This window comes from Dendropsophus ebraccatus, chromosome 10 (assembly GCF_027789765.1).
Source record: "Dendropsophus ebraccatus isolate aDenEbr1 chromosome 10, aDenEbr1.pat, whole genome shotgun sequence".
Lineage (NCBI taxonomy): Eukaryota > Metazoa > Chordata > Amphibia > Anura > Hylidae > Dendropsophus > Dendropsophus ebraccatus.
Window position 1 is genome coordinate 55,528,136 of NC_091463.1, and position 144,179 is coordinate 55,672,314.

The 144,179-nt window shown below is 43.7% G+C and overlaps 2 protein-coding genes and 1 non-coding gene across 3 annotated transcripts; 2 read left to right on the forward strand and 1 right to left on the reverse strand.

Annotated features, from left to right (window-relative positions):
* Positions 1-14,019: 14,019 nt before the first annotated feature.
* Positions 14,020-14,134, forward strand: LOC138766701 (U5 spliceosomal RNA). The gene has a single exon (XR_011358741.1). It is a non-coding gene; the product is annotated as a U5 spliceosomal RNA (small nuclear RNA).
* Positions 14,135-24,915: 10,781 nt separating this feature from the next.
* GUCY2F (guanylate cyclase 2F, retinal) lies at positions 24,916-90,925 on the reverse strand. Its single transcript, XM_069985912.1, has 19 exons — positions 90,096-90,925; positions 86,249-86,550; positions 83,644-83,998; positions 71,555-71,639; positions 59,909-60,005; positions 58,566-58,709; positions 51,396-51,476; positions 51,131-51,307; positions 49,145-49,301; positions 47,199-47,348; positions 44,952-45,100; positions 42,547-42,710; positions 40,988-41,180; positions 39,830-40,004; positions 39,230-39,328; positions 38,613-38,707; positions 34,180-34,265; positions 33,988-34,076; positions 24,916-25,000 (listed from the first exon to the last, which is right to left on the reverse strand). The coding sequence occupies exons 1-18, from the start codon at positions 90,835-90,837 to the stop codon at positions 33,989-33,991; spliced, it is 3,339 nt and encodes a 1,112-aa protein (XP_069842013.1). The 5' UTR covers positions 90,838-90,925; the 3' UTR covers positions 24,916-25,000; position 33,988.
* Positions 90,926-109,542: 18,617 nt separating this feature from the next.
* NXT2 (nuclear transport factor 2 like export factor 2) lies at positions 109,543-117,852 on the forward strand. Its single transcript, XM_069986126.1, has 4 exons — positions 109,543-109,674; positions 111,159-111,245; positions 112,817-112,961; positions 117,233-117,852. The coding sequence occupies exons 1-4, from the start codon at positions 109,663-109,665 to the stop codon at positions 117,412-117,414; spliced, it is 426 nt and encodes a 141-aa protein (XP_069842227.1). The 5' UTR covers positions 109,543-109,662; the 3' UTR covers positions 117,415-117,852.
* Positions 117,853-144,179: the final 26,327 nt, after the last annotated feature.

A 144,179-nucleotide genomic window follows, 5' to 3' on the forward strand; every position in this document is an offset into this window, starting at 1 on the left:
TCACACTATGTATATTTGAGGCTGTATTTGTGAGGCTGTATAGCAACCAAAACCAGGAGTGGATTGAAAACACAGAAAGGCTCTGTTCACATAATGTTGTAATTGAGTGGATGGCCATCATTTAATGGCAAATATTTGCTGTTATTTTAAAACAACGGCTGTGGTATTGAAATAATGGCCGTTATTTACTGTTATATGGCGGCCATCCACTCAATTTCAACATTGTGTGAACAGATCCTTTCTGTGTTTTCAATCCACTCCTGGTTTTGGTTGCTATGAGGACCTGACATGAGGACCAAATACAGCCTCAAATATACATAGTGTGAACCCAGCCCCCAAGTTCTTCTAAAAAAAAAAATGTGCAATGTGCACCTGTCACTTTAGGTTGGGGTCTTACAGGGATATTCTAAATGTTTTTTTTTTCATAGGGTTTGAAGTAAAGTTGTGTAAAGGTTTTGGAAAACCACTTACTTGCTCAACAATGTGCTACTTTTTCGCGCAAAAATAGACAGTTTTGTGCAAAAATTTTAGACTTTTTTTACACTAGTTTTCAAACATTTTTTAAAGTGACAGTGCCCATTTAATCTAGACAGTCTGAAGCTATGTGTTAGGGTCACGGCGGCGTCCCGTGCTCCGGACCGCCGCCGCACCCTCTCTCCTACATCTGCAGCAGCCGGTGTCCGTAGGCAGGGACCCGGCGCTGCTGTTGCTTCGGCCCCGGGGGGCGCCTCACCTCACCACACTCCTGTCCGTCGCTGTGCCGGCCGGCGCGCGCGTCCCCGCCTTCTAGGGCGCGCGCGCGCCGGCTGTCTCAGATTTAAAGGGGCAGTGCGCTCCTAATTGGTCTGTTTGTCAATCACTCCTCTATAAGTTCCAGCCCTGCCCCCTTCCAGGTGTTGGAGCCTCTACATGCTTCCCATAGCGTTTGGCCCAGCTCCCTGTTGTTCCTGATTCCTGTCCGCTACCTGGTCCCTAGTCCTTGTTCCTGGTTCCTGCTCCCCTGTCACACCATTGCTCCTGTGTTCAGCCTGACTCCTGCGGTTACGCCTACAGGCCTCTGCCAGCACCATCTCCTGCCACGCCTCGCCTGCCGTCACTAGCAACCAAGCCAGGGGTAGCGACCTGGGGGTCGCCTGCCGCAGCAAGTCCATCCCGCCTTGCGGCGGGCTCTGGTGAAAACCAGCGGCCCCTTAGACTCCGCTCCCTGGTGAGGTTAGTGCCATCGCTGGTGACGGTCCAGTGGATCCACTACTCCAGGCGTTACACTATGTTCCTATCTTACACTGTTTCTACACAGCAGCTATTTCATAATGGGTCAGGGAAGGGACGGATGGACACAGACAGTGAACCCTAAACTAATCCCTGACCTCTGTCCCTGTCTACTTTCCTCGGACAGCCCTAGGTGTAGGCAACTGCTGACAACTGGGTGGCAGTCCCTAACCTGCGGTACCATGAACAAGACAAACTAACAAATAAGGCATAATTAACAACCAAACGGGCAGCAAGGTACAAAAATTTGAATCCAGAGAATAGTCAGGTAAACCAGAGCTGAGGTCATAAAAAGCCAGATAACAAATCCGTACAAAGGATAAGGAGACGCTAAGCACGCTAAGAAATCTTGTTATTCCGAAATGCGTCAGCGCTTTTTTAACTGTTTGTACACGCTTTTAAAGAATATGCAATAAAGTTTCTACAATTTTTTATCGCATGGATCTGTGGACCCCATCTCTTTTTATCAGCTAAAAATCTAGTATAATAGCCAGAGAGGATCATGGGAACTAGGGGATGTATATATGTGAGGTCAGGGGCCGACCCCTGATCCTCACTAGACACACATTCTGGGATTAACATTTGACTGGCAGGTAGACCTGCCATTCATACAGAATCATACAAAACTCCCAACTGGTGATGCAGACCTGCGGTGCCTTGTGTTGCCAGGGGGTGCTGCAGGTCTTATTTTCCAATAGGGTGCAAGAAGTTGGTGCAAAAAATAATATGGTAGGTTAAGAGAGCAAGAGATACTTAAAAGACACTGAGATAAGGTTATGGAAGACATGAAAGAGGTAAAATGCAGCCTGAATGTGAGAAATATTCTATGTTAGAAATGTGTTAAGGGGATAAGGAGCAGTATAGCAGCTTCATAAACTAGTGACAGTATAAAAATAACATGAATCAAATAGCCTTTAACAAATGCTTATTAATGGCAGTCATCTAATTGAAGTGTTATCTGGGAAAGCAGATGTAATGCACAGAGCCTGATCTGAGGATCCCCTCCCTGCTAAGTGCTCATCAGCAACATGTTCCCAGAGTGTTTGGCAATTTAATATGTTTGAATTAAATAATGTTTTAAAGCAATCTGAACATGGTGTCACGGATGTTTGCAGTGGAAATTATTCCCATCAGCCTCCTTTCTATGTATTTTAGAAGATCAATATTACATCTGCTTAATTCACATCATTACCATCTAGAGAAAAAGAGAAAGTATTAGAGAACTTGATATTTATTATGTTTAGATTTCCTCTTATTGAGAAGCAGCTCCTAAGTGAAAACTGTTACTTTTTAGGCTGGATTTACATTTAATGTTAACCAAAAAAAATCACTAATCCATAAAAAAACATATTTTTGGGAGTCAATAGGGAAATAAAAAAACACCATATTCGGTTTTTCAAAATTGCTGCATGCATGCTTTGACTGCTTTTTTGTCAAGATATATGCTGGAAACACACATGGCAGGTTTTTTTTTTTTTTAGAACTGCCACATATACCAATAAAAGCTAAGTTTTAGGATGGAAGCACACATGGTAGTTTGTTTTTGTTTTTTTTAGAAAACTACCACTGCAGCTTTTGTGCCAAAACCAGAAGTGGATCCAACAAGAAAGAGAATTACAAGCCCTCATTTTATATTTTCCATCCCATTTGAATCCACTCCTGGTTTTGGCACAAAAATGGCAGTGCCATTTAAAAAAAAAAAAAACTGCAGTGTGATTCCAGCTTTAGGCTAGATTCACACATACCGTATCCGCAGCAGATTTCACGGGTTTATCATCCTGCTGCGAGCATGTAAATCCCGGCCCTCTTAACCCCCACCGGCGCCTAGAGCATACTTTACCTGATCCGTGCTCCGGCTGCATCTGAGGCTCTCAATCCCCGTAGGTCCCGCTCAGCCAATCAGTTCACGGCCCCGCCGCAGTCACTGATTGGTTGGGAGGGAGCTCCGGAAGCCAGGAGACTCAGATGCAGATGGAGAACGGATCAGGTAAAGTATTCTCCGGGCGGCGGGGGGTTAAGGGGGCCGGTATTAACATACTCCCAGTGGGATGACAATTTCGCTGTGAATTCGCTGCAAATATGGTATGTGAGAATCTAGCCTAAGGGTACAAACACACACACCGTATACGCAGCTTATTTACTGCTGCGATACGCAGCAGATTAGATCTAAATAACTGAACACAGCATCAAATGTGAACCATCAAGTCTGCTGCGTATCTGCTGCGTATACGGTGTGTGTGTTTGTACCCTAAAGCTACTTTCACCTACCTTTACACTAAACTTTGCACCGGACTTTTACTAGCTGCCCCCTTACCTTTTGTCTCCATTCCCTTACCATGTTGATTGTAGGCCCTCACAAACAGGGTCCTCATACCCTGTGTACCAGTGTGCACTTACCTTGTAATACCATGTACCATATAATAGCCTGTGTAGCGCTCTTGAATCAAAGGTGCTTTACAAATAAATTATAAAATAATACACATCAAAATACAGGGTGAGTCAAAAGTCTCAAGTGGAAATGCTTGAGAAAAGCTCTCTTTGACTTGAGAGCCGAAAGGCTTTGCTACTATTAATAAATGTTGTTACTTTTTGAAATGTATTGATGCCGCATGTCTGATACCACACCACAATACTAGCGGTTTGGATGCAGTAACTTTTTTGGGGATTTTTATTCACCTGCACTAACCATTAGTGAGGATTCCTGTGCTCCCCTTAGTCCTGAAGCGGTTACTTCTATGAAAGGGGAAATGACAAAACTTACCCCAGCAAGTAATACCCTATGTCTGGAACATAGCTGCCATCTTGAAGGCCACAATAATGGATCAGGGGCAAGTTTTTTCTAATGGGAAGGTGGTCATGTAGCATATCAGAGAAGGCAGAATCAGAGTTATTGAAGTTATCAAGCAATCAAAGTTATCATGAGTCCACAATTAAATAACAATTACGTCCAAAGCCATCAGCACCATGGACAACACATTGAGCACGTCAAATAGCTGTGCATCACAGGGAATGTAGCCAGTTGTTGATCTTGATAACATTGGAGCCACATGAGATATTGCAGATATGATTGAGGGAATCCATTTCTGAGACAAATCTGGTCTTCTTTGATATGCTTCATGACCACCTTCCCATTGGAAAAAAGTTGCCTGTGATCCAATGTGGTGGCTTCCAAAGATTATTTTTCTTTAGTGAAGTCTAGGCCTCCAGGAATTCAGGCGTAAGAGAAGCAACAAGGAAATAACTGGGATTTTTTTTAATAGTTCTATAATTTTTCCACAACATTGAGTGATTCCATAATTTGTTCCTCTACTTCATCATTACTCGCAAAAAAATAAATAAAAAATTCTGCCTGCCTGGCGATTGGTTACGGTCCAATCATCTAGGTATGCTGTATTATAATGTGTTTTGCTCTATAATACACACTGGTGGAGGTAATGAGATGCCAAGCGGGAATAATGCGCTATATTTTCATTGAAGTGTGCAAGAGAACGCCCACTGACAGGAGAACAGCAGCCCAGGAAAACAAATGATACGTCTGGATAATGAAATGCTTTCAATGGGGACCTGTTGTCAGTGTCTGTAAACAACTAAGAGAAATCCTCTAATGTGCCTTTAATCACACTCCACGTCAGCCCCGGGTCCTTTCATATTGTGTGTACACAGAGCCACACCCGCACATCTTACACATACTGCAGACATTCCCAGGAAACCGCTCTACAGGTTTGGGTGCAGATTATTACACTAAGGATAGTGAATAAAGATGAGTAAAAGTACCGAGCCTTGTTTACACATCATACATGAAGCTGGAAACTCTATGGCAGGGGTGCACAATGCCACCCATAATGCCTGTACATCAAAACATAGACCTTAGTTTGGCATGTCTCCATGGCAACCATAAACTACAATATGATAGCCTGCACATATGGGGACACCTTATCTGCTCCTCTCTGGAGTTTGCACAGAGAAACAGAGTGTCAGGTTATAGGACCAAAGGACACAAGACAAGTGAGGCCCTTGTGTTGGCATCCGCCCCTGCTGTCCCTGCCTACTTACCACAACTGCCCTAGGTGGCAGCAGGTAACTGGGCGACAGTCCCTAACTTGCAAAGAGTGTAACAAATAATGCAGACAAGACAGACAAAACACAATAGACACAGGTAAACGGTCCGGGTAAATAACAAATGGTCGGTGTGGTACAAAATCGGAGTCAAAAGAAACGTCAAAAACCAAGCCAGAAATCAGGAAACCAGGAATTAAAATCAGGATACAAACATTAGGTCAAGGGACACTCAGGTACTGGGGCTCTATTGCAGGCAAGGATCTCCCTATTCTCCTAAACATATGGAACTGATGAAATTTATGTGTTCTTATTGGAGGGAGGAAGGGTAAGCCCAGAATCAAGTAGTTAAAGGGGTATTCCAGAGAATAAAAACTGGTGTCAGAAAGTTATATAAATTAGTAATTTACTTTTATTTAAAAATCTCAAATCTTTCTGTGTGTATCAGCTGCTGTATGTTCTGAACGGTGTGGTAGATTCTTTCCAGTCTGACACAGTGCTCTCTGCTGCCACCTCTGTCTTTGTCAAGAACTGTCCAGAGTAGTAGCAAATCTCCATTGAAAACCTTTCCTGCTCTGGACAGTTCCTGACATGGACAGAAGTGGGAGCAGAGAGCACTGTGTCAGACTGGAGAGAATACACCACTTCCTGCAGGACATACAGCAGCTGACTGGGAAGACTGGATATATTTAAATAGATGTAATTTCCATTTGATGTGGGGTGTTGCACTGCTAGAAGCTGATTCAGTAGAAAACCATGATGCAGAAAACAGCTCTGGCTCTAGTGGACCCTGACAGCAGTTTATAAGCCTTCTGTATGCGGAAACAATACTTTACAAACACTTCCAACAATAAAATAAATTACAAGAAAATACTGGTTTGTTTTCCAAAGAACCAAAGTATTTGTGTGCTGTTTATTCTGTTGGAACTGTTTGTGGCAGAAAGGTAAATAGATTTGGCTTAACCTGTTCTTGTAACCTTTGCTCTGCAGAGATGAGCAATCATTACAGAGATGTTTGACCCCAGGAAAACAAAATGTGTGAGTGTATGCCAGGCTCATCTACAGAATAACATCTCTTGAAAGGAGGTTTAGGATAGGAGACTAATGCAAGGTGCAGTACCTGCAGCTTGTGCGCCACCTGTTGGGCAGTATTTGCCTAACAACACTTTTTGTATAAAGACTTGCTTTAACATATCTTTAACATTAGAAACGGACTGACGTTAGATTTGGTTTGTTATATAAATGGTAACCCTCTGTACTTCCTTTGGTTATATTTGTCTCATAGATTTACAATTTAACTTCTTAGTTTATATTGTACATTAAGGCTGGGTTCACACTACGTATATTTCAGTCAGTATTGTGGTCCTCATATTGCAACCAAAACCAGGAGTGGATTGAAAACACAGAAAGGATCTGTTCACACAATGTTGAAATTGAGTGGATGACCGCAATTTAACGTCTTCCCGCATCAGGGAGTAACTGTATGTCCTGATGTGAGAGGGGGCGTTCAGAGGGGGGTCGCGGCAACCCCCCTCTTAAATGCCGCAATCCCGGGTGCCATGTGTAGCCCGGGACCGCGGCTATTAGCTGGCACGGTCCGATCGCCGCGCCCGCTAATTATACTTTTTAATGCAGCTGTCAAAACTGACAGCTGCATTTAAAAGTATTACTGGCCCCCTTTCCCTGGTGTCTAGTGGGGGATCTCCCCCCCCCCCCCGCAATGCAATTACGGAGGGGAGATCCCTTCTCCTTACTAACCCGGGGCTGAGTGTATTTCGACACTGATCCCGGCTCGGCATTCGATTCCTCTGGTCTGCTGCAGACCAGAGTAATACAGCAATGATCTGATCGAACATTGCTGTATAAAGTATACTGCAGTGATCTCTATGGGAGATCCCTGCAGTAATACTGAATGTCCCCCAGGGGGACTAAAAGATAAAGTATACAGTAAAAAAAAAGTGTTAAAAAAAAATCCATCCCCTAATAAAAGTCTGAATCACCCCCCTTTCCCCATTTTATAGATAAAAATAAATAAATAAATAAACAAACATATTTGTTATCGGTGCGTGCGTAATCGCCCAAACTATTAAGTTATTACATTCCTGACCTCGCACGCCAAATGGCGTAAGCGCAAGAACCCGCCAAAGTGCAAAATTGTACATTTTTTGTCATATCAAATCCAGAAAAAAAAAATGTGTACGAAAAAGTGATCAAAAAGTCGCATATAAGCAAGTAAGGTACAGATAGAAAGAACAGATCATGGCGCAAAAAATGACACCTCAGACAGACCCATAGTCCAAAGGATAAAAGCGTTATAAGGCTGGGAATAGAGCAATTTTAAACACATTTAGTTTTTTTTAAAAAGTAAAAAATTTTTTTAAAGCTGTCAGATAAAATAAAAGTGATACAAGTCACATATCATTGTAATCGTACTGACTTGAAGAACATGCATAACATGTCAGTTTTGCCATAGGGCGAATGGCGTAAAAACAAAGCCCCACAAAATAAAAACAAATTGCTTTTTTTTTTCAATTTCACTGCACGAATATTTTTTTTCTGGTTTCACAGAATATTGTATGGAAAAGTTAAGTCTGTAAAAGCAAAGTACAATTAGTGGCCCAAAAAATAAGGGCTCATTTGGGTCTGTAGGGGAAAAAATGAAAGCGTTATAACGAGAGATGAGCGAACCTCGAGTATGCTCGAGTTGATCCGAACCCGAACGATCGACATTTGATTAGCGGGGGCTGCTGAAGTTGGATAAAGCCCTAAGGTTGTCTGGAAAACATGGATACAGCCAATGACTATATCCATGATTTCCACATAGCCTTAGGGCTTTATCCAAGTTCAGCAGCCACCGCTAATCAAATGCTGAACGTTCGGGTTCGGATCGACTCGAGCATGCTTGAGGTTTGCTCATCTCTAGTTATAGCCTTTTGAACACAAGGAGGGAAAAACGAAAAACGCAAAAACGAAGATTTATCCGGTCCTGAAGGGGTTAATGGCAAATATTTGCTGTTATTGATAAACAACGGCTGTTGTATTGAAATTATGGCAGTTCTTTACTGTTATATGGCGGCCATCCACTCAATTTCAACAGTGTGTGAACAGAGCCTTTCTGTGTTTTCAATCCACTTCTGGTTGAGGTTGCAATATGAGGACCACAACACTGACTGAAATATAATGTGTATGAACCCAGCCTGAGAAGAGATTTTAGGTGCAGTATTTTTTTGCATGGTGCATGTAGCCTGAGTTTTTTTTCACTATGTAATCTATAACCTTAAAGGAGTTATCCAGAGCTACAAAAACATGGCCACTTTTCCTCCTACTGTTGTCTCCAGTTCAGGTGCGGTTTGTAATTAAGCTCCATTTACTTCAATGGAACTGAGTTTCAAAACCACACCCAAACTGGAGACAACAGTAGAGGGAAAGTGGCCATGTTTCTGTAGCGCTGGATAACCCCTTTAATGGCCTATAATGCCCTTTTACATTCCTGCATACATGTACATCAGAAGTGTGGTGGAGACATATGGAGCAGGCTCAAAAGCTGAGCCTGTTTCATATTTGACGGCCAACACTGTTAGGATCGGACTTTAATTTAACCCCCTAGGGGCCATAGTCACTGGCTACCACAACACTAAAGTGGATATTTGACAGGTGCCGGTCCCATGATGTCTCCAGTTGCCCTTTCATATTTTTAAAATAAAAAGGATAAAAGCCAAAAAAAAATTAACATAATTGGTAGCACCATATGAAAATGGCCGTAACCAATAAAATATAATGTGTGTGAGGCTGCCTTCACGCATATTTTTTTTTTGTGGCATTTTTCTCATTTTAAAAAAACACCAGAAAAACCGTGTGTGTGTTTTTTCTTCTGGCATTTTTCCATTTATATGTGAATAGTTTTTTGTTTTTTTACTTTGTTGTTTTTCATGTTGGTGTTCAGCAAACACACCCACGCCAGAAAGGAAATGGTTACGTGACCCCCTTCCTTTTTGAGGCGGGCCCCTTACCTGGCATACTGAGCTTGCTGTGTGCAGGGTTGGCTCTCCTGCAGTGTCCTCTGAGCTAATCATCAGGTGTCCCGCTTCAGCCACTGATTGGCTCAGAAGACATTGCAGGAGCCAGAGCCTGGCACACAGGCTGCTAAAGAAAGAAGATATTGGATGGTGAGCATGAATCCTGGGTGTGGAGGTGATTTTTGTTCAATAAAAAATATTTGTCAATTGTGTTTTGTCTTTTTTTCTTTAATTTACAGGCTTAGTAGTGGAATCTGATAGACAACATCCAGTACTAAGCCAGGGCTTAGTGTTAGCTGGTAAAATGGCAAACACCCCCCATTATTACCCCAGTACCCACCAGGTACCCCAGAGCCAGGTACCAGTAGTCTCGATGTGTCAAAAATGGCACTCCTGGACTGGACAGTGGCATGCTGGTATTACTGGGCTGGGGAGGGACAAAATAAATGGCCCTTCTCTCCCTGGTACTACAAGGCTGCTGTTTTTTTTTTTTGTTTGCCAGCGATCAGCTCATCAGCTGATTGGATCTTTTGACAATCGGTCATATAAAAGGACCCTTGCTGTAGCAATATGGGTCCTGTGATGTGAATAATAATCACTTCTCTGGTTCTTTCAGTTTCTTCTTATGAGAGACCTTTTTATTGCAGCAAACAGACAGGTTTAACCCTTACACTGCCTGCGCAGATAACTGGTTCATGAGGTGCAGAAAAGCAGTGTAAGGGTTAAACTGTCAGCAATAAATAAATACAAGTTACTGATAAAGAAAAAGTAGGGAATCCAGACACACATCCATCCATCCAGACTCTGACACTGCCCCACAGTTACCCCCTCCACACACATACATACATACATACACACATACATGCATGCATACATATTTAGGCCCTGACACTATATTGCTGTCTCCCACAGTGAATCCCCCCGCCCCCCTCCCTCCATCCAAACCCTGACACTGCCGTCTAGTGAAAGTGGCATTCTGTATCTGGGGAGGCCCCACCCCCAACGGCTTGCGTCCGGGGCAGCTGCCTCCCTGCACCCCCCTCGCTAGAGCCCTGCCTAAAGGGGTTGTGCTGTAGGTTGTAGGTACTAGGTAAGTCAGTGAAATCAGTATAGCCTCTACCTATGCTGATACCCGGAATGGCTGAAGTGAAGATTAAACAGCAACATACTCTCTGGACAAAGCTCCTGCAAAGGTTCGGTAGGATAATGAAGGACAGGGACAGACATAACAGACATAATAAAAGGGGGAATGCATCATCATATTACATATGTCTTTAGACATCAATAAGTCGCAGAAGGGAAGTGCTACTTCCTATAGTGCACAGCGCATTTATTTTCTAATAAAACTTTGATATTTCATGTCTGACACTGTCCTCTGCAAGTTTAAGTGGATAGAGGGATCATGCCATTATCCTACAGGAGTCTTTGTCAACGAGTATTTTACAGTAGAAACAATGGCTCACCATGTCCGACTGTGTGTGCTCGGAGCTGTCTGGCCAGATGTGTTACAACAGTGTACAGCACAACATTATCCAGACCCACTTTTCACATAGTACTGGGATTGGTTTCACTCACACAAAACACAATTCACTTAACTTGTTCTAACTTGTATTCCTTAGGTTTACACACTAGGGCCTGCAGCCTTTTATTCTAACTCCACACATTCCTCATACCCTGCATTCAGCCATTCACACACTCTACACAGGAGAAATTCCTACGCTACGGTCACACAAACATTATGCAGCCCATGTGTGCTGTCCTCTTGTGCCATGCTCCCCATCTCCTAACTTCTATCATAAGTGGCAAAAGTGTCAGGTACACCCATTTTAACCCTATCTTAGACACACTAGGATGCTTGTGTAGGTAGAAGCATGGTTGCATTTGGAATGCGTCCTGAATTTGGCCGAAATTTGGCTGTATGATGTTGCCTTACTCTGCAGGGTTTTTTCCCAACCAGCCTTACACTTTTGGGCTATGTTCACTCAAAAACAATGGCCGTTGTATTGAGTGTCAAATAACGGCTGTTGTATTGACAATTGCATTGAAATCAAATCAGAAATAATAGACATGTTAATTGCTTCCACGGCAGTGGCAAAGAACGGCCATTGTATGAACAACTGTCACTATGAAATGAACGTCTGTTGTTTTAATTGAAAGAATATGCAGAGACGTGATGTCTCAAGGCAGCTCTGCCAATCAGCGGCAGTAGCAGAGTCCCGCTTCAGCCGCTGAATGGCAGAGCTGCCTTGAGACGTCTCATGCGGCAGCTCTGACCAGGAAGCGGCCACGGGACGGGAGTACTTGGCGGTGTGATCCGGGCACCGGCGCTGGAACAGGGGAGGTAAGTGACCTCCGGCTTTAATTTCCACCCCCTCCCCAGCTATCCTCAAAAATACCCCCGGCCCGGAGTACCCCTTTAACTGTGAAAATGATGAGCAATGATGAGCAAGCCTGCATGCTGCTCTCCCCCTATTCAGTTGTGCCAGTGCTCCATGCGACTCTCTAGTCAGATTTATAAAAAGTCTTTAGACTATGGCTGTATCCATGTTTTCCAGGATTTCCATGGTCTTTATTCTTCAGCCACCTGTAATCAAATGCCAAATAACTGGACTTGACTAAGCTTGAGTTGCGTTCATCTCTAGCAAATGCACCACCACCACAAGGAAGACAGACTCAAGAAAATCATATTTTCCAGCCCTCTGGACCTCTGTGGTCACCTTATTACATATTATTGCCAGTGGTGTAGCTACCATAGAGGCAGGCAAGGCAGCTGCTATGGGTCCCGTGCAGCAGGGGAGCCTGGGATGCACAGGGAAGATAAGAGCCGTCTTGTGTTCTTCTGCTTAACCCCTTATGTACTGCAGTGTGTTAATGACCCAAAGTTTACTTACATGCTGTAACACAAAAAAGGGTTTAAAAGCAGAAGACAATGAGATCTCTGTTTCACTGCTCTGATAACCTCTGACCTCTGTTCTCCTGAACTCCTGCAGAAGTCAAGGGTTATCAGTGAACTAGCAGTGAAGCAGTAATCTCCTTGTCTTCTGGCTTTTTAACCCTTTTTTGTGTTGCAGCATGTAAGAGAACTTTTCGTCACTTACACACTGCAGTACATAAGGGGTTAAGTAGAAGGTAGTCTGCTCCTGCACCTGTGTATTTAATCATAGGGGCTCCTAATGGGCCCTTATAGATAAATACAGTAGACTGACAGAGCAAGCAGCGATTGGCTCTCAGTGCTTTGTGCTGTGCATAGGGGGGGGGGGGGCTGAGCATTTTTTTTCGCTATGGGGGCCCATGAATCCTAGCTACGCCCCTATTTATTACCATACTTATTACCTAAGGGGCATGCCTTTCCTTGTTATTAGTAGCTAGGCAGCATAATATAGTGGGATTTCCCAATCCAGGGATCTGCTAAGGTTTAAGTGTAGAGAAGGAAATTCCCTTGAGCAGTTCTTTTCAATACTTCATCACTATCACTATTATCAGTACAACTAACAATAAAGAAAGTTTACATTCATAGCATAACTTGGCCAGAGGCTCCCCCGCTGTGCAGGTGATGATGGGAAATTAACACAGATGTGCTTTGCTGGTGGTCGGAATTTAAGTAGCAGCCAACGTCTCCCACTTCATCCTCTCATCTTTATTTACTACAGAGCTTCACTAAAAGTGGAGGAGGAAGGGAACATAGTAGTGTTTCCATAACAGATATTTCACAACCAGCATGTTTTGATAGTGAGATCAACGGTTTCCAAGTCAACCCGTGATCTGCATTATCTAGTGGAAAAGGCTCCTCTTTGTGTTATAAATTGTAATCCCTCTCCTTCTAAGGAAACATCTCCCTGCTTACAACAGATATATTTCTTCCCACCTCTTATGGTCTTTGGAATATTATTACTATTCTGAGATCTGTTGAAAAATTCACAAAATTCTTAGCCTTAAAAGCAAACACAGAGGGTGATTTTACCCTAGAAAACCTTTCATTCAGCATGCCCATTCCTGCTGTTTGCAAGAGAAATTCCATTTCCTTAATAGGATCCTATGATCACAGCTCTATTCTCTCTTATTTGGTTGATTGTTATATGAATTACTTAAAGTGAATGTCTAGAATTTTATCGTGATTAGAGCCAGATACTGAATCATTCTTTTTTTTCTAAATGTGTTTCTGTTTGTATGTTTTTATTTCATTTTTTTGTATGTTATTATAGGGCCGCCATCTTGCCTGAGCTGTTTTTAACAGCATTTAAAGATCCTCATGGACATGGACATAAGAGACTGGATTAAAATCTATTTACAAAAATGGAACATTTTCTAGGCATGCTCTGTGACCTTTGCAGAAGCAGTTCTACACAGAGGGGGATTCTGAGCTTTTAGCTATTGTGAAGATCACCCCCTTATCTATAAACTAGTGTCACCTTTCCTTCTACTTCTTTTTGTAATGATACGTGGGGGGCTGCTTGCAAGTGATCTTTACAGAGCAAGAAGTGCCAGCTTAGTTTTAAGGCCAATTATTGGCCAATAAGCGAATATAACCCTATGTTTATAATGCCAGCGATCGATTGGCTTAGTGGTTAAAATAAAAACTACAAGATTTTAGCATTTTTTTAAAATATAAATAGTAAAATTATAGAAAAAAATGATAAATTATAAAATGATAGCGAAGTTAGAAAACCACCACCACCATATACTCTGTTTTCTCTTCAGATCAAATAAATCTTTCGCATTTTACTAAAGATTCTGGTGGAGAGGAACAATTGTGAGTTTCAATAAATGTTTTGATGCCCAGCAGAAGCTGGGCTTAAAGGGGTTGTCCAGCAAAAAAAAATTCTTAGAAATACTGATGGAAAATATTGATCAAAATAGTGGGATTTGAAAGTGGTATTTAAAAAAAAAAAAATTAAAAAAAAAAAATAACAAAACATAAAAAGCTAATAATTCTTAACCTAAAGAGGTTGTCCAGAAAAAATGAATATTTGGCCAGACTGCTAGGGCTGCAAGAGACTTACCTGTCCTCTTCTCTCACTGCTGCTAGATACTGGACCACTTGATCTGCACCGCTGTTTGTGTTTTCAGAACAACTGATGACGTTGCGTTCCTATAGCAGGCCGATTCGGCCAATTATCGATCAATGTAGTGGAGACAACGATCAGTTGATGACAGTGACTTCAAATTGTCAGTTGCTGACCACGCATTGCTATTGCTAAGTGTAATAGCGATGTATGGCCAATGGCTAACGATTAATACATGCGCCCCTCTCCATGCGCCCCTCTCCAAGTGCAGCGTCCACTGTCTGTATAAAGTATTTTTCTACATCCTGAAAGCAAAGACATTTCTTCACCTATGGGGCTGTATGGGATGTCATTTTTTTGCGCCATGGTCTTAAATTTTTATTGGTACCGATTTGTGTAGAGGGGACCTTTTTATCCCTTTTTATACTATATATATATATATATGTATATATATTATAGTGTAATATTTTATTAGATAGGACAATTACACATGATATAATATATAATATGTGTATTTAATTATTTCTGTACGTGTTTTATTTGCATAATGGAGGTGATTTTAACATGTCATATTTTAAAAAACTTTTTTTTAATTTTTTTTATACTTTAAGACCCCCTAGGAGACTATTGCCAGCATGTATTAGATGGCTAACAGTGGCTAACAGCCCACTCCTTCTAATGAATATTCATCCAGCTCTCTGCAGTGATGAGGGCCGGAGTGACATCACTGCAAAGCTCCACCCCAATATCCATTAGAGAAAGAGGGCCGGCTGGGAAGGACCACTGAGGGCAGCATCAGTGAGTCAGTATGGTACTGCAAAAATTTGGTTGCATGATCTGTGTTCATCCACGCCATGTAAACCCGCTTTGGTGAATAAAGAAAGTTTTATTTTTTGCTACCTGGGTGAGAGCCAGACCTTTTCTTCTTTTATTGGAAAAACTATTGCAAAGACTGTGTACTTTGAGTCTGTGCACCACCTGTAGCACGCTCCGGGATATTGGCTACAATACACACTGGAGGATGGAATCTGCTAGCGGTTGTGAGTAGTGCCGAGAATCTTGTTTGTGATTTATTACTGCAAAAATTTAACCTGTTTCAGAGCTCCCAGCATCATCACGAATCCACATCTTTTGCAGATGTAGTTGTTTTTTTCTGCAAAAATTACGGATCCACATAAAATTACCGACACTCCCATAGACTTCTATGGGTTAATCTGTTCTGCAATTATAGCCCAGACTAAGGGCCCTATTACGGGACGATTATCGTGCAAAAAATCGTTATATCCTTTGAATTTAAACGTTCTGTGTAATTGCAGGCAATGATCAAAATTTTGTTCATATGTCGTTGACCGTTGATCTAGATCTGAACCTAAAACTATTGTTAATCGTTTGCTGAAATTCCACATTCAATCGCTCAAGTTCCGCATTTGTTCACTAATCATTCAGTGTAATTGTCCTTTTTTGCTGGCATCAGAAGGAGTAAACGTTCAAAGAAATGATCAAAATAACGATTGTAGTAGCGATCATAACTAAAGGCCCTATTCCAGGCAGCTGCAGCGAGCAGGTGAGTGCTGGAGGGGCTGCGGGAAGGTGCGGGGGGGCTGCCCAGGTGATGGCTAGATTGTCCGGGCAGCCCATAGGGGATAGCGACGGCAGCAGATCGTTGCTATACTGGTTGTTTGTTTTTCGACATGTTTGAAAAACAAATGAAACAACGAACAGCCGACATGAACAATGTCGGCTGATTGTTGCCTTCTATTCCACAGGATGATTATCGGCCGTAACGGCCAATATCGGCCTGAATATGGCCAATAATCGTTCCCTTGAATAGGGCCTTTACAACCATTGTTCTGTGTAATATGGTAAATGATTTTAGGTTAAGGATAAACAATCTCGTTTGCGATCGTTTATCATTAGTCATTAATCGTTAAAAATCGCTCCCTGTAATAGGACCCTAAGACAGGACCCTAAGACAAGTCCTTCTTTGCAGCAGGGATTGTGGATCCGTAAAACTATGGACAGTGAATAGCCCAATAGAATCAATCAATCAATGTGCTCTAAATTTGTCTAGATCGCAACTACAGATACATTTACAGAATGTGTGAATAAGGCCTAGGGCATGTGTTAAATTCAATGTCATACGAGGGAAGAGAATAATAAAAATATGAAATAGCGGGAATTAATTGCTTGAAAAGAGAGAAGAAAAAAAGGAAAACATGCAAAAAAAATAGTGACACAGTCACACAGAGGCTGCGAAAAATGTGTAGAGTATATCTTAAATAATGAAACATATTGCTTAATTGTGTGTTAAAACTCATGGCCTCCGCAATGGAAAGATTTTGTCTTTAAGTATGCAATCTTATTTGTGGACACATTCTTTCAAACAGGATGAGGTGGGAGGCAAATGATCTTCATGGCACGAATGAAGAATATTTGTGGAGAGATTCCTTCTTACAGAATGGGGTGGGAGGGAAATTCCAGCATTACCATTTTTTAAAGGACTAAATATTAACTTGCTAAACTTTGCTATCAACTGGGAAACTGAGTGCCTGTATCCATAACAGACGTAAAACATAACAGTGGCACAACGATTTAAAAACAGGGTATTTAAAAAAAAAATTACCAAACTAAAACATAGCAGACGTGCCAAAAACTAACCTTTAGGCCACATTCACACACCATTAAATAAAGGATAAAAATATACGGCCATATTTTGAGGTCAAAACACAGCCATATTTTCAATATGATAATATTTCAAGGAGAAATTGTCCGGCAGTGTACACACTACACTGTATAGAATCATAGCCATAGTTGATTATACTCTTTAGGCCAGGGATGGGAAAACTTTGGCCGTCCAGCTGTTGCAAAACTACAATTACCATCATGACTGGACAGCCAAAACAAATTGTTCATGTGTCGTTAATGGTTTGCTGTAATTCCACATTCGTTCGCTGTAGTTCCGCATTTGTTCACTAATCGTTCAGTGTAATTGTCCTTTTTTGCTGGCATCAGAAGGAGTAAACGTTCAAAGAAATGATCAAAATAACGATTGTAGTAGTGATCATAACTAAAGGCCCTATTCCAGGCAGCTGCAGCGAGCAGGTGAGTGCTGGAGGGGCTGCGGGAAGGTGCGGGGGGGCTGCCCAGGTGATGGCTAGATTGTCCGGGCAGCCCATAGGGGATAGCGACGGCAGCAGATCGTTGCTATACTGGTTGTTTGTTTTTCGACATGTTTGAAAAACAAATGAAACAACGAACAGCCGACATGAACAATGTCGGCTGATTGTTGCCTTCTATTCCACAGGATGATTATCGGCCGTAACGGCCAATATCGGCCTGAATATGGCCAATAATCGTTCTCTTGAATAGGGCCTTTACAACCATTGTTCTGTGTAATATGGTGAATGATTTTAGGTTAAGGATAAACAATCTCGTTTGCGATCGTTTATCATTAGTCATTCTTCTGCTGGGATCAGATGGAGTAAACGATGGTAGCAACGATTGTAGTAACGATAAACAATTTTGTTTGTAATTGTTTATCGTTAGTCGTTAATTGTTTAAAATCGCTTCCTCTAATAGGACCCTTAGGGGGAGATTTATAAAAGGGTGTAAAATTTAGACTGGTGCAAACTGCCCACAGCAACCAATCACAGCTCAGCTTTAGGCAGTGCTCAAAAGGAAAGAGGAGCTGTGATTGGTTGCTGTGGGCAGTTTGCACCAGTCTAAATTTTACACCCTTTGATAAATCTCCCCCTTAGACTTTCATCAGCCACTGCCAATATAAGATATATAGGACTCTCACAAATGACCATTGATAGATGGTGTCGGTGGTGATAGGGGCCATGCAGTCATTTTCACTTTTTTTCTTGGAGAGATAGGCTGCAGTTAGACAAATGATCATTAAGCCATCAAGTATCTCTTCTACCCTCCTGTCCTCCGCCCAGACAGCCAAGCGATCCTGTTTTATCGATAGGGGAAGGCATAAGATAGCTCTGTCAGTTATTGAAGGTCTCCATTAAAATCCTCCCATCCTGCCTACTCCCTTCTCGCAGCAATCCTGCCAGTTCCCCATCCAAAGCCGTCACAGAGCAACTACTTTTACTGCTGCATCAGTGAAATGGCAGCACCTGCTCCCTGTCTTCTCTTTATTAGCATATGACAGCCCTTTTTAGATGCTGCAGTCCATAGCGACCACAGCATTTAAAGGGCAATGCCTCTTTCAAATCAACTGGTGTCAGAAAGTGACACCAGTTTGGGCTTTCTTTATCTTAGGATGTTTCTTGAGGTAGCATAGGAGCTTTAAAAAGGAACCAGGTGACAAAACACTAGGAACCCCATTTTAGAAACTACATTCTAAGGGAACTTATCTAGGGGAGTAGTGAACTTTTGATCCCCACAGTTTAATAGAATTTTTTTTATAAAAATGAACAAATTTCAAATAATATGTAGCTTTAGCTTTACAAGGAGAATAAGCACCCTGTTTTGCACAAATTAGTATTTTAGCAGTACCCCATATGTGTTTCCCATGGTACCAGTACAACGGAAACCTGCTTGGAAGTGACTTTTTGGAAACTACACCCCTTGAGGAATTCATCTAGAGGTCCAATGAGCAACTGGACCGCACAGATTAGGAAAGTTTCCATCACTGGGCCACGAAAATTCTTTTACGATGCAATAGGACTTGCGAACAGAATTGACCTGCCCTGGTCACATCTATAGGTATTTGACGTTCCAGTGTCAGGAGCGGCTGCATGCTGATTGGGTAAGATTCATGAAGACTTTTTGCTACCCCAGTTAACTGTTTGTATTGTATTTGCTTCCATACCCTCTTTAATAAAAGTCAAGCAAGTCTGATCGTTGTCACTTACTGACCTGCACCCATATGCCTGCAAAGCAGCAACACCATGTGTGTGCACCTACTAGCTAGTGATATAACCCAAAAAACGAGTGTCCGTTTTTGTGTTATGTCCCAAAAAAAGTCCAACAAAACACAACAATCACTGAACTCAGGGAGAACAGCGAAAAAATCCAATGGAGTACTCATTTACAAGTCTCCACTGATTGTCCCCTACAAATTTTGAATATGCAAAGAAGGGGTCCGTGGAGCCTCAGTTACGAGTCTCAAAACATGGGAATAGCCAGATATCCCTCTCTCCAGAGAAGGAAGCCCATTGCCAAGGGGTGCCTCCTAGTGGGGAGAGCACCAAACCACCCTGATACATAGCCCCTCAGGTCCTCACTCTGTTGCAAGCTTTGGGACCTAAATAGGGAAACACCAGGGTGGCCCCTGCCACAAAAAAAGTGAAAGATAGAATACCATAATAGGCTACTATATTCCATCGAACGGGACTCTGTAAAAATAGTATATTTCCATAAAATGGTTACTCTATTAGCCTGTAGGTGATGGGTGCCACCTTATGGCTTCAATCATAGGGATCCACATGTGGGTGCAAAACAGCTCACTACTGTGGGATGTTGCTGTTATGTTATTTACCGCTGCAGACATTGACTGTTGAAGTCGGTTTATTATCCTCCTGATCGATGAGTGTCGCTGTGACTTCATGTTCAAAAAGTGACACTTTGCATATCCTTGTAACGGCTTGAGCACCACCTGTTAAAGACAGATCTGGCTGTATACTGCATGTGTCCGAGAGGTGGAGCGCCTGCGTGGCAGTGCTAGTGGTTGGCTTCTCCTTGTGCTGATGTTTAGTGCCCGAAACTTCCTAGACATACACCCTAGGAGCGTGATGGCAAACACGCGTAGTCATAGTCGCTGACTATGCGACCGCATACAGAGAAGTATGTGGCCGCATGCAAGCTCCAAGGCAGCCCAGCGGCCTTACAGTGCGGCCCGACCCCACGTATTCCCCCACCCCACGTACCGCCTGGACGCAGCTACTGTGACATCACCCGGCACAATAGCTGCAAACGGCCAGCCACAGTGGTGCAGCTTGCTCCTGCTCCATCCTGGCCTTGCTCCTGCCTCCAGCGTCGCCTCCTGGTGCCACAGCCTGCATGCTGGACCGCAACAGTAAGTGTGTGTGGGGAGGGATGGAGGTCAGGGGATGGGTGAGGTATAGTATTGTTTGTGTGTGGGGAGGGATGGGGTCAGGTTGGGTAGTGTGTATATGGCTAAGGAGGTCAGGTGGGGTAGTGTGTGTGGGGATGGGGTCAGGTAAGGTAGTGTGGGGGGATGGCGGTCAGGTGGGGTAGTGTGTGTGGAAGGGTCAGGTAGGGTAGTGTATGGGAAGGGATGGGGGTCAAGTAGGGTAGTGTATGGGGAGGGATGGGGGTCAGGTGGGGTTGTGTGTGTGGGGGGGGGCGGTCAGAAAGGGTAGTGTATGGGGAGGGATGGGGGTCAGGTGGGGTAATGTGTTTGTGTGTGGTTTTTAGTTTACCTCACATAACAATATTTTTTGGTTTATTAATTACGATACGTATGTTTTTTTTTTATACGTATTTTTGTTATTTATAGGAGAAGTTCGGCCAAAAGTATTTTTAGGGTACGTTCACACTTACCAGATCCGCAGCGTATTTTCTGCTGCAGATCCGCTGCAGATGCACACAGCATCAAATCTGCACCATCAAATCTGCTGCGGATCTGCTGCAGATCCTGTAGGTGTGAACGCACCCTTAAGCTGGGTTCACACTATGTATATTTGAGGCTGTATTTGTGAGGCTGTATAGCAACCAAAACCAGGAGTGGATTGAAAACACAGAAAGGCTCTGTTCACATAATGTTGTAATTGAGTGGATGGCCGCCATTTAATGGCAAATATTTGCTGTTATTTTAAAACAACGGCTGTGGTATTGAAATAATGGCCGTTATTTACTGTTATATGGCGGCCATCCACTCAATTTCAACATTGTGTGAACAGATCCTTTCTGTGTTTTCAATCCACTCCTGGTTTTGGTTGCTATGAGGACCTGACATGAGGACCAAATACAGCCTCAAATATACATAGTGTGAACCCAGCCTTAATGTGTTAATACATAAGGAAAGTTAGACAAATTCCTAATATACACTTATTATGGGAAATGCACATTTACTGTTTTTTTCCATAATTTAGTAGATCATGCAGACTTCAATTTCTCTAAAAAACCGTGACGTCACGAATCAGGGCATAGCTGGGTGTAATTCCTATGAAGCGTCCAGCAGGGGGCGCAGTATATGGAGAAATTACATTGTAATTTCGGCATGGGTTGCAGTCATCCATAGCAGCTTGTGAACTCACCGGGTGGCAGGAAGAGGCTCCCCGGCACCCGTCCATCCCGCACTGGCTCCCCTAGCCCCCCAAGGACCCCACACATCCATTCATCCCGCCGGCTGCCCTCCCCTAGCCCTCCCGCACCCGTCCATGCCGCTGGCCTTCCTCCCCTAGCCCCCCCCACACTCATCCATGCCACCTGCCGTTCTCCCCTAGTCCCCACGCACCCGTCCATGCCGCTGGCCGCCTCCCCGCTCTCTCTCCCCCTGCAGTCAATGACTGTCAGGCTGGAGAGAGACAGCGGGGACCACGGTATAGCAGCGCTCTCCCCGCTGCACACAGGACCGGGCAGGGGGAGAGCGCTGCTATACTGTGGTCCCCACTGTCTCTCTCCAGCCGGACAGTCATTGACTGCAGTGGGAGAGAGAGCGGGGAGGGCCGACAGCATGGGGGCATGTCGGGGGACTAAGGGAAGGTGGACGGTGGCATGGACGGGTGCAGGGGGGCTATGGGAGGGTGGCCAGCGGTATGGACGGGTGCGGGGTGGCTAGGGCGGGCGGCCGGCGGGATAGACAGATGTGGGGCGTCCTTGGGGGGCTAGGGGAGCCGGTGCGGGATGGACGGGTGCAGGGGAGCCTCTTCCTGCCACCCGAGTGCACAAGCTCCTATGGGTGACAGCAACCCTTGCCGAAATTACAATGTAATTATTCCATATACTGCACCCACTGCTGGACACTTCATTACACCCAGCTCTGCCCTGATTGTGACGTCACCGCTTTTTAGAGAAATTAAAGTCTGCATGATCTACTAAATTAAGGAAAAAAGGAGAATATGAGCATTTCCTATAATAAGTGTATATTAGGAATTTCCTTAATAAAGTTCACACTACTTATATTTCAGTCAGTATTGTGGTCCTCATATTGCAACCAAAACCAGGAGTGGATTGAAAACACAGAAAGGCTCTGTTCACACAATGTTGTAATTGAGTGGATGGCCGCCATTGGCAAATATTTGCTGTTATTTTAAAACAACGGCTGTTATATTGAAATAATGGCAGTTATTTACTGTTATATGGCGGCCATCCACTCTATTTCAACATTGTGTGGACAGAGCCTTTCTGTGTTTTTAATCCACTCCTGGTTTTGGTTGCAATATGAGGACCACAATTCTGACTGAAATATACATAGTGTGAACCCAGCCTTAGGATGCAAACATTTTAGATTTTTTCAGTATTCACCCCAGTATACCCCCAAAACAAAAAAAAAATGATCAGTTATATGAACCCCAAAATGGCGCTGCTAAAAAGTACAGCATGCAAACAAAAAGACAAGCCCTCCTATGGCTATGTTGACAAAATAATTTAAAAAAAAAAAAGAAAAAAGTTAAAGCTCTTAGTATGCAACAATGAAAAAAAATAAAGAAAATTGTTTGGGCAATAAGGCCCAAATTGACTTGGTCACTAAAGGGTTAAAAATAAATACAGTTGCAGCCTGGAAGTCTATGGTGTTCTGTGCCCAGGTTAAGATACAGTGCATACAGTTTTATTGTACTGACATAAATAATACATACTATATATATATATATATATATATATATATATATATATATATATATATATAATATACGGCAGTTCATGGTTTGCTTTCTTCCTCACAGGCTTTATGTAGGCACCACTTCGCAGCTTGGCCTTGGATGTAGTGGCGTGCTATGTTGCAGGCACATGCTTTCAGCCTGCTCCTGCTTACTCAAAGAAACCAGATGCTTGTCCAACGCCAACCAATACTTCCACATTAATGACAGTGCCAAAGAGCTTTTATTAACTCCTTACTACTTTGCTTAGTAATAAATGCCGGCTTCATTATACAGTGTGTATAACTGTATTTGTAATACCCACAGAATGACGTTATGTCACTCAGACACTGTATAAACAAATACACCATTATAAAAAATAAAAAAAAACAATTGCAGCTGTTGTTTCCCACAAAAAAAAAAATGAAAATTTAAACAATGCATTAGATGTAACCTAAAATGGCGCTGCCTATCGAGAGTACCCTCAGTGTTTTAAGTTAAGTGCCAAGTTATGGTGCCCTATTAATTATGCCCTCATTATTTACAGTGTGCATCCATAATAATAGTGTTGCAAGTTTTTAATTATAACATTATCCAATGTGCCTATAACTTAAAATAAAAATATAAAAAAATACATAAAAAAAATCCTAAATAATAAAGTTGTACAAACCAACTTGTAATATCTGCATGAAATTACATAAATTACAAGCAACTGCCCACCGTCACCTCCCCTTCTGGGGTCTGACCACCGTCACCTCCCCTTCTGGGGTCTTACCATCATTACCTCCCCTTCTGGGGTCTGACCACCGTCACCTCCCCTTTATAGGTCTGACCACCTTCACCTCCCCTTCTGGGGTCTTACCATCATTACCTCCCCTTCTGGGGTCTGACCACCGTCACCTCCCCTTCATAGGTCTGACCACCTTCTCCTCCCCTTCTGGGTTCTGACCACTGTCACCTCCCGTTCTGGGGTCTGTCCACCGTCACATCCTCTTCTGGGGTCTGACCAACCATCACCTCCCCTTCTGGGTTCTGACCACCGTCACCTCCCCTTCTGGGTTCTGACCACCGTCACCTCCCCTTCTGGGGTCTGACCACCGTCATCTCCCCTTCTGGGTTCTGACCACTGTCACCTCCCCTTCTGGGTTCTGACCACTGTCACCTCCCGTTCTGGGATCTGACCACCGTCACCTTCTCTTCTGGGGTCTGACCACCGTCACCTCCCCTTCTGGGGTCTGACCACCTTCTCCTCCCCTTCTGGGTTCTGACCAACGTCACCTCTCCTTCTGGGGTCTGACCACAGAGAGTAAAACGGATCCACAAAATCTTTACATACTATCTTTATTACCTAGAAATCATTTTGTCCCTTTAATTGTATTAATTCTAGGATGTAATAAAGACAAAAATAAATATGCATAAAAATAAACACAATGAATATGAAGTTATAGAGATCTTCTTTTATACATTGAGCCCATTCCCTGACAGAAAGGCGTGTTTCACAGCAGAGCAGGGATTGTGGGTGCACTTAATGTAACACCTTGTTTTCCACAAAACAATCCCTGGGTATAAAAACTTTGCATAGATCGGGGATGGATGATTGGGAAAATGCCGGGATTTTGTCTTTTGCATAGCAATGATCCATCTGTAGGTGGTTTATCTGGTGTAATATGTAAATCCTGTTAAGTATGACCTCCTGGAAGGTGTCCTTCTTAACTGATTCAGACTTGATTTTATCCATCAGATTAAGGTCACCATCTGTAGCTTTATTTATCCACTTTCTGTTTCAGGTGTCATGAGAGCTGTAATGTGTCGGACCTGTGATATTTTTTTCACGGCTGTCTTTAGGAGTCGCTTTAGATCTCGGAAGGCTGCCTCATCCCTACAAATACACCACAAAGTAAATTACATCAGCAGAATCTGCATATTGTGTTCCACCTAAGAACATAATTACAGGCTGTAAAAACACAATGTACCGGGAAACAATATAACATCCCTCTAAACTATTGTGCAAACAGTTCTTTATACTTTGAGAGCTCCTTTAAAGAGCGAAGAACTGTAGAGCAGAAAGCAACGCACTATATACAGAGTTATTTTCAGGTAGCTTTCATTTAGATGACAAAGGGCATGTATCCTCTGTATTTGTGATTCTTTATGTATGACAAGCAGCTTCAGTATTGCAATCCCTGCCACGAAAAGTTAACCACATGATAATAGTCATAAAAATGATCAACATAACAACGTTATATAATGTTTCATTATTGACCTCCCATTGATATTAGATTATTTGCAGATTTGGCAGTATCTGATGTAGCTATATAAGAAATACTTATAGATTGCGGGACTCAAAAGCATTACACCTGCAAAGTAAAAGTATGTTCAGGAATTGTACCTAATGTCGTCATTAGAAGACCACATTATATAGAAGACATAAAGACTGCAATTTTTTTAGCCTTTTCTTAAACAGTATTTTTTATCTAAAGTAACATAAATAAACTTGTAGTGGGACTTCTAGTTAAATATTTTTGCAAATAATAATTCATTGACGGGAACCTGTCAGCTGGGAGACTGAGGCCAAACCCACCCCACCCGATAATAGAGTGCTGGATACTTACCCCTCTTCTCTCTGTGACACTCTGGATGTTGATCCTGCCGCAGAGAAATTGTCAACGCTTGTCTTCACACTCATTATGCTAATGAGCAGAGATGAGTCCGATAGGAAATCACCACTCAGTGATTTCCTATGGACATCTTATGGGCACTAGCATAATAAGCACTAGCATCCAGAGCATCACCAAGAGGAGAGGGTAAGTATCCACCACTCCATTAAGGGGTAGGGTGGGATCGGCCTGGTCTCCCGGCTGACAGGTTCCCTTTAAGCAAAATTGCCTCCTTCTCCTAATATGCCGCTCTTTCCCTCCTATTGTTGACAGCTCGTTGTCTAGGTTACTGACCACCACTCTGCTCTAAATGCAGTGGACAGGCTGGTGTATATATCATTATAGTATGCATATATATTACAATATATATCTACTGTATTTACATACATATAGATTATAGCTATATATACACCTGCCAGACCACTACTTTTAGGGCAGAGTGGTGGTCGGTAACCTAGACAATGGGCTGTCAACAATGGGAGGAAAAGAGCGGCATATCAGAAGGAGGCACGTTTACTAAAATAACGTATTTGCTAAAATGTTTAACTGGAAAGCCCTACAAGTATGAGCAGTCTGTCATAGGACCACTGTATACTAATGGAGAAAAGATCAATCAAACAGAAAATTCCCCTATTCCTCATCACACAGCATGTCAATCACCCATCTCTATAAAGGTGCCTTTACACCAATGGCACAAGCGAATAGTAACACACACTAGCAAGCAATATTCAATAACGTCTGGCAGGACCTTTAGGGTAAGGTTCCTTGTCATTGTGGAAGTAGATATTTTTTTATTACAATTATATTACACTGAATATTGTTCTCAGTGTATGTATACACATATCAAGTCTGATAATTTTTTTATAAATTTGGCACTTATTACGCAGTAGAACAATACCTCTTACAAAACATTTAGGCTGGGTTCACACTACGTTTTTGCAAAAAATGGATGAAAAACAGATGGAAAAAACTGACTCAATTGACTTCCATTATAAAAAAAAATGGATCAAAACGGATCCCCTTTTTTTTAAGGACACAAAAACGTGGTCAACCATGTTTTTGTGTCCGTCAAAAAAAAACTGATTTTTTTTTATAATGGAAGTCAATGGAAAAACGGATGCATACAGTTGCATCCGTTTTTTCCATCTGTTTTTCATCCTTTTTTGCAAATAACGGATTGCAAAAACGTAGCGTGAACACAGCCTTATTCTGCTCTCTTGTATTTTTGGATTCTCTTTTTATGCTCTCATTAGACTGGAAGAATAAGTCTTGAAGGAGTTTCTTTACTCTTGGAGTTAGATAAAAATTGGCCAATAGGAAGTTAGAGGGATAGAAACGATACTCTCATAACTTTCTCTAACATTTCCTTTGGGCCTATGTTTAACAATTCTTGTGCAGAAGCAGAGAACACCCTGTGACAGTCTATTATAATGAATAGCTTTCTTCAGTTTTGAGTTTTCTCATTTGCATATTTATTACCAGCTGTGTATGATTTGCACCAAAGCCCACCAATCACATCCCAGAACACAGCTGTGACTTGTTCAGAGAAAACTGTTTAGATTGCTTATTAAATAACATGTCAAACACTTTAAAAGGTTGGGGGAACAAGCGATCTAAGTGTTTCTTTCCCCATCTCTCTCCTACATTAGATGGTCTCTATAGATTTCTTTACAGAATTAATCTTTTGCAGTGACTGATTGATAAAAAGTCTGTGACTCTATCATATACCTACAATATTTTTTTTTAAATGACAGTAACACTTTAACATTTTTCAGCCTAGTTTTCCATTGTATACAACACAATGTCTGAGAGGAGCCTAAAAGTGGCTATACACCTTTAATAACTGAACAGGTATCTCTCCTGCCTAGCACCGTACCTGCCATACACAGAAATGTTCGCCACGGCTGCGTGCTTCTGTGTTATAAAAACATTTTTATAACTACTTTATAATAAACTTTTGACATGTCAGAGAGACATGTCAAAAGTTTTGAGTGCTCAGACTTGTACCTATCGGGAGATAGAGAGAGGAGAAGACCACAGGTGCAGAAAAAAAAAAAGAGTCAGACTTATAATGGCACGGCTTATAATGGTACAGCTCCATACTCCATAGACCGATGGCAGAATCTGTGACAGAGGTGGGATCTGAGCGGACCTGAAACGGATACTGCCTCCGTCACTGACTGGCTGAGCGGACCTGAGACGTCACGTCTCGGGCCCGTGTCAGACACCAGGAAGCGGCCGGGGATCGGAGAGCCGCGATGCGGGACCCGCCCCTGGAACCGGGAAATTGAGTGGACGTCGTTTCCCTCAGCCACCTCCTCCCCGGTCCCAGGGAAAAAATGCCCCCCCCCCCGCTGGAGTACCCCTTTAATGTCTTTATGGCATCTAAAGACAAAATATCTACAGATTGTAACCAACTCCAAGCAACCAAATCTAACAAAGGAACCTTCTTTTATGACTTTCCGAATACAAATCCAGGATACAAATTCCAAGTCAAAACCAGGAGTAAATCCATATAACCATACTGGTTTTGGCTTAGCTCTGAAATGGGAAACACACTCAACCTTAGGCCTCAGACGGCTTTTTTGCACTTACATTTAACTATAAACATTCCAGATTTACCGCCTTGGCCCACCATATTTATAGAGAATTAAACTTGCAAAAGGCACCTGTGGTGCTGTATATTCCATTTAGCAACATCACAACGGGCCTAGGGGCCTGAAATATGGTTTATTAAATACAGATTCAATATGGTCATCTGAATGAGGGCTATTCTACATTTTATTAGATGTGTGCATACCTCCCAACTTTTGCAAAGAGCAAAGAGGGACATGTGCGCCGCGGTCCCCATAGCCACGCCCCCATAGCGACCCTCCATAGCCACGCCACCATAGCAACCCTCCATAGCCACGCCCCCATAGCAACCCTCCATAGCCACTCCCCTACAGTCACCACATGCTGCTGACTGAATAGTGCCCTATACAGTATCCAATCCCGCCAAAAATGCCATATATAGTATCCAATCCCCCATTATAGTGCCCCACATAGTATCCAATGCCCCCATATAGTGCCCCCATATAGTGCCCCACATAGAATCCAATCTCCCACATAGTGCCCCACATAGTATCCAATGCCCCATATAGTGCCCCACATAGTATCCAATGCCCCCATATAGTGCCCCACATAGTAGCCAATGCCCCCATATAGTGCCCCACATAGTAGCCAATCCCCATATAGTACCCCACATAGTAGCCAATCCCCCCATATAGTGCCCACATAGTATCCAATGCCCCCATATAGTGCCCCCATATAGTGCCCCACATAGAATCCAATCTCCCACATAGTGCCCCACATAGTATCCAATGCCCCATATAGTGCCCCACATAGTATCCAATGCCCCCATATAGTGCCCCACATAGTAGCCAATGCCCCCATATAGTGCCCCACATAGTAGCCAATCCCCATATAGTACCCCACATAGTAGCCAATCCCCCCATATAGTGCCCACATAGTAGCCAATCCCCATATAGTGCCCCACATAGTAGCCAATCCCCCATATAGTGCCCCACATAGTAGCCAATCCCCATATAGTGTCCCACATAGTAGCCAATCCCCATATAGTGCCCCACATAGTAGCCAATCCCCCATATAGTGCCCCACATAGTAGCCAATCCCCCATATAGTGCCCCACATAGTAGCCAATGCCCCCATATAGTGCCCCACATATTATCCAATCCCCCATATAGTGCCCCACAGAGTAACCAATACCCCCCATTTGTGTGGCCCCAGCAGAAAAAACAATAAACCAGTAACTCACCTGTCCTCCCGTCCCAGCAGCTCCTCTCCCGGCAGAGCGCGCACTCCCGTCATCCTCCGGGGCGGGCAGCGGGGTACAGAGACACTGACTGTACCGGAAGTGATTCATGACAGAGGCTGCAGGTCACTTCCGGCACAGTCAGTGTCTCTGTACCCCGCTGCCCGCCCCGGAGGATGACGGGAGTGCGAGCTCTGCCGGGAGAGGAGCTGCTGGAAACGGAGGACAGGTGAGTTACTGCTTTATTGTTTTTTTCGCTGGGGCCACATATAATGCGGGACACGGGGGGCCGTTCCGGGACCGCGGGACAGAACCCCGAAAACGGGACTGTACCGCGAAATCCGGGACGGTTGGGAGGTATGTGTGTGTATAAAAAATGTTTCTTTCAGTGCACTACTAGTCTATTAGCAAGAAGTTGTTAATTTACTGTAATAATGTAAATGATGTTATTTTTTTCCTGTAGGTTGGAGCTTTGTTCCTTTCTACAATAACAGAACAATTTGACAGGGTAGCAGGGATTTCAGAGTGAGTGCATTATGGAAGAAATAATGCATCGCTTAATAAGAAAAATAAAATACTACAAGAAATATTACTGCTGTAACTTCCCTATTATGAATAAAATCAGATGTATTTATATGCCCCGGGAGAGCTGCATTAATATTTCACAAATCTGTATATTTTAACAAGGGATTTGGTGCCAGTCCTTAATTAAATGCTTTATTTTAACTCCCATGAAAAGGCTGCCAGCATGATAAATAGCTTGGAAAGTTCCGCTGTCTATCCCAAATTACAATGCTATGAAACTGTGGCAATAAAAGGATCACTAAATCTAAAGTAAGGCGCTTGTGACTCCTGTATATCTGCCATTTTTTTCCACCAAATAATATCTGGGAGGTGAACAAAAACAGGGCCAGTTTAGCACCATATTACAGCCAAATGTCCTGGTCGAACCATTGGTTTACTTACCAGAACTCACAGCATCATAGATCCCCATGATGCTGTGAGTTTGGGTCATTTATATATTTTGAATATCCACCTTAGGGCATACTATCCTTGAAGGCTTCACTTAGCCATCAATAAAGCAAAGACACAAATCTTTTTCAAAAATGCTTGGTATATATTCTTTGGTGGAGATTTATTAAACATGGTGTAAAGTGAAACTTGCCCAGTTGCCCCTAGCAACCAATCAGATTCCACTTTTTATTTTACAAAGAGTCTGTGAGGAATGAAAGGTTGAATCTGATTGGTTGCTTGGGGCAACTGAGCCAGTTTACTTTACACCATATTTGATAAATCTCCCCCTTTATTTTTAAATCCCATCCAAATACAATGATAAAATTCACTATTCACTATACTCCGCCGTGGCATACCTGCATAGGTGTTCGAGAGCCGAAGTTCCATAACTTTGACAAAGGGGGCAAAAAACCCCAAAATGCTGCATGATGACGTAACACAAAGCAACTCCCCTTGTCAGCTCAGACAGGTAAAAGAACTGCGGTTTATGGGCTTTGGCCCCCATGCGGGTTTGACATGATGGAGTCTGATGGACTCTAAATATTTATGGGTGATTTACGTATTTGTATTTCATATAGTGGTAAATACTTTCAATCTAAGTATTTTAGTAATTCGCTTTATTTTATATAGTGATTTTTTTTTTCATTGTATTTTTGGATGGAATTTAAAAACAAACTATATATAGTAAGCATTTTTGCTTACTGATGGGTCATGAGTTTGGGTCATAAAGCTGGGACTCTTATGTGTAATACAGCCCCAAAATTATGCTTGCATGAAACAGACCTAGGGCTCACACTACCTACACCACCGTGTCTTCACTGCTCTGCTCTATAACTTTCCCCAACAAGGGTTAAATATATATATTAGATTTCCGACAGTTTTACAAGCCATGGCTACAAGTCATTATTTCAGATTATAGAGGACTTATTTTTTTAACCTTGTTATATAATGTTATAGAGCTGGGCAGTTACACAGACATAATAACAGGGAGGAAGCTCTGTCGCTGACTCACACCACTCCGTGTATACCTCCCTTAGTCTCTGCAGTTATCTTTGTCAATGAATGATGGCTAAACCTGTCTGAGTGTCCCAGGGCCACTTCCCTCCTGTCATCTCTGCTGTATCTCTCAAGCTCCTTCCCTTATTGACAGGCATAGAAAAACCAACCACTAGCTTGTAGCTGTATTCTCATCTACCTTCTATGTAAAATTATTGGCACCTAGATTGTCATAGATTGCCCAGGCAGCCGCATTTAAGTGTATAGAATTTCTCCCAATATTTGTCTGTTTGCTGCAGCATAAGGCTGCGTTCACACTATGTATATTTCAGTCAGTATATATGTATATTTCAGTCAGTATATTTCAGTCAGTATTGCAACCAAAACCAGGAGTGGATTAAAAACACAGAAAGGCTCTGTTCACACAATGTTGAAATTGAGTGGATGGCCGCCATTTAATGGCAAATATTTGCTGTTATTTTAGAACAACGGCTGTTGTATTGAAATAATGGCCGTTATTTACTGTTATATGGCGGCCATCCACTCAATTTCAACATTGTGTGAACAGATCCTTTCTGTGTTTTTAATCCAGCCTAAGCCTGCCATACATTATACATTGTTCAAGATCTGAATTTTAATTCATAGAAAACCAGAACATCTAATTGGTGTTAAAATAAAATGGATTGATTAGATCGTATACAGACAAATACAGTTTCTCTAAAAATGATAAACCAATATTGTTTCTGATAAATGAGAAAATTGTTCTTTTGAATTTCATATCTTTCATATTTTTTCTACTTGACATTTTATAATCCACATTAAAGGAACACGTAGAGAACACTATATATTAAGCAGGCACTGGTACTAGGTTATTCATAATATGCATGTGCAATAGGTTCATATGAAAAAAGGGAAGGAGCAAGTGGGATGGAACAAACTTGATTGGCCAAAAATCTCAATGATGCTGATGGTTGTCCACTATCTTTAGACCAGAACTCATCTGCTCCTCTGTTCTTTTCTCAGCTAGCCGGATCTGCAAAAGCTGAGCAAACAACAAGAGACATGGTGGATGGTCAGTTTAAAGCACCAGCTCCTCATGTAACTTCTCAGACAAATACAAATGATATTAGACATACCATTATTCGCTTTTCTCATGTCTTCTGGTCTTCATCCAAGGAAAGCTAAAAATATTAATTATTTCTGTCTTCTTTAAATTGAGAATATTTTATGTATATGGATTTGACTTGAACTCTTGGGGCAAATAAGATAATGAGGTTCCTTTTTGACTCTTCTCATAGGTAAAATAGTATTAATTTATGCTCCTTTTGTACATGCTTGTTTAAGAGACTGGTGCTTTAAGCAATGCAACGTTTCTCCCCATGTTTCCTTTGTCACTACATTTACTACCAGTATCTGGTCTAGTTGGCATTCGTGTCTTTTGGCCAACAAGAAGACAATCAACCTCACCGGGAACGTGTCAGCAATTTTCACCCCTCAGACCTACACCAGTACATACATGATAAGCTTCCATGGTACCAAACCTAGTCCTTAGTTTCCCTAATAGGTTCATCATTATAATAAAGAAGTTTATTCACTGCTCCATAACTAATAAGCTGTGTAAGTCAAGGAGCTGGAGACACTGCCGATAGAATTCATGATGTCACCTAGCCAAGTTTGATCGTATCCCAGAGGACGGGAACGCTATCCCATGGCTGTTCATAGGGAAGTCAATTGTAAAGTGCTGCGGAATCTGTTGGCGCTATATAAATAAAAATTATAAATTATAATTAAGTCAATAAGGCCTGCTAGGCATGATTATAGCATGGACATTATGACTTCTATTCAATTACATAAATAGCAATAACATTTTTAATATTGGTACACCTATTCAGGCAACTGAGGATAACTTCCAGAACTATGGCAGCATATCATTCAGCTACTGGCACAGGTTTGGGAGACAAAAACTTTCTGACAGGCTCCCTTTAAGCTAGCCATACATTAGAGATCTTGGATCTGTGAAAAGCTCATCTGCTGTGCTTGATCTTTTAATTGGTGTGAGAAAGTCATCTATGGCAAACAAGAGATCTGCATCCTATTAACGGACGCCCTGACCAAGCTTTGGACCAAGACAAAGATCGACCAATGATTCACTCTAACAATATGGTAACCTTCACAGACAAACTGTGACCAATGAGCCGTCTGGACAATGGCAGTAAGAAATCACTAATGTATGGCCAGCTTTAGAGAAAGCTCACATTAAAAAGTGGTGCATAGAGAACCTCCTGATTATTGCTATGCAATTAGGAGAGAAGTTTCCATTAGACTGCAGGAGAAGTGGTGACACATATAGCATGTAATGTTATACATTTTCATGCATAACATTACCTCAGATATTCTTCCTTGCAAGTTGCTTTTCTGCTTTTCTTCTTTTGAAAGCGGTTATCTCATCCTGCAGAAAACCATGACCCACTTGCCTGTGAACGATATCAAAATAGTGACGGAAAAAAATATAAAAACACAGTTAGGTGGACAGCAAGAGGATATCCTGCGCCTGGACCGCATGGTGTCTCCGCTTACCCTGACTTGATCACTGGTGGGACAGGTAACGGTTTTCTAAAACCTTCTTTTCCAACCAGCCAGTATGTCTCTTCAATACCTTTACCCTTATCCAAAAGAGACAAAGGACATAGTTACCAGGTGGCTTTGGAGGACCCCCACTGTTCCACCAAAGTTGGGCCAAATAAAAGCCTCTAATTCAAAATAGTGAAATATAAAATAAGTGAACCTGGTCTTATCCAGTGATTGGGAGTCCACTGTATCTCAGGAAAAGGTGTTTTTTTTTGGTTTTTTTTACAAATTAAAGGTCATATTTTAACTGCTGGTCGTCATTCAAGCCAAGCATTGATACCCTATGCTGCGTCATGGAAAGCTGTAGCTGACAAGCAGTATGTTGGCTCTATGTAGATAAGTTTTAATCATAGTGTAATGTAGAAAATACTCTATAATTTACTCTGTGCTTCCAAATCCCTGTGGCTTTTGTAATCTGTCAGTGATATATTCAGTACTCTGTTCACTGTCTCATTGTGATACACCTTCAGGATATACACCAGAAAAATCCCTTGACATAGGCACTGAATGTATACCCTCAACATATGCAACTGCATACAGGGATTTGTGCTGATGATTTTGGCATATATAAAGGGATTGTCTGGGGGGGATGAGTGTTTAATGTCTCCAGACAACCCCTTACAGAGGATTGCCTATACTCAATAAACTTGTAAGAAGCTCCCAGAAGGTTGCTTTAGTTCCACGACTATTAATGTAATGTCCCCATACGAAACGGAAAGCTATCCTGAGACCCTTAGCCACAATTAGCCATTGGCCACAAATCCCCAATTACACAGGAAGATGTGCAGCCAACAGGCAATGATTTTTTAGCATTTCAGAAAAAAAGCGCTAAGGATAAATGAGTGTTTGCTCATTCATTGACTGATCACTAGCCCTATTACGCGGGGTGATATCAGCTTGTTCGAAAATAACTGTATATTAGGGCCCCATAGGGTAGCAATATGCTACCAATGCCTGTTTCTTTGACACATAACACCAGCAGCATCAGGTTCTTGATTTATAAAGAGCTACTTCCTCTTTCTCCCTAAGATCTATATTCAGGTAGAACAGTTTACTTTAAACCGACTCTGTACCCACAATCTGTCCCCCCCAAACCACTTGTACCTTCGGATAGCTGCTTTTAATCCAAGATCTGTCCTGGGGTCCGTTCGGCAGGGGATGCAGTTATTGTCATAAAAACAACTTTTAATCCAGCAGAGCTGTGTCTAATGGCCGGGGCTTACATTTGTATATGCATTAGGCTGGCACCACCTCTCCGTCCTTCCTTCCCACCCTCCTTATTATAAGGAATGATCCAGAAACATTTACCGCTGTTTGAGCTTTGCACAAGTGTATTAACGATCCAGCCATGTGCCGGGCTGCCACAGGTGTGGAATAGGAAGCAATCTGCCAGGAGTATTCCTAATGATGAGGAGGGTGGGGAGGAAGGACAGAAAGGTTGTGCCAGCCTAATGCATATACAAATGTAAGCCCCGGCCGTTAGACACAGCGCTGCCGGATTAAAAGTTGTTTTTATCACTATAACTGCATCCCCTGCTGAACAGATCCCCAGGACAGATCTTGGATTAAAAGCAGCTATCTAAAGGTACAAGTGGTTTGAGGGGGTCAGATTGTGGGTACGGAGTCGCTTTAAGGCAGGGATGGGGAATCTTTGGCCCTCTAGCTGTTGTAAAAGTACAATTCCCATCATGTCTGGACAGACAAAGCTTCATTCAGTCTTTAGAGCCAAAGCCAAGGGTGGATTTAAAAGGAACAGGGAATATAAAGGAAGGACTGCATCAAAAACTGCAGTGGTATTTTTCAATAAAACTGCTATGTGTGTATGACACCAGCCAAGAGGATGCACAGCCTTATTCTAAGGTAAAAGTGGTTCGATCCTCATAATTAAATTAAATGCTGGCATTTCTTCAGTATAAATTATCATCATTATTATTTCTTAGCAATATGGCAACATTTGTAATATAGTAAGACAAGGTAACATACACAGAAAAGTATATGCCAGTTGCCAGAAGGGTCAATATTGCCTGATTTAAAGATGAAGTACCATCAAGTACACTCTCTTTAAAATTATACATAAATCGAACTGCACCGGCACGAGGAAGCCACTTCCCGCGTACGGCGCCATTCTATCCATGGTTACCAGGCTAGGTTAAAGCACTGGAAGCAGACCGACCCGCCCCCAGTGTGAGGAAACCCCCGCCCCTTCATGACACTGCTCCATTGATTCTGGAGCCGCGTCATAAAGGGGCGGGGGTTTCCTCCCACTGGGGGTGAACGGCCCACCTCCAGTGCTTCAACCTGGCCTGGTAACCATGAATAGAACAGCGCCATATGCGGGAATCGGGCCGCGGTTCAAAAAAAGGACCACAGCATCGGCTTCCCCGATGCTGTTCGATTCATGTGGAATTCGATTCATGATGGTACATCCTTTTTAAAGCCATTTTCAAATGACAATAACAGTTTGTGATTTTTTTTTCTCCCCTAGACTTCCATACATTTTTTTCACATTTACATGAACAAAGCCGAATGCTTGTGGCCCCTCTCGTTGTGAAGCAGCGGCATTGATCAGTAACTAGATCATCAGTTTGTTTTGCCCGGAAACACCCCTTTGATTTAGCAAAGAAATGATTCCTTACTAGTGTTGAGTGAGCATGCCTGAGTAACCAAAGACTGAAATTGTTCGTCCGTCAATTATAGCCCCGTTAAAACAAACAAAAATAAAAAAAAATAATTTTGTCTACTTTGTTTCTTCAGGGAATGTTTAAATGAAATATACAACCATTAGAACGGAAAAATGTAATAACTTTATGCTAAAGAAATACAAATGAGGCGGGGAATACCGGCAATTGCAAATATTCTCCGCCTCAGCTGTAATGTGTCTTGCATAAAGCTATTATATTTTTATTTTCTGATTTTTGTATATTTGGTTCGAACATCCTCTGAAGGAACGAAATATATGAAAAAAATAAGAAAAGGGAAATTTAACTCAGAACGATCGTTTGTCCAGCGTTAAAATTTCCTATGTTTACCAGGCACTCTCCACTCTCGAGTAGCTGGCAAATAGGAAAACGCTTGATTTTAATGGGGTTCATTACTTGAATAAAGCATTTGAGCATTAAAAAATGCTCAACTCAAGTAAGGAAGTATTGAAATACTCACTCAACTCTACTTTTGATCGAGCAGAAAAAAATTACTATAAAGTCTTAGCCACTAGGTGCCTCACTTCCTTATAATCTACAGTCCACTGCCTGTTGTCAGGCTCAATCCATCTCTAGTAACAGACAAACCAAGATGGAATGCAGGAAGTGGGGCTTAGCTACTACTAAGCAAATAAGAGAGAGGGCCTAGGCTGTGTAACTGCAATCTCTTCTCCATGTATCAGTCTGCCATCTGCCTTCATGTAATGTAATTTGATCTTGTAATGTTCTTGTTTGTTACCCCTGTCGCCTGTATAGCGCTCTGGAATTAAGTGCGCTCTATAAATAAATAATAATAATAATCTGTGAGCTTGCCTGCTTTCTCCAAACGCTTTGTCCCTGTCAGGTAAATTAAAGCTTCCTTCTAATTTCTGTCACTTGTGTTCTTATTAATGTTTGTATACAGTGCTGCCTCCTGAATATAATATTCTCTCCCCCTCCCTTTAGCTTGTCATCATCATCAGCGGCAGCTATGGCAGCATTTTAAATGCTCAGTATAAGGTCTTCCTTGGCATGGTGCTGCTCTTTTGTTTTTATTTTTGCTCACATAACACCTAGCAAAGCCAAAGCATGGATAACCTCTTCTGACTTCAGATGCTGTCTATAGCAGTGTACTGTAAACCATCCCCCAGCACAGTGCCAGCCTGTTTAGTCCAGTTCATAACAGTGATAAGTAGCACTTGGCCGGACAAACAGAGAAAGGAAGTGCCAATGCCTACGCTCTAAAGTGCCAGTGCCATCCTTTAAGGTGGAGAGAATGAGAAATAGCTGTACACATGAAGTGGGGCCGAATAGCAGCAGTGATAGCACTAAAATGACCTTGTCAGTGTTAAAAACTTTTAAAATGACAGGTACACTTTAAGGCAAAAAAAGCTAAAAAAAAACAACGTGGGACGTCAGAAGCATTTCAAACTGATTACTCGTTCGTTTACAGATGTCATTGTAGGTGCAATTGGTAGGATGACACAGGGTGCTTGACTAATGTAATTTACTTAAACAATCCTGACTTATTCAGGTAAAATACAGTGATGTGGGTGTCCAGTCTACACAGATATGTCAAGGATTTAAGCTTGTTAATTCCTAGAAATTTCTCGAGAACTGACCTCAGCTTGTAATTGGAACAAATTACTTCAGTGACGTCTAACAGAGAACATTGTGTATGATACAGATAAACATGTCACTTACCTTCAGCTCTGTCCTTCCTCTCAGTTCCAGAATATACCCCTCATTTAAAGATCTGAGGGTTTTGACAGTACTCTGGTTGACATGGATCCGATACGCTGTAAAGGAATATAAGCATTAAGCAACTTAAAAGGTAACACTTTACATTAAAGATCTTTGGGAGACACTTAGCACAGCTGGTGGGACCTGCGCCTGTCGCAGGACTTAAGCAGAAATCTACACCTGCTCCGATGCACATTTCTGCATGGTTTACGCCAGTTTGCAGCCATAAACCATGATAAATTAAGCACGGGAGGATGCCAAAGCTCCGCGTTGATGCCCCCCCTCGCCCACCTATCAGGTGAGCAGGGGTTACTGCTGGCACACACCATGGAAAAGGTAAGAATCTGCACCTGGTCCTTAGCGTATACCAGGGGTGCAACTTTTATAAATGTTTGTTTTTCCTGTTAATATAAACCAGCAATTGTTAGCAAATTCCTTATCTCATTGTCTGATATAAAGGCAAATGGGTATACAATGCAACATATCGAGGCACTCTTCTATCCCTGAAATGCAGCTAAACAAATGTAGAAGATCCTGTTTATAGTCACATTATGATCGGTCATTGTTTCTTTACTCACGTAACCCAGTTGATTCCATGCGGGAGGCAGTGTTTACTGTGTCTCCAAAGAGGCAATACCTTGGCATTGTTAGACCTACTACACCTGCAACCACAGGCCCTACAAGAAAAAAGTGAATAAACTGAAATAAATAGTCTGAAAACACCAGTCACATTGGCTCCATACCAAAGATCTGTAGGTATTTTGTTCCTTAGCTTCTTAATAAAATATATCTTGGGGCATGCCTTGATTATTTTCAGTTGGGTTCCACAGTGACATACTCAATGTGGTAAAAAAAAAACCCTCTCTAAGGAATCTAAGATATATAGGGGTACTGAAGGGTCCTATAGATGTCTATGGGTGCAGTGCACACACTATATAGAATAAGGACCATCATTAATTACGACCATCAAAATAACGAACATGCTCATTATTTACCACCTGCTTATGTAAAATATGGCTGTTTATATTCATTTCTGCATACATTGTTTAATTTTCACTCAAAATTAGTTATATTTAGCTTTTTTTTACTGTGTGTGTGAACTTAGCCTATAGTTTACATTGAATTTGTAAATTGTACACTGTATATGTTGTATACTGTATGACTGTAGAAAATATTACCTGAATGCAGGCCTATACGTATCCTAACAGGGACATCAGGCATGTGCCTCATTTTAAAAGATCCTACAGAACTGAGGATATCCAGAGACATGTTAGCTATTTCTGCTGCATGCCTATTTCCATTTCTCTTGGGAAGGCCTGATGCAACCATGTAGGCATCTCCTATAGTTTCCACCTGTTAGAAAAAATATATACATATATATTCAAGAATCCTTATATATGATTAAAGACTATTAAAATTTGAATGTGAAATACAAGTAGTAAAGTGTTTGCTAAAATGGTATTGTTGGTAAACCCACCTTTGCTTGTAAGAAGAAAGACTGCAGATTTACATATAATCAAGGTGGAGGGGTAATTGGGATTCCTGGGGCCCAAAGCAAAAAATTGTACTGGGCCCCATGAATGGGGAGACACTGACATGGGTAAGTGGTGATTGTTTTACTGGCTCTCAGCATTTATGGTTATTGGGGGGTGGTTTAGTTAGGCTTACATTCTCCAATTGGGGAGACCCGGACTTGGACTTAAACCCTCCTGTATAGAGTGCTAAATCACTACACTGCCTATTTATATTGCTCACCATGTCAGTAATATCTGGAACTTTTTAATACATTATGTTATTTATCTTTTTAAAAGTGGATCATGTATTTTGAGATTTATTGAATTAAGGTATTTTGTATATTATTTGGTCCATTTTTTCTGTTTACAAAGCCCCATGAATGCTGTATGCCCCCCCCCCCCCCCCAAACACACACATACTTACCTGTCCCGGTGTGGTGTCCCAGCGTTCTCCCAGCTCCCCAAAGTATAAGTGGACTGAAAGAACAAATGCTGGGGTACTGTTCCAGGCACAGTGAGTATGTGTATGGGGGGGCTCCTTTAGCTGGAGGTGCAATGCTGCCTCCGGCCACAAGAGAGATTGCCAGGGCAGTAAGCTAATGGCTTCTTGCTCTGTCAGTCAGGGCACTGCAGCATTTAACTGTGAGTAGTGGCGTTGTCTGCCTTTATGGTAGCTAGGACACTGGTACAAGGAATTAAATAGATTTGTTTGTACAAATGGTGTATTGGCTATTGAAAGCCATTATAACCGCCTCAATATGCAAACAACACATATGTAAATGAAAAAGGTAGGAATATTTGTTTTTTCGAGTTATGACTCACCTTATAAACATCATGATTTCCTATCACAGCATCAAACAATGTGTAGAGGTCATTAAGAAGGTCAACCACTTCTATTGGCTCGCTCATTGCTGATATAGTGGTAAAACCCACTATATCACTGAAGTATAACGTGACCTCATCAAACCCCTCTGGCTCCACTGTGCACCCCGTTTTTAGTGCTTCTGCAACAGATCTACAAATCAAACAGATGGGTGAGTATACATCTAGTATTAGTACTCATTTAGTAAAAGTGTGCACAAAGTGAAGTAATAATGGACATCACTATACAACATAAGGTAACCAGTGTAAATTTGGTCTGATATTGCATTTTAATAATCAGAAACACTAGAAAGATGTGTAGACTGATATTCTACTTGGTATACACTTTACTTGAAAACCAATGAACATAATCTTCTTAAAGGGGACGTATGGGGGATTTTCCTTCTATATAGCTACACACAGTCAGGGCTTACAAAAAAAAGCCATGTACTCACCTACTCCCTACCCCACTGCCCCAGTTCTGACATTGCCCTGTCCCATTGCACAGAACATTATAATTTTACAGCTAATCACATCATTTTGACAGAACAATCCCTGCCAGCACAATGGCTGAGCTGTGTAAAAGCTTATTAAACAAGCACTGATCTATGAGACTGGGGCTCAGACCAACCATTAGTTAAAGGGGTTGACCACTTTATAGTAAAATAGTTCAGTATACAGTATTAGTAAACGTACTCACTGTATATACTGACAGCAGCTCCCTGTGTACCTCATAGGGCTAATATTATACTCTGCTCCTCCAGGCTGGGCTGTCCTGCTTGCTGGTGAGTCTGTCTATAAGATGGCTGACATAGAGAAGCATGTAACCATGCCCCGTCCCTAAGTGTGCCTGTATATGCTTATGGTGAACACTAAGGGACAGGGCATGGTCACATGCTCCTCCACGTCGGCAATCTTATGGACGGACTCACCACAGAGCAGGGCAGCACGGCCTGGAGAGAGTCTGATTGTAGCTCTATGAGGTACACAGGGAGCTGCTGTCAGTAAGGGCACTAAGTAAACTTACTAATACTGTACACTGAGCAATTTTACTATAAAGTGGCCAACCCCTTTAATAGTTAATCTGAATTGTGCCACATTTTTGGCACATGGAGGCATATTTTAACCCATGTCCCTTTGCCAAGGCCACACTATTTTCCTTTGGCTGTGGCAACAGTAAATTTATAAATTCAATGATATTGTAGCTGGAAGAAAATCAATAGAAAGCACTATGGTTTTGTGCAACTAGTGGCAAAATAAAAAAAACAACAACAACATGTTATGCCCTGCAGCACGTGTACATATCCTTCCATCAAGTAATGCAAACAGTGGTTGTCATCTTGGCATACAACCTAGCATCTAGTATATCTTCCTGAAAACATATACATTATGAAACACGGTACAAAAGAAATGCCCCTTATGCTGAATGTCTTTTTTTCCACATTATTGAGGAAGCTTTCCAGCAATAAAGCCATTATTCAGAAAGTCTGCATAGTGATAGACCCTGAATGGTTACTTACGGCGGTAACATTTGTGTTAAGAGCTTTTCTGTTTTCTGTTTTTCTATCTCCAGTTCCTCCGTCCTTTCCCGTATTAAGTCCTCAAGGTTGCTTGAGTATTGTTCCAACATGCGCAGCATGGAATCAATGATGTTTGTTTTCTTCCCTTTATTGATATTTTTAAACTGTATATTAAAGGGAGAAAAACAATATTTTTATATTTCACAAATTGATCTGACTAACAGAACCCCATAGATGAGCAATAGGAATGTTACACTTACCTGTGCCCCAGGAGTATTCAGGCATGTTTTAGGGGGAGGAATATGGATTTTTAACTGTTTGATGGATTGTGAGGTGAACAGAGTTATAGTAGTTGGGGGGGATTAGGGGAGATAAAGAACAATTGTGAATTGTGGCACAGTTTGCTCCAAGTACTGATGGATGTTAATAGAATAGGATTTTTCTTTGAAGGAGATTAGACAAGGTAGTAAAGAATGAGCATGCCCATTATTTGGACGGTCATACTAAATTACAGTAGTTATTCTATATGGTTTGGCCACTGCCAGACAGTTTCCCATTGACTTAAAGTGACACTGTCACCTCCTTTTTGCATTCTGACTTCTCTACACAGGTGTAAAGTGTAAATTTAGCGGTTTTCATACCTTATTTTATATCATACGTCATGGTGGTTATTCAAGTAAAAAGTCATTTTTTATCAACTGCAGATTGTGTTAAGTGGGTGGGGCCTCGCGGCATTAGCGCCACTTAGCCCCGCCCACAATGACACAGTTGGCCCCGCCCGCTCACCGGCCATTGGAACAGGCTGGCTGAAAGGTCTAGACTCCACCCCCTTTACGTCGACCAACCAATGGGCATCTTGTGGGCGGGGCTAAGTGGCGCTAATGCCGCAAGGTCACGCCCACTTAATACAATCTGCAGTTGATAAAAGGACACTTTTTACTTGAACAAACACCATGACGTACGATATAAACCTGTGTACAGATGTCAGAATGCACAAAGGGGGTGACAGTGTCCCTTTAAAGGAAATGTACCATCAATAGACCGCCACAGGGATGCCGTTGCTGCAGCCTTTTTTTTTAACCGCTGCCCGATTCCCGCACACAGCGCCAGTCAATTTCCCATCTACTATTGAGGTGTTTTGGTGCACTGGGAGCAGGACTAGCAAAATGCCTAAATAGCATAAAGATTAAACTCTGCTCCCTGTGCACAATAGGGAGATATCAGCAGGCTAGTTTAAAGAGATAAAATAAAGGGCTGTAACTTATGATAGTAAAAACTGACAATTTCTAACAGCTTTTAAGGTCATTTTTAAATTTCATTCATATTTTTGTACATGGAACCTACCCTAAAAATGTGCAAAGTAGCCCATTACCAGGTTGGAACTGTCTGAAATGCAGGTGTACATGGAAATATGAATACTGCTTGTACATTGCATTAAGCACTGCTCCTAAATGTTCAGGTATCCCAATATTATCACAAAGAATATCCAATGTATAAGCCACTGATTAAGGGTACCTTTACACGTACCGGATTCGCTGCGGATTTTACTCTACGAGTTTGCAATGAAATCTGCTGCGGGTATGTAACCCAGCCCCTTTAACCCCCCGCAGGCCGCGCCCGGATAATACATTACCTGCTCGGCGCCGCGGCTGCATGTGAGGCTCCCAGCTCCCGTCGGTGCCCATCAGCCAATCAGTTCTTAAAGGGTCCAGGTTACATACCCGCAGCGGAAAGAAAATTCCACTGCGGGTATGTATCCCCATTGAACTCCACCGTACAAGTTTTCACAGCGGATTTCACTGCAAACTCGCAGTGTGAAATCCGCTGCAAATCCGGTACATGTGAAGCTACCCTGAAAAAAATAATAATAAAGCCCAGGCTTATTTTATAACATTATCAGTATCACGTACAGGTAAAATTATTTGTGATCTTAAGGCAAATGTACCACTAGGTACAGCGCTTTGTGTTTTTTACATGAATAGAGTGACACTGGCGCTACCCTGGTCTATTCCCAAACACCAGCCCAGCATGAAGCACTAGGGCAGGCCTGCTTGACCCCAGTGTGATGAAACACCCTCCCCGGTGTCATGCAGCTCCATTAAAATCAATGGGCCGCAGAGGGAAGAACGTCACACTGGGAGCCGGGGGGCCTGCCCCACTGCTCCATGCTGGGCTGGTGCTTGGGAATAGACCAGTGCTTTGCCCGGCAACCAGCCGGTGGTTCAGAAAATGGACCATGCCAGTGACATCACCACCCCTGCGCCAGTCTGTTCATGTAAAAAACAGAAAGCCATGTACTTAGTGGTACATTCACCTTTAAAAAGTATTTATTTGTTTAATGTACATCAATTGTTGTTAATACATATATCACCTGTACAATTTTTAATAAGAAATAAACTTCTCACTTGATCAAATATATCATCGAAAGTAGGACGTCTGTCCGGCACTTCATTCCAGCACTGTTTCATGAGCACAATGCACTCCATAGGAGCATGGTCAGGAGACACCACAGGACGGCATAAAGGGGGAGGCTTTTTAATCTTTGGGATGATTTCTGAAATGCAGAAAGTATTGGTATTTTGAATATATCTATCAACTATGTCTTACACTCAAAGATCACCAAAGAAGGATAAGCACGTGGTGGGAGAAAACAGATATTTGTCCATGAGTACTATCATTTTAGAATTGTAAATGGTTTAGATGTATGCTCTTTCTGTTGTATGTAGAGATGAGCGAACTTTACACTTTACAGAAATTTAAGTTCTCAGACCTTGAATAATAAGTGATACTAAAATCTTTACTATGTAATGTAACTAAATAATAGCATACATATAGAGATTTATGGATTTGCCGACAATTCGGTTTCACACACACCTGAATGATAGGCATTTGAATCCCGTCTGAGCCCTGGGCTGTATTTGTGTTTACCAAGGAAGTCCTTGGGAAACATCCACATTCTCCAGGCAACGTGATTCAAATCCCTATTGTTCGGGTTCATCCAATTGTTCAGCGTTTGAATAGCAGTGGCTGAAGACGTTGGATGCACCACTAGGGTGTCCTGGAAAACATAGATACAGCCATAGGCTGTTTTCCAGGACTCCTTAGGGCTGCATACAACTTGCGCTCATCTATAAGAGAGGCTTAATTGTACTATAGGGAAGCAAGCTTTTATATTATGGAAACTTTCTAATGACCATTAGAGGAGGTCATCAGGGGCAGCTTTAAAAGTACAATATCAATGATAAACCAACCCCTACCAATATAAAACCTTAAAACATTAGATCAATGGTTTCTAACCAGGATGCCGCGGCACACTGGGGTACTGTGTGGGGTGTTGCGACATACCGATGGGCATGTTCACTTTAGACATCAATAGAAGTTGTGGCCACACTCACTATAATGTCAGCCTGCTCACTGTATCGGCTTTACAGTAAGTGGGCTGACAATAGTGCAGAGAATGAGGGATTGGGAGCAGTCAGCATCGCAATCTTCCATTTATTATATTAGCTGCAAGCACATCATACCCGTAGCCTATGTGAGGCTGAGACGTGATCTGTCCAGCAGCACAATTATATGACATCTTTGCACCTGCTGCAGGATCCATCCCTGCCGCTCACAGGCTGAAGGCCAGAAGAGGGAAAGACCAGATCAAATGAGTATAATTGTTTTTTTTCTTTTGCGTTTGGGTCATTATTAATATGGGGGAACAGTAGGGCAGGGTCTATTATTACTATGGGGGCACATCAGGGCAGGGGGCATTGTTAATATGGGGGCACAGCAGGGAAGGGTTTATTATTACTATGGGGGCACAGCAGGGCAGGGGGCTTTATCACTACTGGGACACAGCAGGGTAAGGGGCTTTATAACTATGGGGCACAGCAGGGCAGGGGGCATTATTACTATTGGGCACAGCAGGACAAGGGGCTTTATTACTATGGAGGCACAGCAGGGCAAGAGGCATTAATACTATATGGGGCCATTATTACTATGTAGGGGCACAGCAGAGGGCATTGTTACAATATGGATGGACACAGCATGGGACATTATTACAATGTGCTGGGCACAGGAGGGGACATAATTACTATATGGAGGGTAAAGCAGGGGGCATTATTACTATATGCAGGTACAGCCGAATGCATTATTACTATATGGAAGGGCACAGCAAGGGGGCATTTATTCCTATATGGCTGGGCACAGCAGGGGGCATTATTACTATATGAAGGGACACAGAAGGGGATCCTTCATACAGGGAGCAACCCAAATACTCACTTTCCTGCACATGACATCAAACAACAGAATTACTACTGTTTGGGAGCCTATAAGAGGGAAAGAGTGAAGAAAGTAGCTGGAAAAGTTTGGAGCCTAAGATCTTGCAGGTTCAGAAGAGAAGAATTGTTGCTGGAAGAAATTGTCGTGGTGGTCTGGGCCGGAAATTGAGTAAAAGGAACGTCTCAGGATGGAGAGCAAAAGAAACAACTCCACTTGTGAGTCACTAAATTACTTTTTTTTGTATTTTGCATTTTTAATGTGGCCATGGTGCCACAAGGTAATTTTTTTTTACAATGGGTGCACCGAGGTGGAAAAGGTTGGAAAACACTGCATCAGGTAATAAACAATAATCACCATCAACATGCTACCAGAAATGTAATTACCTTCAGGAGTTTGTTCCAAAGTACAAAATGGGGGCCCACGCACCACTACCTCTTGCATAATTATGGAAAAGCTATAAACATCTCCAGTGAAAGTGCCATGTAAAGCTGCATGTGGGTCCCTCAATAGTTCTGGTGCTGTCCAGAGTAACTCTGTAAGAGTATGATCACACACAAAATGTTAGGTTAGTTACATACCTCTCACAGAATATTTTATGAAAATAGTGATCAGGCAAAAACCTAACCCTTTCCAGAAACAACACCCCCCCCCCCCCCCTCGGTTAACATTTTTGGCTTACGTTTTCTTCCTCCTCACTTCCTCCCCAACCATAACTTTCATAGTGCTATAAGGCTTATTTTTTTGCAGGACAAGTTGTAACTCTCTTTGTGCCACTGCACAGTAAATTGCCCACTGATAGTAAAATGTAATAAGGTGAAACTCTATACTCTAGGGGCTAGGGAATCCATGCAAATAATGCAGGATGGCGGTGGAGGGGTATGGTCCTTTCCAACCAGGGACGAACCAAGCCCGGGCAGAAAACTAAATCATACCCTCGGCCCCCCATCCTCCAAAAAATAATATATATTTAAGGTTACACATACAAACATGTAACCTTTAACCTCTTCCTGCCCTAAGATGTAATAGTGAATGTGTTGTTCCTACGAGATGCCATACTATTACAATGTGTGTCATGTGGGCAAGGAAACTCTGCCTGCACCATACTGTATTATACAGTCACCATTGGCAGCATTTACTACCAGTTTTTATGGTGGCATGATCATATAAGATTAACAATAAAATATGTTAACATTAATATTTTAATATTTTTTTTTTAATCAAAAATTCACAAAGATTCAGCAATGAAGCAACATTGGGGCTCTTAACATTGTAACACCAAAGTTCCAATGGCATACTCATATTAGAGGCATTAATACTGTAACTAAAGTTATTAATTAAATTATTAATAGAGTTATTGTGCCCTTCCATCTCTATTCTAGCAGATCTGATATTTGTCATGGACAGACCCTACTGTACACCAGCCATGGCAGTTGTCAGGATAACCATCCGATACCTTGCTGGTAATGTATACTAGTCCTATTTTATTTGAAGAGTCACTTTAATGATGCTATGCTACACGCTCTCAATGTGTAGAAACGCATTGCACGCCACATTCCCATGGCAACTGTGAGACGCCAGTGAGTTCCATGCACAAGCTCTATTCTGATCAATAGGACTTGTGCACAAAGCTCATTGGATGCTGTACAGTTGCCTTGGCAACAAGCTGCCCAGCATGAGCTGTGTGTCTCCACAATGAACTGTGGAGAGCAAGTAAGACAACATATTTTGTGACTCGTCACATAAGCTGCCAGCCCACTGCCTGGATTTATTGGCAGTCAAGCATTTATGGCAGGCCAGCTACCCAATAAATGTACCTTTTTGCTCTTACATTGTAATCCCTTAAATATATCTCCTTCCCTCAGGAGGAGATCTCAGTGCACTGAGGCGCTGGCCCCACCTACAGTGCACCAAACCAAACATTATACAAACTGGAGAAAATCTCAGGAACTAGGCAGCGATAGGAGGAACGGACGGCACTTTTACAATAACGGCTTGTTTCTTTACATCACAATCTATATAGTATATGGGTCTGTTCACACAAAATAAAACCGGCTGAATTCCGCAGCGGAGCCTGCCGTCTGTTTCACTAGGATGGTTCTCACGCCTCTGCTTCAGCGTCTCTCCGCTCAAAGAATTGACAAGTCAATTCTTTGAGTGGAGAGGGTCGGAGGTGCACAAGCCCTCTCATAGACTGTTTGACACTGAGGCAGGCGTAATTCTGCCGATTTTGCTCAGTGTGAACGGGCCCTAACTTATTTTTATTATTATATTTTTAATATATTTATATATATATATATATATATATGTATATATATATATAGATATTTACCGAGTGCAGAAGGTTCTTCATGAGCAATCTTTTGGGTTTGTAAAACTTCATTGTAACCATAGTCAGTCACTTTTAAAACAAAACGTCCATCTACAACACAGTTTCGAGACTTGAGGCGACCATGAACAAATTTTCTGTGGTGCAAATATTTCATGCCCTGAGAAGAACACATGTACAGACATTTATTTCTTTACCAAAACATGACGGTTACATAATATAGGTGACAAAAAGAGAAAGGTGGATGTTAAACGAGAAGTCTGGTGGATTTAAAAATCTGTCAGCCTGCAAAAGGGGGGGGGGGGATTGATTACTAGTACTAACTAGGACCCTAGCTAATGGACTGGCCTCTAAGCCAGTCAGTGACTGGGGCAGGATGCCGCTTCAGTCATCGATTGGCTGAGTGGCCAGTCCATCAGCTGGGACAGACCTTTTCCCCTAGTCATGACTTGGGGCAAAATGCCTTCCGGCGGAGGTCCCAATGCTCACAGCTGCCACGGGGGAGAGGTAAGTTAGCACTTGTATTCAATTCCCCCCCTGCTAGCTGACGGATTTTATAATTTGCCAGACTTCTTAAGCTTCAAGTCAGGTAAAGCTCCAAGAACCCACAATACCCTACTTGATACCCGTCTAACCAGGAAAACCAAGTCTTCTTGCCTATACTGCAAAGTACCTTAATAAGCACATCTTACAAAGTATAGTGTCAAAACAGTGAAGGATGACTTCCCATCTCCATTACACCTTAATGATAGGGTGAACCAGAGGCTTGAAAGTGAGACATATCAAAGGCCTTAAAATTAATTATTTAAATACTGTAAATCTGAAGACATAAACGTGTACCTGTCACCTATCACATGTCAGAGACATAAAAAGGAAAAAATGGCCAGCAATCCAATTCACACTGTGCAGGCTTCTCGCTGCTGTGGTTAATATAAAGACAAAAACAGAAAAATGCTACTGCCAGGACTTACCATATATATTACCTCCATCGTACACACAATAAAAACCTGTTCTACAGATTTTTCTTTTATTTGGCTCTTAACAAACTATTTGGTCAAATAAAATGTGCCATCTCACCACGTTAAGATGACCTTAGAAAACAGAGGGTTCCTAACACTAGCCTCTCTTGGGCTGTAAACCAACAAAACTGGGCATAAAGGATCCAACTTAACTCTATTTAAAACATCCACAGGAGATGGGTGAAGTGCAAGCCAAAAGGAGGTAGCCACACCTCCACATATAACACACAAAAAAAAAAAAAATGGCCAGCACTCCAAAACCACTGTTCACACTGTGCAGGTTGCATGCTGCTGTGGCTAAAATACAGACAAAAAAATAACAATTACACAGCAACCTGCATTTGCAAGGACTTACCATATATACCTATATAAAAAGCTGTTCAAAGATATTTTTAAAATTAGGTTCTTAGTGAGACATGTCAAAAGTAGGGATGGTCCGAACCCTCCGAGGTTCGGGTTTGTATGAACCCGAACGCTCGGCATCAGAGTCTCGCTGTCTGCCCGCTCTGTGGAGTGGGTGGATACAGCGGGAGGACCGCCTGGAAAACTGGGATACAGCCTATGGCTATGGCTGTACCCCAGTTTTCCAGGCGGTCCTCCTGCTGGATCCGCCCGCTGCACGGAGCGGGCAGACAGCGGGAATCATTACCGAGGGTTCGGGTTCCTACGAACCCGAACCGAACTCGGTTCGGACCATCCCTAGTCAAAAGTTTTTATCGGTCAGAGTGTTAAGACCTTCACCGATCAATAGAATGAGCGGTCCACTCCCTGCTCTGTGTCAGTGAAAAAGATGTGTCCCATAGACTTACATTATGAAGCTATCTTCTCCCAGTTCATTTTGAACACTCAGACCCGGACCGATCAAAACTTTTGACATGTCTCTCTGACATACTAAAAGTTTTTTATGTTTACAGTGCCTCTTTAAATGTAATATATCTTTTGACCCTCTTTATGGCGGTGCTTTGCTTACCTTAATCAGATCCAGCAGAAGAGAAGATTTAAACATCCAGTCAAGTTTAACATCCTCATTTCGGAGGAGATCCTCTAAACTGCCCCTGGAACAAAACTCTGTGACAATAGCAAAAACTCCACAGTCGTGGAAGAAACCTAGGAATGGGTTGACATTTTCATGACGCATATCCTTCATCTGTCCATAAGGATAAACCAAATAGTAAGATAAGCATGCGATATGGTGATATACATCGAAAAAATGCTACAATAAAGATTTATCATACCATTTCAAAAACATCACTTGTGCCAGGCTTGATGTCGCCAAAATCTCCAGAAGGAAATTTTTTCATCCATACCCAATCTCCCTTAAAGGATATAAAACATATAATAATGTTGCATAAAATATTTTAGGAGTTAATTGATTTTCATCAATTTTGAAAAAATGTTTTGTTTTTTTTTGCAAAACTACAATTCCTGGACAATGTCAATGCATAATGTGAACTGTAGTTTTGCAACAGCTGGAGGGACGCAGGTTCCCCATCCCTGCTGTATTCTGCACACCAAATGACCATTCCCATAGGTAAAGATCTAGTTTTCTAAACACATGCAGGCTAGGACTAACCTGTGGCTAAAACATGTGCCAGTCTAGGTGTAATTTTCCAAACAAAAATGATGGCCTTTTGTTTAATATAACACCTTCCCTTACGTCCTCAGCAGCAGCACAAATGGGGAAGATCCTATCTTCCTGCAATGGTAGGACAGATGGTACTAATAAAAGATTGATTAGGAGCCCTATAAGAAGGCCATACAGACCCCTCCTCCTTGTGTTTTTTTCTGTCCTCCTGTGGGACAGGTGGTAGGAGGGGGAAGCAGGCTCAGGCCTATGTTTGTGTCTGACTTTCCTTTCCAAAGATTCTTCCTTTCCACATGGTCGTGTGGAGAGGGGAAATTTATAGAAATGTTGTTTTTCCTGCTCTGCTGTATCAGAGAGGAGATTATTTACTTTTTAGTAGAGCTATCACTCAGCTTCTCTGCTGTATGGAGCCGCTGTGTGAGGGAAGCCATGAAGCTGCTGCAGTAAGTATCATGGTGCTGCCAGATCTGTGTCCTCACCTGGGTGGCTGCTAATGTTTCTTGATACTTCAGCAAGGTAAGATATGCTGCTTTTTCTTTTGAGCTGGAAGCCTGGCATGTGTGTCAGGAGGATTATTGGATATATATATATGTTGTATGAGGCTTTTACGCCTCAAATGTTTCGTTTCAATGTCTTTCACTTTTTTTAACATTGGTTGTGCAAGTCCTGTTAGACTGCTTCACTATATGAGTGACCTATGTTACTATAGTGTGTATACATGAACACAGCTTTAAAAGCTGCTAGTTGGGTATTTAGTACACCTGCTGTCTCATTATTTTCTCCAGTACTGCTACAATGAAGCTATGAAACTGTGTATGTGTGTGAACACAGCCCTAGAGCTGCTAATTGTGTACACCTAATAATCCTATATAAGGCCAAAATAGTGCGGTCTATGCGCACCCAAAACTATCCAACATAAAAACCAAAAAAAGAATTACAGATGCAAGACCAATATATATATATATATATATATATATATATATATATATATATATATATATATATATATATATATATATATATGTGTGTACTTATTTTTATTCGAATATCAAAGAATAATTATTTCAGTTAAAAAATACATAATACATAACAAAGGGGCTGGAGCAAATACAAATCCCCATAAAAGCGGTGGATTAACTAAGTTCTTATACATAAGATACTATATCACAGAATAGATGACAGTAAAATAGAGAACCTATATATACACACATATACTGGGCACTGGGTTGGTACTGCATACAATATATAAATAAATACAACTCAAAGTGAGTACATAGAGAAAAACACCATCCAAATATAATAAATATTAAATATTACCCATACATGTCCTTAGTATACGAGTCCACCTCACCATACACCCGACGCGCGTTTCGCGTGTTGCTTTATCGAGGGTGATAAAGCAACACGCGAAACGCGCGTCGGGTGTATGGTGAGGTGGACTCGTATACTAAGGACATGTATGGGTAATATTTAATATTTATTATATTTGGATGGTGTTTTTCTCTATGTACTCACTTTGAGTTGTATTTATTTATATATTGTATGCAGTACCAACCCAGTGCCCAGTATATGTGTGTATATATAGGTTCTCTATTTTACTGTCATCTATTCTGTGATATAGTATCTTATGTATAAGAACTTAGTTAATCCACCGCTTTTATGGGGATTTGTATTTGCTCCAGCCCCTTTGTTATGTATTATGTATTTTTTAACTGAAATAATTATTCTTTGATATTCGAATAAAAATAAGTACTATATATTGGTCTTGCATCTGTAATTCTTTTTTTGGTTTTTTAATTGTGTACACCTGTTGCCTCATTACTTTCTATAGTACTGCCATCAGATGATGTAGTGAAGCTATAAAACTGTGTGTGCACACAACCCTAGAGCTGTTAGTTGTGCAGTGTGCACACCTACTGCCTGGTTACTTTCTATAGCACTGCTACCAGATGATGCAGTGAAGCTATAAAACTGTGTGCACACAACCCTAGAGCTGCTAGTTGTGCAGTGTGCACACCTGCTGCCTGATTACTTGCTATAGTACTGCTACCAGATGATGCAGTGAAGCTCTGAAACTGTATGTGAACACAGCCCTAGAGCTGCTAATTGTGTACACCTGTTGCCTCATTACTTTCTATAGTACTGCCATCGGATGATGCAGTGAAGCTATAAAACTGTGTGTTTGTGTGTGCACACAACCCTAGAGCTGCTATTTGTGCATTGTGAACACCTGCTGCCTATTTACTTTCTATAGTACTGCTACCAGAGGATGCAGTGAAATTGTGTGTGTGTGTGTGAACACAGCCTTAGAATTGTAGTTGTGTAGTGTGTATACCTGCGGTCTGATTACTTTTCCAGTATTTCTATCAGATGATACAATGAAGCTATAAAACTTTGTATGAACACAGCCTTAGAGTTATTGTGTAGTGGTAGATACACCTCCTGTCTAATAACTTTCACTAATACTGCTAACAGATGACGCAGTCACCCTATGGAGCATCTGTGTGCTACTCCAGTGCTGCCATTTAAGAATGCAGTGAAGCTACTGTGTGTGAACACGGCCTTAGAATTGTTAGTTGTATACTATACACCTGCTGTCTATTTACTTTCACTATACTGCTATCAGATGATAGTGATCATGTGGACCTTCTGTGTGCTGACATTTAAGAATGCAGTGAAGCTACTGTGTGTGAACACTGCCTTAGAATTTAGTCGTGTAATATGTACACCTGCTGTTTAATTACCTTCACTAATACTGCTATCAGATGATGGTTATCATGTGGACCTTCTGTGTGCTGCTATTTAAGAATGCAGTGAAGTTATGAAGCCACTGTGTGTGAACATTGCCTTAGAATTGTAGTGTACTGTGTAACACCTGCTGTCTGATTTCTTTCACTATACTGCTATCAGATGATGCAGTGCCCTATGAAGCTACTGTGTGTAAACACAGCCTTAGAGTTGCTAGTTGTGTACGGGATACACCTATCTAATTACTTTCCCTAATACTGCTATCAGATTATATAGTGACCATATGGAGCTATGTGTGTGAGCAGATGCTTAGAGCTGCTGGATGTGTACTGGATACACCTGCTATCTGATTACTTTCCCTAATACTGCCATCAGATGATGCAGTGATTCTATGGAGTTTTTTTTTTTTTCGCTGCTCCAGTGCTGCTATTTAAGAATGCAGTAAAGCTACTGTGTGTGAACATGGCCTTAGGATTGTAGATGTGTACTATCTGATTAGTACTGTTATCAGATAATGCAGTGACCTATGAAGCTACATCCTTAGAGATGCTGGATGTGTACTGTGTATACCTGCAGTCTAATTACTCTGTAATACTGTGTACACCTGCTGTCTAGTTACACTCTGTAATACTGATATCAGATGATGCAGTGACCCTATGGAGCTTCTGTGTACTGAAGGATGCAGTAAAGCTATGAAGCTGCTATGTGTGAACACTGCATTAGGATTGCTGGTTGCATATTCAGTGCACCTGTGTGTCTGATTCCAGGCACTCTGCACTAGTCTGTTAGTCGGCCGGTCAGTCTGGCACAACTTCCATCCTTGGATGTAGCAGGATTCTGGTAACAGAACTTCTGAGGAAAAAGCTTTCTTGGCGTACAGATCCTGCAAGATTCGACTTTCAGGTGGCAGGGAATTCATTTGTGGATTGCAACTTTTTCTCAGAAGAGACAATGACTGCTTAAGATTTTACATCTGAATGATAATCTACAGGCTGAACTGGATGGAGTCCGAGGTCATGGCTCCTTCAGACGCACAAAATACTTGTTCAAAAAAAAAACAAAACTATTTTCTTAGTAATTTTCAAAAAAAAATAAAAATAAATAAATAAATTAAATAAAATAAATAATTGTCTATATTACTATAGCTGAGCAGTATACTTGGCTGCCCGATCCCCACAGTTTGGACACTGGTCCTTCGTTGTAAGGGGGCAGATGTTCACTCCAATATAAAGATAGTTGGATCTGTATTGGACATTCTCATGAAAGTCCTTTTTTCTTATGATCAGGTCCATTATCTGCCCCAGTCTAATAAGAGGAGAAGGAACTTCTACTTTTGTTCCACATTCTGTAGGAATTCTAGTATGGAAGGTAAAGGAAAGAATCCTGCACAAGAAGGACCAGACGTCTCGGAGGCCTTGGGGATGGGGACAAGAACTTGTGACTACGTCTTTTCTGACAATTTATTTCCATAATGAGAGAGGTCTGTACCAGTGTTATATAATAGGAAAGGCTACCATATTGAATTTTGATCTGTGGGTCCCTCCTAGAGGGATGTTATCTGACCGTGTATACCTGTATACAGCCTCCTCTGAGGAAGGTGCTGTATGTGGGATCTATGACCTGTGGGTCCCTCCTAGAGGGATGTTATCTGACCGTGTATACCTGTATACAGCCTCCTCTGAGGAAGGTGCTGTATGTGGGATCTATGATCTGTAGGTCCCTCCTAGAAGAGAAGGATGTTATCTGACCAGGTATACCTGCATGTACCTGTATACAGCCTCCTCTGAGAAAGCAGTTGTATGGAGGATTTATGCTCTGTAGTTCCCTCCTAGAAGAAGGATGTTATCTGACCATGTATACCCGCATGTACCTGTCTACAGCCAAAAGCTGCATATTCCTTTACATCAAGACCTTTTGTACAAGGCAATTGGCATTCTTTTCAATTTACAGCCCTTCTGTTTGGAATCATCTTGGCTCCATCTACAGTCACCAAGATGATGTCTATTGTACTTTGACTGTTTGAGAAAATTGAAGCTCATCATTGTTTCTGGCATGGAACAATTCCTAGGGAGGAGAATAGATCCCCAGTCTGTGACTTTCTTCCTCCAGAGAGATTACAGAAGTTGACACAAGTCGGGGTTCTCGGCACTCCCCAGTTGCTGTCACTTCATCTGATACCCTTGGGTCTTACACTGGAAATAACACACAGAGACAAGGATAGCTTTTCCTGCTCAATGGCAGCAGTCTCCCAATGAAGTGGGTAGAGAAAACCATTGATATATCAAGCAGTGGGGCGCTTGTATGAGCAACGGGCAAAGGAGCCTTAATCCCCATCAGAGATGTTGCTGGCATCCAACATATGAAGGGAATACTAGTCCACTCCAGCACACCAATCTATGGTAAGCTATCAGTATAAGATCAAAACCGCATCTAGGATGGCGCATATCGATCTTTATAGGAGCACTAACTCTGTAGTATTACTACTGGAGGCAGGGGCATTTTGTCTGCTGGCAATCTATGCTGCGATGTAGCCCTGTCGGAGGAACGGTCTCTGGACTAGAAGCTTTCTGGTAAATCGCATGGAGGATAGACCTATTCCTATTCAAGGTTCAAATTGGGAAAACCTTTTTTCCTCACTCCTAAAAAGCCCAGAGTCTTGCAGAATCTGAGACAAGGTTGGGCCTTGGTCAGCCTCATTTGCCCCTATTGACCCAAGAGGGCATGGTTCACAATGGTGAGCCCCCTGCCTAAGAATCTTCTGGGAACTCTCCCAGTCTCCCCAGCTACTGACACAGAGTAGCAGAGATTACTCCCAGCGTCCCTGCCAGGTGTGGGCAGAGTCTAAAAATCTTTCAAGTAGCAAGTCTCTGGTTTCGTGATGGCCTCTTATTATCTAAAAGCATGGCGCTAATTCCATAGGAATAATCTGGAGGCTTCTGTATACCCTCAGTTAATAACCCAAGAGGGCAGGCTTGTCCGAAGCTTGACTGCCGTCAACAAGGTGGGAATTGATATGCTGTCAAAGTGGTGACCACTCTTCTGCAGTCCAGAGCCACAACTGCCTACAGAACCTACCTGAAGGTAAAGAAGATGTTTGAAGCCTGGTGGGTGAAAGTCTCTTCCACATCTCCATTGTTACAATCCATTACTCCTGCCAACACGGGAGAGAAGGAGCTTCATCCCTTAAGATGTGAGAAGGGCTTGGAGCATGTATATTGAACGGGCAAACTCCTTCAGGAAATCTAACCACTTGTTTTTATCCTTTGCAGGGAAAAACAAAGGATGCAAGTCATCCAAAGCTTCTCTGTCCAGATGGATAAGGGAAGTCATCTCCATATGCTACCAAGAAGCTGGATTACAGGTACCTGGTGCATCACATTCAATGAGGGCAATATCATCCACATGGGCTGAAAAAAGATCTGTACCCTTGAAACAAATATGCAGAACTGCTTCATGGTCGTCCGTCAATACCTTTGTCAAGCACTATAGACTAGATATTCACGAGTCAACCAGTTTTTGGCTCAGCCATTCTGTCTTCTGTAATGTAATGGCCCTCCCTAGTCTGTTTTCATAGCTTGCTATATCCCCATTTGTGCTGCTGCTGAGGACGTAAGGGAAAGGATAATTTTTTACTCACCGTAAATTTTCTTTCCTGTAGTCCGAAGCAGCAGCACAGACTTCCCGCCCTGATTTAAACAAACTATTATTTATGCAGCATACCTTGATTGTTTTAATGCCTTATTAACTAAGATTTTATTATGAATTTTAAATTTTTTTGTCGTTAGAATTGACACAAGGAGGAGGGGTCTGTATGGCCTTCTTATAGGGCTCCTAATCAATCTTTTATTAGTACCATCTGTCCTACCATTGCAGGAAGATAGGATCTTCCCCATTTGTGCTGCTGCTTCGGACTACAGGAAAGAAAATTTACGGTGAGTAAAAAATTATCCTTTATTGGATTAAAGATTATGCTTTTATACCTATTTTACTGCCATATTTTGTTCTCTTATACTGTATGAACCCAGCCTACATGTTCCTCATACAGTAAACTGCATTATGAAATGGAATTTACCTCATAAATTGCAACATTGGAATTCTCATAGGTAGCTGGAGTGAGACTCTTAGGAGAGCCAGACCTCATTGGTGACTTCATACTTCTGGTATCAGATGTAACTTGTCCACTATCACTTGTGCGGCTTCCATCATTGCTCATTTTCTGCAGAAGAAGCCGTACAATTACTCATTATACAGTTAGATGACGACAATCCAAAAATACATACAAAATAATGTTAAAAGCAAAACATCAGATGCTGTAACACGTGAGCTGACATCATCCAAATTCTACAGAACGAGTGCTAGACCTCACAACCTAAATATCCAATAGAGCCAGAAAAAAGGAATAGCAAAAATGATACTGTACCCCACAATACACAAATATATATATACAAATATCCTTTATTATATTAACTGCAACAAACAATATGACAACCAGTAAATTAAATATTTTTGTGGTTCTAATATTGTGAGTCCCGCTTAATTAAATAAAGGGTATTTTTATATATATTTGTTTATCATAAGGTACAGTCCAATTTTTACAACCCCCTTTACTATCTCTTTTGGATAAGTAAAATCAGATTAGGAAACAATTCCGGTAACTTAGGGCTATAACAGCACCTGAGCCACAATATCACATACTGACTGACAGCCATATCAGTTCAGTAGAGGAGGGCCTGATCTATTTCAGAGCTCCCTGCATCATAGTGAATTATGATGCAGGGAGTCCGCGAAGGGAAGAGTTCAGTCCATGATATACATTCAGCTTATGGACCTTATATCATGAACATGTCAATTCTTTGAGCGAAGAGGCGTGCGAGCCCTCCTACCCAAACAGATAGCAGTCACAATTTGTGCTGAATTCAGTGCACCGAATTTCAGTGCAGATTCCGTAGTGTGAACGGGCCCTAAAGGAGGGCACTCACAGTAGAAAAGGTAGTAGGTGAGATAATCACACAAAGCCAAACATCAGTGTCTGCCCAAGGGTGCCTAGATTACACAGGGGCTAAACATATGAGCTTACATATTTTGCTATAAGGGACATGCACACATTAAAAAGTCTGAAACTAGGAGCAGGTTGAAAACTGCCTACCACAGTGTCTAAAAATGAATAAAGGAATGGGGATTAGAGCTTGAAATGTAATGTGTTTAATTAAAGGTAACAAAGGTGTCTACAGACTTTAAGAGATGCTCTTCAGCCCCTGCTCCCTAATGACTATACTTAGTAACTGAGACACCTAAGCTTAGAGACCACTCAACACTTCTATACAATTTCTAAGTGGGGGAAAAGGGCAATCTATATTTAATTTCATCAGCCAAATTTTCATAGCGTTTGGTACAGATAGAACATGTTTTACCTACCTTTACGCTGATTTGTGGATTAATGAAAGTGACATCATCCAGCGTCAACAGAATTTTATTTGGCCCTCTTACTAATTTGATTTTATTAATCCGACGCCTGAAAAATACATAGTTTATTAGATTACATAGTACAGTGCATTGTAATTAATCATATTCACATTGTTTATATTGTTAATAATAATAATAATAATAATAATAATTTATTATTATTAAAGTATTAGAGATGTGAATATTTTATAGTCGTTTTTATATAGTCGTGTCATGTAAATTTCAATGCAGTAGAGCATTTCCATACTTCACATTACTTATTCTCAAAACATTTCTTTAATGCAGTGCTTTATAGCTTAGAAAGGCTGATAATCTGACATGCAGCAAAAATAGTTACATGTCAAAATGACAGAATTTTGTGTTTTTTGTAGGCTTTCATATGTTTAAAGTCCCTCTATGGTGGGCCAGGGGTATTATTACCAAATTAACTCACTAAAACCTGAGGCACAAGGCCCTGGGGGTGAAGCTCACCCCTAAAATATAACCTTTATTGCTTCAATTCAAATATAATACAGTCATGGCCAAAAGTGTTGGCACCCCTGATTTTTTTTCCAGAAAATGACGTATTCCTCCCAGAAAATTATTAAAATTACACGTGTTTTGTTATACACATGTTTATTTCCTTTGTGTGTATTGGAACAACACAAAAAAAAACAGAGGAAAAAAGGCAAAGTTGACATAATTTCACTCAAACTCCAAAAATGGGACTGACAAAATTATTGGCACCTTTTCAAAAATAAGGGTAAATAATAGTGCGTTTACACGTAACGATTATCGTGCGAATTTGCGCGATAACGATCAAAATCGAACGATAATAGTACGTGTAAACGCAGCGAACGATCAAACGACAAAAGGGAAATCGTTCATTTTGATCTTTCAACATGTTCTCAAATCGTCGTTGATTGTTCGCAAAAAATTTGCAGATTGTTCTGTGAATTCGCAGTCGTCGCGAAAGTCGGGCCGCCCTCATCCTGGCCCCCCACTCATCTGCAGCCCGGCCCCCCGCTCATCCGCAGCCTCCTGCGCCGGCTTGATCGCCACCCCCGCCGGCCGATCAGCACCCCCGCCGCCCCGATCGCCACCCCCGCCGCTCCGATCGCCACCCCCACCGCTCCGATAGCCCCCACCGCCCCGGCCACGAGAATACCTTACCTGCTCGGCATAGCAGGTGTTCGAAATACCCGGCTCCCCTCCTCAGTGCATTGATTGGCTGAAGAGGGGAGCCGGGAATTTCAAACAGCTCCTCTTCAGCCAATCAGTGCTGCCATGCATTGATTGGCTGAAGAGGGGAGACGGGAATTTCAAACAGCTCCTCTTCAACCAATCAGTGCTCCTCTTCAGCATTGATTGGCTGAAGAGGAGCTGTTTGAAATTCCCGGCTCCCTTCTTTAGCCAATCAATGCGGGGGTGGCGATCGGAGCAGCGGGGGTGGCGATCGGGGCGGCGGGGTGGTGTTTGGGCCGGTGGGGGGGGGGGCGATCGAGCCGGCGGGGGTGGCGATCGAGTCGGCGGGGGGGGGGGGGGGGCTGTAGGATGCTTGGCCGGGCTGCGGATGAGCAGGGGCCGGGCGGCGGGCCGGGGGCCGGGCTGCGGGCGGGGGGCCGGGCTGCGGGCGATCTTAAAACTCTCGCAAAACAATTTTTCTGTACGATATATCGAACCATCTAAATGCTGATCGTTATTTAAAGAAAAGAACGTTACTCCGACATCGTTAATCGTGCAATCGGGCCAATTATCATCCCGTGTAAACGTAGCATAACTTTCTAACTCACCTGTGATAAGTAACAGGTGTGGGCAATTAAAAAAATCTCACCTGAAACCAGATAAAAAGGAGAGAAGTTGACTCAATCTTTGCATTGTGTGTCTGTGTGTGCCCAACTAAGCATTGAGAACATAAAGAGGAGAAGAGAACTATCTGAGGACTTGAGAACCAAAATTGTGGGAAAATATCAGCAATCTCAAGGTTACAAGTCCATCTCCAGAGATCTTGATGTTCCTTTGTCCACAGTGTGCATCAAGAAGTTTACAACCCATGGCACTATAGCTAATCTCCCTGGACGTGAACGGAGTAGGAAAATTGAGAAAAAGATTGCAACAAAGGACAGTCTGGATGGTGGATAAGCAGCCCCAATCAAGTTCCAGAGAAATGCAAGCTGTCCTGCAGGCTCAGGGTGCATCAGTGTCAGTGCAAACTATCCGTCGACATTTGAATGAAATGAAATGCTATGGCAGAAAACCCAGGAGGACCCCATTGCTGACACAGAGACATAAAAAGCTGGACTGCAGTTTGCCAAAATGTATGTAAGTTAGTTCACGGTTTTGTCTATCTGCAATACCTGTAATATAGTAAAGTGAGCGTGCTAGTTCATCTAGGTCTAATGCAGAAAGTCGTTAAACTGCTACTACAGCTATTACAAACTATGACCAAAAAAGAAAACAAATACTGATTTCACGTAGCAAAAAAATATCTTTATTAAATACACATTTAAAACAATTCATATATATGTATTAAAAAGAGAGATAACCAAACATTAAAAAAAGAGAACGGCGGCTATCCTGGAGGTGTTTCTATTGTAACCACATCACATGTGCTGGGATCCCTTGACCTACAACTTGCATCACAAACCAGGGGGATAAATTCTGAAATCTCATACAGTAGGGTATTATAATACTTGTATTGCAAAATAAAGTGCTAGTGCATTCAATTCATAAACAAACCTACAACTAGTTAGTTAATCTCTTATCCACCCTTCACCTAAGTATTACCACCCCATCATATCCAGGGATCCAGCCAGTCAGATACCTTTCACAGTGTAATATCGTATGTATCCTCCAGGACGTGTTGAGATTTCAGAATTTATCCCCCTGGTTTGTGATGCAAGTTGTAGGTCAAGGGATCCCAGCACATGTGATGTGGTTACAATAGAAACACCTCCAGGATAGCCGCCGTTCTCTTTGTTTAATGTTTGGTTATCTCTCTTTTTTATACATATATATGAATTGTTTTAAATGTGTATTTAATAAAGATATTTTTTTGCTACGTGAAATCAGTATTTGTTTTCTTTTTTGGTCACAAAATGTATGTAAGTAAGCCAAAATTCTTCTGGGAAAACAACTTGTGGACAGATGAGACCAAGATAGAGCTTTTGTAAAAGCACATCACTCTAATGTTTACCGAAAACGGAATGAGGCCTACAAAAAAAAGAACACAGTATCTACAGTCACATATGGTGGAGGTTCAAAGATGTTTTCAGGTTGTTTTAGCATCATGAAACGTGAATATTACCAAAGGATTTTGGGTGGCAATGTAGGGCCCAGTGTCAGAAAGCTGGGTTTGCATCCTAGGTCATGTCCAGCAGGACAATGACCCCAAAAACAATTCAAAAAGCACCCAAAAATTTATGAAAAGCGCTGGAGAGTTCTAAAGTGGCCAGCAATGAGTCCAAATCTAAATCCCATTGAACACCTGTGGAGAGATCTTAAAATTGCTGTTGGGAGAGGGCCCCCTTCAAATATGAGAAACTTGGAAAAGTTTGCTAAAGAAGAGTGGTCTAAAATTCCTGCTGAGAGGTTTAAGAAGCTTGTTGATGATTATAGGAAGCAATTGATTTCCGGTGATTTTTCCAAAGGGTGTGCAACCAAATATTAAGTTGAGGGTGCCAATAATTTTGTCCGGCCGATTTTTGGAGTTTTGGGTGAAATTATGTCAAATTTGCAATTTGTTCCTCTGTTTTTTGGTTGTTCCAATACACACAAAGGAAATAAACATGTGTATAACAAAATGTGTAATTGCAATAATTTTCTGGGAAGAATACTTCATTTTCTGGAAAAAAATTCAGGGGTGCCAACACTTTCGGCCATGACGGTATATACATAGTTGCCAACAGTCCTGGTTTTGCCAGCACTGTCCCAGATTTGACAGGGCAGTCCCAACTAATTAACATCCCGGGTATGTCCTTGCAAGCCCCGTCCCCGTATATCATGCCCCGCCCCCGTAACAGCCCCCAATGCAAACCTTAAGCCTAAGTAAGAAGTAAAGCTGGCAGTAGTGGCTGAAGGCTGTATATTCTGCCTCCAGCCACTAGATGCCGCTCTCTCCTCCCAGCTACAGGTCCTGGCAGGGATGTAACTCCTACCACTAGGCTAGAAGAGCCTGAAGGGAATGAAGATTGCTGTGTGCTGCAGGGAGCCAGGTAATGATGAGGAGCCCACATGAGGGGGGTAATGGTGGAGGAAGTAAAGCTATACATTGGTGTGAGAGGCCAGGAGAATAGTAATCAGAGCTGTGACTGGTATACACTGTACACACAGTTCTGATTACCAGTCTCCCAGTATACTAGCCTCTCACACCAATGTATATAGCTTTATCTCCTTCAGCATAATCCCCTCATGTGGGCTCATCAGTATACTATCTGTCTCACACCACACTGTAATATACTGGTGGTATACTGAGGTGCCCACATAAGGGGGGATTATACCCCCAGTCACCCCCAGCCTCCCCTAGCCTCCCCCAGTCTGCTTCAGTCTCCCCCAGTTTGCTCCATTCACCCACAGTCTGCCCCAGTTATCCCCAGTTTTCCCCAGCTACCCTCAGTCTGCCCCAGCTACCCCCAGTCTGCCCAAGCTACCCCCAGTCTGCTCCAGTCTCCCCCAGTCTGCTCCAGTCACCCACAGTCTGCCCCAGCTACCGCCAGTCTGTCCCAGTGTGCTCCCTAGTCTACTTCAGTCACCCCCAGTCTGCCCCAGCTACCCCTAGTCTGCTCCAGTCACCCCCAGTCTGCTTCAGTCTCCTCCAGTTTGCTCCAGTCACCACCAGTCTGCCCCAGCTACCCCCAGTCTGCTCTAGTCACCCCCAGTCTGCTTCAGTCTCCTCCAGTTTGCTCCAGTCACCACCAGTCTGCCCCAGCTACCCCCAGTCTGCTCTAGTCACCCCCAGTCTACTCCATTCACCCCCAGTCTGCTCGATTAACCCCCAGTCTGCCCCAGTCTACTTCAGTCTGCCCCAGTCTGCTCTAGTCATCCCCAGTCTGCCCCACCTACCCTCAGTCTGCCCCAGTCACCCCCAGTCTTCTCCAGTCGGCTCCAGTCGGCCCCAGTCATCCCCAGTCTGCTCCAGTTACCCCCAGTCTGTCCCAGCTACCAAGTTTTCATGGGGCCCCATGCAGTTGTTTGCCAAGTTGTTTGTCACACCCACAATAAGCCACACCCCTCGCTGTCAACACTAAAATGTCCCTGGAAATATTTTTCAAATGTTGGCAACTATTTATCTAGAGAACAAAAAAAATTAACACCGGGGGAGATTTATCAAACTGGTGTAAAGTAGATTTGTCTTAGTAACCCCTAGCAACCAATCACATTCCATCTTTCATTCCTCACAGATTCTTCGAAAAATGAAAGGTGGAATCTGATTGGTTGCTAGGGGCAACTAATACAATTCTACTTTACACCAGTTTGATAAATCTCCCCCACAGTGTCCGACTAGTCTAATATTTTAAGGCTTCAGGTCAATTATTAGACTAGTCAGACACACATAAGGATGACTGTGTTCTTGACCTTTTTTTGTTCTCTATATATTATATTTTAATTGAAGCAGTAAAGGTTATATTTTAGGGCTAAGCTACATAAGCTGGTTTTCTCACCCTCAGGCCTTGTGCCTCGTGGTTTAGTAATTTGACTTTGTAGTCCTTGTCTTATTTTAGGAAGCTCCTGAAAATCATAGTGAACCAGTAGCGAAAATTGATGGGGGCAGAGGGGGCGGCCGCCCCCGGGCCCACTCTGGCAGGGGCCCACTGTGATCTCTAGAGCTTTTTGCCGCCGCTGCCCGCCGCCGCTACCGCCGCCCGCCGTCGCATGGGTGAGTGCAGCCACAATGATCACCCCGCCCCCCGCCACCATCTTAACCTGATCGGGTGCACTGAGGTTGCGTACGGCCTCAGCGCACCGCTGCTGGTACGTGCGCCGCCCACCTGTCAATCACCGGACTCCCGCGCTCGCACCAGGATAGCCGCCTATGAGTCTGCTGCTGCTGCTGCCCCCATCATAATGTGACGCCGCTGCCCTCCGCCGCCCACCATCGCCTGGATCGGATGGGTGAGTCCAGTGCAGTGAGTGCACTTAGGTTGCGTTGCGTACTGCCTCAGCGCACCACTGCCGGTACATGCGCCGCTCTGGCCCGCCCACCTGTCAATCACCGCCGGCGCCGTGCTGTTCCGTCTCCCGCTCGCACCAGATCAGTGCCGGACGGCCGCCTATGACTGCTGGCAGCAGTCTGCTGCTGCACACAGGGACAGACAACCAAGCTGGTAAACAGAGGGAGCTGGTAAACAGGGGGAGCTGGACATGTAGAAACAGGGGGAGCTGGTAAACAGGGGGAGCTGGTAAACAGGGGGAGCTGGACATGTAGAAACAGGGGGAGCTGGTAAACAGGGGGAGCTGGACATGTAGAAACAGGAAGAGCTGGACATGTGGAAAACAGGGGGAGCTGGACATGTGGAAAACAGGGGGAGCTGGACATGTGGAAAACAGGGGGAGCTGGACATGTGGAAAACAGGGGGAGCTGGACATGTGGAAAACAGGGGGAGCTGGACATGTGGAAAACAGGGGGAGCTGGACATGTGGAAAACAGGGGGAGCTGGACATGTGGAAAACAGGGGGAGCTGGACATGTGGAAAACAGGGGGAGCTGGACATGTGGAAAACAGGGGGAGCTGGACATGTGGAAAACAGGGGGAGCTGGACATGTGGAAAACAGGGGGAGCTGGACATGTGGAAAACAGGGGGAGCTGGACATGTGGAAAACAGGGGGAGCTGGACATGTGGAAAACAGGGGGAGCTGGACATGTAGAAACGGGGAGCTGGACATGTAGAAACAGGGGAAGCTGGTAAACAGATGGAGCTGGTAAACAGGGGGACCTGGACATGTAGAAACAGGGGAAGCTGGTAAACAGAGGGAGCTGGTAAACAAGGGGACCTGGACATGTAGAAACAGGGGGAGCTGGTAAACAGGGGGACCTGGACATGTAGAAACAGGGGGAGCTGGTAAACAGGGGGAGCTGGTAAACAGAGGGAGCTGGTAAACAGAGGGAGCTGGTAAACAGGGGAAGCTGGTAAACAGAGGGAGCTGGTAAACAGAGGGAGCTGGTAAACAGAGGGAGCTGGTAAACAGAGGGAGCTGGTAAACAGAGGGAGCTGGTAAACAGAGGGAGCTGGTAAACAGGGGAAGCTGGTAAACAGGGGAAGCTGGTAAACAGAGGGAGCTGGTAAACAAGGGGACCTGGACATATAGAAACAGGGGAAGCTGGTAAACAGAGGGAGCTGGTAAACAGGGGGACCTGGACATGTAGAAACAGGGGGAGCTGGACATGTAGAAACAGGGGGAGCTGGACATGTGGAAAATAGGGGGGGGTTGACATGTGGAAAACAGGGGGAGCTGGACATGTGGAAAACAGGGGGAGCTGGACATGTGCAAAATAGGGGGGGGTTGACATGTGGAAAACAGGGGGAGCTGGACATGTGGAAACAGGGGGAGCTGGTAAACAGGGGGAGCTGGACATGTGGAAAACAGGGGGAGCTGGACATGTGGAAACAGGGGGAGCTGGTAAACAGGGGGAGCTGGACATGTGGAAACAGGGGGAGCTGGACATGTGGAAACAGGGGGAGCTGGACATGTGGAAACAGGGGGAGCTGGACATGTGGAAACAGAGGGAGCTGGACATGTGGAAACATGGGGAGCTGGACATGTGGAAAACAGTGTGGGACATGTGGAAACAGGGGGAGCTGGACATGTGGAAAACAGTGTGGGACATGTGGAAACAGGGGGAGCTGGACTCACAACCATGCTGAAGCGGCCTCCAGTCATATATAGTGCACTGTCCACTGAGTTTTCTCATCCCAGGGGTTTTCTGATTTAACCCTACTTGACCCAGTTCTCTCTGGCAGCTTCATAGAGGAGCTGGGGGCTGATCTGGAGATCCTGGGGGGAATGGGGGCAGAGGTCTGACCCCCCCCAGTCTCTTACATGATAAGGGACAAGTATGTTTAAATCAGAAAGCTGTGATTCGGATCACAGAGAGCAGGGTGCAGCAGCCTGAGCTCTATTGTAGTGGCTGCCCGAGTTAGCTAAGTGATTGAGCCTGCGGTACCTCCCTGTGAGTGATGCACCTGTCTTAGGCAGAATGCAAATTATCTACCTCTATGGTATATGGGTCAGTGTATAGGGAAAATAATAGTCTTTGCATAATGGATTTAACTTTTTTTACGGTTTTAACTACAGATCTCAGGTCAACCTGTTATACTGCCCATACATCCATGACATTGGGATAGTGAGCGACTCCGATGAGAAGACACCCCTTGTAAGTCACTGTATTTATCTACACTGTAGTCACTTATATGGTGTGCAGTGCCTTTGTACCATTGGTATATACCTGTACGGTTTATGGGCCAGTGTATAGGGAAAATAATGTTTTTTTGGATTTTTTTTTTACAGTTTTAACTACAGATCTACTAGGGCTGGGTTCACACTATGTATATTTGAGGCTGTATTTGGTCCTCATAGCAACCAAAACCAGGAGTGGATTGAAAACACAGAAAGGATCTGTTCACACAATGTTGAAATTGAGTGGATGGCCGCCATATAACGGTAAATAACTGCCATTATTTCAATACAACAGCCGTTGTTTTAAAATAACAGCACATATTTGCCATTAACCTCTTAAGTACATAGGACGTACCGGTACGTCCTATGTCCTCACTTGCACTTCAAAGCGGGGCCGCGCGGCCCCGCTTTGAAGTGCCGCGATCCCGGGTGCCGCGTGTAGCCCGGGACCGCCGCTATTAGCGGGCACGGTCTGATCGCCGTGCCCGCTAATTAGCTAATCGGAGGCAGCTGTCAAAGTTGACAGCTGCCTCCGATTACCGGAGGCAACGTTTCCCTGGTGTCTAGTGGGGGAGATCGCTCCTCCGGGACCTTGTCCCGGAGGAGCGATCTCCGTTACTGATGCCGGCCGGGGACGCGTCCAAGATGGCGCCGTCCTCGGCTCGGCACTCGTTTGTATTCGGCTGCAGCAGCCGAAAGCAAACGAGTGCCGATCTCATGGATCTCTGCAGCATATCTATGCTGCAGAGATCTCAATGAGAGATCAAAGTGTATATACTAGAAGTCCCCCAGGGGAGCTTCTAGTATATGTGTAAAAAAAAAAAAAAAAGTGTTGTTAATAGTAAAAAGCCCCCTCCCCTAATAAAAGTCTGAATCACCCCCCTTTTCCCAGGTTTTAAATAAAAGTAAACAAATAAATAAATAAATAAACATGTTTGCTATCGCCGCGTGCGTAATCGCCCGAACTATTAATTAATCACATTCCTGATCTCGTACGGTAAACGGCGTCAGCGCAAAAAAATCCCAAAGTGCAAAATTGCGCATTTTTGGTCGCATCAAATCCAGAAAAAATGTAATAAAAAGCGATCAAAAAGACGTATATGGGCAATCAAGGTACCGATAGAAAGATCACATCATGGCGCAAAAAATGACACCTCGCACAGCCCCATAGACCAAAGGATAAAAGCGCTATAAGCCTGGGAATGGAGCGATTTTAAGGAACGTATATTGGTTAACAACGGTTTGAATTTTTTACAGGCCATCAGATACAATATAAGTTATACATGTTATATATCGTTTTAATCGTAACGACTTGAGGAACATGCATAACAAGTCAGTTTTACCCCAGGGTGAATGGCGTAAAAACACATTTCCCCCAAATAAAAGAAATGCGTTTTTTTTTTCAATTTCACCACACTTCGAATTTTTTTCTGGTTTCGCAGTGTACTTTATGCAAAAATTCAGCCTGTAATTGCAAAGTACAATTAGTGACGCAAAAAATAAGGGGTCATGTGGGTTTCTAGGTGGAAAAATGCAAGTGCTATGACCTTTTAAACACAAGGAGGAAAAACCGAAAACGTAAAAACGAAAATGGGCCATGTCCTTAAAGGGTTAAATGACGGCCATCCACTCAATTACAACATTATGTGAACATAGCCTTTCTGTGTTTTCAATCCACTCCTTGTTTTGGTTGCTATACAGCCTTAAACATACAGCCTCAAATATACGTAGTGTGAACATAGCCCTAAGGTGAACCTCTACTGCCCATACATCCATGACATTGGGATAGTGAGCGACTCCGATGAGAAGACACCCCTTGTAAGTCACTGTTTCATTTTATGTGTCTATATATGTAAATGTAGAAGCCTCTAACACTGCTCTTAATCTTAATTCACTCTGAGTAATGGAGCAGAATATACCCTTTATTATTTAGAAAGCATTGTTGTCAAGTGAGGTTCCCTTTGGGTAACATAATCGGTTGGGGGCCCACTCAGACTTGCTCGCCCCCCCTAGGCTGAACCCCTAGCTACGCCCCTGTAGTGAACTCATACATTCAAACATTCACCAGTGCTACCATAATGAAATGGCAACACTATGAGAGACATTTACTTGTACGCCGGTCTTAAATTAGGTCCTGCCCCCAATTACCTCGCTGGATTCACCTTACACGCCTCTTAGTGAAACCAGCCTGACCTGCTCCTGTCATATTTTTTTGTGCACGTTTATTGCACTTTGTCAGTGATTTGTTCTTATACTTTATTAATAAACTTTATTGGTTATTAAAAAAAAACCTGTAACTGGCATCTAAGTAAAGGATTATCAGGCTGTTACTGGACTTTACTGCACAGAACCACAGGGGCGCTCTCCATGCCAATGACTTACAATGAAGACAGGAAAAATTCAGAGCACATAAGTATGAAAGCTACTATGAAAGCAAGCTTATACATTTTAAACACTTAAAAAACATGCAGCATTAGCAAAGTGCATAAATTGCAATTTCCTAATGTAATGGTATTATCAGCTTCCAAGCCCATACAGAAGTTTGTGAACAGATATTAGAGAATGTTCTGGAAAAACGGCATTCTGCTTGAACATTTCTCGCAGGCTTTTATGAGAATGCATCATTGACTATAGGGTGTAATTTCAATAATTGCATTTTATCAGGGAATTGCTATTTAGATTCTACTAATGTATGTAAAATGTATGTTAACCCCTTGAAACTGTGACCTAGTTTGATACTTAATGATGAATGCTTTTTTTTTTTATATTTTTATCTCCACAGATAAAAAGCAAGCCCTAACTTATTTCTCCATTGACGTAGCTATGTGAGGACTTCCTTTCGGCATGGTAATATAATGTATTGTTTAATTTTTTTTTTCTTTAAGAGTGGGGTATAGAAAACAACAACATTTTAACCATTGTTTACCACGTTCAACATACTGTATATATAACATTTTAAGTTTATTCTATGGGTTGTTGCGACTACAGCAATGCCACTTGCCGTATTGTTTTTTTACTTTTTTTTGTCACTTCATTCAAAGGTCAAATTTCTGGAGTTTTTTGTGGGACAACTGCATACGCTGTACACTATTATCATCTTCCCGGGTTTCGGGGATCTATAATATTTACAGAGTACAGAACATAGTGCAAAGTGACGCACATGAAATTATATTCTTAGGACTAACATATGTATAATAAATGTATATATCCGTTCTGATGAAATACCTTATAAAGTAGGCAAGTCCATTTATGGAGACGATGGCAACAACTATGCAAATAAACACCATTAAAGCAAAAACAGGATCAATACCTGAGGAAAAGAAGTTTAAAATTATTGTTAAATTACACTTAAACATTTATATCAGCACCTAAAAAGATTCTACAATAAATAACGTATTAAAGCAGCAAATCAATACGTTCAGCTTAACCTCTCTCAGCAACATAAGAAGACATAATAATTTCTGATACAAAGAAATTTCCATATTTCAGAACACCCAAAATATCTTAAAGAGGTTTTCCAGGTAAAATGTATTGATAGGTCATTAACATCAGACCGGTTGGGTGCCAGTTAGCTGTTTGCTAGAACCACAGCACTGGTGTACACATAGAAATGAGAACGGGGATGCAGTAACTCAGAATGACCACTACACAATATATGGAGCTGTCTTCTTCCTGCCTTGTTTCACTGCACAAAGTCACCAGTGACTTTGGCAAACGGCTGACAATGGTCATCAATAAAGATTGTCTTTAAAATTCCTTTAAAGGAGTAGTCCCATCTTTTACAATGATGGCTTAGATGGTTCACTTAGATATGTCATCAATTATGATCAGTGGAGGTGCCAAAGGTGATATATCTCAGCAATATACCATCACTTTATATGATGGGAAGGGCTCTTTAGGTTGATTTTATAGGAATAGGTACATCCCACTTATAACAGTGTTGATGGGAATAGCCCTTTAGGTTGAATTTATAGGAATAAGTACATCCCACTTATAACAGAACTGTTGCTTATTACTCCAAATAAATCATTAAGAATCATGAAGTATTTAATCAGCTATCCTTCTGTCAGTATAAAATAATAAGGTAAATTAGAAGTAGATTTAGCAATGCTAACAGCAGAGGTACACAAATATCCTATGCATATACAAGCACATAGCTCTTACAGTGGCAGGTTTTTGTAATTCAATGTCATCTTTTATGTCACCTAAAACTATAAAGGGGGTTTTCCAAGGCAAAACAGATTGATAAGCTATCCTCAGGATCGATTAGCTGTTCAGTGACCACACTACACAATGAACGAGGCCAGAAGCAGTTGGCTTTGTTCATTGTGTAGTAGTGGTGACCTGTGACTGCAGCTTAGCTCCCATTTGAGTAAACAGCTAAGCTGCAGTAACCAGGTCCGACCACTACACAGTGAATGGAGCCAACTGATAACGACCCCATTCACTGTGTAGTGCACATGCTTGACAGCTGTTGGATGCTGTTGGCACCCCATTGATCAGTGACTGATGACCTATGCTGTGGATAGCTCATCAGTCTCCTTTGCTGGGGAGTCACATGTGATGGATGATGCTGAGCCGTGGCTGGAAAACACTAATTTAAAAAAAAATTATATGCAAAAAGACACCAAATGCATTTGACACTTGAATATCTCTCCTATATAGCATGACATAAGGGTTGGGTTACATTTAGTTTCATTCAGCCATGGCAGCATGCACCCGTGTAGTGTGAATATTGGTATTGAATGTGCTGGCCATTTTTTTTGTTTGTCTATGTTAAATTTGGGGGGAAATGGCTGCCTCCATTTGATTTGTGCACGCCACCCATCACACCCTATCGGGATTTAAGCAGAGATTAGCTGGATCCTGTATGCCTAGTGTGTAGGCTTTACATAAGCACAGGAGAGGCCATCGTACAGAGCAGAGTGTAGGTTCCGTCCCCCTGAGGTCACCTTAACATGGTGGGATGGTACACACTATTTAAAAAAATGGTATGCCAAGAACCTATTTTTTTTTTCTACTTTTTCTATAGCAGTTTTGCAGTTCTAAATATCTATACTAATCATATGTCTTGGTATTTGCAGCATGCCTCTGCACTTTTCTGTTTTTGTACAGATTACGTTTAGTAACACATGAACAATGGCTTGGAAGCTGAAAGAAAATAGTGGGCAATGACAACATAGTTGACCCTATACATACAGGTTGGCAAGCTTTTCATACCCCCATTAATAAAAAAATCATAGAGGGAAACCCAACTGAAAATATTACATGGCACAGTGTACATTATTACTCTTCCTTTTACTGCCTCTAATCCAAATAGACACAAGTGGATCTCTTCGACACCTTATAGTCATGTATGGCCATTAGACCATTATGGCATGAGGTATCCAGTGCCATGCAAGCTTGAAGTCCTTTTGGAAAGAAGTTGGGCAATATTTTACATCTGTAAGGATCCTGCTAAGGGGGATGACGATATTATTCATTTGCCTACTATAACTCATATAATGGCAGCATACAAGTGTCTGTCAACCTACCTATCTGCCTACCTCCTCCTATTTAATCTCACTACTCATGTAACAATGCCTAACGCTAATGTTTTATTTCCCATAATTTTACTTTATAGGAAATATGGCATATTATGTTACCCTTTACGTATACTGAATGGTATATGGAATTCTTCAATATGTTCCCTCGATATGACCACTCAGAGGCCACTCAGACTATCGCTATTTTCACACATAGTATTTCCGTCAGTCTTTTAGTCAGTCTTTTTTCAACCTAAGGGTATGTTCTCTGAGCGGAGAGCGGCAGCAGTTGAGGAGCGCGCTGGCACACTGAGGCAGACGGGATTCCGTGGCGGAAAGTTCCACTGCAGAATTCGGCCTGATTTACTCAGTGTGAACATACCCTAAATCAGGAATGGAACTGACAGTTTGGATATTGGATCCTACACACTACTGTCTATAATCTTCAAGGAGATGTAACATTGTATATTGATATTTTTGCCTCTTTTTAGGAGTGTCGATGTATTACTACTGTCTAATTGCATATCTTGCTTGTAAAATGAGTTTGGAAAAACCCAAGAAAACTTTGTTGAAACAAAAATGATATGAGAGAAGAATAGAGTACTATAATTCAAGTATATGTATAGAATAAGTGAATGTTCTATAACCTGAAAAAGTATAGCTTTTCCAGGGACCTAATACTTTTATTCAACCTGATATGTCTCTCAGTAAATATAGAGTTATATAACAAATTTAATTTTTTTAGGATGAGTGAAAGGAAGATGACGGAGCATCACATGATAACCTCATCCAGTTACGAGCACACAATGCTTCTTGGTAAGTGAATACACATTTAATCAATCCACTTCTTAGGAAATCAGTTCGCTGATAGTATTCTTCAGTTTGATCCATCACTCTTGTATTCTAGAATGATTGCATGATTCAGGTGAGGATAGGGTAATAGAGTGAAATAATAGATTCCCAGAAATATTAACTGCATGATAGCCAGATACAAATTGTCCAGAGATGAGTAGAAATATCTCATTTTTAATATCGCATACTGATATTACGTACAGCAATATACTGAAGAAAATTCACATGCAGTAGTTAGGTAAGAGGGTTAGAGAAAATGATAAAGTATAAAGCATTTGTCTCTCTTGCACTTCAGGACAATTGGGAACTATTGTCAAATAAAAATACAGATGCTGAATAGGAGAGCTTTAAGGTGTACCTGTCATTATAAAAAAAAATTTGAGTGCTCAGACTCATACCAATCGGGAGATAGAGCGGGGAGAAGACCACAGCTGCAGCTCTAGAATTTTTTAAAAAGGAGTCCGGTTCCCTAGGAGCCCATTATAAGTCTGTCTCTTTTTTGTAATTCAGAGCAGAGTGGATGCGCTGCAGAACGTCTTTTCTCCACTGTATCTTCTGACTGGTACAGGTCTGAACACTCAGGACAGGTACACTTTAAAGCAACTCTGTAACTCACAATCTATCCCCCCACCACCACAACCACCAAAGCACCTGTACCGTTGTATAGCTGCTTTTAATCCAGGATCTGTCTTGGGGACCGTTCGGCAGGTGATGCAGTTATTGTCCTAAAAAAAACCTTTTATACTTGCAGAGCTGTGTCAAATTGGCGTGGTCTAAGCCTAAGCCTGCAACACCTCTCCTTTCTTCCTCCCTGTCCTTCTCATCATTAGGAACACCCCCATGCAGGATTTCTCCTATTCATCACTTGTCCGAACACTGCACATGTGCTGTAAAGATCAAACACATGTGCACTGCATACACAAGTAATGAATAGGAGAAATCCTTTTAGGGGTGTTCCTAATGATGAAGAGGGCAGGATAGAGGGACTGAGAGGCGTTGCAGGCCTAGGGCACAAACACTGTTGGTTATGCCAATTTGACACAGCACTGCAAGTTTAAAAGTTGACCTTCCCACTTAACAACACAGGCAGTATCGTAAAATATGCCATACCATGGTGTGCAGTATCTGTAGTTCCATACTAGTCAGTCTGGTTGACTTTCTAGGACTACACTCATACACACAGCATGGTTCCTATTCACTGTCCTATTGGGTGGCCCAGATTTCTCCCATGACATAAGTGGTTTCCAATTGCTTCGCCCAATGAAAATGCAGTTTTTATTTTATTAGAGTCCAATATCTGCAAATTATGAACCAGCATAATATGTGTGTCAAAAGAAGGCTATCAAACTCAATATTAACCCTCTCCCGCTGCTGCACAGTAAATTAACGTCGCTGCAGCCTATGGCTGGTGCTGCAGCGACGTTAATTTACTGCAGAGGATGACACAGGCATAAGAACTATGCCTGTGTCATCCGCGGTGGGTCCCGACTAGAGACCTGCCGGAACGCTCAGCACCGGAGCCGCGCTCAGCAAGACCACAGTATCTATAGGGCTCCTGAGAGACAATTCTCCCTCTACAGAGGGAGAATTGTCTCTCCGGTGTGGATCGGGGCTCTGCGAACTGATCGCAGAGCCCCGATGATAGCCATAGAAGCTGGAAGCCTCAGGCTTCCGGTTTCTAGCTACGGAGGCTGGTGAGGGACAGGAGGGAAGGCAGGACGCGTGCCGGGTGCGCGGCCGGGCCCTCTGCCCCCTCTCTCCCCTGCCCGTCAAGAGATTATGACAGCTACAGGGGACAGCGTAGAGGGGACAGACATAGGTGACATCCGCTATGGGATCATTATGATCATTATGAGCAGGCCATGAAGCCCTTTGATGCGGCGGGCCCCATAGCAGCCGCTATGGCTGCTACTGTGGTACTTACGGTCCTGCTTTAACCCCTTCATGACCGAGCACATTGATGCCCAGATGTCCAGGTCAAATTAGTGCAATGTTCCTCCTCGCCTTCTAAGAGCCATAGCATTTTTATTTTCCCACCTACAGGGCTGGTTGGGGTGTCATTCTTTGCGCCATGATCTCTAGTTTTTATTGGTATCATATTAGAGAAAACTTTTGATCGCTTTTTATTATTTTTTTCTAATATATATATAATTTAAAGTGACACTGTAAGTGCTTCACTCAAGAGACACAAATAGAATAGATTAAAGGCAAAGACACAGTGTACCTGCTATTCACCACAGCAAAAAGGAATATAGCTCTCTTTGCTCTTTGCTAAATGTGAAGCTACTGTTTGCTTCATGCCTGTTTTCAATAGGAATCTGTGTTGTGGAAGAAAATGAAGAACCATGTTGATTCTTTGATTATTAATCCATTTGGGTTAAATTCCCCCAAATATTTCTGTATATAAATACATGCATGCAACACCCCCCCACCCACCCAAAAAAAAAAAAAATAAGTAAATAAGTGTCAGAGCACTTATGTCCCCTAAAAATGGTGGTAATAGTAATAATTGTAATTGTCACTGGGGATCAAGAAAAGGCAATACATGTGGTCTTTAGATGATGTCGGTGGTGTCACTGCTGTTAATATGTGATTTAACCTCTCTTTCCAGGTGGACAATGTCACTGCAGTTAGGGATCAGCGAACCGAACCGTAACGAACCAGATTCGTTACGAACTTTGCAAAAAGTTCGGTTCGTCACCGAACCGAACTTTGAGAAAGTTCGTAACGAATCTGGTTAAAATAACAATAACAAATAAAATCAAAGACATCTTTAAAAAGTGATGCAAACACCTCTGGAATGCATCTGGGAAGCAGGGAAACAGTATTAGAGGAATCGGCATTACGGGGTTAGCGATCCTATGCAGTAATGCCGATGCCTCTAATGGTTAATATACTTAATTAATAGAACATATTTTCGTTGTAATAAAGTTACTTTCGTTGTTCAATAATTTAATTAAAACGATTCCATCATTGTGCAATTAAATATACTGTTAAAATAAATATATATATAAATAAATGTATATTTATATATATTTATTTTTTTACAGTATATTTAATTGCACAAGTATGGATTCGTTTTAATTAAATTATTGAACAACAAAATAAATTTTATTTATTTTTATTAATTAAATATTAATTATTACAGGAAGCTCTATTAAGCCGTTAATTCATATACCCGGTAATAGAGCAAACTGTAATAATCAATACTTTACTTTAATTAAAACATCAAATGTTTCTTCTAATTATGTTATCACAATAGCATTATTAAAAGAAACATTTTGAATCATATGTGCGCTGAGCTGATCAGCTGATCGGCTCAGCGCACATATAATTAGCGGGTCCGCAGCACAGTGACTTCATTGTGCTGCGGACCAGCGAAGAGGACACATAGGGACATCGGATGGTGAGTATAAAGCTCTCCCCACCCCCTCCCCAGCACTGCACCCATTCCAGCAAGGAAGGGGGGGTCACTTAACCCCTTCCTTGCTGGTATGGGTGTATTCTGACATCGGTCTGGCCCCCACGGGTTAAGGGGGATACAATGCATCCTCCCTTAACCCTTTGGGGGCCAGACTGTAAGCAGCGATCTGTAAAGATGCTGCATACTGTAAGGTGCACAACACCGCTCACAATGATGGGTGTTGTGCTCCTGTTTGTGTGTTTTTTGTGTGTTTCTCCCTTTTTGTTTTTCAGATATCGGTATCCTGTGGATTACGTCGGATTCGGTGGACTATGTCGATGACCAGCGGTTGTTTGGATTTTTTTTTTTAAATAAAATGGTCAATGAGGGGTGTGGGGGTGTTTTTATTTGAATAAAAAAAAAATTCACTTGTGTCTTGTCTTTATTTCTTTACTTTATAGACTTAGTAGTGGTAGCCGTCCAATCGACGGAATCCATTACTAAGTCGGGGCCTAGTGTTAGCCGGTATAAAATGGCTAACACTAACCCCCCATTATTACCCCAGTACCCAATGCCACCAGGGGTACTGGGAAGAGCCGGGTGCCAGTGGTCCCGAAGCATCAAAATTGGCGCTCCTGGACTGGAGCGGCAACAGGCTGGTAATATTTAGGCTGGGGAGGGCCTAAACCAATGGCTCTTCCCACCCTGGTGTTACCAGGCTGCTGTCGCTTGGTTTTTAACCCGGCTGGTTATGAAAATAGGGGGAACCCTACGCGTTTTTTGTATTATTTATTTAATTAACCCCTAGACGACCCTGGACGTAGGGTTACGTCATGGAAGTCTGTCCCCAGACGACCCATGACGTAACTCTACGTCCTGGGTGTTTCTCCCGCTATGAAGCGCACTCCGGAGCGGAGCGCCCTTCATAGCAGGTGGGGGCCGGCTGCAGTGAGCAGCCGGGCCTCACCGGTAATGACACGCTGCAGCGATCGCGCTGCCGTGTGTCACTAACCCCTTAAACGCCACGATCGCGGCGCGACCGCAGCGTTTAAGTGTAAGTGACAGGGGGAGTCCCCTGTCACTTACCGATCGGGACCCCCGCAGTGTGACTGCGGGGGTCCCGATCGTTGGAACGGACCGCCGGAGGTCTCTTACCTGCCTCCGTGCGGTCCGATCGGCTATCTGCTGCACTAAGGCTGCACAGGCAGGCTCAATGAGCAGATCGCCGATAACACTGATCAATGCTATGCCTATGGCATAGCAATGGTCAGTGTAAAAATCAAACTAGTGTATGTAAAAGTCCCCCAAAGGGACTTCAAATGTGTAAAAAAAAAAAAAGTTTAAAACATTATTACACTATCCCAAAACCCCTCCCCCAATAAAAGTTGAAATCACCCCCCTTTCCCATTATATAAATAAAACATATTAATATAAATAAATAGATAAACATATAATATACCGTAGCGTGCGTAATTGTCCGATCTATTAAAATATAACAAGCGTCATTGTGATCGGTAAACGACGTACACGAAAAGAGGGGAAAAAGTGCGCAGATTACCGATTTTATGTTACATTATATATTAAAAAAAATCAATAAAAAGTTATCAAAACGTCCGATCTTCACAAATATGGTATTAATAAAAACTAGAGATCATGGCGGAAAAAATGACACCCCATACAGCCCCATAGGTGAAAAAATAAAACCGTTATAAGCGTCACAATAGGCCCATTTTATTAATATTTAATTGCCAAAAAAAAGGATTTCATAAAAAAATACATATATAACATTAGAGAATCTGTGTAACCTGCATATGGTTGTGTTCGGACTGACCTATAAAATAATAGTATAATGTCGCTGTTACCATATAGTGCATTACGTAGACACAGGAACCCCCCAAACGTTACCATATTGCATTCTTTTTAACGATTTCACCTATTTATATCTTCATAAATAATATATTTGGGATTCCGTCATACATGTTATGGTAAAATGAAAGACGACATTACAAAGTACAACTATTCCTGTAACAAACAAGCCATTACATGGCCTTGTAGATAGAAAACTGAAAGTGCTAGAGCTCTTAGAAGGGGAGGAGGGAAAAACGAAAGCGCAAAGATCAAAATTTGCGCAGTCCACTGGGTCATTTTGGGCCTGGTCCTTAAAGGGTTAAAGTAAAGTATTGATTATTACAGTTTGCTCTATTATCGGGTATATGAATTAACGGCTTAATAGAGCTTCCTGTAATAATTAATGTTTAATTAATAAAGCACATTTTCGTTGTAATAAAATTTATTTCGTTGTTCAATAATTTCATTTAAACGAATCCATACTTGTGCAATTAAATATACTGTAAAAAAATAAATTTATATATAAATATAATACATTTATTTAAATATATATTTATTTTAACAGTATATTTAATTGCACAATGATGGAATCGTTTTAATTAAATTATTGAACAACGAAAGTGACTTTATTACAATGAAAATATGTTCTATTAATTAAATATATTAACCATTAGGGGCTCAGCATTATTGCCGATTTGCCAGCTATTTTTTTTTTCACTATTTTTGCACTTTGATTTTTTCCACTTTTTTCATTGTAATAGCAACTGCAACTATACGAAACTATACCCTATCACACTCCCACTATTGTAGCTGCAATTATTCAGCCGTTATTGCAAGGTCCGTTTTCGGTTCGGTTCGTCAGAACCCGAACTTCAGGAAAGTTCGGGGGATCGAAACAAACCGAACTTTTCAAAAGTTCGCTCATCCCTAACTGCAGTGCATTAGGTAGGTGCATCAAATTAGAGTTAAAGCGACTCTGTACCCACAATCTGCCCCACAAATCGCTTGTACCATCACATAGCTGCTTTTAATTTACGATCTGTCCTGGGGTCCTGAGGTCCTGAATGCATCTATTGTCCTAAAAACAACTTTTAAACTTGCAGCCATGTGTCAAATTGGCGTGACCAAGCCTGCACCGCCTGCACCACCAGATTTGCTGCGGATCCTGTGTGAACGCACCCTTCGGCTATGTTCACACAACATATGTTTTCATAAAAGTATGGGCGTTGTTGCAATCGGCAACAACGGCCGTAGTTTGTACGAAAACATACGTTGCCTAGCCTTCTATGGGATCCCGGCCGGAGCGTATAAACACGTGGTATACACTCCAGCCGGGATCTCTTGCAGGGCCATAAAAAACTGACATGTCGGTTTTCTGCAGCCGCTATTTATTGAATAGCGGCCGCAGGAAACCCTGTCAGTGCACACTATGGAGCAAGCGGCTCAGGCCCCGCAGCTCCGGAGCTCTGAGGATTTATGTAGAGGTGCATTGCCTCTACATAAATCCCGTGCGCACAGAGCCCGTTTGTGCAAATAAATTGAAATCTAGGTTTCACAATCCTATTTTTCCTGGAAAAATGATAAATACGGCTTTTTGCCTTTTTGTATTATGGGAATTGTAGTTTTGCAACAGCTTGAAGACTGCCAAGTTGACACCCCTAGAGGCAAGGTCTGTAAAGCCCCTATTACACAGGGCGATGTGGAGAGCAAGCGAGCACCGTCCTGACAGGTCAGCACTTGCTTGCCCCTTGTTCCCCTGCCCCGCTGCCGGCACTATTACTTGCGCTGACAGCAAGCGAGGAGGAGCAGGTAAGAGCCAGGGGGCTGCGGGGAGCTGTGGGGGGCTGCCCGGGTGATCGTCCTATTACACGGGGTGACGGCAGCAGATTGTTAACAGGCTGGTCATTGCCGTTTCAGCCTTTTGAAAGTCAACAATCAACCGACATTCTGCATGTCGACTGATCATTGTCTTCTAATATACGAGGGAAGAGAAATCATGACAACTGTAGTCCTTTACACTGGTAATCACAAAAAGAGAAATCTCTGGCAGAAGTAATCACTTCTGTCCTATGGTGGTGGCATCATTTTGTGAGCATTAAGACGAATATAGAAATTATGCTATGTTTGTAAAAGCTCAGAAACCCCCATTCAAGGCTCCATACAGCTCAGAGTCCTCTCCCTTGGGCCAGATGGGTAACAAAGCCCAAACTTAAGTCACAGGAAAGGGGATTCTGCAATGATGAGTGTTCAATTTGGTTTGGTTCTTTCTGAGTATTATGGAAACAAATACTTTACAAATAGAGATGAGCGAACCGGGTTCGGGTTCGAGTCGATCAGAACCCGAACGTTCGGCATTTGATTAGCAGTGGCTGCAGAACTTGGATAAAGCTCTAAGGTTTTCTGGAAAACATGGATACAGCCAATGACTATATACATGTTTTCCACATAGCCTTAGGGCTTTATCCAAGTTCAACAGCCACCGCTAATCAAATGCCAAAAGTTCGGGTTCGGATCGACTTGAGCATGCTCGAGGTTCGCTCATCTCTATTTACAAATAAATGCATGAAAGAAGCTTTTACTTTTATGAGTTGTTTCAGCAGATTCTATTTAAGGACATTTCTGAAGAGTCTCTGTTTCTTTGCTAAGAGACTATACCCAACTTTAGGAACATCTTGTACTTGCAGATGTAGCCAGCCTCATCTTGATCTTTAGGAAATTGTACTGCACTACTCAAAGGGGTTGTCCAGCGAAAATCTTTTTCTTTCAGATCAACTGTCAGAAAGTTATATAGATTTGTAATTTACTTCTATTAAAAAATCTCAAGTCTTCCCATACTTATTAGCTACTATACTGTATGTCAGGCAGGAAATGTTGTTTGATTTTCAGTCTGACACAGTGCTCTCTGCTGACATCTCTGGCCGAAACAGGAACTCTGTCTCAGTTTTCTATGAATCCCCATAGAAAACCTCTCCTGCTCTAGACAGTTCCTGTCTCGGCCAGAGATGTCAGCAGAGAGCACTGTGTCAGACTGAAAATAAAACAACATTTCCTGCATGACATACAGCAGCTAATAAATATGGGAAGATGTGAGATTTTTTAATAGAAGTAAATTACAAATCTATATAACTTTCTGACACCAGTTGATTTGAAAGAAAAAGATTTTCGCTGGACAACCCCTTTAAGTAGATATAGGTAATTCTAATGGGTTACAGAAACCTTAGTTTACCATTACTCCTCAATTACTGACCAAATCTTAATATCTGTTGTATTAGGATATCCCAACAAGACACAATGGGGGGATTTTACTAAAGCTGCAACTTTCCTGCAACAAATAATTGCAATTTTTTAGATGTACACCTTGCTCACCTGATAGGGGGCGCAGAGGAGGTATGGCCTCCTCCTGCACTGCACCTGTCAGTGAGTAGGCATAGATCATGCCGAATATCTACACCAGCTCAGAGCAAGAGAGCTTCAAATTTGCTGGATTTAATAAGAGGCGTGCACCTCTCAATAAATCTGGTACAGGATGCTGGGCCGGGGATTTACAGATACACTGGTCTTCGTAAATTCCCCCCAATGTTGTGACAATTTAAGACACTCAGGATAACCATGGCTACATCTGTAAACCTTATTATTAAACAATAATCTTATCAATGTACTTATTTGGATGAAAATAATTTACCCACCTCCAGTACAGATTTTTCCATTTGCAAACCAGCAATAAGAGTCTGACTTAGGAGAGACACCATTTGGAAAGTGGATCGGCCTCCCCATGTATCTAACCATATCTGTTTCCATATCCACAACATATGTACGGTACAGTTCACTGGTCTTTACGTCTGTGTCCAGAATGACATAGTCTGTGAATCCGTTACCATTCAAATCTGTCCTGATCCACTGGTTAAACCCATAAAACTGCATGTTCTTTGAATACTTGACTAAACTTGACCCAGAGACCCAGTTCTGGTGCCTTCTACTGTTGTTCATGGCATATGCTGTAAAGTAAATTGCATTGTATATGGTGCCAAATAAGGGAGATACCTATATAAACAAAAAATTTTAAAATAAATAATGTATACAGGCAAATTTCAAAAATCAAAACAGGTTAATAAAAATAGAATTGAAAGAGAATCTTTCAACTCCATAATGGGTACAGATACTGACAGAGAGATCACAAGGAGGATATACAAGCTATCCCTTTAGTGCTCCAGAACATGCTTATTCACACGTTCAGTAAAGTTGTCTGTAATTGCAGGTCCATAATCATGGTTCAACTTAAAGCACATTGATTTCTATTGGGCTATTCACACAGTCCGTGTTAATTTTGATCCATAATCCGTTCTGTAAAAAAAAAGGACATGTCCTAGTGCGGATTGTGATTGCCGTTCAGATTACCAATAGAAGTCTATGGGATCCGTATTTTTTACTGACGTCACAGATGTCACATCCATGACATCTGCAAAAAAAATACGGATCAAATCTTTGCAAACTAGTACTATTCACATTTTCCGGAAACGGATGCAATTATGGATGCAAATATAGATGAATTTATACAGATCACGGAGTAAAAATAGCGGGAGGTTTTGCGATCCAGAAAAATTACTGAACGCGTGAATGAGGCCTTAGGAAAGTCAACATTTTCTAGAGCTGTCAAACAGTCATAGAGGCGGTGCTGAGCCACTGCGGCACGCCTTTTCTTTCTTCTGCCTTCACTGACATACAGAGCTCTGTGCTGGAGCTAGGCCTGAATCGCCGTCATGTAGGGTGGAATGGAGGGGGGTTGTTTGGATATATGGGATGTACTGCTATCACTCAGCACTGCCTTTTTGACTGTTTAACGCAGCGGTGGGGAACCTCCGACCCGCAGGCCGCATCCGGCCCCTGAGACCTCCCGATGCGGCCCGTGGCTCCCCTGTGATGTGCGCGCCACTCTGGTGGGGCAAGAGCCGGCATTCACAGCATCTTCCTGTGTCTGTGACACTGGAAAGTGCTGTGAGTGCCGTCCCCTTCCCCACCAGAGCGACGCACCTCTTCATTGTCCTGCGGGCCGCGATGAAATGGCGTCATCGCGCGGCGCCTGCAGGAGAAGACGGGCACAGGCTAGAGGAAAGAGAAGACCTGGGCAGCGTGGGAGCGGAGGAAAGGTGAGTGGGATGTTTATTTTTTATTTGGGACAGGCACTGGGGGTTAACTAGGCTACCAGGGACATGACTGGGAGGGTTAACTAGGCTACCAGGGACATGACTGGGAGGGTTAACTAGGCTACCAGGGACATGACCGGGGGGGTTAACTAGGCTACCAGAGGCATCACTGGGGGGGGAAACTAGACTACAAGGGGCTTGACTTGGGGGTTAACTAGACTACAAGGGGCATCACTGGGGGTTAACTACAATAGCAAGGGCACTAGGGGAACAATACTTTGCCTTGCCCTGGGTGCTGCAAACCCACACTACTAACTGCCGTGCACGGTATGCGGCCCTCGAATGATTTTATTAATGCCCAACTGGCCCTCAACATAGAAAAGATTTCCCACCCCTGGTTTAACAGCTCCACAAACACAGATTTTCTTCTTGGTTGAAACATGTTCAGCAGCACTATAGGCATAGATTGTTTAACCCCTTGTGACTTCTCTGTCAGTATTTGAAGCTCTATACCTGGTACAGAGCTGCAGGCTGTCTTTAAATTCATAACAATAAGCTAATATTGGGGGTTCTACACAAACAGCGTTACCTGTGAAAAAGAAAAATGACAGGGGTTTGTTTGACAATAATGTAATGTAAGGCTATATTCCTACACAGCATTTTTGCTCAGTATTTTGCTCAGTATTTTGCAACCAAAACCAGGAATGAATTGAAAACAAAGAAAGGCTATGTTCACACACTGTGTAAATTTAGTGGGTGGTCTCCATTTATTGGAAAAAAATTACTGTTATTTTAAAACAACAGCCGTTATTTTAAAATAACAACTGTTATTTACCATGGAATAACGGCCATTCACTCAATTTCAACAGTGTGTTAACATAGCCTTTCTGTGTTTTCAATCCATTCCTGGTTTTGGTTGCAAAATACTGACCAAAATAATGAGAGAAAATACTGTGTGTGAACATAGGTTAGTGAGTGCAGATTTATATCTGTTTTCTCGCAAGGGATATGCTGTTAAATATATGTATATGCAATAATGACATTAAATAGTTTTTGGTGCCCAACATGACAATTCTATGTAATGAATTAATAATGACAAAATTAATATTAGTTCTTGAATATGGTCCCAGTCTAGTACATTTTTACATACCTCTGTTGGATTTGCTTTGGAAATAAGCTCTCTGCTGTCAATCGCTTCTTGAAAGGCTTGATAGAAGTTTTTCTGCTCGGATTCCACTGTGATTGTGAGTACAGCATCATAGGCGGCTCTGAGCTTGGAGCTGAGCCTTAGTATCTCATATGGTGTCTTGTGATAAGGTAAACTGTAGTATAGAGTATCATAAGGGATAAAAACATAGGTGCCATCTGTCATTTTCATGTCATGTGCTATCTCCAGGAGTTGCCTCTGTGGTTGTCCTCCAATAAGTACAGAATGCATGCACATGATGATCACTACAATATATAGACAAATCAGAGAAATATGAATTTCTTACATTTCAATGGTATACTGTCAAAAATATTTACCAGAATAGATTTTTTGGGGACAATGATATTTTGTTGACCCTCTCATACAGGGGTAACATCACATGACCTAACATGGCTAACAGACCAAGACTCATCAAAGTGGGTAAACTGCACATGACCCATCACACAGGGCAAACTGCATATGACCCATCATACAGGGGTAATAGCACATGAATTATGTATTTGCATTACCTCACAATATGTATCGGACCAGCCGTTCCGTGACCCGGCCGGGTCACGGAACGGCCAGTCTCTGCACAGATCATCCTGGCCAGTACTGCAGTCAGCATCAGCGCACCCCCGCATCAGAACTCCCCATAGGACACAATGAAGCAAGCGGTCGGAGCCGCTCGCTTCATTGTGTGAACTGACAGGGTTTCCTACGGCCGCAATTCACTGAATTGCGGACGCAGAAAACTGACATGTCAGTTCTTAGCGGCCCGGCGTGGGATCCCGGTCGGAGCTTATACGATGTGTATACGCTCCGGCCGGGATCCCATAGAACAAAAGGCAATGTTCCACAATGCATTAAGTATGGCCGTTGTTGCCATCGGCTTTTACGTACTTTAACATAGTGTGAACATAGCCTAAGGGTGCAGCCAATTTTCATTTGTGTGTGTCAGTTCTTTTCTCCTCTTCTCCCATGAGACCTAACTCTTTTCTATTTTCTATCTTTAAAACCATATAAAGGCTTTGTGGGACCCGTTTTTTAAAATTACACTCTTTTTATACAATACAATATAATACATAACTGGAAAAAATATAGGTGTGGGGAGAAAAAAACATATAATTTTGCACCTTATGCCCGGGTTCAATTTACATCAAATACCAGCCATTCTGTGACCCAGCCGGGTCACAGAATGGCCGGTGTAAGTGAAGATCATCCCAGCTGGTACTGCAGTACCGGGCGGATGAACTTCATTTACGCATCCCAATTCACCATTGCACACAATGGAGAGCATGGCCAGAGCCACACTCTCCATTGTGTGAACTGACAGGTCTATGCGGCTGCTATTTAATGAATAGCGGCCGCACAAAACTGACATGTTGGTTTTTCATGCGGCCGGTTGGAATCCCGGCCTGAGTGTATACTATGTGTATACACTTCGACTGGGATTCCTCTGACTTTTATGGCAATGTATCTTTGTATTAATCATGGGCGTTGTTGCAAATAGGCAACAACGGCCGTGATCAATACAAAACTTACGTTGTGTGAACATAGCCTATAGATAGCCAATATCAATATTGCTGGATATTGATCTGATTGGCCTATTCTATAGTTCATTGTTACATTGATGGGAAAAAAGACCTACTGTATCAGTTCTGAATTTTATGCATTTTTTCTATAAAACATCCCAAGAAATTATAGAATAAAGCATAGAAGAGAACAGATGAACTGTAGCATTTAATAAAGCCCCTTCTGTTCCTACTTTATAAATGATTTTAGGTTTACATGAGAGGTATAAACTGTTTGGTCCTTGTAGCTTATAGCCAGACACTGTCTCTGTGACAATGATGCACAAGCATGTTAAAGGGGAACTATCAGCAATAGACAAATCTAACCTGCTGATAGCCCCCTATAGTGCCCAGGATGCTGAGGAGGAAGGTATGTGTCTTACCTTCCTCCTCGGCACCGATCCCATGCTGTTAGTCAGAGTACTCTATGCTCCGGAGAACTGTTAGGAGCACTGCTGCGTCATCTGGCCCGTCCCCTCCATTGGTTATCATTAGAATGACGCGGCACTGCTCCTAACAGTGCTCCCGAGCGAAGATTACTCTGACTAACAGCACAGAACTGGCACTGAGGAGGAAGGTAAGACACATACCTTCCTCCTCAGCATACCCGGCAATATAGGGGGCTATCAGAAGGTTAGATTCGTGTAACCTGCTCATATTTCCCCTTTAAATGAAAAAAAAAAAAAGCCCAATGCAACAATGCAATGAAAATTATACCAATAACTGTAGTTCTACTATATACAGAATAGTACTGTATATTATTTGTCATACCACTTCCAGTAAATATGTAGACAGCGCAGTGCTGAGGTACAATTATATCATGGCCACAACATATTAATAGTCTGCATATTTGATGAATGCACATACTGTTATTTTTGAGTTTCTATTACATAATGTGTATAACCCACATAGGCATGCCCTATTCTTCAAAAGAGACATAGCCAAATAGGATTTCACTACACAGACATTGCAATAATTAATCCTTATTTATGCTGGATAATTCTATCACTAATGTTCTATTCTGTTTATTTAGATAACAGCCCTATTTCCATTTAAACAAGTTGTTTTGACCAGATGATGCACATGAGCAGCATGCAGAATGAGAAGCAATAGCGCCGTCTGGGCTCCTGACTCCTGCTCTCTCCCTCTTTGTGTATGCATTACTTTGAACAAAGATTGATCTCTGACTGAGATATTTTAGTTTTTGACTATATTAAGACAATGACCTGGTCAATGAAAAATAGTTTACCATTCAAGTAAGCTGATAATCAGTTTTAGTGTTAGAAATGATAATCAACAAGTGTCCCTGTAGTCCGATACATTATGTAAAACAAGCACATCTGAATTTCATTAGATGACTTAATACACAGTACTGACACAGTAATGACATGTACAGTAATGACATGACATTACATGACAGATGGATAAATGCTTTCAGTGCAAAGTAAGGCTATGTTCACACAGTGATCTCCAACGGCCGTTGTTTAACATACTTTGGCGGCCATCATTACAATGACAGCCGCTGTTGTAGTTTTTAAGTCTATATTCGCCATGGCCACCTTTTCAGACCATTTTGGATGTTGGTATTTTAAAGTCAGATTGAATATAGTGGAAAGTAACGTGAAAGGACAGTGAAAAAAAGATTAATGTGTGAACAATGTAACCAACATCTATTGTTTTCATAGATTTGAATGAAAATCCTTAAAGAATAAAAGCAATGGCCAGCATTTTAAATTAAAATGGTGGCCATTATGTTACAGTATGTGAACAGAGTCTTAAGTAGATTTAGTTAATGGTGGGTATCTACCTACTTACTGGGAAACCTGTCTACCTACTGGCAGCACTTACCTTTCTACTGGGGGTACCTACTTACCTAAGGGAAGGGGGCTTACTTTACTACCTATCTCAACGAACAAAGAGGGAGAATACTTACGAGGATTACAATTACAATTTGATAACTTGCTGCACTAAGCTTCACCCTACTATTATTTTTGCAGTTGTTTCCAGTAATGAGATATAGGCTATGTTCAAACACCATAAATAAGAAAAATACGTACATAATTTTGAGGCTAAAATACAGCTGTATTTTCAATATAATAATGTTTTCCATTGAAGTAAATGGGAAATTGGATGGCAGTGCACACATAGTATAGAAGTCTTTGTATAGAATACCAATAAAATCAATGTTTAATACAATGGCTACACATAATACAAACTAGGAATGACTGCTGACTTACAGCGCAGGTTGTCAACCTTACGGACTTTCTCCAGAACTTGACGGGTACTCTTACCATCCTCTCCCATAGCCACAACTATTCCCACTGGCAATCCATTACTGCGAAGGGCATTAGCCACTTTCCTTCCAGTGTCTTTCCAAATGTCTTCATTAGATGAAATAATACCAACATGTGCCCATTGGAAATACTTCATTACATTAAAAAGAACCCTGGTGGGAGATGGTAACGTCCTGGCAAATGTGGGGTAACTTTTCACATTGTCCAGCTCATAGTTGATGCAGGCCCAAGAAAATACAGCTTTGTTCCAGTTTTTCCCTAAGAGTGTAGCAGCATCACAATATCCCGGATTGGAAGGCCCAATAAACCCTGATGCCACCAAAGAGTACGTAAGGAAAGTTGAAAGAGCCTTTGAAGTTTGGCAATCTTCATCAAGTATCACATAGTTAAAAGAAAGTCCCAAATCTAAATTAGCATCATGGTTGATGCGTTCAATAGCTAACTTGGCAGCAACATGTGGAAGGGCTTTGGAAAATAATGGGTCACAAGTCCAAGGTCCTACAACTCCCACTTTGTAAGGGAGAGAGTTTACTAGCTGTGGGAAACAGACAATAACCAGAATTGTCCAACAGAGAAAAATCTTGGATGGAAAAGTTGAAAATGTAAGGTATTCGCTTTCAGTCCATTTTGGGTACCTGGTACATTTTAATACTAAGGTCTGAAGAGAACAAGGCTCTTGTAGCATTGCACTGCTGCATGTATCTGTACCAGCCAATAAAGAGATATTTCCAACTTTATTTTACAAAGGTTGCAAAATGGTTAGGACTGCATATCCACTGTACGCCTGCCAACAAAAAACAGCATGCATTAGAGGTGCAATAACTATAAAGTCACCCTTATGTTAATGTATTAATGTAGAGGCACACTATAATAATGAAGACACAGACAGTTATGGCCTTATTACACAAAACAATTATTGGTTATACTTGGCCAATTAACGGCCATTCCAGCCGATCATCCTTTCGTGTAATAGCAGATGTTAAAGGCAACGATCAGCCGACATGCACATGACACGACATGACATGTCGGCTGATCATTGTCTATCAGCATGTTCTAAAATCACAAAAACCATAGCGACAATCTGCTGCCCGACGCTCTGTGTAATAGGAGTGGTGGCAGCAGAACACTGCACAATTCTTTGGGCCACTTGGATGTTCTAAAGATCGTCCGGGCAGTATCCCCCCGGCAGCTCTCCGCAGCCCTCTGCTTGATGCCTGTGTAATAGCAAAGGCAGCAGGCGGGGAACGAAGAGGAAACGAGCGATGATCTGACAGGTAGGCACATGCTTCCTCCTTTACATCACTTCATCTAACAGGACCCTTACTTCAAATGGTTACAGACTTGAAATATTGCTATTACACATTCTCTCTCTGTTAAAAAGATGGTTCAAACTGACCAACCATTCTCTTACTGTCCCGATATTCAGCTGAATATGTAAGTGCAAATGAGGCTAATAGAGATGTCATAGCCATATTGGGTGTTTGGGAGGGGGGATATTCACCAACTCCCAGCTCTGCTCCAACAGGGTCACAAATAGGAAACCCTTTCCCTTTCAGATCCTGTTGTAGCCCCAAATTTAGCTGAACTTGCTTTTTATTTATTGGGCAGCATGGGCTCTAGTCCCTGCCTAGGCCTGATAGAGGGGATGAACAGTGCAGGCTATAGGCTCGGACTGGGCCCATCGATCGCAACATTGCAACGGTTAAAGGGGTACTCCAGCGGGGGGGCACTTTTGTTCTGGACTTTTGTTCCAGCAGCGGGTCCCACATCGCGGCGCTCTGGTGCCCGGCCGCTTCCGGGTGTCTGACGTGGGCCCGAGACGTGACGTCTCAGGTCCGCTCAGCCACTCAGTGAAGGAGGCGGGATCTGAGCAGACTTGAAACGGATCCCGCCACCTTCACTGAGTGGCTGAGCGGACCTGAGACGTCACGTCTCGGGCCGCCATCAGACACCCGGAAGCGGCCGGGCACCAGGCACCGGAGCGCCGCGAAGCGGGAGCCGCCACTGGAACCGGGGAGATGAGTGGACGTCTTTTCTCTAGGCCACCTCCTCCCCGATCCCAGAACAAAAGTGCCCCCCCCCCCCGCTGGAGTACCCCTTTAATGCTGGGCGGCTGTGTGATCGAGGTGGCCCATCATTAACAGTGAGGACCCTGCTGCTGATAGCAGCAAGTCCTAACTCTCTATGAGCTTGCTTCATAGAGCCTTAGGACCTATTTGGCGTATAGGTATGTCATGGGTTCTTAGGTGACACGCTCCCATGATGTAACGGTATGTCATGGGTCCTTAAGGGGTTAAACAACAGCCAACGAAATCGTGTCAATTACTTCCGGCCATTGTCTATGGATGTCAATGCAGTTTTCATTAAAAACAACGACCATTGTTTATACAGCGTGTGGACATAGCCTAATTGTGTAAACTGATCCAACGGAAGAGGCGAAAAGGGCAGGTTAGCATTGGGAGATAGACTGTATCACAATGAACATGCAATAAAATTATTGACAAACCTGATCTCTATGGAGGGCAAGAAAGAAAGACATAAATGTTTAACAGTTAATGTTCAAATAGCCCTATCTACAGGGAAAACCCTGCGCTGGGCATGGAGGATCAGTGCATAATGTAATCAACCATCATTCAGATGACAGAGAAGTGAGTAAACACCCACCAAAGAATGTAAAATTAGGAGAATTGAATTAAATGCTTGAATGAAGTTTCTGCTGCTGAAATCTGCAAACACTAGCTGGAGAGGCGCTGCTGTCATGTCAAGGGATTGCATTCCTGTTTATATTAGTTAGTACATAAATATAAAGCCTCTTTTCCGTGTTGCTTAGTTTTCTTTTTAGATTATGTCAAATGTATTGGCAAACATAAGGACGTGCAGCGTCTCATCAAAGTGTTAAACATCAGATGTCAATCTTTGCACAAATGGAAATACATAAATGGAAATAGCAAAGCAACAGCGCCTCTCAAAGGCTCAAAAGTTTCCTAATGCGCTACTATATTCACACATAAGGGAATAAATAAATGCATACATCAGCAACTACATCAGCCCTGTATCTATAGTCATTTAGAAGCTCAAACAACGAAGATATCTTTTGCAGATGTCATTATCCTTCTAGCGCTATTTTGCTGAAGCACATTTACGACTGATTTATTACTAAAGGAGTTATCAGGATTAGAAAAAGCACAGCTAATTTCTTGTAAAAACAGCACCACACCTGTCCTCAGGTTATTTGTGGTATTACAGTTCAGCTCTATTGACTTCAGCGGAACTAAGTTGCAAAACCACACCCAAACTAATGACAGGGGAGATGCTGTTTCTGGAAGAAAGCAGTCATGTTTTTGTAATCCTGAATAACCACTCTAAGGGTGGGTTCACACGTACCAGAAGAGAAGTTCCACATAGAAATCAGCTGCAATTCCCAGTACTGTCAGTTTGTATAGTTTTACATACTCACAGTGGATTTTTAATTCCACTGTGAGTATGTAAACCCCATGTCCCTTAACTCTCAACAGCCCGGTGAATACTTTACCCGTCCGCGCTTCTGTCTGCTTCTGTGGCTTCCGGTTTCCTGACATCCCACTCAGCCAATTAGTGGGTGCAGTGGGGCTGCTCACTGATTGGCTGAGCGGGACATCAAGGATTTGGGAGCCACATAAGCAGGCTGGAGTGTGGACCGACCATAGACCGGCGGGTTAAGGGCGACAAGGTTTACATACTCGCAGCGGAATGAAAAATCCACTGTATGTAAACCTATACAAACTGACAGCATCGGGAATTGCTGCTGTCCACTCAAAGAATTGACGCATGAGCCCTCGCACAGAAAAGTGTCACACAGAGGCAGGCGGGATTCTGCGGAGGAGAGTACCGTCGTGGAATTCCGCCGATTTTACTCCATGTGAACCGGCCCCAAGGATTAGCTATAATTTGTACCAAAGTAGTGGACAATTATGAGAGTTCCACTCATAACAAGTCCCCACTGTAGTTACATGAAAGTGAATAGTTGCTAGAATCAAGTGAGTAGAAACATTCTCAGGGATATGTTGTACAGCTTTGGAAAAAAAATTGGCTACATTATCCCATTTGCTGAGTCTGCTGTGAAATAAATGTACGTCAAGCACCGACAGAACCGCATAAATTTGCCCTCCTGAATGATTCACTAACACGATTGTCTGAACAGTAGTTTTTACATCTCCATTTTTATACAATTTACAAACTCTCAATATGTTTTTGCTGCCCCCCTAATACGGACAAGTAGATTAAATATTACCTATTATCCCTGAATAGCCGTAACCTGCCGCAATTCTCACAGGCCTGTAGGCCCTTGTTTCATGTCTCACCTATTTCTGTCACTCTCCATCAATGACTCCTTGGTCTACAGTGGAATTCTATTCATTACAGTCAGAATTATTCCATTAAAATGTAAATGTGTATAGTACACAAACATGAAACCTCAGGCCTCTGGGTCACTGAAGCTGTAATGCATTATGGGTTTATGATATTGAACAGAGAGCACAGGAATCAAAGCTCTCAGTATATTTACTCTGATATTCCTAAAATCATTGCAGCAAACACATTATTGCAAAAGATTAGTTATTAGCTCATAAAGATGGAAACTAATCAACTGCTAGTGTCAGGATTAGCATTGATAAAATGGGGGGGGCAAGTTTATTAGAAATCATAGTATTGCTAGTCACCAAACACAGTAGTAGTAAAATGTACAAAATAATTTATTTTAATACTGATTTGCATTATGGTAAATTATCTATACACATTAGATGAAATTATATTGGTAAAAGGTTTTCCTTCATAGTAGAAAAAAAATCTTAATTTTTCCAGATATAGTGCCAATACTCTCAATTGCTTGTGTCCAGTACTGCAATTTAGCCCCAAGTATAAGCCCCTGGTATCATCCATATAAGTCGGCCTATGGCCTCCTACACAAATACATCTGTTAAAAAAGTGTCATGGTTCTTTACCCACATTTCTCTCTTACAGGTGTAATGTTGGGAAACTCTTCCTACAGCAAAGAACATGTGCATATGGTTATATAGTAGTGCTTGAAAGTTTGAAACCCTTCAGAATTTTCTATATGTCTGCGAAGGAAGGATATGTCTGCATAATTTTGACCTAGAAAAATAGCAGATTTTCACACATGTCCAAAGAAGACTTGCCAAAAGATAAGGATCAGCCGATGATCAGCTCTTTTGCTGATCGTTTTCGTTATTATGCAGAGTGATAGTGAGCCGAATCAGGCCAATATCAGGCTATGTTCACACTATGTAAGTACCGTAGTGATCACGGGTGTTGTTGATCACGCCTGAGGGAATCCCGGCCAGAGTATACACATGGTATACACTGCGGCCTGAATCCCTAGCGGTGCCGCAAGAAACTGACATGTCGGTTCACACAATGGAAAATGGGTACAAAAAACAGAAAAAGAACCCAGAAATAAATGGCTGCACCTGCTATAAATAACAGACAAATTTTATTAAAGCACTATCGAAGAAATACATACATTTAAAAACACTAAAAACCATACATGTGACGTGCACAAAGCCAAACAGGGCTCAATGTGCTAAACCATATAATCCACATGCAGGTATGCATACTGGAAGCTGCCCAAGAATATATTGCAATAAAGATCCTATAATAAAGTGCCCCAATTTTAAACCAATAACTTAAACGTGTGCAAAAATGTTGCTGATCAAGGTAATAGGTTAAATGCAAAAATACAACCAAAATGAACAATGAATAGCAAAGTCACATTATAACGCTATGGATCAATGGCATATTACAGACTCCCAGAAGGGTGAATGGAGCAGAGTCCCCATGCGTTCCGTCCCTAAGACTTTATCAGTTCTCACAATGGCGCCGCAAGAAAATGACATGTCAGTTCACACAATGGAGTGGGCAGCCGGAGTGTGCAGTGGGGAATTCTGATGTGCGCGTGCACGGATGCGCACGCATCCGAATTTAGCGGCAGTAAAGATCACCCAGCTGGTACTGCAGTCGGTGTTAGAGTGTGAACATAGCCTTATTCTGTGCTTATTCCTTAGCTTTATGGGACTCTCCCAGCTGACCACTGACAGATGATGTGATTTAAAAACCCTTCTGTTCTACAAGAGATAAGCGGCAGTGAGAGCTCTCTGGCTGTGGCCTTAGCCTCCCCATATACGGCACAAGAGCACTTGGCATTGCTGAACGTTCAGGTGTATGGGGATGACAGGGGGCAGACGGGAGAGATAAATGACAGCTGAACGATTGTTTGGCCGCCAGTTATTGAAGACATATTTCCATCTTTAGTCATTTATTCGTTTGAAAAAAAAAGATTTAATATCACATTTGCTCTTTGCACAAAGTAACACAAATATGAATATAGAATTTATCAATCCATACCCCTTCCCTTCTTCTATACCTCTTCCCTCCCTGTATTTTTTAAATTCTAAATTATACCAGAAAATGTCCAGACGTCTGTCACTGAGCTAAATATGGGTCATGCAGAAAGACAAGGATCCCAAACACATCCTGTAAGTCATTCTACCAAAGTAGAAATTTTTGGAATGGTTAACTCAAAGTCCTGACCTTAATCCAATAGAAATGTTGTGGAAGGACCTGAGATGGGCAATTCAAGCCAGGAAACCCACCAACATAACAGAGATTAGAGGAATGGGCTAAAATTCCTCCAAGATGATCGACAGGACTACAGATCAATTTACACACAGTTACATACAGTTATTGCTGAAGAAGGACATCATACCAGATACTGAAAGGAAAGGGTCACATGATTTTGTCAATCCCGGGTATGTGATATTGGATCATCTTCCGGGTCTAATATTTTTTAGGCTATGTTCACACGGCGTATCAGACCGGCCGTTCCGTGACCCCGACCCTGGCATCACAGCGCGCCCGCATTGGAGCTTCCCATAGCCCACAGTGAAGCGAGCAGCCGGAGCTGCTGGCTTTACTGTGTGCACTGACAGGTCTCTCTGCGGCCAGAATTCACAGAATTCCGTCAGCAGAAAACTGACCTGTCAGTTTTTTCCGGCGCCGCATGGGATCCCGGCCGGAGCGTACACACATCGTATACGCTCTGGCTGGGATCCCATTGCACATAAGGCTATGTTACACACCGCAAAACTACGGCCATAGTTTTATGTAGTGTGAACATAGCCTTAATCATTTGTTTCATTTCTTTCTCTTCATCTTTTTTTAGGACTTCCCTTACTAGTTGAAAAAGCCAACTTAGCAGGTCTACATTTAGGCAGGTAACTGTTTTCTATGGCAAATTTTATTTCATTAGACTAGTTTTACAAATGAAAAGTCTTGATATAATGTACCACATTATTTTTTTTACAGGGACATATACAGAAAGCAGGACATACACGAAGCACATATTTGCTAAACAATTTGAAAAGATTTGTATGAAATTAGAAAACATGGCACCACCACTCATGTCCATAAGCTGTGTATAGTACTGCAGCTCATGTCCATTCTGGAGTGGCATTGTTTCTGGTTAAAAAAAAAACACAGCCATGTTTTCTTACACTAAACAACATTTTTACATTGTCTTTATGATAGAGATAGTAATATCTTCTATTATTGCTGCAGAAAACTGCTGTCCCCTAAGCTTAAAGGGCAAACTCTTCAGGAAAACCCATTTTAAAAGAATCTTCCTGGTGATCATCTAATTGCTGTAGGTCAATCCAAGATACGCTGCTGCGGGCAGATACCTATTTCCCATAGAGACATTTATTACCCAACACCCATTTAAATCAGTGAAAATGTAACATACAGTTACATTGAGTTCTCCAGAGCAGAAGCCAGCTCAAGGGTCTTCATAAACAGTTATAATTCTGTGTTACTGTCTATATTATAATTCAGATAACATTCAGGCAGGCCCGAGGAAGGCTCTACGTTATTTATGGAGCTGAAACACGTCGCATGTAGAATTAATCCTTCTGTCCTAGCATTGTACTTAAACGTCCCTGACCTTCTATATCCTATGGTACCGAAGCGTCTTTGGTGCAAACTTTTGCACTCATCTTCCTAAAAAGGTTTTATCTCAGTTTAATGTCTATCCACACATCAATACCGTGTATGATTTAGCAATTTCTTGCTTACATGACTAGGCGTTTACATGTCACAATTCCTCAACATTGTGATGAAATTATGCCTGTAGTAAGTTAAAAACAAATACTCCAGCATCCTGAAGAAACACATCTTTATTTATTGAAGCAACCATTTACATCCAAGAATGGTAACATTCTGATCTCCACAAATAAATGGCCGTGATAAAGACCCACCGATTGGTTGACATGTTGCTACGTTTGGATGCAGGTGGTGGCAGTGAACAATGATTCACTTTTTTTTTCTCCAATCCTTGTTTTTTTTATTGAGGATAAAGCATAAACAAATGTGATGCAGAAAGCAGATTGCAGGAGTTGCGGACCCTTGCTGCTTTCACATGGCCTGATGCGGCAATTAACTATTTTGGCACCCTGATACCCTCTGATTTGAACAAGCTATATGATCTTAACGACAAGCCATTATTAGCTAAAATAAATGCTCAACTTTCATCTTTGAAAATCCATTACATCTCATGGCTGACTAGGAACAACCTTGTAAAAACATACATCCTTCCTCATGCGCTATTCCTTCTCTAGTCCGTTCCCACTAAATTACCAGCCTATTTTTTCTCTAGATGGAGAATGATATGCTCTAAATTCATTTGGCAAAACTCGCTCCCCAGAATTGCACATTTCTATCCAGCACAGCATATCTACAAGGGGGATGTGGTCTCCTGGACCTGAGGACCTACTATAGAGTGGTCCATTTAAACGGGGTTGGCCACTTTATAGTTAGATAGTTCAGTGTACAGTATTAGTAAGTATACTCACTGCATTTACTGACAGCAGCTCTCTGTGTACCTCATAGAGCTAAAATCAGACTCCCCACTTTCAGGCTGTGCTGCCCTGCTCTGTGGTAAGGCTGTCCATAAGATGGATGACATGGAAAAGCATGTGACCATGCCCCCCCCCCCCCCAGTGTCCTCCTCAGGCATATACAGGCTCATTGGAGGACACTGGGGGCAGCACATGGCCACATGCTCCTCCATGTCAGCCATCTTATGGACAGACTCACCACAGAGAAGGACAGCCTGGAGGAGGGGAATCTGCTTTAAAGGAGAAGTCCGGTGAAATTTTTTATTAAAGTATTGTGTTGCCCCCCAAAAGTTATACAAATCCCCAATATACACTTATTACGGGGAATGCTTATAAAGTGCTTTTTCCCTTCACTTACTACTGCATCAAGGCTTCACTTCCTAGATAAAATGGTGATGTCACGACCCGACTCCCAGAGCTGTGCAGGCTGTGGCTGCTGGAGAGGATGTTGGAAGGAGGACACTGAGGGACACAGGGCACTGGAGGGACACTGAGCATCCCCCTGCCATCATCCTCTCCAGCAGCCACAGCCCGCACAGCTCTGGGAGTCGGGTTGTGACATCACCATTTTATCCAGGAAGTGAAGCCTTGACGCAGCAGTAAGTGCAGGGAAAAAAGCACTTTATGTGCATTTCCCGTAATAAGTGTATATTGGGAATTTGTATAACTTTTGGAGGGGCAATCCAATACTTTAATAAAAATTTTCACCGGACTTCTCCTTTAACTCTAAGAAGTACACAGGGAGCTGCTGTCAGTATATACAGTAAGTACACTTACTAATACTGTACACTGAGCAATTTTACTAAAAGGTGGCCAACCCCTATAACGAGATGGCTATCATTGGTTTCCGTTAAATATTCACCACTATAAACAGCTGGAAAAGCACGTCTTGGGGCGAGATCACATTGTTTGTTTGTGGAGTACTTACACCTATTCTGATAAATGGGTGGGACCGGTACTAAAATTGATTCTGGATGTATGGAAGGACCACTGTTTCAAAACACTTTCTACTAAAGATCCGCCACCACACATGACTTTTAAAGTGTGCTGTAGCATTTGTTCCTTCTTTGTATGGAAATTGATGAGGTTGGGAGCCCCTCTTGTTTTGTTTTTTTTGGTATACAGATTGAAGTAGAGGAGTGTGAAATGTAATTGTAGTCACACGGTTCAGATGCAGGGCAACAATGGCTAGAGGGATGGTCATCTCTGCAAGACCATCAAGTGAGTTGTGTATCTGTGGATCTCACTATCCATATTTTTAGTATACCTGAAGATCTGTGACATGTACAAGTATACAAGTTGAGACAATAAAAGGAAACAATCAAAATTAGCCGTCTTGTACGCATTTCTGAAACATATAAACGCACCTTAATATTACTTATTTTTGCCCGTTACTGTCTAGCATAACGTACACAATACCAGATTGATGGGGAAAAAATAGGGGGAAGAATTTACTTATACTAGAATCCATTCTTTGAAAATTTTCTTTTCTTGAGATAATAAATCCCCAGTATATCTTCTGTTATTGGGCTTCAGCGTTTTCCTCTTGATCTCATGTGACACATATTGTTTCATTGATGTCATATGAGTCAGAGGCCATCAAAACACAAGAAGGAGTAAGTGCACTTCAAGGCTGTGACTGCTGTCTATTAATAATATTCAATTGGACATTGATGTAAGCAGAGAAAAACAGAAAAAGCAAGGACAAAGTTTTGCAATCGTTTCCATGCAGGAGGGAGGACAGGGAGTTATTACCCAGAATACTCTGCACTGTCTATTTTAGTTCCCCTTGCTGTTAAAGCTGAGGCTATCATGAACCGTCAGATCTAATCATGCCTAATCCCATTGTGTGTTCTCTTCTTAGTTGTGCTCTGTCACTTTGGATAATAGCGTCAAAAAATAATAAGGAACCAGCGTTTAGGAAGACGTTATTTACTGGTTTATAGCTGGGAAAGGCTGAATACATGATTTTAGGACAGCTTAGAGGAGGCTCTGTATAGCTGCTTATATCAGAAATTCAAGAAAAACTACTGACCCCTGGAACTTAATCATCATCATCATCATCATCTTATCGAGCAGTCAAAGGTTTTATTTAGATTGAGGGTGTGCCTGTCCTTATGTGGGGCACGGCCAGGCACTGACACCACAGGGGGTGATTGTCTTGTACTTCACGTTTCATTGACCTTAACCAACCCAGAACTGTCCACAGTATACTACCTACATGTAATGATGGAATAGTTCCTTTTATTCTGCATAAACCTTCTTTTCCTCCTTCTTCTCCTTGGTGATTTTGAAGATTCCTGTCTGTCACTTTGTTAACACACAGATATTACCGGGACCCTGTGGTGCATTTTCAAAGGCAGAGCATGATCACGTTGTCCAGACTCAGCACAATGATGTTGCGCCAGAGGAATGCTCTCACAGCCCATGGCACACTACACAACTGAAACTACAGACATTCCAAATTCAAGAGATTTTATAACATTTAGCCAGGCCTATTATCACATTGCTGCCAATGCTAACCTCTTTGGATTTAAAGGGGAAAAGCAGCAGCAAAATATAATGGAAGCTAGAATATACCATTTTAAGGTTGAAAGTTTTTCATTTGTACATTTGACCTTTATGTACTCTTTCCTGAATCTTGAGACTGATATACAGGTTAGATATAAATGATGTAAATAACGTGCAAAAAAATTCAGTGCATAGAATTGTTCATTGTTATCATAGACCATGGTATAATAAGAAAGGAATAGTTAACCATGAGTGTAAGGCCTCATTTACACGTCTGCAAATGCTTTACGGGTCCGCGATTGTGGACAGCAGTGTACTGGTCCGCAATTCATGGACCACTACATTCTAGACAGTGACCCTTTCCGCAAACTTACATGTTATCTTGATTCTCCAGATCTGTATGATTAAAATACCCAATTTACATAGTAACATAGTTTATAAGAGTCCAATTCAACATCTAGCGATACAATTTACTTTTTAACTGGAAGGGGGGGGGGGGGTAATACTATAGTATTACAATCAACCCAGCATTTTATGGCAGACTGTAGTAATTGATAGTCACAGCAGTCATCGAGGCCTAGTATAAGCTGTGGGCTGCCATAAAAATGGATCTATCCCACTATACCACCACTTACGCATATTTACACGGTTTAAATGTTGCTATCAATTCTTACAGCAACACTTAAACAGTTAATAGTCAGCGTGGCGCGATCGCTCCATGCGGACTGTTAGTGGCACTCTTCTACTAACGCAGCAGCAAACTGCTGGGTATGAAGTGGGCCTGACTCCCAATCCATACATTCCTAATGGCATCATGATTTACTGATACGCAGTTTATACAAAAGTTTATCAGATTTCTTTCCAAAATAGTAATTTGTTCTGACTATGTGCATGATATAGATGAAAAAAATGGAAATTGAATCCTGGATTTATTAAAACATGGCCTTTAAAATTCTTTGAGTTCCTTTGAGGCTCCAGGAGTCTATAGAGATCTACAGGCCCATACAGAACGTTCATGTGCCTCTAGTTTTATATGTTAAAAAAAAAAACACAACTGATGGTTTTGTCAAATAATTCAGATTGTCCTATAGTACTGTATGTAAGCATCCTGAAGCAGGAGGGAGATTGCCTACAGCTCTATAGTAAGGAACCTAGGGCAGGGATGTTATACCCGCAGCCCTCCAGCTGATGCAAAACTACAATTCTGGACAGCCTGGGATGATGGGAATCGTAGTTTTGCAACAGCTGGAGGAGCACAAGCTTGACACCTGTGTCCTAGGGACTCTATGAAGTTAGGTTAATTTAATATATTTCATTAAAACAATGTTATAGCAGTGGATACAAATACTTTAAATATGGACTTATATGATACATGATAAGTTCCATCTCCATTAATTAGGTTGTATCAACATGATATATAATGGGACTTAACTAAAGAAGTATTCTTCTAAACCAGATTATAGGATCTATTATCCCCTCCCATGCTTACATGCTCTAGATCTGCAATGTAATACTGCTAAATACTGGAGTACTACAAACAGGGCAGGCCATCTGATACACCTACATCTACCAAGTCTGATATGTATGACAAAACTAGACAATATCGCAGCATAGCCTTGAACATCTTGAACCAACCCAATACTGATCCCCTTCATTAGTTTCATGCAGCATTGTGGTCACTTAGTAGGAACATCCTGACTCCACTGTCAAAGAATATACAGACAATCTGCTGAGACTATCCCGTCCCTGTTATTCATGCAGGAACATCTACGACTGCCCCAGTCATCTACATGGAAGTCCACATACTTGCTGCTGAAACAACCCTATACAGATAAATAGAGATGATTCTGAAGTCTAACACTAATCTTCTGGGCAAGTGCCGAAAGTTTAGTCAAAATCTGAAAAAGCTGGTCCTGCTGTAGGTAACCTCAAAATCCAACCCAGTAATATGGCACACCCACAAAGGTGGTGGAGATTTTGGTGGAGCAATTTTCTTTGATTAACAGCGGCTCTGAAACAATTTAAATATTTTTGCTACTGTACTGACACGCTGAGTTCCGAGGTCTGGTCCAAAGTGTACAGTCTGTGCGCAGACAGTAGCTTGCGGACATGTGAATAGCCCCTTAGACATTGATTTCTCTTAGGCTACGTTCACACACAGTAAAATAATACCAAAATACAGTCGTAATTTTGAATGAAAATGTGGGAGCAGGTGACAAAAACTGCAGATTATTGTAATCAATAAGCATGATCATTATTTTTCCACACATATTCAATTATGGACATTCCCCATAGACTTCAATAGAGTCCGTTATAACATTGAAAGTACAGCTGTATTTTTCACTCATATTTTGGTATTATTTTACAGTATGTGAACATACCACCTACACTTTTTTATGTGAGTGAAAAAAGCCTTAACCTGCAGTGGAGTTATTCTGTTAGGGGAAAAAAATCCTCAGGGCCTCCAAATCTCTTCCATACAGCTCCCAGTATCTCACTTTCTTGGGCTCTTTGGTGACTAAGATTTGGGGGTCAGTCTTTTATTCAGAAAAAAACATAGTAGACAGAAACTTTACTATATGAGTATAAACACATTCTTGACTAGAAGAATAGGCATCCCACAAATTGTTATGCATATATATATACCAACCACTTAAGTTCTAGCACTAACAACATTGCAGTAGATCAAGTATATTAAGTGTGTGCTTAAAAAGACGAGATTCTAGGAAACCAGGCTTACTGCTTATTACAGTAAAAGCACATGTTTTTTTTTTTAAAACCCCTGCACATAGTATTTCCCATAGATGAAGACTGGTTCTTGGAACAAGAAATAAGCATAGAAAACAGTCCTTATGATTGCAATAGAGTGTTCAATTATGTATATACAGGCAAATACGAACATTAAATAAAGCAAAAAAAAAAACACTTACCTTTGTGTATCCTGGTTGCTTAATATTTGCCAGCCTGAGAATCTGTAATGCAACCATTACAGTCTATGTGAGTTTACCTTAGAAATGATCAAAGGCCTGGTCCCCATGTTACCTCTCAGCATTACTGTATGTGGGGAGGTGGTATTAAAATGGCTCCTTTACATTTTCTACAAGTCCTCCCAGAGCTCTCAAGCATTCACAGCAAAGTAATGTCATTTGGGTAACATAATTGAGATGTGTCATAAACCTTTCAAATCACTGTTCAGCATGTTGACCAAAGGCGCGGATTAAGACTTACACTGCAATGACGCCTTAAATCCTTTAAACTCATCTGCTCCCATCAGTGTTAACTAACGACCTATATATGACCTGCAGCGGGATAAGCCTCAGCTTCTTCTTACAGAGGTCCAAACCTAGAAACTGGTAATACCTTCTGGATTACATGGAAAAAAAATTATAATTCACGCACATAGACCATTTGTTAGTGTGGTTAGCTATTGGATTTATATGTACAGAATTAAGATAATATCCATCAGCACTGTGTAAGAGAGCAGGAGAATCGGAGTAGATTGTTATATAGGATGGTGGGGAAGGACTCAATATAACTTGTGACTTACTGATTTTGAGCCTTTCGATCTGCTCACTTTGTGATGCCCTTCTTTTCATGTATGCTCATACAGGGTAGTCTCCCGGTATAAGCCTCATAGACATGAATTAATAAATCACAAATTTAGATGAAAAAAAACTAATTCTGAACTTCAGAACATCGTGCCGTGGGTTCTGGAAGTGTTTGGCAGGTCTTGGAGCCAGATGAGCTAGGGACAAATGAGGTTAAGTGGTTTAAGATGGCTTTAGATCAGGCTCTCTTTTTCTTATGATGTCTCCATTTTTTACCTTATGTGTTGTAGTTGTTGTCATTTGTGTTGTTATTGTTGTTGTTGTGGGGATAGGGTTGAACTTGGTGCGGTGGCTTTGCCACTTAAGCAGATGGACCAGTGACCTGAGACGTGGAGTAAAACTGAAGTTCCTGGAGGAATAAAATTGGTCATGATTGATGGTTGATGAGGAGTTTCTGGGAACTCAGATAAGTGAGTTTAACCCACAGGAGGTTTGCCTGGGTAGACTTTCTGCGAACCAGGGATCTTCGGATAATACAGGGCTTTACTTTGGAGAGCAAGAGTGCCCCTGTTTAGGGGCATGATGGCTGAAGAGAACCTAGTTTCTGGTTGGATAATGAAGTGCAGGTCTGATAAAACCCTCAAGTAAATTCTTTGGGTGGACAGCGGATTGAGCTCACCGGGGGTGGGGGTTGTAGTGTAAGTTTAGTTCTCTGCTTGCTTACTGCAACATCCATAACACTTACAACATACAGAGCTGTGACACAAAGACAGGTATATATGCCTGCATTCACTGACAGCAAGCAGAGATAGAACTATAACTTTTCATATTACAGAAACCTAGGCCCAGGGACACATGTAAGTCTAGTGAACAGGTGCATGGAGATGATGCAGTCTCCAAGTCAATAGACAGGGAGGGGGTTTGGTTATACAGATCTGTCAAGAGGCAGCAATAACTCATAGGAGTTGTTTAAGAACCCTGGGGTGGACATTTGGACCCAACACCTTAAAGGGGTATTCCCCCTAAAATTATTTTTGCATTAATATGTTGCCCACCCGTAGCTTTCCATCTTACCAATATAAACTTATTATGGATTCTGCACAGTTTTGCTGCTATCTAGATGCATTCACCCCCCCCCCACCAAATGCAGAGAATCATCAGCTCTCAGTCCAACCCTGACACACTCCCTGCTTCTGGCTCCCGCCCTCCAAGACGGCATCACGTGTCCTCAGTCTCTTCAATGGGCTGGGTTAGCGCTTGTACCCCAGTCCACTGAAGAGAGGGAGGATAGTGAGACAGTCACAGCTGCTGCTGCTGTTCACTGTCTGCCTCACTAAGAGCACCCAGAGCTCACCCGCCCCGCACCCTGTATCCCCCCACCCCCCGCAGCTCACCCGTTGGCCTGTGAGTGCAGCCCCCCCTCCCCACCCCCCAAAGCGATCTCCCGGCGACCCCCGTCCCCCTCTCTACAGCCCGATCTCCAGGTGCCCCCCCAGTATAGCCGGCAGCCACCCTCCATCAATGATCCCTCCCCCCTGCGTCTCACCCAGCAGAAGCTGTGGCTTTCCCAGTTCTTGCAGAACTACAGCTCCTGGCCGCATCAACCCCTCGCCGAATCTCACCCGGCCGCCCGCATCGCCACCCCCGCACTGGCGTCTTACCCGGCCGCCCGCCCGGCCAGCTGGGTGAGACACTGGTGCGGGGGTGGCGATGCAGGCGGCCTGGTGAGATTCGGCGAGGGGTTGATGCGGCCAGCCGGGTTACATGGTTGGGGCAGGCGGCATTACACGGTGGGGGCAGGCGGCATTACATGGTTGGGATCACATGCACTTACAGGCCGGCTCTCCCGGCTTGGGCAGAACTACAACTCCCTGCATGCACGGAGAGAAGGCTGAGCATTCTGGGAGCTGTAGTTCTGCAAGAACTGGGAAAGCCACAGCTTCTGCCGGGTGAGAAGCAGGGGGGAGGGATCGGTGATGGAGGGTGGCTGCGGGCTATACTGGGGGGGCACCTGGAGATCGGGCTGTAGGGAGGGGGACGGGGGTCGCCGGGAGATCGCTTTGGGGGGTGGGGAGGGGGGGTTACACTCACAGGCCAAAGGGTGAGCTGCAGGGGGTGGGGGGATACAGGGTGCGGGGCGGGTGAGCTCTGGGTGCTCTTAGTGAGGCAGACAGTGAACAGCAGCAGCTGTGACTGTCTCACTATCCTCCCTCTCTTCAGTGGACTGGGGTACAAGCGCTAACCCAGCCCATTGAAGAGACTGAGGACACGTGATGCCGTCTCGGAGGGTGCGGGGCAGGAGCAGGGAGCGTGTCAGGGTTGGACTGAGAGCTAATGATTCTCTGCATTTGGTGGGGGGGGTGAATGCATCTAGATAGCAGCAAAACTGTGCAGAATCCAAAATAAGTTTACATTGGAAAGATGGAAAGCTACGGGTGGGCAACATATTAATGCAAAAATAATTTTGGGGGGAATACCCCTTTAATTAACATTAAATGGGCAAGTTCCTCTGAAACATTTGCCTCTGAAACATTGGCCAAACACAGTTTGTCAACAGCCCGCCCCGTTAACCCCCCAGCTGCCGGAGCCTATAAATCACCTGGTCCCCGCTCCAGCTTGCTTTGGGGTTCCCAGCATGTCACGCTTGGCCATTCAGTGTGCTGCCCCGCCGCAGTGCACTGATTGGCTGAGCGGGACATGAAGACACCGGAAGCCCTGAAGCAAGCTGGAGCGGGGAGCAGGTGATGTATAGGCTCCAGCAGCGGGGGGTTACCGGGGCGGGCTGCTGACATACTCACAACAGGATGTCAATCCTGCTGCGAGTTTGTCTGCTTATAGGGTGTACAGGGCAGGGATCCGCTATGTGTGAACCCACCCTAAAAGTAATAAACCATTAAAGAAAAAGTATATAAATTGTGTACCGCCGTAATAAGGTACATCCGTAGAATAAAGTACATAATTTATACTGCATGGTGAACCCGGTAAAACATGAAAAAAAATAAATAAATTAATTCGACCTTACTAAAATGAAATAAAAAGTGAACAAAATGTAATATGAACCCCAAAATGGTACTGGAAAAGCATCCTTAAAGGGTTACTTAGGACGTGACTGCTTTTTTGGCAATGCCCAGGGAGGGGGTGGGTAAAAACAATTACATCCACTTTCCTCCAAATGTGCAGGGCTGCTGCCTACATTCCACCACCCTGGTCAACCATTCACCGACAGGACAGCACTATAGCCAATGAATGAATGGCCACTATGGCTGAGTGGACCTGCCACATCATGGCTCAAGACATAGAAGGGGCCAGACATCAGGGGACCGGAGCTAAGTGTAATTGTTGTTTCCAGGGGACCGAAAGGGGTAAGTGTATGTAATTGTTTTCACCCCCCTTTAATGGGTGAAAAAGGTCTCCAACCTGAGTACCCCTTTAAAGGGGTAAAGGGACATTTGTCTCCGCTGGTCCCATAGGCTTCATTCTATGGTTTGCAAGATTCCGCCGTCTGTCTGAAGAATGAACCCGCTCATTCTTTGGGCAGACGGCGGAATCTGCCAACCCATAGAATGAAGCCTATGGGACCAGTGAAGATGCATGCAGCCGCTGGGGCGAGATTCAAAATTCTCAGCGGGTGATCCAGCAGAATTCCATAGTGTGCACATACCCTAAGTCTCCAAACGCAGATGCTAAATAATTTGTTTGTCATAGACATGTCAAAAGTTTTAATCGGTCCGGGTCTGAACTCTCTGTGCTGATCGTGAGAATGAGCCGAGAGAAGACCGGGCTAAGTGTGATCCTCTCCCAGCTCTGTGTCATGTGATCAGTCGGGCTCCGACGGATTATCTGTGTAAGTCTATGGAGCCTGAATGATATCACCAACACAGAGCCGGGTGCGGACCACGCAGCAGCAGCAGGGTCCTCTCCAGATAGGTACATGTCTCAACACTCACCCAGAACCATTAAATCTTTGGACATGTCTCTATGACATGTCATAAGTTTTTCCAGTGACACTTTAAAGGGGTATTCTCCTCCTAGAGTTATGCCATTTAGGTATTCCCCATGATCTATCCATAGTATCTACCACATATGGAATAATTTAGCTGGGGCCCTCCATAATCTCAAGAACTTCATAGATTTATAGCCTTTTAAACTGGAGAATCGCCTCTGTCACTAACACAAGACTGCACAGCAGTAAAATACTGTCTAGGGATTTCTGCTGACAGCGCCGCCGGAGCTTAGTGCAGGTCTACGGGCAGCTTGTCACTCTTCTCGTCCCGACCCTTTCAGCTTCCTCACACAGCCGCCTCACTTTCATAGCTCCCCAGCCCCACCTAGCGGGCAACGTGAGACTCGCACGTGGGCGGAACTGAAGTGTCTGGGACTCAGCTTCCGGGGGAGCTCGATTCCTGTGCACCGGAACTCTTCTCAGTTAGAGTATGTTGCGGCTTTAAGAGTAACAGCCTGTGACTTGTTATTGGTGCGTAGTGAGAAGTGTGGGGACCCGCGACCATGGCGGCTACTGTGAGTATACAGCGGAGCTTAGGGCGTATGTATATGTATATATATATATATATATATATATATATATATATATAGAGGTGCCCGGCACCTTCTGTGCTCTCACGTGTTGCATTTAGCACCGCGATAACGTTTCTCAGTCTGTGCTGTTGTGTCTTCCCATCAGCCATCTCGTGGTACAAGGTAAAGGCTGCAGGAAGTCCTGTGTCTTGTAGATCGCTTTGTATGGGGATTTATTGTGCTGTCTAATAGGGAGATTCTCTGTTGCCCATAGCAACCTATCACAGCGCAGCTTTTATAACAGAGCTATGTAAGAGAGAAAAGCTGAGCTGTGATTGGTTGTTATGGGTAACAAAGCATGGTAACAACCTGATCCTGGTACTGTCATTTTCTATGGCTTTACATCAGGGGTGGGGAACCTTCGTCCCTCCAGCTGTTGCAAAACTACAATTCCCATCATGCCTGGGCAGCCTGGACGAAGGTTCCCCATCCCTGCTTTACATAGCTGCAGTGGATTTTTTTAATCTGCTGTGTGTATGTAAAGCCATAGAAAATGACAGCACCGGGGATCGCAGTGGAAATCTGGTACAACTCTGCAGGTGGACAGAAGTAGTGGAACACCTGCACATTCTGCCACAGGGGGTTTTAGGTTATTGCATCCTTAAACTATAGGTCTTAAAGTGACTCTGTACCCACAATCTGTCCCCCCAAACCGCTTGTACCATCAGATAGCTGCTTTTAATCCAAGATCTGTCCTGGGGTCCGTTCGGCAGGTGATGCAGTTATTGTCCAAAAAAACAACTTTTAAACTTGCAGCCCCGTGTCAAACTGCCGTGGCCTAGAGTGTGTGTGCCCTAGGATTTTCCTTCACTAGAACTGAGGAGGCTAGGCCAAAAACAACCCTTTAACGTTATACTTCCTCCACCAAACTTTCTAGTTAGCACAGTGTAGTCAGGCGGATAACATTTTCCTGTCCAACCCAGACCTGGACTGGATTTTATACACCTGTGAAATTCAATTGAATGAAACACCCTAATTCAGTGATTGAGGTGAGGCCCAGTACTGTATGTGTACATAGGATATGTAAGCAGTACATTGGGAATACGGGCGTGTGACTGCATGATTAGAGTAGACAGGGTTTGTTCATAGTCTCTTAACCGTAGAAATATATGTCCGCATGGGTGCTATATATACACACATTGGTTGGGTTTTGGAGACTACTTATAGGGCTGTATAGACTGTTATGACTTGACAGCAACTCTCTGGTTTGAGACTGATAACAACTGAAGGGACGCAGTCTTGTTGTCCTACTGGTCTACAGTGTCGCTTCATGTGAGGATCCCACATGTAGCTAGAAGATCATAATATATAATTGTAGAGATGATCTACTAAACACATTTATACTGTACTATACTGATGGGTTGTGTTGTCTACTAGGCTCTATTCTGCTTAATTTCACTTAATGTGTTTGTGTGACTCTCCATTAGGACTTCCGGACTGATGTGGATCTTGCATGCAGGGCAGCTGAAGAGTTTGTAAGTCTGTATTACGAAACCATCGACAAGAGGAGGCGGGTAAGCTGGTTATATTTAATGCAAGAACAGCAGCCATAGTGACAAAATCACAGCAGATGGCATCAAGACCCCTTTGCAGGCTGCAGCTCTAAGGCTGTTTATACAGGAGATACATGTCCATGTGTGACCCACATTTCCATTCCGCTTTATGTGCGTGTAGGAAAAAATTGCCTTTGTTACTATTTGACATCACTTCCCACAGAAACCTTGACTGTTTGTCTGGACAGGGAATAGCCCAGTGAGTTAACCACAGCAAAATCCATGGCATACAAAGTGAAAATTACCCAATGCCTAAGACAAGGTACCTATAGACAGTGATCCCCTACCAGAGACCATAAAAGTCTAGTTTTGGCCTTTAGGTGGTTGCTGGTGGGGGTTACAGTTTTCTGCAGGATGGAGTAGTGCAGACCTCTGTGCTAATCCGTACAGCTGGATCATGAGAATAAAAGAAAAAAAAAGTACACCACGTGGAATAATTTTTTTTCAAGTGGATCCAAACTTTCATACAACTTCTGATACGTAGAGACCTGTCAAAAGTTATGGTCAGTGGGGGCGTGGAAACCCTAGCGATTACTATAATGTGTCTGTATAACTTGCACCTGGCTTTCTGAGAGACGCTGAGCAGAAAGAAAGGTAGACAGTGCTCACATGAGCGCCACTGTCTCTTGGCTCAATTGATGAGTGATGCTCTGGGTGTTGGGACCGCAACATTATGTTTATGATTAGAGATGAGTGAACCGGGTTCGAGTCGATCCGAACCCGATTGTTCGGCATTTGATTAGCGGTGGCTGCTGAACTTGGATACAGCCCTAAGGCTATGTGGAAAACATGGATATAGTCATTGGCTGTATCCATGTTTTCCAGACAACCTTAGAGCTTTATCCAAGTTAAGCAGCCCCAGCTAATCAAATGCCGAATGTTCGGGTTCGGATTGACTCGAACCCGGTTCGCTCATCACTGTTTATGATCCTTTGTTGGACACCCCAAAAATGTGGTGTGAAGAGGGTGTAAGGGCTTGTTCCCATGTCCTGTATTTTACGGGCGCTACGGACAGGGAAGCCCTCTAGTGGAGTGTTTCCCTGCCTGGCATGATGTATCTATATCATGCCGGGAAAACTGTTTGAATCTCCGTGGCACTGTAGTGACACAGCATGGATACACTGCACTACAGGGTTTCTCTGTCCGTAGAATCCATAAAATACGAAACGTGGGAATAAGCCTTTAATGAGCTGAGGAGCCGTCTTCACATCTGTCTCTGAATTAAAATAAAATATATGAAGACATCAACACTTACACTTTTTAGAGAAATTGAAACTCTGGTTGCACTTTAAAAAAAAGGCCATAGTTCATTGTTGTTCATTATCCAGGTAAGGGTAATGATCAGTCTTCAGAAGGTAGAAACAATTGTTGAAACCCCCAGTGCTAAAACATTTACATTTTATTGCACTACATACAGCATATGCCTTTAGAGCTATTAACCTCTGTCTTCATGTTTGTGAATGTTTTGCAATTCTGACAGATTTGCATAGCAATATACAGAAGTTTAAAGTATTTTTCTTTTCTTTTTGTAGCAACTTACAAAGCTGTACATGGATACTGCAACTTTGGTTTGGAATGGCAATCCAATTTCTGGCCAGGAAGCTCTTATTGAATTTTTTGAAATGTTGCCATCAAGTGAATTTTCAGTGAATATGTTTGACTGTCAGCCAGTGCATGGTAAGAATTTAGAAACAGATTGGAAAAAGTACTTTTATGTAGTGTAATAGTTTTACCAGTAGAGGGTGCTCTTATGTTTTGTTATAGTTATGTTATTTAACTTGATTTATTTACTTATGTATGACTTTATTATTTATTTATTACTTTATTTATTGTATTATTAAAATACAATGGTGAGAAGGACACAAGCCTTAGAAGTTTAGGATCTGACAATTTCTGCTCTCCTTTCTGACACATAGGAAATGCTCGCTCAGCCAGTGCTTCAGGACAAGGAGCAGGAAGCACTGAGCAACTGGGACCCCTACCATTATTGTAATTGGCATTTGTAATTAGATGGCCTGACCCTATATTTAAATGTGCACCAATCTCTGTAATCAGTGCTCATTTATAGTGACTTTACAAGATACGATCAGTCATGCTCGCTGAATCATTTGTGCATCCCTCCTCTTCACAAAGGATTCAGCTAGCACTTACACATCTCCTATTACACAAGGTGATGTACAGCGGACTAATCCAAAAGGGTTATGTACACAGTTGTTATAAAGAAAAACGCTAAGCTTTATTATTGAATATTATAAGCTTTAGGGTAACAGCCGTTATTTTACAATGACTGCCTTCAATAATGATTGTAAACATTATTTACGTCCGTCATCTTCAAACAACGGCTGTTGTTTTGCCTGAAAAAGACGTTCTGTGAACACTGCCTTAAAGGGAAACTGTCACCCTGGTCAGTCCTCCGAACGAACCTCACCCCTGGACAGGGCCCTGCATACATACCCACTCCTGCGTCTCCTGCTCTTGGTGCCGTTACTGTCATGGAGATCTGGCCGCCGTATGCACTCAATATGCAAATGAGCGGAGATGAGTCCAATGGTATGGCCATCAGACTCCTCTCTGCTCATTTGCATATTAAGTGTTAGGGATGTCACGATACCAAAATTTTGAGTTCGATACCGATACCAGCTTTCAGATTTCGATACGCAATACCAATTCGATACTAAATAAAAAGTTTGAGAAAAAAAACAAGTAAAAATACAAATATAATTTCCCTTTTCCCTGACTACAGATATGTTCCCCCCATGCACAACATTTTTATTTATGTGACTTCTTGATCACTTTGTTGCATTTTATAGTTCGGACAATTCACATGTAATGGATACATGTATGTTCTTTTTTTTTACTTTTTTTTTGAAAAAAAGGGAAAAGGGGGGATTATTAGAACCTTTATTTTTTGTTTTATTTTAAAACACTTTTTTTTACATTTTTTTATTCCCCTCTAACCTCAAGCATACCTCCCTGTGCACAACAACTCCCAGAATACCTTCTTGTGGGGAGTTGTAGTGCACAGGGAGGTATGCTAGGAGTTGTAGTGCATAAGAAGGTATGCTGGGATGTTTTGAAAGGCTGCGGCCGCGCAACTGCAACTCCCAGCATACCTCCTTGTGCACTACACCTCCCAGCATAACTCCTGGTGAACAACAACTTCCAGCATAATTCCTTGTGCTTTGCAACTCCCCACAAGAAGGTATGCTGGGAGTTGTAGTGCACAAGGAGGTATGCTGGGAATTGCAGTTGTGCAGCTCCTGACACAACTCTGTGCAGCATACATTCTTGTGCACTACAACTCCCAGCATGCCTCCTCGTGCACAAAGAGGTATGCTGAGGGATGTAGTGCACAAGGAGGTATGCTGCTGGGAGTTGTAATGCATTAGCAGCCTCCTGGCACAACAACTCCCAGCATGCCTCCTTGTGAACAACAACTCCCCACAAGAAGGTATTCTGGGAGTTGTTGTGCCACTGTATCGGTGGGCCCCGCGGGAATGGAGGGGCGGCGACAGGATTGTGGACCCGGAGGTTGGGGAACTGGCTGGTGTAAGGGACCGCTGCCGCAGCACCGGCGGGTCCCGTATTTGGAATGGTTGAATGATTGCCGCCCGCGGGATTGCGGGCCGCAGTCATTAGCAGTGAGGGGCCGATCCATATGCAGCAGACTCGTGCGCTCTCCCCCTGTAGAATATAGCCCCCTGTGAGCTCCCCCCAGTAGTATATAGCCCCCCTGTGCGCTCTCCCCCTGTAGTATATAGCCCCCTGTGCGCTGTCCCCCAGTAGTATATAGCCCCCTGTGAGCTCCCCCCAGTAGTATATAGCCCCCCTGTGCTCTCCCCCTGTAGTATATAGCCCCCTGTGAGCTCCCCCCAGTAGTATATAGCCCCCGTGAGCTCCCCCCAAGTAGTATATAGCCCCCCTGTGAGCTCCCCCCTGTAGTATATAGCCCCCTGTGAGCTCCCCCTGTAGTATATAGCCCCCCCATGCGCTGTCCCCCTGTAGTATATAGCCCCCTGTGAGCTCGCCCCTGTGCTCTCCCCCCAGTAGTATATAGCCCCCCTTGTGCTTTCGCCCTGTAGTATATAGCCCCTGTGAGGTCCCCCCTGTAGTATATAACCCCCTGTGCGCTCCCCCCAGTAGTATATAGCCCCCTCAGTAGTATATAGCCCCCTGTGAGGTCCCCCCTGTAGTATATAGCCCCCTCAGTAGTATATAGCCCCCTCAGTAGTATATAGCCCCCTGTGAGGTCCCCCCTGTAGTATATAGTCCACCTGTGCGCTCTCCCCTTGTAGATGCCCCCCAGACAGAAAAAAAAAATAACAAAAACAACTCACCTAGCACCTCGTTCCCCGCTGCGGCTGTCTTCGTCTCTTCCCGTCGGTCCGGCCCCCGGCTGATACGCGCTCTCTGGGGATGTCCCGGGGATTCCCCAGCAGAGCGCGCATCAGTGACCTCAGCGTACGCCGCCGGCCTGCACTTCCGGGAAGGACAGGCCGGCAGCGTACACTGAGGTCTGTGGTGCGCGCTCTGCTGGGGAATCCCCGGGACATCCCCAGAGAGCGCGTATCAGCCGGGGGCCGGACCGACACTGCCCCCAGCCCCACAGGCGTACTGACATCTAAGGACAGCACGCCTATGGGGCGGGAGGCAGTGCGGTGGGGAGCGGGACAGACCGGATCCGGGGTGGTTAGGAGGTCTGACCAGGGGTCCGGACAGCTGGCCTCTGCGGTCCGGATTCGGACCGCGGTCCGCCAGTTGAGGACCCCTGCAAATAGCCGGCACTAGCGATCGCTGTGTGCCGGCTATTTAAATTTGGCGCCGCCGGGAGCGGAGAGCTCGCCGGCGGAGGAGGGGACACCAGGGGGCAGGGGGCGGCACACAGAGAACACGGCCGGCGCTCAGGTAGCTGCCGGCCGTGTTCTCTGCACCATACTTCATGTTAATCTGCACTATTATGCAGATTAACATGAAGTATCGATACCAGGAAATCCTGGTATCGAACCGTTTTTCTGACCGAAATATCGATAGTAGTATCGATATTTCGGTGCATCGTGCATCACTATTAAGTGTGCAGATGAACCGTGGCCAGATGGCCACGGTAGGAGTGGATATGTATGCGGGGCCCTGTCTAGGAGTGGGGTGGGTTTGGGGGAGCTGCCCAGGGTGAAAGGTTCCCTTTAATGTGGAATATAATAAAACATACCAAATTATATGCAGATTAAGCTGTAAATAGAGATGAGCGAACCTTGAGCATGCTCGAGTTCATCCAAACCCAAGCGTTTGGCATTTGATTAGCGGTGGCTGCTGAAGTTGGATAAAGCCCTAAGGCTATGTGGAAATCATGGATATAGTCATTGGCTGAATCCATGTTTTCCAGACAACCTTAGCGCTTTATCCAATTTCTGCAGCCACCGCTAATCAAATGCCGAACGCTCGGGTTCGCTCATCTCTAGCTGTAAACACACTACAATGTGTCTACCAAAATAGACAATAAACTGAACAGAAAGACCTGCAAAGAGTATATCGGCAAGTGGACATGATCCTGCTGGCATGGTCCAAAGTACCCTATGGGAACACCACTGGAGCACTGTGGATAGGCTATCAATTGTTTTATCCTGGACAACCCCTGGACAAGCTCTGTCAGCACTGTTATACTGTCTGAGGCTGGACTTTTAACCACACCTACGATGGCTGACTTCTCTTTACCAGCCTTATTCTTTTCTGTCATACTGATTATTGCAAGAATGGATGCCAGCTAAAGGTGACTGTGCATGAAACAATTCATTATTGAGGTTTCATTTTTTCCAATGTTTTTCCCTATTGGCATGCTGGTCATTACAATGGCATACAGTACAACCAAGTATATCTAGCCCCAGGTATTGTATTAGTTTTGTATCAAGTGTTTTTCAGCCTGTAGTAAATATACTTTCTTATTTCTTTTAAAGAGCAAGCTACTCAAGGACAGAAGACTGTGCTGGTGGTAGTACATGGATCTGTCAAATTTGAAGGGAATAAACATCACTACTTCAATCAGATTTTCCTCTTGACCCTACACACGACACCATCTAACAGCGTGTGGAAGATTGCCAGCGACTGCTTTCGCTTTCAGGACTGGGCCAGCTCATAGACTTTTGCAGTATGACTTGGACCTGATTCATGGGGGGAAGGGGGGTGTTTAGCTTGAAAAAAGAGACTTAAATGAGAGATTTTCTTTTTTCTTCAATTCAGTTGGTTCAAACAAGAAGCATAACCTTTTTATGGCTAAATGTGGCCTTTTTTATGTTGATTTGTTATTTGACTATCTTGTACATCCATATTTTTTCCTCATGACAGCTTTTACATTCATGTATTATGGCACATGAATATTTTCTTTACATATGAAAGACTTGACTGAAATGTTGTATTTGTTTCCTTACAGATGTAATTATTTTATAGTCTTTAAAAACAAAGCTATAAATCAAGTTACCGGACAAGGTCAGCCATTTCTAAAATATGTGGCGCTTCTGTCCTAATTTATGTGAATATGATGTTGAAATTGTGCACATAAAAATTGTAAAAAACTGAACTATATGAAAGTCATTTGTATAGAGGACATCTACATTTGCTTAAACCATGAGTCATTGGTCCCCAGCAGCTTCTTCCACCTCCCACCAGGATTGATAGATCTTATAGTGCGTTTACACAGACAGATTTATCTGACAGATTGTTGACGCCAAAGCCAGGAATGGATTTGAAAAGAGGAGAAATCAGTCTTTTCTTTATGACCTGTTCCTGGCTTTAGCTTCAAAAATCTGTCAGATAAATCTGTCTGTGTAAACACACCATTATTTAGGTATATGGACAGATCTATCAATCAAGGATACTATGTCCATCCTTTGTGAAGCTTTTTGCCTTATGGTGTGTTTACACAGAGAGATTTATCTGACAGATTTTTGAAGCAAAAAAAAGGAATGGATTTGAAAAGAGGAGAAATCTCATTCTTTCCTTTATGACCTGTTCCCTGTTTATAGTCTGTTCCTGGCTTTGGCTTAAAAAATCTGTCAGATAAATCTCTGTGTAAACGCACCATTACTCTTAACATGGGAAAGTGTCAGCTCAGCCAACCACTGGCTGTAGCACTGTCCTGCCTCAGCCATTACCTACTAACATAGTTTAGTAAGGTTGAAAAAGCACACGTCTATCAAGTTAAACCAAGGAGGGGCTGATTAAGGGAAGGGGGGGGGGGTGATAGGTAGCTTCTATACATATGCATTTATTATTTTGGTCTCAGAATTTATCTAAGCCTGTAGTGAAGCCCTCTACTGTTTTTGCTGGGACCAGATCCTGGGGTAGACTGTTTCACAGATTCGCTGGTAAAGAAGGCTTGTTGCCTCTGGAGCTTGAACTTTTTTTTTTTTTCTCTAGGCGGAGGCAGTGCCCCCTTGTCTTTTTGAGAGAGTTTTAACTGGAACATCTTTTGCCCATATTTCTTGTAGGGGAAATTTATATATTTGAATAAATTAATCATATCTCCCCTTAAACATCTCCTCTCAAGACTAAAAAATTTTAACTCCCCCTAATTTCTCCTCATAACTAAGATGCTGGATTCCCCTTATTAGTTTAGTTGCCCGTCTTTGTACCTTTTCCAGCTCTAGGACGTCTTTTCTATGAATCGGTGACCAGAACTGAACAGCATACTCCAGATGAGGCCGTTCCAAAGCTTTATAAAGCTATAAAATTATATCCCTGTCCCGTGAGTCCATGCCTGTTTTACTGCATGACAATATCCTGCTGGCCTTAGAAGCAGCTGACTGACATTGTGTGCTGTTCTGTAGTCTATTATCTACAAGAACACCCAGATCCTTCTCCATCAGCGACTCTCCCAGAGTAACTCCCCCCAGGACATATGATGCATGCGGGTTATTAGTACCCTGTGCATAACTTTACATTTATCCACATTGAACCTCATTTGCCAAGTGGATGCCCAACACTCAATGTGTCTTAGGGCCCTGACAGCAGCCGCTCCCAGTCTATGCCCTGAAGTTCATCCCTTAGCCCAGGAAAATTGGCTCTTTTAAAATTAAATGATTTTACCCTCTCAACATGTCTGTTTTCTACACTTCAAGCAAAAGTCAATATATTGTGGTCACTATTACCCAGGTGTTCATGGACAGTGACATCCCCAACCAGCTCAGCACTGTTAGAAATAACCAGATCCAACAGGGCATCACTTCTAGTTGGCTCCTCCACAAACTGGGCCTGAAAATTGTCCTGCAATAGGTTAAGAAATTCCCTCCCCTTAGCTAGTTTTAGCTGAACTGTGACCCCCATCTACATCTGGATAGTTGAAGTCCCCCATTACCACTACTGTCCCCTTCCGGGCAGCCCGCTCTATTTGTCTATGCAACTGACCATCTATTGCCTCAGTAATGTTGGGGGATCTATAGATTACACCAAGAAAATTTTTTTCAGTTTTTACCTCCCTTTGTAGTTCTACCCATAATGATTCCACATCCTCACAGTCATCACCTGCTATTGCATCTTTTACACTCACTTTAATATCATTTCATCCTCCCCTTTTGCCCACCCCGTCCCTTCTGAACAATGCAAATCCCTGAATATTGACAGCCCAGTCATGTGAGGAGTCCAGCCATGTCTCAGTCACACCAACCACATCAATGGACTCCTCCAGAACCAAGGACTCTAGCTCCCCCATCTTGCTCATCTGCAATCAATGGATCTCCCTATCCACTGCTCTTATTCTCCCCCACAGGTCCCTTCTCTTCCCACCTCATTGTTCTGTCCCCTCTCTAACCTATCCGCCACTATATTACATACTACATTGTCCTCCCTCCACATCCCTAGTTTAAAAACCCTTCCACCCCTTCTAGGATTCTCTCCCCCAGCACAGCGGACCTCCATCCATTCAGGTGTAATTTATCTGTGGAAAACAGGTAGCCCCAATGAAAAATCAGCCAGTGCTCTAAAATCCCAAACCCTTCTCTACACCATGACTGGAGCCATGCATTTAACTCCCTAAGCACCCGCTGTCTCTCCTGCGATGCGCAAGGCCTAGCCAGTATTCCGAAGAATACAACCTTGGAGGTCCTTCCCTTCAACTTGGCACCTAGTCCTCTAAAATTATCCTTAAAGGACCTCCACCTACTGTGTATTCTGTCATTGGTTCCCACATGGACCACTACAGCTGGGTCATCTCCAGCCCCCCCAAGTAAAGACCACCCTTTCCACCACATGCCGAACCCTGGGAGGCAGGGAGGCAACAAACCATTCGGTTGAGGCGTTCTTGGCGACAAATTATTCTATCTGTCTTCCTGATTATGGGATCCAATGCAACCACTAGCTGTCTAGGCCTACCTACAATACCATCCCGCCCACTACTAATTGGACTGTTTTCCCGGCTGTTAGGGAGAACAGGATCCACTAGAGCAGGGGTACTCAACAACTTTTAGTGAAGGTCCACTTACCGGGGGTCTATTGTCAGGTGAAGGTCCGAGCTGAACATCAGTAGGAAACGTGTTTTGTTACTTTTCACAAACATTGTTGAACTATTTACATACAGAATTGCTGCTTATTAGTTGGAAAACTGTCATTTTCTCTCTCACCAGCCCTTTAAAATAAGGTACACAGGGGGTGACTGCCTTAGTAGTAAATAGTTCCCCATGAATTATATAGCCCCCCCCTGTGCGCTCTCCCCTGTAGTATATAGCCCCCTGTGCGCTCTCCCCCTGTAGTTTATAGCCCCCTGTGCGCTCTCCCCCTGTAGTATATAGCTCCCCTGTGCTCTCTCCCTGTATATAGCCCCCATGTGCTCTCTCCCTGTATATAGCCCCCCCTGTGCTTAGGGCTGGGCGATATGGCCAAAAAATAAAATCTCGATTTTTAAAAAATTTTGGACGATTCTCGATTTAAATCTCGATTTTTTTGTTTTTGCTAAATAAATAGGACATTTTTCTCCCTGCAGCATCAGATACGATTTTATTGACGTTTGAGACAACTATATTGTTTCCCAGTGTAACAGTGCTCCTCCTGTGCCCCCATGTAGTAGACAAACACATTGTGTGCCCCATATAAGTAGTTTTCCCAAATATGTGCCCTATGTACTCTGTGCCCCCATATAGTATAGGCGATCTTCTTTGTGCCTTCATCTAGGTAGGGAGTAGTAGTGAGGGTATAGTGGATAAGGGGTGTAATAGTACAGGTAAAGATGAGGAGTGTGGTAGTAGTACAGGTATAGATGATGGGTGTAGTAGTACTACTGAGGGGGTATGGGGTGGACTGGGGGTCACTGAGTGGGTATGAAGCAGGCTAAGGGTCACTGAGGGGTATGGGGCAGGCTGGGGGTCACTGAGGGGTATGAGGCAGGCTGGGGGTCACTGAGGGGTATGAGGCAGGCTGGGGGTCACTGAGGGGTATGGGGCAGGCTGGGGGTCACTGAGGGGTATGGGGCAGGCTAAGGGTCACTGAGGGGTATGGGGCAGGCTGGGGGTCACTGAGGGGTATGAGGCAGGCTGGGGGTCACTGAGGGGGTATGGGGCAGCTGAGGGGACACTGAGGGGGTATGGGGCAGCTGAGGGGACACTGAGGGGGTATGGGGCAGCTGAGGGGACACTGAGGGGTATGGGGCAGCTGAGGGGGACTAGGCTGGCGTGGTAAAGTGTCAGGACTGCGCGGTGAGGTGCAGGGCCGGCAGTCAGGAGAGATGTGGTATCGGCGGCTCCAGCCTCTTCACAGAGCCGCGGCTGACCTCTCCCGCCCCTTACACGTTAGTGCCGCGCTGAGCTGCGTCCCGCTCTCTTCCTGTCACACGTGCAGGTCCCGTTCTGTGGAGGAGGCGGCAGGGATCGCAGCAGAAGGAGAGAACGTCGCTGCGGGTCCTGGAGCTGTACAGCGGGCAGCGACGTTCTCTCCTTCTGCTGCGATCCCTGCCGCCTCCTCCACAGAACGGGACCTGCACGTGTGACAGGAAGAGAGCGGGACGCAGCTCAGCGCGGCACTAACGTGTAAGGGGCGGGAGAGGTCAGCCGCGGCTCTGTGAAGAGGCTGGAGCCGCCGATACCACATCTCTCCTGACCGCCGGCCCTGCACCTCACCGCGCCGTCCTGCAACTCTCTCCGGACCCGACACTTTACCGCGCCGCCCGCAATGATTTTTTGTGAAAATCGAATTTACGATTTTCACAAAAAATCAAATCGATTCTAACTGTCTGGGCGATTAATCGAATTAATTCGATTAATCGCCCAGCCCTACCTGTGCTCTCTCCCTGTATATAGCCCCCCCTGTGCTCTCTCCCAGTATATAGCCCCCCTGTGCTTTCTCCTAGTATATAGCCCCTTGTGTTCTCTCCTAGTATATAGCCCCCCTGTGCTCTCTTCCTCTGTATATAGTCCCCTGTACTCTCAGTATATAGCCCCCCTGTGCTCTCTCCCCCTGTATATAGCCCCCCATATGCTCTCTTCCTGTATATAGCCCCCCCTGTGCTCTCTCCCTGTATATAGCCCCTCTGTGCTCTCTCCCCGTATATAGCCCCCCCGTGCTCTCTCCCAGTATATAGCCCCCAGTGAGCTCTCCCCCTGTAGTATATAGCCCCCTGTGCGCTCTCCCCCTGTAGTATATAGCTCCCCTGTGCTCTCTCCCAGTATATAGCCCCTCCATATGCTCTCTCCCTGTATATAGCCCCCCATGTGCTCTCTCCCTGTATATAGCCCCCCATGTGCTCTCTCCCTGTATATAGCCCCCCCCATGTGCTCTCCCAGTATATAGCCCCCCTGTGCTCTCTCCCTGTATATAGCCCACCTGTGCTCTCTCCTAGTATATAGCCCCCTGTACTCTCTCCCAGTATATAGCCCCCCTGTGCTCTCTCCCCCTGTATATAGTCCCCTGTACTCTCTCTCAGTATATAGCCCCCCTGTGCTCTCTCCCCCTGTATAGCCCCTCATATGCTCTCTTCCTGTATATAGCCCCCCTGTGCTCTCTCCCTGTATATAGCCCCTCTGTGCTCTCTCCCAGTATATAGCCCCTCTGTGCTCTCTCCCCCTGTATATAGCCCCCCTGTGCTCTCTCCCAGTATATAGCCCCTCTGTGTTCTCTCCCCCTGTATATAGCCCCCCTGTGCTCTCTCCCTGTATATAGCCCCCCTGTGCTCTCTCCCTGTATATAGCCCCCCTGTGCTCACTCCCTGTATATAGCCCCCCCTGTGCTCTCTCCCAGTATATAGCCCCCCTGTGCTCTCTCCTAGTATATAGCCCCCTGTACTCTCTCCCAGTATATAGCCCCCCTGTGCTCTCTCCCCCTGTATATAGCCCCCTGTACTCTCTCTCAGTATATAGCCCCCCTGTGCTCTCTCCCCCTGTATATAGCCCCCCATGTGCTCTCTTCCTGTATATAGCCCCCCCCCTGTGCTCTCTCCCTGTATATAGCCCCTCTGTGCTCTCCACCTGTATATAGCCCCCCTGTGCTCTCTCCCCTTGTATATAGCCCCCATGTGCTCTCTTCTTGTATATAGCCCCTCTGTGCTCTCTCACCGTATACAGCCCCCCTGTGCTCTCTCCCAGTATATAGCCCCTCTGTGCTCTCTCCCCCTGTATATAGCCCCCCCCTGTGCTCTCTCCCCCTGTATATAGCCCCCCTGTGCTCTCTCCCCCTGTATATAGCCCCCTCCTGTGCTCTCTCCCCCTGTATATAGCCCCCCCTGTGCTCTCTCCCCCTGTATATAGCCCCACCTGTGCTTTCTCCCCCTGTGCTCTCTCCCAGTATATAGCCCCCCTGTGCTCTCTCCCCTGTATATAGCCCCCCTGTGCTCTCTCCCCTGTATATAGCCCCCCTGCAGTGGCGGATTAAATGTACCCTGGGCCCCGGGCTGTCCATCCAACCTGGGCCCCCCCCCCCATCCATCACGAATAATACCTGTGTATAAGAAAAAAATATTATCACCTCACCGTGATTACCACCACATAGTGACTAAGAGGTCATTCACATGTCTGTAGAGTTTCATCCATACACGGACGGTGTTCTGTGGACCGGACCAGGGAGCTCCCAGCATCAGGATCAATTATGATGTTGGGATCTTCTAGGCAGTTTAACAGTTCCCGCTAGTGTACTGTACCAACTGCAAGGCTGTGTCAGTACACTAGCACAAACCATACACTGTACCATTTAGACCTCAACGGTACAAAGGCTCTGCACACTATAGAAGTTATTACAGTGCAGTTACTAATGACTTACAGGTGATGTCTTCTCTGATTGCTGTAGCTCACTTTTCGCTTTCTTCTTCATTTGACACAGCCACCATGAAGATTTTTTCTGACCACAACTTGTCTGCAGGGGGGCAGGGGGGCAGCAGAGAGTGACTGGGGCAGGTGACTTGGCCAGCTGGGGGTGACTGGGGCTGCTGGGGGGGGGACAGCTGGAGGTGACAGGGGCGGGGGTTAGTTGGAAGTGGCAGGGGGACCAGCTGGGATGACTGGGGCCAGGGAAACAGCTGGAGGCAGCTGGGGGACATCTGGAGATGACTGGGGGACAGCTGGGTGACTGGGGCTGACGGGACTGCTGGGGGTGACTGGGGAACTGCTGCGGGTGGCTGCTAGGGGGTAACTAGGAAACTGCTGGGGGGTGACTAGATACTGCTGGGGGTGACTGGGGGACAGCTGGGGATTACTAGGGAACTACTGGAGGTGACAGGGGCTACTGGGGGAAAGGGGGACAGCTGGGGGGGACATGGAAACAGCTGGGGTGACTGTGGGTGACAGGGGCTGCTGGGGGTGACAGGGGGACAGCTGGGGGTTACTAGGGGACTACTGGAGGTGACAGGGGCTACTGGGGGGACAGGGGGACATCTGGGGTGACAGGGGCTGCTGGGGGTGACAGTGGGACAGCTGGGATGACAGGGGGACTGCTGGGGGTGATGGGGTACTGGGGGACAGCTGGGGGTGACGGGGTACAGGGGGTGACTGGGGGACTGCTGGGGGTGACAGGGGGTACTGGGGGACTGCTGGGGGTGACAGGGGGCACTGGGGGTGACTGGGGGACTGCTGGGGGTGACGGTGGTGTCTGGGGGACTGCTGGGGGTGACTGGGGGACTGCTGGGGGTGACTAGGGGGCACTGGGGGTGACAGGGGGCACTGGGGGACTGCTGGGGGTGACTGGGGGACTGCTGGGGGTGACTGGGGGACTGCTTGGGGTGACAGGGGGTACTGGGGGACTGCTGGGGGTGACAGGGGGGACTGCTGGGGGTGACTGGGGGACTTCTGGGGTTGACAGGGGGTACTGGTGGGGACTGCTGGGGGTGACAGGGGGTATTGGGGGTGACTGGGGGACTGTTGGGGGTGATAGGGGTGACTGCTGGGGGTGACAGGGGGTACTGGGGGACTACTGGGGGTGACTGGGGGACTGCTGGGGGTGACGGGCAACTGAGGGTGGCTTGGTGATTGGGGGTGAGGGGGTACAGGGGGTGACTGCTGGGGTGACAGTGGCTACTGGGGGTGACTGGGGGACTGCCTGGGGTGACTGGGGGACTGCTTGGGGTGACTGGGGGACTGCTGGGGGTGGTTGGGGGACTGTTGGTGACAGTGGCTACTGGGGGTGACTGCTGGGGGTGACGGGCTGGATCCGGCACATACCTGGAGGAGGAGGGCGCACAGGCCGCAGGGACCGCCTGATTGGGGATGGCGCCGCTGGGGTGGACGTGAGTGCGTCCGTATGTGCGTCTGTGCGTGCGGAGGGCGGGGATTGGGCGGGAGCGGACGGGAAGGGGGAGGATGCGGGCGGGAAGGGGGCGGGAGACTGCTATTCTAGGGGGAGCGCCTGTAAACTGACGCTGTCATCTGACAGGGTGAGTGAGGGCCCAGTCAGATGACAGCATGGATATGGCGACAGCACTGGGCATGGGCCCTCCCCGGAGCCTCTGGCCCCAGGCGGCCGCCCAAAACGCCCTTTTTATAATCCGCCACTGCCCCCCTATGCTCTCTCCCAGTATAAAGCCCCCCCGTGCTCTCTCCCCCTGTATATAGCCCAACCTGTGCTTTCTCCCCCTGTGCTCTCTCCCCCTGTATATAGCCCCCCTGTGCTCTCTCCCAGTATATAGCCCCCCCCTGTGCTCTCTCCCAGTATATACCCCCACCTGTGCTTTCTCCCCCTGTGCTCTCTTCCCCTGTATATAGCCCCCCTGTGCTCTTTCCCCCTGTATATAGCCCCCCTGTGCTCTCTCCCCCTGTATATAGCTCCCCTGTGCTCCCTCCCCTGTATATAGCCCCTCTGTGCGCTCCCCCCCTCCTCCCATATAGCATAAAAAAAAAACACTTATACTCACCTAAGTCCTGCGCTTCCTCTTCTCCTACTCCTGTAGCCGCACTGCAGCGGTCACTAGAGGCCGCTCTCCCCGCCGGCGCAGGAACATCACTCGGCGCTGACACCAGAGGGGGAGCGCGGCCTCTTGTGACCGCTGCGGCCAGTGAGAGGTGACTGACAGGGAGGGAGCCAATGGCTTCCTCTCTGTCAGTGCTGCTGCCGCTGCAGCTCGGTATCTATGAGAGCTTGTTACTGTGCAAGGAGCAGGCGCTCCTGCTCCTTGCAGGAGCAGGGGTCCGGACAGCTGGCCGCCGCGGTCCGCCAGTTGAGCACCCCTGCAATAGAGCTGCATTTCTGACACTGATGCCCTTGCATTATCACCTGACTTGGGAATACAGCAGGAGAAGTGGCCTTTCTTTTCTTGGATCCCTTTCTGGTCCCTCTAACTACATTTATGCAGCTACTTACTTGGGCCTCCTGATTTATTTCACCACCCTCCATCACTACCTACTAACTTCCTTCTCGGGAGAACTTTAAACTACTACTTTTGACTCCTTTATCTCCACACTTATTCTCAGCCACTTTGTAGCAAGCCACAACAGTGAGCAAGTATGGTTATTTGTCTAACCATGTTAAGACCAGAGCAGGGTAGGGTATCACAGAGATGGATCAGAGAAGGTACTGTAAATATCATGGATGAGGAATTTATCAAGACTTGCATATCTGTACATTGGTCTTGCCTAAATCCTCGCGCCCATGCCCTACGTCGAATTTGCTGAAGGATGTATTCTTTTCTGTAAATCCAGCAAATCCGAGACTGCTGTGCAGCAGTTTGAGAAATTACTACAGCTATGAGCTGGTGTAGATTTTTTGGCATGATTTATGGCAGCTTGCATGGTAAATCAGGTGGAGGCCTTTTCCACCACATGCCGAACCCTGGCACCAAGAAGGCAACAAACCCCACTGCTGTGCTGGGGAGAGAATCCTAACAGGGGGTGGAAGGGTTTTTAAACTAGGGATGTGGTATGTAATATAGTGGCTGATTTATATGGCAAGGATCATAAATACCCCATGTTTGTAATGTCATCCTGAGCTCAGACACCAAAATTTTGTGAGGTTGGACAACCCCCTTTATTGCAGCACCCGAGCACCTAGACTTAGGTTGGCTTTGTATACCGTGACCATGATGCAGCCAAATAGGCATCATTAGTTTTCCCCTGCAAACTGATGCATGATTTTCTGGTATAAATTGGCCATTAAGAGTTAAATTAAAACTGTTGATGGTGGGGTTCACATATTTAAGGGCGTAGTGAGGCCCATTGATGCAGAATTCGCTACAGCATGTATATACTGTGCCAACTAAGATATGTGTGGGATGATATGGTCTGTGGGCTAATGGGCTTTGAGTACCATGGCGGATTTTAGGTCCCAGTCCAGCCCAGTACACAGGGGGCCATCTACTACACGTGGACTACACAGGGGTTATCTACTAAAGGGGACTTACACAGGGGGTCCTGTACTATAGAGGGACTTACTGTACACAGGGGGTTATCTACTAAAGGGGACTTACACAGGGGGTCCTGTACTATAGAGGGACTTACTGTACACAGGGGGTTATCTACTAAAGAGGACCTACGCAGGGGGCCCTCTACTATAAAGAGACTATACAGGGGGCCATCTACTAAGTAGGGGATGATATTTAAAGAAAAAAAGAATTTTATTCCATTGGTAGCAGAGTCAGAGTGAGATAGCACAGGCACACTGACACAAGTGAGCTTGATGCAATTTTAATATGGCATTCGCACTGGAGGCTAGGCTGAGGGAGGAGGAAGGAATGACATTTTTGACCAGGTTCTGTGTATCTCACGGCCACAGCTCCTCCAGCTGCAATATCATTGACCAGCTGATGGATTGCCTGCTCAGCCATTCAATAAGTTCATGTCTATAAGCAAATTACTGTTTTCCCTCAGTTCTTCAATAGAAAACCTGGAATCACATGACTGAATAAAAAAAAAGGAGGGGGGGATACCTCTCCTGGACAGTTCCTTACATGGAAAGAGATAGCAGCAGAGAGCACTGTGTCACCAACCAAATTATATAATAAACACATAATGTGAACCCAGACGAAAGCTGGTAAGCCTAATCATGTAGCCGCAGAGAGTCAAACGCTGAGTGTTTGGGTTCGGATAAAGTTACTGAACACACACTTTTTGACAGATACGCTCAACACTACTCCTCAGCAATACTCTTGGAATATTTCAGATTACTCTTATATAATATATATATACACAGTGTGAACTCTGGCGTGTATTTTAGACAATACATTTTTCAGAGCATATTTTGGTGTGTAATAGTTAAGAAGTGGTGCATTCTTTCCAGGCTGACACACTGCTCTCTGCTGCCACCTCTGTCCATGTCAGGAACTGTCCAGAACAGTAGCAAATCCCCATAGAAAACCTCTCCTGCTTTGAACAGTTCCTGACATGGACAGTGGTGGCAGCAGAGAGCACTGTGTCAGACTGGAAAGAGAACACCACCCTCTGCAGGACATACAGCAGTTGATAAGTGCTATAAGACTGGTGATTTTTTTTTTTTTTATAGAAGTAAACTACAAATTTCTAGTACCAGTTGATTTGAATTTCTTTTTTGCTGGAATACCGCTTTAATACTGTGGACTATTTACTTTTAAACAATTAGACGACCCTTTCTGTACAGTGAATGCAGCTATTCCAGTGATCATCTAATCAGGTGATCACCAATTTCCTATGAAAGCCTGGGAAATATAGTTTTACATGTCACCCATACTGTCTTTACTCTGGGGGATTTCCAGGTAGGGATCCCCTCCTCCTCTATTCATTTCAACAGCTTCATTTATAATCCTCTTTGGCCGCCCTTTCCACATACAATTACATCAGATTGTCAGCAGTCTCCTTCATGTTACCAAATCCACCGCATATATCCGTATACCAGTGGATGCTAAACTGAGTGACAGGAAATGCTGGGAATTGTAGTGTATAGAAATGTCTGTGAACCACAAGTGTCCCTCCAAAAAGTTGGAGGTATGGAGGAAGGTCTGACTGCAAAGCATTATGGGGAAGCTTGATGTCATGTGTTTTCACTCATCATCATGATACGTTTTCCAGCAATGGCGCAGCTTTATCAATCTATGAAAACATTGTCTGATTTGCCCATAGCAACCAATCACAGCTCACCTTTCATATCTTAACAAGCTCTTATACAATTAAAGCTGAGCTCTGATTGGTTGCTATGGGCCACATCAAACCATATTATTTAGTGATCTTAGTGCGGCCTAACCATAAGCTGTTTGGTCACAAGTGTGTTTAGTGATCTCTGCAGTAAAGTGCATTGCCAGTCATTAATGGGTTAATGCTTCAGATGTGTTTGCCTGCAGTAACCATAGCAACCGTGCACTGTGATGACAAGCGCTTATGTCATAAAGAAGCTTCCATAAAGCAATGCACCGCGCCCTGATCAGTGCCATCTTGGATGCGCCAGAGGACCTTGAGCTTGTAGACTTAACTACCCCCTACCCTTGATTTAATTTGGAGGTTCTAGCAGGGGAAAAGAAGTGGACCTGGACCAGTGAGGGAGAAGAGATACATCCGCCGGCCATCGATAAGGTGACCGTTATTGCAGCCGGATTTCTCTCACATCCAGTTTATTATACTTATAGTATGGTATTACCCTCTAAGCCCAGGGGAGGGGCAGCTCTCCAGCCATGGCTCCCTCGAGGTTTCCCCCACAGGGGGTTTTCCTCGCCTGAGTGCTGGAGGGTGACTCTCCGTGAGTCGGGGGTCTGCCATTTTCAGTGTCAAGTAATTTTAAATAAAATTGGCCCTTTGACACCTGATTACAATGTGTTGTGTCTTTATTTTGCGCTCTTTGGTGTAACTTATTATTTTTGGGAGTTGAGGATCCATCACATATTGCAGAGGCATAAAGCTGGACATCTGCCTGCTACACAGATCCATCACCTGCACAATGAGCCCAAGTAGGATGGAGCAGTGGATAGAACTCCTGCATGGATGTGCGTATCCCGGGTATAAAGGGACAATCCAAGCTTGAAGAAAAAAGATGCATCACAAGGTTTATACCTACATCTGCAAGGTTTGTCAAAAGTTTTTTTCAAGTGACAGGGTCACCACAATCATAGCATATCATAGCAACATGGACACCACCATAAATATTCGTCATATATACTGTACACAACCCAGTGGCTCTTGTATGTGGGGGCAGCATCAGGGGCAAATCTAAGTATTGGGCCCCCTCACACATACATCCAGGTGTGGCCTAGGTAGCTGCCCCCCCCCCCCCCCCCCCTAAAATCCAAAGGATGGAAGATATCAAACTGATTAGTGGGGATTCCAGTGGTCACAAAAATGTGAGGAACGCGTCCCCCTCAAATAAACAGTGGGGACTGTGCTCCATTAATTCTGTATAGGTCTTCTTATTTCTTATCCTGTGAATAACTTTGGGAGAGGGGTATGTTCTCATGTATTATATGGTTGGACTCAGACTAGGTGGTTTTCAGAAATATGGCATATGGCATTTTGGGGGTCAAAAACACTGCGACCAGATGTTAGCTAAAAGTCAATGGGGAAAAGTGAAATGCAATACTCATAGGGCAATTTTCTGCCATGGTGCTGTTTTTTTGTGAATCGTAGCAATCGTGTTTTGTCACAGCCTTCCATGGTGTGTGTGTGGGGGGGGGATATTGTCATGTCTATATCAGTCCCTGTGCCCCATAGCGATGCTCTCGTGTCTCACAGCCGCCAGAAGTAATTTTTGCCCGGGTTCGGTTTACGTCTCAGCCCTGGCTCCTCCAGCTGCAATGTCACAGAGCGGCTGATGGATTGCCTGCCCAGCCAGTCAGTGACTGCAGTGGTGTCCTGTCCCGGTCACTGATTGGTTGAGTGGATGATCCATTGGCTGAGTATGTGATGTTGCAGCTGGAGCAGCTGCAGGAGGCCAGCATCTGTGGGAAATTGTTAAGGGAGCAATACAATGGCACAAGGAAGGGTAAGTATACTTTCGTTATTATGTTACCACGCCCCCTGCCTACCTCCTTTCAAGAAACTTAAGTGGTAGCTGTGCTGTTTGCATAGAGTGACTGACAAGTTACTAGCAGTGAGCATCGCTGGTCACATACACAGCTCTGTGCAAAGTCGCTGTAGTAATGTGAAAGGTTTGGCTTTTGTGTAGTGTACCTCTAAGAGATTGTTCACAGATAGTAATGCCTGTACAAAGTATTTCAAGACATTTTTCCCAGTTGACAGACTTTCAGAGAGGACAGATAATTTGACTGAAAGAAGCAGGTGGCCATATAGACCAGACCCAGGCATCATACGGCCTGCTAACTAATTCCGGCTGGTCAGTATCCCCTTACAGCACCCCTAGAAGCTACAGCAGCCATAAGGCATAGTGAAGTATTTCAGGTGTTCCTGTCAGGAGAGGGTGAGAGACCATAACGGTGGCGTCCACTGTACATGCTAGAGATAGTGGAGAACGTGAACGTGAAGAGTATATGGTGAATATGGCTGACCTCTACACACTTGTCATCCAGAGTATGGGGGATCTCTACCATCAGGGTGTAAATGTTCTACCTGCCTGAGGTAAGTGACATGTGAATGATTTTATGAAACAGGATTGGGTCATAGGAAACATAAAAAGAAATACTGCTTCTGGGGTATTAGGAACTGAGATTCCATTTAATAAATGAGAAGTAAAATTGTTTTCCAGAAGTACTGCACCTTCAGGCACCCTTGTCAGACATGCGTCATAGTTCCATCTCCTCCCCCACAACGCCAACACTCATGTGGAACTGTAGGCTACCATTTATAAAGGGTCACAGGGACAACAACAAGATATGATTTTGTAACTTGTTTCCTGCACTTTACAGCCTTTATGCAAAAGGACAACGGTTTTTAACCATTGTTGCAGTGTTTCCCCAATTCTGCCTCCCAAGCAGGGCCGATTCTGGGGTTTCTGCCACCTGAGGCAAACCTCAGACGGCCGCCCCGAGTGATGGCCGGCATGCACCAACGCCCCGCCCCCCGCAGCCAGCTGCTCACCTGTCCCACGCCGCAGCCAGCCCGCGCTCTCCGCTGTCTCCACATCCCGTCAGGTCCCGCAACGTCACCCTGCAGCTGTCACGGACCTCCAGGCTGTGGTGAGTGAGTGGGGCGACGGGACAGGTGAGCGGCCGCTGTCATTTTTAATAAGTGATACTTAACAAAAATAACAGCAGGGGGGACATAATGCCGCTCCTCTGCCGGACCGCAAAATCTGCCGCCTGAGGCGGAAGGCTCATTCCGCCTCATGGCAGAAGCGGGCCTGCTCCCAAGTAGAGCAAAAAGGTGACAATTGTTGGGATCAGGGAGAGAGGAGCATTTGATAGATGATAGAGATGACATGTGGGGGAACAATATTTCAAAATTAGTCAGTCCCAGCTTGTGGGTTTTTACTCCAGTACAGTAAAAACAATTCATTCAGGAGGATCCTAGTAGCTGTTACCTGGCCTGCCTGCCATGCTTGATAGAGAATCTATCAATCAGGGCTGGTGGGGCAGGGAGAAGCCGCCCAATGACCCAATGCTCAAGCTGCATGAAATTAGTGACAAGTTCCATTGGATGTAATTTTTCTTTTATTTTTACGGTTTTGTACCATTTCTTTTGCATATACAGTAATAATAAAGTCATGCAATCAACAGGATTTCATCTTTTTATAGTGAAGAAATATTTTCCATTGAGGTCATTTCCTCTCATAGTGCACCAGGGATGAATCAGTTGCAATATAAGTCAAAAGCACATAGCCTGGGACGGACTGTTCAGTGTGATATCTGTCAGCGTCTATACTCTGGAACTTCCTGCATAATGTGGCAGCTGCACATAATATATGCTGATGGGATGAAGCTCTGCCATGAACACTATGTGACATTGACACTCACATTGTGCCCATTCTGATTTTTCATAAATGTACTTCTGACTGGGAAAAAATCACTTGGAGTGAATGTATTTTAGATTATTATACTTTACACTGCACTATAGTGTGCCAAATGTTTAAAGGGGTATTCAAATTTTAACTTAAATAGTTTTACTTTATGCGTTTTGCAAATACATTCATTTAGCAAACATTTAGTCTCCTTCTCCTAATATGCTGCTTTTTCTTTCCCATTGACAGATCATTGTCCAGGTTACCGACCACCAGTCTGCTCTAAAAACAGCCTGGCTGGTGTATATATAGTTAGATTTTCATTGATTTTGACATATTTTATAGTAGTGTGGAGCATATTCATCTAAATCTATGTGTTTTTCACACTTTTTCTGCCATAATATAAAAACTAAATGCTAGGCAGGTGTAACTAGCTTAAAGGGGTACTCCGGGACTGATACAAAAAAAAAAACAATCAATCAATCAATCATAGTTTTTACATTTACCATCCCTGCGGAGTCTGTCTCCATTTGAATATCCCACTGTTTCCAGGTCCCTAAACCTCCAGTTGGTGTCTTACTTTTTCCTTTACTTCAACCTGTGTCATCTGACAAAGGGAGGTTGGCCTGACAGGGCTTAGACCAGCCTCCCTCTTGATGATGTCATTGTCACAAAATGGCTTTCTTGGGTCAACAGTGATTAGGTAAGAATGAGTTTACTTCACTTCCTGGTGGGGGATTGAGGAGGGGAAAAGAGAGGGAAGGGGGGCAGATAGGTGATTAAAGCATATTACAAAGGTATATAACTTTGTAATGTGTTTCAATTACTTGGAAAAAGCTTTTCGCTGGAGTACCCCTTTAACAAGCTATGTTAATACATTGTGAGCCATAAAAAGCTGAAAAAAATGAATCAAACCAGTAGAAAAACTGTAAAAGCTGCAGTTACAGGTCGCCACCGCTACATAGTGGATGGAGACAAACTCCCTTTATTGTGTATTGTGGCTTCGAACAGCTGATCGGTGTGGGTGCTGGGAGTCCATTTTGCCTGGAAAAGTGCATATGAATGTATGATGTAAATGTAGCATAGCCAAATATGTCAAATATGTTATTCCACTGTACTTCACTACATATACTTAAAGGAGTTATCCAACATTAGAAATACACGGCCACTTTCGTCTAGAAACAACACCACTCCAGTTCAGGTGTGGTTTGCAATTAAGCTCCATTTAATTCAATGGAACTGAGTTGGAAAACCTGCACCCAAACTGGAGACAAGAGTGGTGCTGCCATTGCCACTGTTGTATTATGCAAGGGTTAAAGGGGTACATCGGAGAAAAAAATGTTTTTAAAATAACTGGTGTCAGAAAGTTATAAAGAGTTATACATTATTTCAGCTGCTGGATGCCCTGCAGAAAGTGGTGTATTCTTTCTAGTTTGACACAGTGCTCTCTGCTGCCATCGCTGTCCATGACATGAACTGTTAAGAACAGGAAGTTTTCTAGGGGATTTGTTCCAGTGTTGAACAGTTCCTGTCAGGGACAGAGGTGGCAGCAGAGAGCACTGTGTCAGACTGGAAAGAATACACCACTTCCTGCAGGACATACAGCAGTTGATAAGTACTGGAAGACTTGAGTTAAAAAAAAAAACTGTATAACTTTCTCACACCAGTTGATTTTTTTTCCCCCTCCAGAGTACCCCTTTAACATTGCTAGGAACAGAAGGAATATTCATCATTGGTGCTTGTATAAAAGTCATATGGCTAAAATGTACTGTTCCACTTGGACTTGGCAAATCTTTGGGGTGGTGGAAGTAGGCATTACTTATCATGTCTATAATAACCTTATCAAGACACTGGAGAGATGACTATTCAACAGTGCTTTACTTACGTGATTGAAGAGGATGTCTCCACCAACAATAGTGCCCTGCTGCCAGAGAAGTCTTCAGACACTATACTGTATATTTTTAAACATTTTCTAGCGTTCCAAGAACTTTATTTCTTCATTGTGGCAGCTAATGAGGATATCCTAATCAGCGACAAGAAGCAGGGTTCAGCCAGCTTCGGAGCTAGCAGAAGACAGTGATGATGGCTGCTACGAGCTAACAAACATGCTTCTTCCAAAGAAGTGTTTTTGTATAAATACATTTGTACATTGTACTCTTGTGTTTTTTATGCTTGATCTATAACTTTTCTAGTATTTTTTTTTTTTTGCTACAAATATAGGCCACGAGAGTATGCCAACATTATAGACTATAAAACTGGAAGAACGGGGGGGTTTAACGATTTTAAAGCAACGATTTGTTTTTTATAACAATCAGCGTTTACACAAATAAATTATTACAAAAATCATTATTGCGATAGTTTTTAAGATTGCTTAAGCCCATGTCACACATAGGGTGAATTTTTGAAAGACTGTTTACACAAAACGACCTGCGAATTTTTAGCGAACGACCAACGACGATTTGAGAACATGTTAAAAGGAACTTACTGTCAGAAACTTACCTCACCAGGGTCCTGCGGCATTCTCTTCTTGCTCGGCTACGACGGCCGGCTCGGGAGCGAGCCATCGCTCCGCCCGCCGGAGCAGAGTGACGTCACGGAAACTCAACGGCGTCCCTGACAACCAGGGACGCCGCGGTCATGTGACTGTTAGCTGGCCGGCACAACAGCTGAGCGGCGTTCTTGCAGGCGCAAGTGACGGATCGCTCGGCCAATCAGCCTGCAGTACCGCACCTGTTACATGGCTGGATTCAGGAGGCCGGACCAATCAGCCTTTGGTCCGGGCTCCTGATCCAGTATAAGTGAGAGTCAGAGCCAGCCTCTAATGGCTGGCTATTAGATTAACCGCTGGTCCCAGCTCCCCTAGTCTATTCCTGCGCTCCCCGTCCTAATTCCTGCTGACTGTTTGCTTGTGTTTCTGACCTCCCGCCTGACCCGTGACTACTCTTTGCATTCTGATTTGGTACTGCGTTGCCCATGTGGTTTGACCTGGCTTTGTTCACGCTTCTATATTGTGTTTGTCTCTCGTGTTTTGTGTCTCACATACTGCAGGGAACGTCTCTGTGGTTGTCCGCGACCGCCTAGGGTCGACTGAGACCATTAGGTAGGGACAGTGGGTGGTTCAGATTAGGGCCCACTGTCTGGTTGTGTTTGTTCCCCTTTCTGACAATCACAATGAACGATTTCTCGCTCGTCGCTTGATCATTCGCTGTGTTTACACAAGCCGATTATCGCTCAAATGTGATCGTTATTGCGAACATTCCAACGATAATCGTTCCATGTAAACGCACCAAAAGTTTTATAACTGTGTAATGAGTGTTAATTAAGCTAAAAAAAATTGCATTAGTTGTCCTTTAACTGTGTTGGAGCTGTGGTTTAGAGGTACATCACCTGTCTAGAGTCCAATGACTGCCTTTTTTTTCTGGATTTGATATCAATGTAATATAGTTATTTCTATTTTTCTTTTTTCTCATTATTGTATAAAAAAAAAAATAATTTGGACCTGATTGGGAATTTTTAGCACTTTTATAAATGATACAATATTGAGAAATAAATAAATAACTATTTCATTTCCATGAAATTGAACTTATAAAAAAAAATAGTTGTTGGTTTCTAGATAGGTGGTTTACCCCTAGTGCACAGCGCCAACACAGTTAAAGGGAACCTGTCACCGCCGTGCCGGGGTGACAGGCTCCCGACCCCCCGTTAGAGCCCCCTATACTCACCTGATCCCGCCGGGTCCCGCTTCTGGATCCGGTCGGGTGACGGAGATCTCAGCCGCTGCAGCCCGGCGCGCGCGCTGAGAGATGAGTCCAACGCTCATAGAGAATGACGGAGCGCTGGACTCTCCTGTCATTCTCTATGGGTGTTGGACTCATCTCTCAGCGCGCGCGCCGGGCTGCAGTGGCTGAGATCTTCATCACCCGACCGGATCCAGAAGCGGGACCCGGCGGGATTAGGTGAGTATAGGGGGCTCTAACGGGGGGTTGGGAGCCTGTCACCCCGGCACGGGGGGTGACAGGTTCCCTTTAAGCTTGCAGATTCAACTATATCTGATTGCAGATCGGGCCTTTGTAGGCAGTTTATATCTGAAAAGATACTAGCTAATAGTGTGAGTGAGCAGGAGGCCGGGCAGCAGAGGTTATTCATGGAGAAGAGGGAGAAGGAAAGAGTGGTGAGGTGTGTGCCAGAGTGCAGCAGAGACGGTGAGCCACAACTCCTCTTTGACACTTCATTATAGTAGGAGATCCTAGATTGTGCATAATCCACTGCACAAAAAATTATCAAAACACATGCTCACTACAGCACACTGTCAGCACTTTGGGTAGGGCCCCAGTGCTGACAGATTCCCTTTAAATCACAGTAATTACCTACAATAAATTATCCATGCTAATACAGGCCAGCTATCAGGCAAAAATGTGCTTTCATAAGGTCCCATGTGATTCACAGTGCTGTTGCTTCTTGTGTCACAGAGAGGCAGGCTCATAGCTTAGGGCCCTATTCCACGGGACGATTATCGTTCGCATAATCATTAAAGATAAACGATCCAAACGACCGCTATTACGAAAGACCTGAAATCGTTCACCCATTTACATGGAAAGATAATCGTTACTTATGATTGTTCTTGCGGTCATCACTACTTCGAACGACCAAACGACCTCTTATTCAATGCAAACGATTTGCGAATGAGCAATGATAAAAATAGGTCCAGGTCTTATTAAATGATCAACGATTTCTCGTTCGGGCGTTAGTCGTTAACTGCTATTCCACCGAACGATTATCGTTTAGATTCGAATGATTTAACGATAATCTGAACGACTGCCCTGTGAATCACGCCCAGAGAGGGGGTTGCCCGGATCTTTAGGAGAGAGTGGCGGCCTTCTACAACCGCTCCTCTTACACAGAGTGATGCGAGCAGAGCGTCAGGGGCGTAACTAGAAATGGCTGGGCCCCATAGCAAACTTCTGATTGGGCCCCCCTCGACCGACCACTACGCCATCAACATACCCAGCTCTACACAGGTTCTGTATTACATATAAATTACAGTGCAGTTATATAAAGTGACTCACAGGGAACGTATTCTCTCATCAAAGTTGTTTCCTTTTCATTTTCTTCTCCATCCGTCCTGGGTCATTATGAGAACTTCTCCGAGCCGCAAATCCACAGAATCTGCCAGACATATTAGGCTCCTCACTCTGGCACCATCCTCATCTCTCTACAAACTGCACATCTGTATTGGCCCCTTTAAGCCCTCTTTCAGTGGGTAGCCCTGACTCTTTGTAGTATATGTGTGTGTGTGTGTATATATATATATATATATATATATATATATATATATATACACACCTTATAGATGGCCCCTTGTTCAGTCCTTCATATAGATGGCCCCATGTGCATCTACCATAGTAGACAGCCCCCCTCTGTGTAGTCCCTTTATAGTAGATGACAACCTCTGTGCATCCCCTATACCGGGGTAGGGAACCTCAGCTCTCCAGCTGTTGGAAAACTACAACTCCCATCATGTGTAGACAGTCAAAGCTAAAGCTGTAGAGCCAAGGTTCCCTATCCCTGCCCTACAGTATATGGCCCCCTCTGTTTTGTCCTCCTTGTAGATTTCCCCACATTATAAATGCCCCCATGTTGCCCCCCTTACAAATGGCCCCCTTGTGTTATCCATCCCCCATATAAATACCCCCCAGTTTTCCTTCTGATAAAAATAAAACACAACTCACCTAACACACGCTCCCCTGTTGCTGGTGTCCTCTTCTCTCTTCCCCACCAGATGAGCAGCTCCCTGCTGGAGTCCCGGGCAGCGCCACCACTGAGCTCAGTGTGCGCGGCAGCGGCTGGGACTTCCGGTACGCGCTCACATATGTAAGTTCTATATTTAGAGGTGCACATAACTGTGATAGGGTGGGCACCAATAGGTTTCATACCTGACAGGTTGTTGATAAATAAGGACCGTAATGCATTAATTTCATGGTGTAACATGGGAGACTCAGCAACACCACAGAAGATAGGTGGGACAATGGGTGGTGAGTCTGGATCACTGGATAGTAGTGCCAGTTTAACCCCATGAGGGAGCAATCCCCTGTGCCTCTGCACCAGTAGTTCTCAGCTTTCCTGGAGCTGCCAGATGTGCTGTACTCGCTATATATGTGACAGCGATTCTGCACAGACTCACAGGTGATCACCCTCCACAGCCTAGATTTGCCACATGAACCAACAGTGATCTCTGCTATTACTGGGAATTAACCTGGGGGAGGGGTGAGCTGAGGCAACAGATTACAGGACAAAGAACAAAACTGTCCAAATCCTGCCCTAGAGGGGGCTGTAATGCAGTCTGTTCCAGCACTGGTGATATGGATTGAGAGGGCTTGAAAGTAATATCCGTAAATTAAGAAGACGCCTGTAGGAATAGTTATATCTAATTCCAAACCATATTTTGCTGCCCTTAATGTCTTCATGTTTTTTTTGCTATCTGTTTAACGGGGGAAAAAACGGATGCAAAAACGGACCTGGTGCAGTTAGGTCTAAATGGTAGAATAGAAAAGGGAGGTAATATAGCCAGGCAGAGGGGGGGGGGGGGGAGGTGGGAGGGTTGTTTGTTTTGTGTTTTTTCTCTGTTTCTGGGGTAGGGTGGGGGGGGGGGGGGATAATAGGTCGGTAAAATTTAGGATACGTCTAGAGGTTGGGGTGTTCCTAGTAGGAATTTAATTTAATTTGGAGATGGTGTAAGGAGGGGCAGACTTGGCGGGGCTGGCAGTAGGTCAGTAGGGGAGAAGGGAGTGTGTTAAGGGGTGGGACGCCTTCCCTCTCAGAATTTGGAAGAAGTAGATTGGTTGGGTCGGGTTTGGGGCGTGGGGTGGCGACGACCGCGGCAGATGGTGGTCGAGAGGTGGTGTGAAAAAAGCGTGACTGAGAGTAATGGAGACGCCATAGAGAGAACAATGTGCAATAATTGATTTTGCATAGTAGGGATATATAAATAAAGGAAAATGCTAATAGCATAACAAAAAATACATATATGGTAGTGTGTGGGGAAGACTTCCGGGGGTCGCCGTACGGGGGGATGGCCCTTACATGGGGTCATTGACCATCGGTGGCGACCTAGGGGTCACCAGCACATGGAAAGGGACCTGTGGAGGGTAACATTCCCGAGGGGGTCCTTCTGAGAGGAGGGAGCCAAGTTGGGGATGGTCTTTACGGGTTCCTTGCGATAGTAAGAGGGATTAAAAGTGATGGTAGCTCCGTGAAAGAAAGTTGGTGCTTTGTGATTGACTTGGTCTGTGGGCGGTCGTCGTCCTCGGCGCCCTGGACGTGGTCCGTAGGGGTAGGGGGAACAATAGGAAAGAAGGGGGAGGTGTATAGTGTAGTTTAATCATGGGGCTTGGAGGAGTGTAGGGTGTGGGGGGGACGGCGTCCCTAGGTGTTGAGAGAGGACAATGGGGGGTTGGGTGGGGAAGGGTAAGGGTAATGGTATTAATAACACTTGTGTTTATAAATAGGAGGATATGGAGTGCCGTGCCATGCTGTGCCAGGTCTGCCCTTCTCTAGATGTACATTGTGGAAATTGGGAATATTTGGGGGGGGTGGGGGGGGGGCTGTATATTTCATTTGATGTGTTATGGTTTATGTTGGGTTTGTTATTTCGTTATGGGGAGGATAAGAGAGGTATTCTGTAATTGGTTTGGGGTAGATCCGCTGGGCAAGGTCCAATTTGAGGGTAGTATAAACTTGTTGTTTAAAGTCTACCTTTCGTGAAAGGGTATGTAAGTCCTTTTGTACGTGCTTTTCCCCTTTTTTTATGATATGTTGTCATATGGTGTAATATTTAATAAAGGTTTAAAAAATTAAAAAAAAAAAAAAAAAAAAAAAATAATTAGCACAATAACTAGCACAAAATTAAAAACATTTTCTTGAGGGTCGTAAGTAACATGGGGCGAAAATTGTTATTAGAGTATTGTATTATTGGTTTTTTCCCTGCACTTGCTGCTGCGTCGGGGCTTCACTTCCTGGATGGGGTGGTGGTGTCGCTTCCTGGGTGGCGTGGAGATGTCGCTTCCTGGATGGCGTTGTGGTGTCACTTCCTGGATGGAGTGGTGGTGTCGCTTCCTGGATGGAGTGGCGGTGTCGCCGCCCGACTCCCGGAGCTGTGCGGGCTGTGGCTGCTGGAGAGGATCGTGGCGGAGGGATGCTCAGTGTTCCTCCAGTGCCCTGTGTCCCTTGGTGTCCCCCTGCCGTCGTCCTCTCCGGCGGCCGCGGCCCGCGCGGCTCTGGGGGTTGGGTCGTGGCGTCGCCGTTTTGTCCGGGAGGTGACGCCGCCATGTTATCCGGGGGGTTGCGTCGCCATGTTGTCCGGGAGGTGACGTTACCGTGTTGTCGGGGGGGTGGCATCGCCGTGTTGTCCAGGAGGTGGCATCGCCATGTTGTCCGGGGGGTGGGGCCTTGATGCAGTGGTGAGTGCAGGGGAAAAAGTACTTTATGTGCATTTCCCATAATAAGTGTATATTGGGGATTTTGGGGGAAATACAATGCTTAAATAAAAATTTTGGCTTGACTTTAAAAAAAAAAAAAAAAAAAAAAAAAAAAAAGAAATGGCTGGGCCCCATAGCAAACTTCTGATTGGGCCCCCCTCGACCGACCACTACGCCATCAACATACCCAGCTCTACACAGGTTCTGTATTACATATAAATTACAGTGCAGTTATATAAAGTGACTCACAGGGAACGTATTCTCTCATCAAAGTTGTTTCCTTTTCATTTTCTTCTCCATCCGTCCTGGGTCATTATGAGAACTTCTCCGAGCCGCAAATCCACAGAATCTGCCAGACATATTAGGCTCCTCACTCTGGCACCATCCTCATCTCTCTACAAACTGCACATCTGTATTGGCCCCTTTAAGCCCTCTTTCAGTGGGTAGCCCTGACTCTTTGTAGTATATGTGTGTGTGTGTGTATATATATATATATATATATATATATATATATATATATATACACACCTTATAGATGGCACCTTGTTCAGTCCTTCATATAGATGGCCCCATGTGCATCTACCATAGTAGACAGCCCCCCTCTGTGTAGTCCCTTTATAGTAGATGACAACCTCTGTGCATCCCCTATACCGGGGTAGGGAACCTCAGCTCTCCAGCTGTTGGAAAACTACAACTCCCATCATGTGTAGACAGTCAAAGCTAAAGCTGTAGAGCCAAGGTTCCCTATCCCTGCCCTACAGTATATGGCCCCCTCTGTTTTGTCCTCCTTGTAGATTTCCCCACATTATAAATGCCCCCATGTTGCCCCCCTTACAAATGGCCCCCTTGTGTTATCCATCCCCCATATAAATACCCCCCAGTTTTCCTTCTGATAAAAATAAAACACAACTCACCTAACACACGCTCCCCTGTTGCTGGTGTCCTCTTCTCTCTTCCCCACCAGATGAGCAGCTCCCTGCTGGAGTCCCGGGCAGCGCCACCACTGAGCTCAGTGTGCGCGGCAGCGGCTGGGACTTCCGGTACGCGCTCACATATGTAAGTTCTATATTTAGAGGTGCACATAACTGTGATAGGGTGGGCACCAATAGGTTTCATACCTGACAGGTTGTTGATAAATAAGGACCGTAATGCATTAATTTCATGGTGTAACATGGGAGACTCAGCAACACCACAGAAGATAGGTGGGACAATGGGTGGTGAGTCTGGATCACTGGATAGTAGTGCCAGTTTAACCCCATGAGGGAGCAATCCCCTGTGCCTCTGCACCAGTAGTTCTCAGCTTTCCTGGAGCTGCCAGATGTGCTGTACTCGCTATATATGTGACAGCGATTCTGCACAGACTCACAGGTGATCACCCTCCACAGCCTAGATTTGCCACATGAACCAACAGTGATCTCTGCTATTACTGGGAATTAACCTGGGGGAGGGGTGAGCTGAGGCAACAGATTACAGGACAAAGAACAAAACTGTCCAAATCCTGCCCTAGAGGGGGCTGTAATGCAGTCTGTTCCAGCACTGGTGATATGGATTGAGAGGGCTTGAAAGTAATATCCGTAAATTAAGAAGACGCCTGTAGGAATAGTTATATCTAATTCCAAACCATATTTTGCTGCCCTTAATGTCTTCATGTTTTTTTTGCTATCTGTTTAACGGGGGAAAAAACGGATGCAAAAACGGACCTGGTGCAGTTAGGTGTTGGATGGTTTATGTCACCTTTCACAGCTATATTTGTGACAGTCCCCAATGTAAATATAGCCGTCATAAATTATAAAGAAGACTTTGTTTTCACTGCCACCGAGACAGATGGCGTTCACTTCCTATCCACTGCCTTTTAGCACTGTAAGATAGCACAGGATTCTCTGCAGTGTACTTCTATTATACACAGATAATCTCTATAGCTTTCTAGCCTCTAGCATTCATAGATGTATGAAAACAACTAAGACACCTGGTCTGACTTTTATGCTTGTCTTCTTTTCTTTTCAGATGAGCTCTAAGTGCGGCCTGGGGTTAACGTCCCTGCACAAACCCGGTGTTCATTTATATACTGTAGCTGCCTATATTATAGCATACTTGTGGGATAGCGTACCACTACTGTAAGTAAAAAGACACAAGGGAATGGCCGCTCAGTGAATGAAGTGGGTTACTGCTGTGGTCAGGCTTTTGT

Excerpts from the sequence above, each read along its gene's own strand:
- GUCY2F (XM_069985912.1), bottom strand. The coding sequence starts at position 90,837 with ATGCTACAAGAGCCTTGTTCTCTTCAGACCTTAGTATTAAAATGTACC. Across the intron at positions 47,349-49,144 it reads TGAAGAACCTTCTGCACTCG|AGTTACTCTGGACAGCACCA; the intron begins GTAAATATCTAT and ends ATACTCTTACAG. Across the intron at positions 42,711-44,951 it reads TCGATGATATATTTGATCAA|TTTAAAAATATCAATAAAGG; the intron begins GTGAGAAGTTTA and ends TTTAATATACAG.
- NXT2 (XM_069986126.1), top strand. Across the intron at positions 111,246-112,816 it reads CCATCGACAAGAGGAGGCGG|CAACTTACAAAGCTGTACAT; the intron begins GTAAGCTGGTTA and ends TTCTTTTTGTAG. Across the intron at positions 112,962-117,232 it reads TGACTGTCAGCCAGTGCATG|AGCAAGCTACTCAAGGACAG; the intron begins GTAAGAATTTAG and ends TTTCTTTTAAAG.